The 135,729-nt window shown below is 48.5% G+C and overlaps 3 protein-coding genes and 1 long non-coding RNA gene across 4 annotated transcripts; all 4 read right to left on the bottom strand.

Moving 5' to 3' along the window:
- Positions 1-31,827: 31,827 nt before the first annotated feature.
- On the bottom strand, positions 31,828-34,482 carry LOC149470515 (uncharacterized). Its single transcript, XM_089663045.1, has one exon. It carries the CDS (start codon positions 34,480-34,482, stop codon positions 32,119-32,121), a length of 2,364 nt encoding a protein of 787 aa, XP_089519171.1. The 3' UTR covers positions 31,828-32,118.
- A 16,457-nt stretch (positions 34,483-50,939) lies between these two features.
- Positions 50,940-52,840, bottom strand: LOC149470516 (uncharacterized). Its single transcript, XM_089663053.1, has 3 exons — positions 52,601-52,840; positions 51,378-51,584; positions 50,940-51,271 (listed from the first exon to the last, which is right to left on the bottom strand). Exons 1-3 carry the CDS (start codon positions 52,838-52,840, stop codon positions 51,119-51,121), a joined length of 600 nt encoding a protein of 199 aa, XP_089519179.1. The 3' UTR covers positions 50,940-51,118.
- A 66-nt stretch (positions 52,841-52,906) lies between these two features.
- Positions 52,907-53,409, bottom strand: LOC149470517 (uncharacterized). Its single transcript, XR_016308554.1, has 3 exons — positions 53,346-53,409; positions 53,120-53,254; positions 52,907-53,003 (listed from the first exon to the last, which is right to left on the bottom strand). It is a non-coding gene; the product is annotated as an uncharacterized LOC149470517 (long non-coding RNA).
- A 15,914-nt stretch (positions 53,410-69,323) lies between these two features.
- Positions 69,324-98,132, bottom strand: LOC149470518 (uncharacterized). The gene is given in 6 exon segments (XM_089663063.1): positions 69,324-72,029; positions 95,823-95,963; positions 96,070-96,276; positions 97,254-97,453; positions 97,570-97,896; positions 98,060-98,132. Coding segments are annotated over 5 exon segments (3,432 nt in total). The 5' UTR covers positions 97,748-97,896; positions 98,060-98,132.
- Between the last annotated feature and the right edge of the window lie 37,597 nt (positions 98,133-135,729).

Raw genomic sequence — 135,729 nt, forward strand, 5'->3', positions numbered from 1 at the left:
TATTGGTATGCAAAATTCTCTGCACAAGCACTCCCTAAAAATATCAGTCTGTACCTGGATGGGCCCGATACGATCTTTATTAAAACACATCCATCCAAGATACAGTTTCAAGTTGGTAATGGGTTGTAAGATATGCATAAGCCTACACGTGGAGTTCACACCGCTTGCGCATTGCGTTATGAAGCCCACGTGGTACCATGCTGCTGATATGTGGATACAGGCCCACGGTCTACTGACAGCAGCATTCGCATGGAATGCCGTGGTGGTATACACGCCGGTCTATAAGCGCAGATCTGCCATCTCATCCATTACCAAGCTGAGTACTGTAATACATACATTGTACATGCGCATGGCCCAATTGCAGCCTTCAGAGCTTTAATTAAGCCACACGAGAGACATATGAATAACACGAATACATGACACATTTAAAGTTCGACCAACAATACAAAATTTCCATGACATTCCCTCCTGTTTTATCATATTCTCCTCGTGTCCCTTCTTGATCTTCTTCAGCTTGATGGGTGTAGTCTCAAACTTCAAAGAGTTCCTGTAGTTGTCCCTGAGAATAAAGCTCCACGGGGTACCTGAAACAACAAGACCCGACGCAGACTCGACGCAAACAGGCTTGATTGAAGCGATGATCCTCAAGAGCGTTGGAACCTTCACTACAGGAAGGCTCTTGCAAAAACCACAAACAGACTTGTGGTATGAATAAAGCTTGTGATCCCACGGTGGTCTGGGGAGATCCAGCAACAGATTCTCAAATTGCCCCTGCAGACGGGGCCACACAAGGCTGGTCTCGACCCAGACAGTTTTCCAAATCGCAGACACAAACCATGATGAGGCTTGAAGCTTGCTTGAAGGTCTTGGAGAATGTGGTCTTCAGAGAGATAAATTAGAGGGAAGCCAGGACGTAATCTGTAGAGAAGGTGGATGGTTGGTGAGGTCTTCCTCCGATCAGTGGTTGGAGTGGGATCCCAGGAGCGGGCATGGAGATGTGGTCGTCTGCCCGAGCTTGGCTTACACGGTCGATGAGGCAACAGGAACATCTCACCGCGGCATATAAAAGGCAGATGAAAAAGAGAAGCATCAGGATATACACTCCCACTTCCTTCAACCAAGATCCGATGGAGAACAGGAAATCTCCCAATCCTCCCAAACCCTTGAACGGATTCCAACCCTCACTAGCTATAGCTCTAGCTTTTCCCTGTAGTTCACTAACTTTGTCCATATGGGCCTGGACCTTGTCATCGGTGTCTTCTATCCAAGTACAACAATCCTCTCCGATGAACTCACAGAACCCCCCTTTGGCGGCTAAAAGATAATCGAGGGCCATCTTCTCCTGAAGCACTAAAATTCCCATCTGCCGTTGTTCTTGGGCAATTTCTCTGACAGCCTCTACGGTCTCGTTAAACATACTATCCACGATGACAGAAAAATTGTTCAGGCGCTTCATAAGTTCTATTCCCCATCCTGTCCATGAGGGGAACCAAGCCCATGCCTGGTCGCCCTCAGAGAACAGTTCCCTGCGAACTCTCCCTGCCATCCTTACCTTCTTGTGGACCATCAACTCTTCATGGTCCATCACTACATAGGATGCGGGGACTAGCTTTATGAGGGCACACGAACCTTTCGCGTTCTGGGGAAATGTTCTATAGGCTGCCGAACCACACAGAAAATAGTATGGACCTGTCAGAGCAGAACAGGAGGAGTTCCTCGTTCGGCCTCTGGTACTGAGCAACAGTTGCACAGACTGGGGGATTGCTCCCTCAGTCTGCACATCACATCCGTCCTTCCAACACACGTGGTCTGGTCGGTCAGTGTGGTTACTCAGAAAGGAAGTCTGGTTAGTCAGATTGACAGTTATACCTCCCTCGCAGGTGGTAATCCCAACAAACTTGTTACCTGTGCCAAAGCTGATGTTAAAGCACACCTGAGGGCTGCCTAGCTGCCCAGTTACCCATAATGGACTGGTGAGGGCCCTACAGGAGCTAGAGCTAATATTGGTGCTGAAACTGATGTTACCTGCTAAAAATGTGTCATTAAGTTCTACCGACAAATGTCTACGTGGGGGCTGACCAGGGGTCCCTTGCTTTTTCATGCCGACGCGGATGTCATATAGGGCATGAACAGCGGCCATTGCGGACATGTGATGACTGGGTGGGGGCTTTGAGCATACCCAACAGTTGGTTTTGTTGGCGGTTCTGGCTAAACGCAGGTGCATTTTAAATAAAAGGTTGGGGTATCTGCCGTCTTTTCCTCCGTTCACACACATGTATGACATACAAACAAAAAGAAAAAGGAAAATGACACCCCTCATTCTCTGGTGTAGCTGAAAAGCTTCTTGCAGTGGCTTGCGTGCACCCAGTTGTCTCGTCCCTCGAGTTTGAGTGAGGTAGGTGTCGTCAGCTGGACTTGGTATGGTCCGGTGAACCGTGGCTCGAGTCCGGTTCTTTGATGTTTCTTTAGGACGACCCAATCACCTGGCTCAATAGAAAGAACACCTGTTATTGTATTTGGATCGGGGAGCGATTCGCGAACCCGATGGTGTATCTTCTGCAGCTCCCGTTGCAGAGATTGCACATAACCTGTAAGCTGTGAATGCAAAGACGACAACTGTTGAGGAAAGTACAACCCTGTTTTGGGAGGTCCCCCAAACAACACCTCGTAGGGTGACAGCCCATGTGGTTGCCGAGGGGCATTCCGGATGGAATAGGGGGCAATGGGGAGACACTCAGGCCAAGGTTTTTGGGTATTGGAAGACGTTCAACCTTACCGCTACTCTCGGGGTGATATGGGGTGTGCCGCCGCTGACTCCAGTTCCACCAAAGAAATGCAGTCGTGTCCTTTGGAAGAGAGATTAGTAGTGGACAAAGAAGACATGTTAGCAGAAGAGGTGTTAGTATTGTTAGTCGTGTTGCAAAATTCAGCACTGTCATTGCTGTCCTCCCCCCCCTTCTCATCTTCCGACACAGGAAGAAGAGAAGCTGGGTTAAGAATAGTGCATCGTTTGATAGTGAGGTTAGTAGGGGTTAGGAGGGCTTTCCCCTGAGAGGGGTACCTTGCCTTGGATGTCCTGTTTTCGCAGGACCGTTCTTGCTGCACCGGTGTCAGTGAGGCAAGGGAGGGGATATTTTAATTCCTCTAGAAAAAGATGGATCTGGGCCGACACCGATTTGTCAACTTCCTATGAGAATTCATAGAAGTTACTTACCATGGTGGTCATAGGGGCGGAGGACTCATCAGGAATGAACTGCCACCGACCTTTAGGTAATTGGGGACAGCTCCTCCTCATGTGCCCCGTTTGGTGGCACTGGAAGCACCTGGGTGGGGGCCTATCCTTCCTGTGACCCAGATCCCTTGGTTTTTCGTGTGGGGTCTGGGACATAAGAACTTTGGCCTTGTCTTGTTTTCTTCTATCCATTTCCCTCTCTATTGCCGCAAGAGTGGAAAGGATAGCAGGGATAGACATCTCATTATATTCGGGTCGGGCCAGAACCAGCCTTTCCCGAATTTTAGTATCGATGCCTTCCAAAAATTTGGCCCGCAACAGAATGTGCGTCGCGGTCACCTTTACCCCTTCAGTTGGAGCATCAGGTCCAACTTCCAGATCCGCATCCAGTGCCGTCTGCTTGAGACGGCGCCAGAAGCAGGCGCTTTCCTCATTAGGACCCTGGGTGAGCTTCATCATGTCCGTAGTAGAGGTAGCACCATACATTTCTGGAAGCTTTGCCTTTAGCTGTGTACAGAACTCTTTGCCCCCTGAAGTCATCTCCTCATGCGTGGTTATAGAGCACCCTGCAATCACTGTACTGGCCACTTCCATGCCCACCTTTGCCCGTAGGATCTGTGCACAATCTGACCCGCTCATACCATAGCTGAACTGGTTTTGTCCAAACATTCGAGCAAATCCTCTCGGATTGACTCGATAGTCCGGGAGCTCAGCCAGAATAGTGCGGATCTCTGCCGGGGTGAAGGGGACATGCCAAACTACCCGTTCCCCTAAAGTCCGTTCCCCCCGTGCATTGGGAGGACCTTCAAATTGCTGCACCCTGACTGGATAGGCCTCGGTCCGGGAAGAGTGCAAGGGCTGACCCAGCATCATCGGTGGGCTTAGATTAACCACCTCGCTTACTGCACCTTCAGGTTTGAGGTCCCTCAGATCAGGGTATAGCTGGGGGGCAGGGGTCTGATCAGTGGTTCGTAGCGCTTTGATGCAATCCGCCCTGTTTTTTAACCGGGTGTCTATTCCCCTTGATTCACAGATAGTCTGCAAATCGGTTGTTGAGTAGGCTTCATAGTTGGAAACAGAAGGAGCTGGGGTGAAGCAGGGAGAAGGGAGAGGTAGAGGCAGAGGCTGAGGCATAGAGACAGAAGACACAGAAGGTATGTCAAGAGTGACGTCACTAACAGAAGAGACAGGTGCAGTTATACTTATCTCAGCCACTGTTGGTTGTTGGGGGACCCCAGTAGACCCTGATCCTGCCTGCCTTAGTAGAGTCAGCCCTGAAAGAGCTTCCTCCACCTCTGACACTGGATCCTCCTGTTTTATTCCCTCTGGAGGCCAGGTATACATCACCTGGTTCTTCCGGACAGACACCAGTTTATGTATGCCCTGCTTCCCTAATCGGATTGACCTGTGAAGCCATAGCTGTGCGATCTCTAGTTCTGACGCCTGCATCCGTGGTTCAAATTCAGAGATGAATTTTTCCCACCTCCATGCGTCAAATGTACCTTCCCGGGGAATTTCCCATCTGGTACCCTTCGACCATTTATTCCACCTTTTGAGGGGTTCTGTAGACTTCCCCCCCAAACTCACCTTCATCAGTTGTGCAGCTGTCCTTACCCTGAAGAGGGCTGGTTCCCCCTCTCTCTTCATGGACTGACTACTGCCCATCGTGACTAGTCACTGGTATATATCCCGCGTCCGGGTACCTGTTTACCCCCTGGAGCACTCGGTGGGATCCTACCGAGAGGCCTGATTCCACCACTTTCCCAGCACAGCGTAATTTATGTGATACTTATCGATCACCCGAAGCGCATCAAGTGGCGGTCAGACTGAGAGCACACCTCCCACTCCCACAGCGCAATTTGTGTGATCCTGACCACCCGAAGTGTTTGTGGTAACCAGGACTTCCCTGGACCGCCCACTCACACAGCGTAATTTATGTGGTTCTCATCACCCACTGTGTTTGGCAGGCCACACCGCACAATGATGAAAGTGGCTTTTCTCTCCCTGCACACAGTAGCTAACACAAGTCAAAACAAAAAGAGGGGTTCTTGGATGTTACTTAGGGGTCACTGGTTGGGCAGAAACCTGCTAACTGACCTTTAGGAAATTTGTGTAAAAAGAAAAAAACTTTCCTAATACACACAGAAAAACCCTTTTTCAACCTGAAAAACTGTTAAAAAGGACAAAGTGGATCCTTATGAAAAACACGGGACGTTTCACAGTAAAACAATTACACCGAGGTAAACCGAAAAACTGCGCCAAAAGTAACCTTGTTGCTGACTCAAAAATCACTCCTATCAGCACCGCTAAACGATCCACATTATACACGCAATCTTTACTGCAACCACCTAGAACCGTTTACACAAAAAGTCTGCTGGACGTGAAACACGCGACACAGCAGCTTAAAACAAACCCGCTTTACAATAAGGAACTACTTTTAACAGGAAAAACACAAGAAAAACATAATCACTATACAAGAAATCTATGTGCAAAAACCCAGACTACACCGCGCTCATTAAATGTGGAACACGTGAAGGGAAAACTCGCTTAATACACTTTAAATTGGCTGGCAATACGCAAATTTAAAGCTAAAAGCAAACAAATGAAACTGTAAAAAATTTGGATTAAAAACACAATATGGGTCAAATGCATATAGGAAACTTCATGCACATTGCATAGAGATTACTGCACATTTGGTAGCCAACAAAATGGCCACCAAACAAAAGGAGTCCATGTGGTTTGTCAAGAAGATGACCCCCCACAGAGGAGCACATGGCAGATACTAGAATGACCCCCCACAGAGGAGCACACGGCAGACTCTAGCCTCAAAATTGCCTCTTACATAAAACAGACTTTTAGACAGAACATACACTGGACAATTACACAACAATATGAAGCACACATACAACACAATTTGGGCACAATCACAGAACGGACATAAAACACCAACATATCACACTAACATGCACATGTAACAAAAAGGACCCCCTGCTGCATGCTTGCTGGGAGCAGTGGTACCACAAAACATTGTACAGACCACATAACACAGATCTTACAACAGTTAACAATTAACCTAAGCCTTTCAGCACTGTAATAATTACCTCACGTGGAGGGGGGTAAAGCAATCACCACAGTACCTACAACCCGCAAATACTTACCTAACACTATGCAACAACTTTTACCCACTAAAACATATACCCGTTTAATTTTTGGTTGGAAGATTTTTTAAACTTGACCAAATCCAGCCAACCAAAACCCCCCCCTCTGCTGCGTTCCGCAGAGACAAACCCTTGTCTTTCACCCACAAATCAAGAGTTTAGGACAAAAAACGAGGTCCTTGTTAAGCGGTATTTCTTGTTAGCTAACAGAGAGCGAAATCAGCCACACGAACACGCAAAAAGCGATCCTCTTAATGGCAGAGAGACCTGAAATGTGCCGGCATACTTTTTGCTAGTTCATGATGGCCATTCCCCCCTCGTTTTAGGTTAGCTACGCAAGAATACGCGTTAGTATCCACCAGGCTCGCCAAACTGTCTTGGAAATTCGCTTTAACGAATTTCTCCTTACCGTGAGTACTCGCAGTTGGATGCGCAGAAATCCCCCATAAAGCTGTGCGAATCTCGCTTACCACGACTGCAGCCAAACTACACGATTCCTGCCCATCCAAATACTTTGGTTCTGTTGAATTTGTGGGTGATGGAGCTCCGTTACCCTGGAATGATCACACGACACTCTAAGGCTGGTTGCAACTCACATAAGGGCCGGCTTTAGGCTCAGCTCTCTGTTTTTATTAAGAATACACACATGCCCCCCACATGAATAAAGTCAAACCCTCCCACCGAACAATACAATGGGGATTGCCTATACAGAGGATATACATTCCAATTGGAGCATAGCCTTTGCTATTATCTATCACTGGTCCTCCCCCATGAGTCTTCTGAGGTCAGCAGACTTCCTCCCCTTCCCCCCTATGAGCCATCTGAGGTCATATTTCCTGTCCTACTAGCTTCTATTGGTATGCAAAATTCTCTGCACAAGCACTCCCTAAAAATATCAGTCTGTACCTGGATGGGCCCGATACGATCTTTATTAAAACACATCCATCCAAGATACAGTTTCAAGTTGGTAATGGGTTGTAAGATATGCATAAGCCTACACGTGGAGTTCACACCGCTTGCGCATTGCGTTATGAAGCCCACGTGGTACCATGCTGCTGATATGTGGATACAGGCCCACGGTCTACTGACAGCAGCATTCGCATGGAATGCCGTGGTGGTATACACGCCGGTCTATAAGCGCAGATCTGCCATCTCATCCATTACCAAGCTGAGTACTGTAATACATACATTGTACATGCGCATGGCCCAATTGCAGCCTTCAGAGCTTTAATTAAGCCACACGAGAGACATATGAATAACACGAATACATGACACATTTAAAGTTCGACCAACAATACAAAATTTCCATGACACTCCCTTGGCCAACTCATACACTCTCACGGCTTCAACTACCACCTCTATGCCGACGACACACAAATCTATCTCTCAACCCCCCACCTCACCCCCTCGGTCTCCGCCCGAATCACACACCTACTGAGCGACATATCAGACTGGATGTCGCTCCACTTCCTTAAACTGAACCTCTCCAAAAGCGAGTTTCTTGTCTTCCCTCCAGCCCGGACACCACCCCCCATTGACTTCTCCATCACATCCAACAACGCCACCATCAAACCCGCCCTGCAGGCCAGAGTACTTGGTGTCATTCTGGACTCCAACTTATCCTTCCAGCCCCAAGTCCAATCTTTAACAAACTCGTGCAGACTCCACCTCCGCAACATTGCCAAAATCCGCACGTTCCTAACCCCAGAAAACAATAAACAGCTCATCCACTCCCTCATCATATCACGACTCGACTACTGCAACTCCCTCCTCACTGGCCTGCCTCGCCGCTGGCTATCCCCGCTTCAGTCCATCCAGAATACGGCTGCCAGACTCATTCACCTTTCCAACCGCTCTGTCTCCGCCACCCCCCTCTGCCAATCCCTCCACTGGCTTCCGATTGTGCAACGGATCAAATTAAAAATCCTAACACTAACGTACAAAGCCGTCCACTAGAGATGAGCGAATCGAAGTAGCCGAAGTGGAATTCGAGTCGAATATCGGAAAAATTTCGATTTGCGCCGAATCCGAAAAATAGCCTACTTCGGACGCGCGAATCGAAATTTTTCCGAAAATGGCGGCTGACATGTGCGGCGACGGAGCGGGGATGTCTGGGAAGGCGCGCAGACAAGGCGCGCTGACCCATAATGCATTCCTCAACGACATGTGATCGCATCAGCCAATCAGCAGCCAGCCAGCCAGCACTGTGTAATGGTCGAGCTATAAATAGCGGCCATTTTGGAATTCTTCATTTGCCTGCAGTCATTGAAAAGAGGCAGACCGCTCTGTATTAGGGACAGAGTTAGGGCCACAGAAACGATACTTGGGGACAGAGAAACGTTACTTAGGGACAGAGAACCATTACTCAGGGACACAGAATTGTTAATGAGGGCCACAGAATCGTTACTTAGGGACAAAGAAACGCTAGTTAGGGCCACAGAATTCTTACTCAGGGACAGACAGAATTGTTACTGAGTGCCAGAGAATTGTTACTTAGGGCCACAGAAACGTTATTAGGGCCACAGAATTGTTACTCAGGGACACAGAATTGTTACTGAGGGCCACAGAACTGTTACTTAGGGCCACAGAATTGTTACTCGCACAGACACAGAATTGTTACTCAGGGACACAGAACTGTTACTGAGGGCCACAGAACTGTTACTTAGGGCCACAGAATTGTTACTCGCACAGACACAGAATTGTTACTCAGGGACACAGAATTGTTACTGAGGGCCACAGAACCGTTACTTAGGGCCACAGAATTGTTACTCGCACAGACACAGAATTGTTACACAGGGACACAGAATTGTTACTGAGGGCCAGAGAACCGTTACTTAGGGCCACAGAATTGTTACTCAGGGACACAGAATTGTTACTGAGGGCCACAGAACTGTTACTTAGGGCCACAGAATTGTTACTCGCACAGGCACAGAATTGTTACTCAGGGACACAGAACTGTTACTGAGGGCCACAGAACTGTTACTTAGGGCCACAGAATTGTTACTCGCACAGACACAGAATTGTTACTCAGGGACACAGAATTGTTACTGAGGGCCACAGAACCGTTACTTAGGGCCACATAAACGTTAATCAGGGACACAGAATTGTTACTGAGGGCCACAGAACCGTTACTTGGTGCCACAGAAACGTTAATCAGGGACACAGAATTGTTACTGAGGGCCACAGAACCGTTACTTAGGGCAACAGAATTGTTACTCAGGGACAGACACAGAATTGTTTCTTGAGGGACACAGAACTGTTACTGAGGGCCACAGAACCGTTACTTAGGGCCACATAAACGTTAATCAGGGACACAGAATTGTTACTGAGGGCCACAGAACCGTTACTTGGGGCCACAGAAACGTTAATCAGGGACACAGAATTGTTACTGAGGGCCACAGAACCGTTACTTAGGGCCACAAAACGTTAATCAGGGACACATAATTGTTACTGAGGGCCACAGAACCGTTACTTGGGGCCACAGAAACGTTAATCAGGGACACAGAATTGTTACTGAGGGCCACAGAACCGTTACTTAGGGCAACAGAATTGTTACTCAGGGACAGACACAGAATTGTTTCTTGAGGGACACAGAATTGTTACTGAGGGCCACAGAACCGTTACTTAGGGCCACATAAATGTTAATCAGGGACACAGAATTGTTACTGAGGGCCACAGAACCGTTACTTAGGGCCACATAAACGTTAATCAGGGACACAGAATTGTTACTGCGGGCCACAGAACCGTTACTTAGGGCCACAGAATTGTTACTCAGGGACACAGAATTGTTACTGAGGGCCACAGAACTGTTACTTAGGGCCACAGAATTGTTACTCGGACAGACACAGAATTGTTACTCAGGGACACAGAATTGTTACTCAGGGACACAGAATCGTTGAATTAAAGAGTATGTCAGACAACATGCAGAGGAGTGGCAGAGGAGGCAATGTTTTAGGAGCGAGCAGACGTGGCAGCAGAGGAAGGGGTCGAGGCAGCACTATTCGCAGCCGGAGGCCAGTGCTCCCGGTGTCATCCAGCGGTCGTGTCTCCACCGACAACCCTGCCGTCATCGATTGGTTGGCTCGGTCGTCTTCCTCTTCCCAGGTCACCTCTGACACCTACAGCCAACGGTCGGTGGGTACGTCAGACACAACCGTTAGTTGGCATGGCCCGGGACCAAGCCCACTGAAATCACATGTCCTCTACCTGCCCCTGTCCTTTGCTGTTCCCTCACCAAGCGAAGTATCGCATGCTGTGGGCTCAGCCCCACTGTACAGTGAGGAAGAGCTAACAGAGGGCGGTCAGGAACGGGGGGAGACATCGGCCTTTTCAGCAGCCAGGCGAACAAGTACTGGCGAGGAGAGTGGCTCGGTAGCCGGTCTAGAGACAGGTCTGTCTCCTGACCCAGACGCAGCCGAGGGGGCTAGTAGTGAGGCGGAGACCGTACTTGATGATGAGGAGGTTGATCGCACTTGGCAGCCTCGTCGTCATCAGGCAATTTCTTCCGCATCATCAGGAGAAGAGGGTGGCAGCTTGGCAGTGAGCGAAACAGTCGGTGGGTTGCCCAGGAGGCAGCAGGGTCGCATCAGTGTCAGTGGAGCCAAACGTCCACGGAGTAGAGCACCAGCTCCACTGCAGCCTACCACCACGGCCAGTAGTGGTGCCGGTGTGCATGGAGGAAGTAGCAGTCAGCCAGTGAGGAGTAGCGGGGGCAAAGTTTCCTACTCGGTGGTGTGGCAATTTTTCGTCAAGCCGCCCCGAGGAAGTAAACGTAGCCGTATGTCGACTATGTGGCCAGAAATGCAAGCGTGGCCAGGGGGCCCATGTTGGGACTACAGCGTTGCGTCAGCATATGCAGCGTCACCATTCGGTGGCCTGGGAAAACCGTGATAAAGATACGGCGGTTCTGCCTGCCCCAGCCCCCGCTCCATCACCCGCTCCGTTACTTGCTCCGTCACCCGACGTCAATCGCCCTCTATCAGCCAGTCAAGGCTCCAACACCTCTGCTGAGGGGAGTTGTCGCTCGTTGGCATCTTCCGCTCGTTCAGATGCTCCTTCTCCTGCTACTCCTCTTCTCGGATTCCGTCAGCAGTCTTTCTTGGAATCCGTTTCCAAGAGACAACAGTTTGCGAGCACGCACCCGACGGTGCAAAAGCTGAACGTCCTCCTGTCCAAGTTGCTGGTGCTGCAGTCCCTCCCTTTCCAACTGGTGGACTCAGCACCTTTCCGAGAAATGATGGCTTGTGCCGCGCCGCGGTGGAGAGTGCCAAGCCGTCATTTCTTCGCCCAAAAGGCAGTGCCAGCCCTGCATTCACATGTAGAAGAGATGGTGGGCCAGTCTTTGAGCATGTCGGTCTCTGCCAAAGTGCACGGCAGCGCCGACGTGTGGAGCTGTAACTACGGTCAGGGACAGTACATGTCATTTACGGCCCACTGGGTGAACGTGGTGCCGTCACAGCCGCACCAGCAACTTGGACAGGTCACGCCGCTTTTGCCTCCACGTTTGCACGTCCTTGGTCCAGCAAACATGTCCGCCTCTACCACCTCTTTTTCCGCCGTGTCCTCAGCCGCCACCCCCGTGCCAAGTCCCATTACCCGACCGGCATATCACATGTGCAGGGCGCAACGGTGTCACGCTGTGCTGCACCTGGTATGCCTTGGCGAACGTAGTCACACAGGGGAGGAACTTCTGAGTGTAATGAACAGACAACGGAAAGAACATGGTGTCTGCTCTGCGTCAAGGAAGGTTGTGCCATGCGCCATGCATGGCTCACGTGTTCAATCTGGTTGTCAAGCGGTTCCTAAAATCCACCATCCCACTGCAAGACATCCTTAAAATGTCACGTAAACTGTGCATGCATTTCAGCCATTCCTACACTGCTAAGAACACCCTCCTTGAGCTGCAGCGGCAGAACGGAATTCCACAGCATCGCCTGATCTGCGACGTTGCAACAAGGTGGAATTCAACCCTACACATGTTAGACTGCCTTTACGAGCAGCGAAAGGCCATCACCGATTTCCTGATGTTACAAGCGGATAAAGGTACTCCCCTGTGTAACTTAGATGTCAGCCATTGGCAGCTCATGCGTGACACCTGCCGCTTGCTCAGGCCCTTTGAGGAGGCCACGCTATTCGTGAGTCGGCAGGACTATGGGATGAACGACGTCATTCCTCTGTTGCACGTCCTGGAACAAATGCTGTTAACAATGGCTGGTCAGGGTGCGGTAGACGTGGCGCACAGATCTCAACGCCACATGACCCCTGTGGGGCCAGGACAGGAAGAAGAGGTAGAGGATGACATTTGTGCTCCGGAATTATTGAGTGAAATGGGTGGTTTTTCCACTCAGCGGACAGGAGTGGAGCAGCAGGAGCATCTGGTAGAGGAGGAGGAGGAGGAGACAGAGGACCCAGACGCACCGTGGCAGTATGCTGTGGAGATGGAGGCAGGGAGTCCCTCGCATTCCTTGGCACAAATGGCCCATAGCATGCTCGGTTGCTTGCGTAGCGACAGCCGAATAATAACCATCAGACAGAGGGATGACTTTTGGCTGTCCACCTTGTTGGACCCTCGCTATCGTTCCAAAATGGTGGCCTTTTTCACACCTGCTGAGAGGGAGGCCAAAATTACGTACTATAAAAACCACCTATGTAGTCAGTTGGTCTCTGCCTTTGTGCGCCAACGTCCATCCTCAGACACTGTGGGCCCTGTGCGCTCGCGTTCCGCTGCCATGGCAGCAGGGGAGGGGTGGGGTGGTAGGAGCAGTGGCAGCTCCACCAGCAGCGGCTGCCTCAGTCTGCAGTCGATGATGAGTAGCTTTCTTCACCAGCGCAGTGAGGAAACTACTAACCAGCCGCAGCAGCAGCAGCAGCATCAGGTGGACCTGGAGCAGGACCTCAAACAACAGGCTTGGGCCTACTTGGACAGCACCCTGCCAACCGAGGTAGACAATCCCCTTGACTACTGGGCAACGAAACTTGACCTTTGGCCCCAACTAGCTGAATTTGCCCTTGAAAGGCTGTCATGCCCGTCCAGTAGCGTGGCATCGGAGCGCGTGTTTAGTGCGGCAGGAGGTATTGTAACTCCGCGGAGGACACGACTGTCCACCCAAAGTGTGGAGAGACTCACGTTTGTGAAAATGAATCAGGCGTGGATTAGTCTGGATTTCAAACCACCAGTTCCTGACACAACTGACTAAATCCGCCATGAATCATGCCCCAAACATGTGCCACTGTCAGGTCTCCTCACACACTGCTGGTGTGTTCCATTTTTTGTCATAGGGTGCTGGCAGATTACGGGCCTCCCATTGCTGCTGTCTCCATCGCCACACTCTGCCATGTGCCACTTTCAGGTCTCCTCACACACTGCTGTTGTGTTCAATTTTTTGACATAGGGTGCTGGCAGATTACGGGCCTCCCATAGCTGCTGCCAGGCCCCTAATCTGCCATGGGCCCCTATATACCGCCTCCTCATGCTGCTGTCAAGTCCAGAGTCTCTCATGGGTCCCTGTACGGCCTCCCATTGCTGCTGTCTCCATCGCCACACTCTGCCATGTGCCACTTTCAGGTCTCTTCACACTGCTGGTGTGTTGAATTTTTTGACATAGGGTGCTGGCAGATTACGGGCCTCCCATTGCTGCTGCCAGGCCCGTAATCTGCCATGGGCCCCTGTACCGCCTCTTCATGCTGCTGCCAGGTCCAGAGTGTCTCATGGGTCCCTGTACGGCCTCCCATTGCTGCTGCCAGGAGACAGCAAGGTCGCAGCAGTGTCAGTGGAGGCAAACGGCCACGGAGTAGAGCACCAGCTCCACTGCAGCCTACCGCCACGGCCAGTAGTGGTGCCAGTGTGCACGGAGGAAGTAGCAGTCAGCCAATGAGGAGTAGCGGAGGCAAAGTTTCCTACTCTGCGGTGTGGCAATTTTTCGTCAAGCTGCCCGAGGAAGTAAACGTAGCCGTATGTCGACTATGTGGCCAGAAAGTCAAGCGTGGCCAGGGGGCCCATGTTGGGACTACAGCGTTGCGTCAGCATATGCAGCGTCGCCATTCAGTGGCCTGGGAAAAACGTGATAAAGATACGGCGGTTCTGCCTGCCCCAGCCCAGGGTTCCATTTTGTCATAGGGTGCTGGCAGATTACGGGCCTCCCATAGGTGCCGCCAGGCCCCAAATCGGCCATGGGCCCCCGTACCGCCTGGTCACGCTGCTGCTGGGCCCACAGTGTGACCTGGGTCCCTGTACGGCCTCCCATTGCTTCCACTCTGCCATGTGCCACTTTGAAATCTCCTCACACTCCTGCGGTTGTCCATTTTGACATAGGGTGCTGGCAGATTACGGGCCTCCCATAGCTGCTGCCAGGCCCCTAATCTGCCATGGGCCCCTATATACCGCCTCCTCATGCTGCTGTCAAGTCCAGAGTCTCTCATGGGTCCCTGTACGGCCTCCCATTGCTGCTGTTTCCATCGCCACACTCTGCCATGTGCCACATTCAGGTCTCTTCACACTGCTTGTGTTTTAAATTTTTTGACATAGGGTGCTGGCAGATTACGGGCCTCCCATAGCTGCTGCCAGGCCCCTAATCTGCCATGGGCCCCTGTACCGCCTCTTCATGCTGCTGCCAGGTCCAGAGTGTCTCATGGGTCCCTGTACGGCCTCCCATTGCTGCTGCCAGGAGACAGCAGGGTCGCAGCAGTGTCAGTGGAGGCAAACGGCCACGGAGTAGAGCACCAGCTCCACTGCAGCCTACCACCACGGCCAGTAGTGGTGCCAGTGTGCACGGAGGAAGTAGCAGTCAGCCAGTGAGGAGTAGCGGAGGCAAAGTTTCCTACTCTGCGGTGTGGCAATTTTTCGTCAAGCTGCCCTCCATAGGTGCCGCCAGGCCCCAAATCGGCCATGGGCCCCCGTACCGCCTGGTCACGCTGCTGCTGGTCCCACAGTGTGACCTGGGTCCCTGTACGGCCTCCCATTGCTTCCACTCTGCCATGTGCCACTTTGAAATCTCCTCACACTCCTGCTGGTTTCCATTTTGTCATAGGTTGCTGGCAGATTACAGGCCTTCCATAGGTGCCGCCAGGCCCCAAATCGGCCATGGGCCCCCGTACCGCCTGGTCACGCTGCTGCTGGTCCCACAGTGTGACCTGGGTCCCTGTATGGCCTCCCATTGCTTCCACTCTGCCATGTGTCACTGTGAGGTCTCCTCACACTCCTGTGGTTTTCCATTTTGACATAGGTTGCTGGCAGATTACAGGCCTCCCATAGGTGCCGCTAGGCCCCAAATCGGCCATGGGCCCCCGTACCGCCTGGTCACGCTGCTGCTGGGCCCACAGTGTGACCTGGGTCCCTGTACGGCCTCCCATTGCTGCTGCCAGGAGGCAGCAGGGTCGCAGCTGTGTCAGTGGAGGCAAACGGCCACGGAGTAGAGCAGCAGCTCCACTGCAGCCTACCACCACAGCCAGTAGTGGTGCCGGTGTGCACGGAGGAAGTAGCAGTCAGCCAGTGAGGAGTAGCGGGTGCAAAGTTTCCTACTCGGCGGTGTGGCAAGTTTTCGTCAAGCCGCCCGAGGAAGTAAACGTAGCCGTATGTCGACTATGTGGCCAGAAAGTCAAGCGTGGCCAGGGGGCCCATGTTGGGACTACAGCGTTGCGTCAGCATATGCAGCGTCGCCATTCGGTGGCCTGGGAAAAACGTGATAAAGATACGGCGGTTCTGCCTGCCCCAGCCCAGGGTTCCATTTTGTCATAGGGTGCTGGCAGATTACGGGCCTCCCATAGGTGCCGCCAGGCCCCAAATCGGCCATGGGCCCCCGTACCGCCTGGTCACGCTGCTGCTGGTCCCACAGTGTGACCTGGGTCCCTGTACGGCCTCCCATTGCTTCCACTCTGCCATGTGCCACTTTGAGGTCTCCACACACTCCTGCGGTTTTCCATTTTGTCATAGGTTGCTGGCAGATTACAGGCCTTCCATAGGTTGCGCCAGGCCCCAAATCGGCCATGGGCCCCCGTACCGCCTGGTCACGCTGCTGCTGGTCCCACAGTGTGACCTGGGTCCCTGTACGGCCTCCCATTGCTTCCACTCTGCCATGTGCCACTTTGAAATCTCCTCACACTCCTGCTGGTTTCCATTTTGTCATAGGTTGCTGGCAGATTACAGGCCTTCCATAGGTGCCGCCAGGCCCCAAATCGGCCATGGGCCCCCGTACCGCCTGGTCACGCTGCTGCTGGTCCCACAGTGTGACCTGGGTCCCTGTATGGCCTCCCATTGCTTCCACTCTGCCATGTGTCACTGTGAGGTCTCCTCACACTCCTGTGGTTTTCCATTTTGACATAGGTTGCTGGCAGATTACAGGCCTCCCATAGGTGCCGCTAGGCCCCAAATCGGCCATGGGCCCCCGTACCGCCTGGTCACGCTGCTGCTGGGCCCACAGTGTGACCTGGGTCCCTGTACGGCCTCCCATTGCTGCTGCCAGGAGGCAGCAGGGTCGCAGCTGTGTCAGTGGAGGCAAACGGCCACGGAGTAGAGCAGCAGCTCCACTGCAGCCTACCACCACAGCCAGTAGTGGTGCCGGTGTGCACGGAGGAAGTAGCAGTCAGCCAGTGAGGAGTAGCGGGTGCAAAGTTTCCTACTCGGCGGTGTGGCAAGTTTTCGTCAAGCCGCCCGAGGAAGTAAACGTAGCCGTATGTCGACTATGTGGCCAGAAAGTCAAGCGTGGCCAGGGGGCCCATGTTGGGACTACAGCGTTGCGTCAGCATATGCAGCGTCGCCATTCGGTGGCCTGGGAAAAACGTGATAAAGATACGGCGGTTCTGCCTGCCCCAGCCCAGGGTTCCATTTTGTCATAGGGTGCTGGCAGATTACGGGCCTCCCATAGGTGCCGCCAGGCCCCAAATCGGCCATGGGCCCCCGTACCGCCTGGTCACGCTGCTGCTGGTCCCACAGTGTGACCTGGGTCCCTGTACGGCCTCCCATTGCTTCCACTCTGCCATGTGCCACTTTGAGGTCTCCACACACTCCTGCGGTTTTCCATTTTGTCATAGGTTGCTGGCAGATTACAGGCCTTCCATAGGTTGCGCCAGGCCCCATATCGGCCATGGGCCCCCGTACCGCCTGGTCACGCTGCTGCTGAGCCCACAGTGTGACCTGGGTCCCTGTACAGCCTCCCATTGCTCCCACTCTGCCATGTGCCACTTTGAGGTCTCCTCACACTGCTGGTGTGTTCAATTTTTTGACATAGGGTGCTGGCAGATTACGGGCCTCCCATTGCTGCTGCCAGGCACGTAATCTGCCATGGGCCCCCGTACCGACTCCTCATGCTGTGACGTTGCAACAAGGTGCAATTCAACCCTACATATGTTAGACCGCCTTTACGAACAGCGAAAGGCCATCACAGATTTCCTGATGTTAAAAGCGGATAAAGGTACTCCCTGTGTAACTTAGATGTCAGCCATTGTCAGCTCATGCGTGACACCTGCGCTTGCTCAGGCCCTTTGAGGAGGCCACGCTATTCGTGAGTCGGCAGGACTATGGGATGAACGAGGTCAAATCGGCCATGGGCCCCCGTACCGCCTGTTCACGCTGATGCTGGTCCCACAGTGTGACCTGGGTCCCTGTACCGCCTCCCATTGCTCCCACTCTGCCATGTGCCACTTTGAGGTCTCCTCACACTCCTGCTGGTTTCCATTTTGTCATAGGTTGCTGTATGGCCTCCCATTGCTGCTGCCTCCACCGCCACACTGTGGCTCCAAACACTGGTTTTGGCCCCGTGACTGGCCAAATGAGTGAAGTGTGCGGTGATTCTAAGATCGACGGCACTCATCTGCATGTCATACTGACTGACAGTATTATTTCTCTTCCCCAGCAGACTCCAAGGGCATTTAAATTAAAGGTACAGTGTTCTGCACTAATATTAAGTCTCTCTGAAGCCTAGAAACACCCTTTTTTAAGTTAAATTCACAGCGAATTTATTCGACTCGAATCGAATATTGTCCACGAATTCGCCGAATCAGTCGAATCAAATTTTTCATTTCTTCGCTCATCTCTACCGTCCACCATACTGCCCCGTACTACATCACTGACCTAATATCCAAGTACCGCCCAGCACGCACACTCCGCTCCTCACAAGACCTCCTTCTCTCTAGTTCCCTGGTCTCCTCCTCCCATGCCCGCCTCCAGGACTTCTCCAGGGTGTCACCCATCCTCTGGAACTCCCTGCCCCAACCCATCAGATTATCACCTACTCTCCTCTCCTTTAGGCGCACCCTGAAACCCATCTCTTCAGGGAAGCCTACCCCAACCCTCTGCTAACTTGCCGACCTCCTCCACTCTTCCTACCACTCCATCCCCCACAGCTATCTCCTCCTGTGCGACCATCCCCTCCCTCCTAGATTGTAAGCTCGAAAGAGTAGGGCCCTCGATCCCCTCATGTATTGCATTGTATTGGTATTGTTCTGTCACATGTTCTGTCCCCCTTTGTAATGTACAGCGCTGTGCAAACTATTGGCGCTTTATAAATACTGTATAATAATAATAATAGGAGGGAGGGAATAGTGGTACAGGAGGAAGTGGCTGTGGGTGATGCAGTGGTAGGAGGAGTGGAGGGGATTGGCTGTTAGGTGAGGGTGGGGTAGGCTTCCCTGAAGAGATGGGATTTCAGGGTGTGCCTTAAGGTGAGGAGGGTAGGTGACAGTCTGATGGATTGGGATAGTGAGTTCCAGAGGATGGTGGAAGTCCTGGAGAAGTCCTGAAGTCATGCGTGGGAGATTGAGAGCAGGGAGCTAGAAAGTAGGAGGTCTTGTGAGGAGTGAAGATTACGGGTAGGGTGGTATTTGGGTATCAGGTCGGTGAGTTAGTTTGGGGCAGCGTTATGAATGGCTTTGTATGTCTGTGTTAGTAGTTTGAATTTAATGCGTTGGGCAATCAGGAGCCAGTAGAGGGAATGACAGAGGGGGGGTGGTGGCAGAGGCGGAGTGGTTGGTAAGGTGGATGAGTCTGGCCGCTGAGTTCAGGATAGACTGAAGCGGGGATAGTCTGTGATGAGGGAGGCCGGTGAAAAGGGAGTTGCAGTAGTCCAGACGTGAGATAATAAGGGAGTGAACGAGTTGTTTAGTAGTGTCTGGGGTTAGGAAAGTACGTATTTTGGAGATGTTGCGGAGGTGCATCCTGCATGAGTTTGCCAACGATTGGACATGGGGTTTGAAGAACAGGTTTGAGTCTAGAGTGACACCTAGGACTTTGGCTTGCGGGGTGGGACTGATGGTGGCGTTGTTGGTCGTGAAGGAGAGGGTGGGGGGGCGCGGGCTGGGGAGAAAATCACGAGCTCGGTTTTGGAAAGGTTCAATTTGAGGAAATGGAGCGACATCCAGTCTGATATGTCGTTCAGTAGGTGGGTGATACGGGCAGAGACTGAAGGGGTGAGGCGAGGGGTGGAGAGGTAAATTTGCGTGTCATCGGCATAGAGGTGATAGTTGAAGCCGTGGGAGTGTATCAGTTTGCCGAAGGAGGAGGTGTAAATGGAGAAGAGAAGGGGCCCAAGGACAGAGCCTTGGGGGACCCCAACAGAGAGGGGGAGAGAGGGGGAGGTGGTAGCGTTATAGAAAACGCTGAAGGAACGTTGGGATAGATAGGATGAGAGCCAGGAGAGAGCGGAGTCTCTGATGCCGAGGGAGTGTAGTTTATTAAGGAGGAGGGGGTGGTCAACTGTGTCGAAGGCCGCAGAAAGGTCAAGGAGTAAGAGGACTGAGTAATGGCCATTAGTTTCGGCGGTTAGCAGGTCGTTAGTGATTTTGAGTAGGGCGGTTTCGGTGGAGTGTAGGGGACAGAAGCCAGACTGTAGTGGATCGAGGAGGTTGTTGTCAGTGAGGTGGGCGCTTAGGCAATTGTAGGCTAAGTGTTCGAGGAGTTTGGAAGTAAATGGCAGCAGGGAGATGGGTCTAAGGTTGTTCAGGTCGGTGGAGTCCAGGGAGGGTTTTTTGAGTATGGGAGTGATATGCGTGTGCTTTAGGGGGAGAGGAATGCACCAGTAGAGAGGGAGAGATTGAAGATGTGGGTGAGGGAGCATAGGATGGAGGAGGAGGGTGACCAGAGGAGTTGTGTGGGGACAGGGTCAAAGGGGCAAGTGGTGAGGCGTGCTTCTGAGAAGACCTTAGTGACCTCCTCAGTGGTAGCAAGTGTCTTGAAAATTTGCTTTTAACAAATGTTTCCTTACCGTGAGTACCCGCAGTTGGATGCGCAGCAATCCCCCATAAAGCTATGTGAATTTTGCTTACCATGACTGCAGCTTAACTCCACGATTCCTGCGCCTCCAACTGGTTTAGGTCTGTTGATATGTGGAGAAAATGGAGCTCCCGTTACCCAGGAATGATCACACGACACTCTCAGGTTGCAGTTTTAATTCACTCTGAGACTGGCTCTAACCCCAGACTCCTGTTTTATTAAAAGCACACACACGCTCCCCCACATGAGGGTCAGGTCAATCCCCTCCCACAGAACAATGTATAGAGACTGTCCATACACAGAATATACATCCTGATTGGAGTGTAGCCTTTCCTCTTATCTATACTGGAAACCAGTTACACCAGTCCTCCCCTCCCCCATAAGCTCTCTGTGGAGAGCGAACTTCCCATCCTTTACATACTATCATCTCCTAGTAGTATGTACATTGTCTGTACAAGCATCCCTTAGATTAAACAGTGTCAGTCTGTATCTGAATGGGCCCGATACGATCTTTATTAAAACACATCCATCCAGATACAGTTCAGGTCGGTAGTGGCTTGCAGAGATATCCATGAGCCTACACGCGGAGTTCGCACTGCCCAGCGCCTGGCTATACAAAGTCCATGTGGTACTATGCTGCTGATATGTGGATACAGGCCCGCAGGGGATGAGAGCGTTGCGAAGCGTGTTGTGTGAAGTCATGGAGTCATGTTGGAAGGAAGAAGGAGGGGTACGGTATGAGAAAGGTAACAGGTAAGAAGGGGTGTAGAAGGCCATTCGTGGCCTAAAAGGTGGGTTCCCTAAGGACACCCTGAATCAGGGATGGCCAGGGAACAATAGCCCAAGTGTTATTAAATAACCAATAACACAGGGGCTAGGGTGGAGTGTGCAGGTACGCGGACCGTGAGGGTGACAGCTGCGTATTTAATAAATGGTGGCTAGGTCCCGATAGAGAAAAAAAAAAAGCTGGTGTATAAAAAGAACATTCAAGAAAATCAGGGGTCCTAGACTCAGGCGGCACTAGTAGTGCTAGTTGGATAACGTTGGTGTAAGGGTATGGTATCTCAAACCGCCAGAACCCAGGATCCCAAATATAAACTACAGTGGAGCTCAGGAGGGGGGGTGTAGAACAATCCCCAGATATTGGGGCAACCAAAATTTAACAGGGAAAAGTAGAGTGGATAACTACGGTGGTAACCGCCATGGTGATAACTAAACAAGTACACCTTACGATGCATGTGGCGAAAAAAAAGGATAAAGAAAAATAAGCATGGCATATTGTTCAGTCCATGGTATCTTGCGAAGGTAGGCCCGGAGACGAAAAATGTCCCCGCTTGTGGAAATTGAGTTGACCTTCAACTGCACTTGTGGAGAGGGACTTCCGCGGCGAGCAAGATGTGGACCTCCGCTTGGCGCTTTCTGAAGACGTCGCTGGGGAATGTAGTTGCAGGATCCGTAGGGTGTCTAAAAGGTCTTCTGGAGTCTTGCAGGTGTAATCTCGGGATTGGTATCGGAAACGCACTGCGAAGGGGAAGCTCCACCTATATTGTATAGCGTGGTGTTGGAGTACTTGTAGGTGGGGTTTCATTGCCCTGCGCTTGGAGATGGTTGCGGGGCATAGATCTTGGAACAATTGGTAGGTATGACCTTGGAACTGTAGAGATTCTGTAGAGAGCCTGCAGGAGTTGCTCCCTGGTACGGAAAAAGTGGAGCTTGGCTATAATATCGCATGGTGGACCATCCGCGCGTCGTGGTGCTAACGCCCTGTGAAATCTATCCAATTCTAATCTGTCAATTGGGATAGCTGGAGCGAGCTCTTGGAACAAAACTGTTATCGTTGATTGGACATCAACAATCGTTTCCGGAAGGCCACGGATACGCAGGTTTGAGCGCCGTGCTCAGTTTTCAAAGTCCTCCAGTCGTGTTAATAATGTAGCGTTTTCGTCACGCAGAAGATCGAGGTCATCCGTAAGCGTCTGAAGCGAAGCATCAAGACTATCTACCCTCTGTTCTAGGTCCGCAGTGCGCTGTCCTAGCTCACGGATTTCCCTAGATAGCGTGGCAGTGATGCGGTCCGAGGTTTGCTTCAAAGCTTTGTGTAGCATTTTTTCAAATCATGATAAAAGGTCAGGGGGTGTAAGGTCAGGTGTCAGGGCTTGTGCAGGGGCATCTGTCTCATTGTCGGACTCACCCTCAGACGTGCAGGGATGGCTGGGCTGCGGATCCTGTAGGGCTGCATATGCCCCTGCTGCTTTCTTGCTTCCACGTGTTGGAGCGGCGGTCATCTTTGTGGAGGCCTTTGCCAAGGCCTCTTTAATAGTTTTGGTCGATGGGGGGACCTGATGCCGGGGTGCCCCTTTAACCATTTTGCTGCTTGCTAAGGAGGGGGGATGTTATACTGTGCTCAGCCCCCCCTGCTCTCTCTCTCTTCACCGCAACCGCGGTATGCTGTGTGCAGCGGTGGGCGGGCTTATGGCCGGCTCACAGTGGGGACACAGTCCCCTGTCAGATTCCCACGGCCTGACGCTGAGGATCCGCCTCAGACCCGGTCGGATCGGACCCCGGGGTGGTTGCCATGGGGTTTGGATCCCCTTTGAGTGGTTGCGGGCCGGGACCCGCTGCTGTAATGCGCTGTCACCCGACGGGGAGACGGAGCCTCATGGGGACATGTCCGTCCCGCCGCGCATGCACACTCCGTCCACCGAGGCGTTATTTTCAATGGATTTTCATTCGTAAACCGAAAATTACATTCCCTGAGGCGTTGGGACCCCGAGGTATGCCTGTATTAGTATTGTAATCCTTTGTATTGGGATACATACAACCAACATACATGTGAATTGGTAACATAGCACAACATTTGTGTCACATGGGAGATATCTGGTAGTTACACTGACCTTGCCCAGGGACCTAGGATTGATTCACACCACAGAAATACAGGCAGGATTAGTGTCACAGCTCCGTGGATTAGTGGTTAGCACTGCTGCCTCACAACGCTAGGGTTGTTGGTTTGAAAATCATATGCCAAGTCGCACCCTATTGTCTGCTATTAGAGGGTCACATGGGTGCGTTTCTGACACTGATTTCTGTAGTAGTACATGTACTACATTTGTGGCGATTTGCATAGATATCGGTGTCAGATGTCTTGCAAATCATGAGGAAATCGACATCTTCACTGTACATCGCACAATTTCTAAATCGGCTTTGATGTGACCGCGGTGTGAGGCCTTTTTATGTTTGATTTCCTGAGTGTTTTTCCGATTTATGGGAAATGCCGCATACTAGCAAAAGTGAATTGACATTTTCAGTATTGCATGCGAGATGTGGTCATGTGACTGCCTTAACTCATGCGATAATCTGGAGGGAATTGTGCCCATAGGGCCAAGAAATATTGCCAATAGGGTTCCCTTCACATCCCTGTTCAATGTTCTGTTGTATGCTGCACAGGTACACGTCACTGTGGCTTTCTTTCTGACTCTGATTTGTGGGGCCTGTATACCAAGGGTTACCGCAGGTGGGAAGAGGATTCATCAGGTGCAAACACTTTGTCTGACCCAATGAATGACAGTGGTGGGTGTGGCCTATGTTATATAAACAGATGCAGTGGTGGGTGTGGCCTACCTTATATAAAGAGTTGCAGTGGTGGGTGTGGCCTACCTTATATAAAGAGTTGCAGTGGTGGGTGTGGCCTACCTTATATAAAGAGTTGCAGTAGTGGCTGATTATTTCCTTATACAGGCCACATTATTTTCTGCAAGTCCTTGTCTGTGGTGGTTTGGAGAGGAAGAGATATTGTGGTGAATTGCCCCAAACTAGCCATGTTCGTTTTCTTCCCAGGTATCTTCACTGCCCCAGTAGAAGGCAGGTACTTCTTTAGTACCATCTTGACTAGCTACAAAGATGCAAAGATTGAAGCTGTGCTCTCCAATTCCAACTTGGGCATTGCCAGGGTGGACTCTGAGGGCTACCAACCAGAAGGCCTGGAGAAGAAGCCCCTCGTAGAAAACAAGCTGAGTGCGGGTGACACCGTCTGCATTGACCTGGTGACCGGAAAGTTGGCCCATTCTGATGAGCCTCTGACAGTGTTCAGTGGATACCTCCTGTACGAGGGGAAAGTGGACTTCTAGGGGGACTCAAACTACTCAACCTGTTGATTTTTTTGTACAATAAGAAGGGCGAAACCTCTCTGTGGTGAATTTTGAGTCATTTTTCTGTTGTTAATATTATCTGGGGCCAGAAGAGTAATGAGTGAGTGTCTGAGGACAATCCTGGAAGATAAGAAGATATTTCCCCACCAAGGGACATCTTCCTGGATGAGGGGCCCGGCAGCCATCTTGTATAAACATCCGCTCAGCAAGCCTATGAATGCACCTCACAGATCCAGCTATCCCCATTATATAACCGCTTAGCTTTTCAACAGTACCAATGTTATCCCAGCACAAAGTCACCGACACAAATGATACAATCTTTATTGTATACGACACGATATATCGATGATGTGACTGGACAGACGAGTTACATGGAGTCAGTTGTGTTGTGTTTATTAAATAGGGTCAGATCAGACCTCCGTCCACAATCAGACGTGTCTGTTCCTTCTAACACACAATACATGACAATGATTTGTATCCTGGTGAATGTGTGTGTGGGGGGGGTGGGGGGGTGTCCGGGGTTTTGGCCGGCTTACTACTCAGGGTGTAACCATAGAGGTAGGCTGGGCCAAGCAGATTTAAATTACAAATGGAGACCAAACCATTAATTGTGGATGGAGTGGGGAAGGATTAGAACTCCTGTCAGGTTTTTACTATCTGGGGCTCCTTTGAGAGATTTTCCTACACTTCCTGTCCTCCTGACAACAATTTACCAATCAGGAAGTCAGGGGAACTCTACAAGGAACAGACAGAAATAAAAATCTGACAGGGGCTCTAGCTTTCTTCTAAGCTACTAAGGTATTTTCCTTTCTTGTCCATTGAGGGACACAGGAGGCAGGTTATACTGCCGCCTATGGGCAGGGTCATCTTTGCCCTGCTCGCTTTCGAGTGGAGCATGCTCATTGATGTCCGGAGACCAGGTGGAGATCGCAGTCATGTGAAAAGTCAAACACTAAGGCAGTTCCCCGACTTGGAGATGAACCTTCACTGAGTGCGGTAATTAAAGCACAGAGCTCCTCTGAAAAGCGACTTGTCTCATGACACTACATGCTGTATCTTGTATGTTGTATTAGGAGGGACGTGCTGAGCCTGTGCCCACTCCACCAGTCCAGTGTACCTCTGTTACCTCACTCCCAGTAACAGAATGGAGTCCCACCATGCACCTAGCATGGACCTCATGCATGCTCCTTCCTTCCTGTACCTCATGACCAGGACATAGATTTCTGTAATGGGGAGTTTGGATCTTGTTTCTGTTGGATGCCGACCGCTAGAGAGGGAGCCAGACAATGAGCCCCTCGCTACCAGAGGACATGTCACCTTACCAGGTACCACACCTAACAATTGGTTGCTTGTAGCTTGTTCCTTCACTTGGTTACCCATAGCAACTACACTCCTCTCCTGGTCTTGCCGAGTTAACCCTTTTATAACAATGTCACTTTATACCCCTCAGTGCGATACACACCCGTGTTCTTTAGATGCACCAGAACCAACATTAGTCACCCCTTTGAATACCTTCAGACCAGGATCCTTCACTGAATGGGTTGCAGTGTACAGTTCAATATGAACAACATCTTTCCCCCTAGCTAACTATAGTAGTGTGGCTGCCCAGGCATACCTCTGTGAGGCAAGAGTCCATGGCGTTGTTCATGGCTTGATGTCTCCAAAAGTCCCAGCGTCTTCAATGGGCTGCAGGGCTTGCACCAAAATGCCCGGGAACTGAGTTTCAGTAGTATTGGACACGAGCAAACAGAACACCTATAAGCCAGTCCCTGTGTAACCCCTTCTGCTCCCAGCAAGCTTCTGTTTTTTGCTATTATCTTAAGTGGTTGGATGCTTCAGCTCTGAAGAAAAAAGTCTACTTATTTTTTTGCTAGCTTTCTAACTTTGTGGAATTTTCTTCTTGGTGACATCAGTGATGCTACACTAATGGAGTTTTCTTTCTTGGTGACATCAATCAATCAAGTTTTCTTGGTGAGCTCAATCAAGGTTTCTTGATGTCATCAATCAATCAAGTTTTCTTGGTAACAACAATCAAGGTTTCTTGGTGACATCAATTAAGGTTCCTTGGTGACATCAATTAAGGTTCCTCGGTGACATCAATCAAGGTTCCTCGGTGACATCAATCTAGGTTTCTTGGTGACATCAATTAAGGTTCCTTGGTGACATCAATCAAGGTTTCCTGGTGACATCAATCAAGGTTTCCTGGTGACATCAATCAAGGTTTCTTGGTGACATCAATCAAGGTTTCTTGGTGACATCAATCAAGGTTTCCTGGTGACATCAATCAAGGTTTCTTGGTGACCTCAATCAAGGTTTCCTGGTGACATCAATCAAGGTTCCTTGGTGACCTCAATCAAGTTTCCTTGGTGACATCAATCAAGTTTCCTTGGTGACATTAATCAAGGTTTCTTGGTTACATTAATCAAGGTTCTTTGGTGCCATCGATCAATCAGGTTCCTTGGTGACCTCAGTTAAGATTTCTTGATGACCTTAATCAAGGCTCCTTGATGACATCAATCAGTCAAGTTTGTTAAACTTGAACTTTAAACTTGTTAAAGGGGGCTTCCAGATTCTGATAAGCCCCCCACCCGCAGACCCCCACAATCACCGGACAGGGTTGTGGGGAAGAGGCCCTTGTCGCCATCAACATAGGGACAAGGTGCTTTGGGGGGGAGCCCCCCTGCCCCAAAGCACCCCCCCATGTTGAGGGCATGTGGCCTTATATGGTTCAGGAGGGCTGGGGTGCTCGCTCGCCCCCCCATTTCCTGACCTGCCGGGCTGCATGCTCGGATAAGGGTCTGGTATGAATTTTTGGGGGAACCCCACACTGTTTTTTGTTATTTCGGTGTGGAGTTACCCATTAATATACATACCAGACCCGAAGGGCTTGGTGTGGATGGGAGGGGGGACCCCTGAAGGGCTTGGTGTGGATGGGAGGGGGGACCCCCGAAGGGCTTGGTGTGGATGGGAGGGGGGACCCCTGAAGGGCTTGGTGTGGATGGGAGGGCGGACCCCCGAAGGGCTTTGTATGGATGGGAGGGGGGACCCCTGAAGGGCTTGGTGTGGATGGGAGAGGGGACCCCCGATGGGCTTGGTATGGATGGGAGGGGGGACCCCTGAAGGGCTTGGTGTGGATGGGAGGGGGGACCCCCGAAGGGCTTGGTGTGGATGGGAGATGGGACCCCACGCAGTATTTTTTTTATTGCGGACCTTTATTTTTACATTCAGCTGTCAAAATAAATATTATCCAGACCTTCTAAATAAGTAAAATCATCACAGAAATAATTATAAAGGATAAGAAACAAAAATAGAATCACTAGAACTAAGGAAATCCAATGAGAGTCCATAAAGATCTGCCGAGTGCTGGTTGTCACACACAGGAGACGCCACCGAGTGCCGGCTGTCAGAGGACTCCACACACAGGAGACGCCACCGAGTGCCGGCTGTCAGAGGACTCCACACACAGGAGACACCACCGAGTGCCGGCTGTCAGAGGACTACACACACAGGAGACGCCACCAAGTGCCGACTGTCAGAGGACTCCACACACAGAAGACGCCACCGAGTGCTGGCTGTCAGAGGACTCCACACACAGGAGACGTGACCGAGTGCCGACTGTCAGAGGACACCACACACAGGAGATGCCACCGAGTGCCGGCTGTCAGAGGACTCCGCACACAGGAGACGCCACCGAGTGCCGGCTGTCAGAGGACTCCGCACACAGGAGACGTCACCGAGTGCCGGCTGTCAGAGGACTCCACACACAGGAGACGCCACCGAGTGCCGGCTGTCAGAGGACTCCACACACAGGAGAAACGCCACCGAGTGCCGGCTGTCAGAGGACTCTGCACACAGGAGACGCGACCGAGTGCCGGCTGTCAGAGGACTCTGCACACAGGAGACGCGACCGAGTGCCGGCTGTCAGAGGACTCCGCACACAGGAGACGCCACCGAGTGCCGGCTGTCAGAGGACTCCACACACAGGAGACGCCACCGAGTGCCGGCTGTCAGAGGACTCCACACACAGGAGACGCGACCGAGTGCCGGCTGTCAGAGGACTCCACACACAGGAGACGCGACCGAGTGCCGGCTGTCAGAGGACTCCACACACAGGAGACGCCACCGAGTGCCGACTGTCAGAGGACTCCACACACAGGAGACGCCACCGAGTGCCGGCTGTCAGAGGACTCAACACACAGGAGACGCTACCGAGTTCTGGCTGTCAGAGGACTCCGCACACAGGAGACGCCACCGAGTGCCGGCTGTCAGAGGATTCCACACACAGGAGACGTGACCGAGTGCCGGCTGTCAGAGGAATCCACACACAGGAGACGCTACCAAGTTCCGGCTGTCAGAGGACTCCACACACAGGAGACGCCACCCAGTGGCGGCTGTCAGAGGACTCCACACACAGGAGACGCCACCGAGTGCCGACTGTCAGAGGAATCCACACACAGGAGACGCCACCGAGTTCCGTCTGTCAGAGGACTCCACACACAGGAGACGCCACCGAGTGCCGGCTGTCAGAGGACTCCACACACAGGAGACGCCACAGAGTGCCGGCTGTTAAAGGAATCCACACACAGGAGACATGATCGAGTGCCGGCTGTCAGAGGATTCCACACACAGGAGACGCCACCGAGTGCCGGCTGTCAGAGGACTCCACACACAGGAGACGCCACCGAGTGCCGGCTGTCAGAGGACTCCACACACAGGAGGCGCCACCGAGTGCCGGCTGTCAGAGGACTCCACACACAGGAGACGCCACCGAGTTCCGGCTGTCAGAGGACTCCACACACAGGAGACGCCACCGAGTGTCGGCTGTCAGAGGAATCCACACACAGGAGATGCCACCGAGTGCCGGCTGTCAGAGGACTCCACGCACAGGAGACGCCACCGAGTGTCGGCTGTCAGAGGAATCCACACACAGGAGACGCCACCGAGTGCCGGCTGTCAGAGGAATCCACACACAGGAGACGCCACCGAGTGCCGGCTGTCAGAGGACTCCACACAAAGGAAATGCCACCGAGTGCCGGCTGTCAGAGGAATCCACACACAGGAGACGCCCACGGACATGCGCCCAGGCACAATAGTAAATCCGGGTCATACAGTCTTTGTGAAGAACTCCCATTTCTGTGTTGTGTTCATCAATGCCAATATTCCTCCCAGTCTAAGTCTTGGAGAGCAGCTCTCAGCCTTGGAGAATTAGCTCTCTTAAAGTTCAGCGTTTTTATTCTCCCCGTATGTGCTCGCTGTTTACAGCTAATAAATGAAATCATGTTATGGTCACGGCTACCCAGATGTTCTATATATGGACATTCGTAATAATCTCTGCATGGTTGGAGATGACCAGGTCCAGCAGAGCATCATTCCTAGTTGAGGCCTCTATGACACAGGTCCAGCAGAGCATCATTCCTAGTTGAGGCCTCTATGACACAGGTCCAGCAGAGCATCATTCCTAGTTGGGGCCTCTATGACCAAGTCCAGCAGAGCATCATTCCTACTTGGGGCCTCTATGACCAAGTCCAGCAGAGCATCATTCCTAGTTGGGGTCTCTATGACCAGGTCCAGCAGAGCATCATTCCTAGCTGGGGCCTCTATGACCAGGTCCAGCAGAGCATCATTCCTAATTGGGGCCTCTATGACACAGGTCCAGCAGAGCATTATTCCTAGTTGGGGTCTCTATGACACAGGTCCAGCAGAACATCATTCCTAGTTGGAGCCTCTATGACACAGGTCCAGCAGAGCATCATTCCTAGTTGGGGCGTCTATGACACAGGTCCAGCAGAGCATCATTCCTAGTTGGGGTCTCTATGACCAGGTCCAGCAGAGCATCATTCCTAGTTGAGGCCTCTATGACACAGGTCCAGCAGAGCATCATTCCTAGTTGGGGTCTCTATGACCAGGTCCAGCAGAGCATCATTCCTAGCTGGGGCATCTATGACCAGGTCCAGCAGAGCATCATTCCTAATTGGGGCCTCTATGACACAGGTCCAGCAGAACATCATTCCTAGTTGGAGCCTCTATGACACAGGTCCAGCAGAGCATCATTCCTAGTTGGGGTCTCTATGACACAGGTGCAGCAGAGCATCATTCCTAGTTGGGGCCTCTATGACACAGGTCCAGCAGAGCATCATTCCTAGTTGGGGCCTCTATGATACAGGTTCAGCAGAGCATCATTCCTTGTTGGGGCCTCTATGACACAGGTCCAGCAGAGCATCATTCCTAGTTGGGGCCTCTATGAACTGAACCATACAATTGTCCTGTAGTAGGTTTATACATTTTTGTCCTTTAACTGTTCCTGCAGTCCCATTACTCCAGTCAGTTTCCAGGTAGTTACCATCCCCCATTATTATCATTGTCCCTGCCCTTTCCATCTGTGGGAGGAGCTGAGTCTCCACCTCCTCATTAACAATAGGAGGCTTATAACAAACTCCAATGATGACCTTTGTAGTACCGCCCCCCATGTGCAGCTCCACCCATAATACTTTAGCCTCATCACACTCTCCATCACCTAGGTCCTCTCACACTCGCTGAGATCACTTCTCACAGAGACAGACTCCACCCCTTTTCTAATCCAGACTCCACCCCCTTTCCTTTTCCAGACAGACTCCACCCCCTTTCCTCTTCCAGACAGACTCCATCCCTTTCCTATTCCAGACAGACTCCACCCCCTTTCCTCTTCCAGACAGACCCCACCCCCTTTCCTATTTCCCCCGTCTCTCCAAAAGAGAACCTAGCCAGGAATATGAATGGCCCAGTCATGTGAGGAATGAAGCCAAGATTCAGCAATACCAATCCAATCCTAGTTCTCTTCATTCACCAAACCTTCCAACTCACCTATTGTGCTGGGCACACTTCTGGCATTGGGGAACAAACACTTCCATTCAACGACACCTCCTTCATTCACTGACACCTCCTTCATTCACTGACTCCTCCTTCATTCACTGACATCTCCATTCACTGACACCTTGTCCATTCACTGACACCTCCTTCGTTCACTAACACCTCCTTCATTCACTGACACCATTCCCTGACACCTTGTTCCTTCACTGACATCTCCTTCATTCACTGACAGCTTGTTCACACGGATTTTGTGTATTTTTTATTTTCATACAAATGGTACAAATTCCACTGGTTGTTTGTAACATGGAAACCTTCTTACCATCTGCCATAGCCCTCCCCTAATCTTTCCCCATTCCGCCCCCCAATAAGGACTGACCCCGGTCTGATCTGTCTACCACAATATAATCCCTGATGTACAGGAAGACAGGACTTCAGTGAGGAACATTTCCCGCACTCAGGACAGGAAAGTGGCTTCTCCCCCGTGTGAGATCTCTGATGTTTGTAAAGACTGTGAGTATATGAAAACCATTTCCCGCACTAAGGACAAGAATACGGCTTCTCCCTCGTGTGAGATCTCTGATGTGTGTGAAGATGGGACTTCCGTGAAAAACATTTCCCGCACTCAGGACAGGAATAGGGCTTCTCTCCCGTGTGAGATCTCTGATGTCTGGAAAGATAGGACTTATAGGAAAAACATTTCCCACACTCAGGACAGGAATATGGCTTCTCCCCTGTGTGAGACCTCTGATGTACGATAAGTGTTGATTTTGCTATAAAACATTTCCCACAGTCAGGACAGGAATATGGCTTCTCCCCCGTGTGAGACCTCTGATGTATGATAAGTGTTGATTTTTCTACAAAACATTTCCCGCACTCAGAACAAGAATACGGCTTCTCCCCCGTGTGAGATCTTATATGCACGTTTAGTTTAGATTTAAGTTTGAAACATTTTCCGCACTCAGGACAGGAATACGGCTTCTCCCCCGTGTGAGATCTTTCATGACTATTAAGATTGTATTTATATTGGAAACATTTCCCGCACTCAGGACAGGAATATGGCTTCTCCCCCGTGTGAGATCTTTCATGCAAATTAAGATGGGATTTATAATGGAAACATTTCCCGCACTCAGGACAGGAATACGGCTTCTTCCCCGTGTGAGATCTTATATGCTCCTCAAGAACGGATTTATATTGGAAACATTTGCCGCACTCAGGACAGGAACACGGCTTCTCTTCCATGTGACATCTTATATGCACATTAAGACCGGATTTATAACGGAAACATTTCCCGCACTCAGGACAGGAATGTGGCTTCTCCCCCGTGTGAGACATCTGATGTACGATAAGTGTTTGTTTTGTAGAAAAACATTTCCCGCACTCAGGACAGGAATACGGCTTCTCTCCCGCATGAAATCTCTGATGTCTGGAAAGATAGGACTTATAGGGAAAACATTTCCCACACTCAGGACAGGAATAGGGCTTCTCTCCCATGTGAGATCTCTGATGTCTGGAAAGATAGGACTTATAGGAAAAACATTTCCCACACTCAGGACAGGAATATGGCTTCTCCCCTGTGTGAGACCTCTGATGTACGATAAGTGTTGATTTTGCTATAAAACATTTCCCACAGTCAGGACAGGAATATGGCTTCTCCCCCGTGTGAGACCTCTGATGTATGATAAGTGTTGATTTTTCTACAAAACATTTCCCGCACTCAGAACAAGAATACGGCTTCTCCCCCGTGTGAGATCTTATATGCACGTTTAGTTTAGATTTAAGTTTGAAACATTTTCCGCACTCAGGACAGGAATACGGCATCTCCCCCGTGTGAGATCTTTTATGACTATTAAGATTGTATTTATATTGGAAACATTTCCCGCACTCAGGACAGGAATATGGCTTCTCCCCCGTGTGAGATCTTTCATGCAAATTAAGATGGGATTTATAATGGAAACATTTCCCGCACTCAGGACAGGAATACGGCTTCTTCCCCGTGTGAGATCTTATATGCTCCTCAAGAACGGATTTATATTGGAAACATTTGCCGCACTCAGGACAGGAACACGGCTTCTCTTCCATGTGACATCTTATATGCACATTAAGACCGGATTTATAACGGAAACATTTCCCGCACTCAGGACAGGAGAACCTCTTCCCTGTTGGATGGCCGGCCCGGTCCTGCACAGTCCGAGGTTCCTCAGGATACGAGGAATCCGATGGTCCATCTACACTGGGTGGTGCCGGACAGGAATACGGCTTCTCCCCCGTGTGAGATCTTATATGCACATTTAGTTTAGATTTATATTGGAAACATTTCCCGCACTCAGGACAGGAATACGGCTTCTCTCCCGTGTGAGATCTTATATGCACATTAAGACGGGATTTATAATGGAAACATTTCCCGCACTCAGGACAGGAGAACCTCTTCCCTGTTGGATGGCCTGCCCGGTCCCGCACAGTCTGAGGTTCCTCAGGATACGAGGAATCCGATGGTCCATCTACACTGGGTGGTGCCGGACAGGAATACGGCTTCTCCCCCGTGTGAGATCTTATATGCACATTTAGTTTAGATTTATATTGGAAACATTTCCCGCACTCAGGACAGGAATACGGCTTCTCTCCCGTGTGAGATCTTATATGCACATTAAGACGGGATTTATAATGGAAACATTTCCCGCACTCAGGACAGGAGAACCTCTTCCCTGTTGGATGGCCTGCCCGGTCCCGCACAGTCTGAGGTTCCTCAGGATACGAGGAATCCGATGGTCCATCTACACTGGGTGGTGCCGGATGGACATTGGAGGGAGCCGGGTTTTCTCCTGGACTATACTGTGTGATGTCCTCATCTTCTACTTTCCAGTCTGGAGACAAAGTGAGACAATCCTCAGAGGTTTTCCTCATCTCCCGGCCATGGACTAAAATACAAAGACAAAGAGGATTACTAGACAGGAGCTGATTGGTTCCCCCAAACCAGGACTCCACCCACATCAGGCAGCTTGGGCTCTGAGGAGCTTACAATTCCACCCTCAAGGGAACTAGGAAATGGCTCCTCTGATCTCCTACCAGGTCATTTCTTTATTCATGGACCTTAGTCAGAGAGGGAGGAAACAACCAGAACTGTCTTTTATAGGAGGGACAGTGATGAGGGGATTATAGGACGAGGGTCCCCACCCCCTCTATCACTCATCGCCATCTTCCCCACACAAGAAGTACTGCACTTCCTGATTTACTCCATGATTATTCATGAAGAAAAGCGGGGCTGAGCCCCACCAGAGGTCAGAGAGTGAGGATGGGGGGAGAACAACCAAGATGACGACTGGACTGATCCTGAAGACCACCATCATTGGGGTATTGACTCCTCCCTCATCCTGACCCTGAAGACCACCATCATTGGGGTATTGAGTCCTCCCTCATCCTGAAGACCACCATCATTGGGGTATTGAGTCCTCCCTCATCCTGAAGACCACCATCATTGGGGTATTGAATCCTCCCTCATCCTGAAGACCATCGTCATTGGGGTATTGACTCCTCCCCCATCCTGACCTTGAAGACCACCATTATTGGGGTATTGACTCCTCCCCCATCCTGACCCTGAAGACCACTATCATTGGGGTATTAACTCTTCCCTCACCTTGAAGACCACCATCATTGGGGTATTGACTCCTCCCTCATCCTGAAGACCACCATCATTGGGGTACTGACTCCTCTCCCATCCTGAAGACCACCAGATTTAGGGTATTGACTCCTCCCCCATCCTGAAGACCACCAGGATTGGGGTATTGACTCCTCCCTCATCCTGAAGACCACCATCATTGGGGTATTGACTCCTCCCTCATCCTGAAGACCACCATCATTGGGGTATTGACTCCTCCCTCATCCTGAAGACCACCATCATTGGGGTATTGACTCCTCGCTCATCCTGACCCTAAAGACCACCATCATTGGAGTATTGACTCCTCCCCCATCCTGAAGACCACCATCATTGGGGTATTGACTCCTCCCTCATCCTGAAGACCACTATCATTGGGGTATTGACTCCTCCCTCATCCTGACCCTGAAGACCACCATCATTGAGGAATTGACTCCTCCCCCATTCTAACCCTGAAGACCACCATCATTGGGGTATTGACTCCTCCCTCATCCTGACCCTGAAGACCACCATCATTGGGGAATTGACTCCTCCCCCATTCTGACCCTGAAGACCACCATCATTGGGGTATTGATTCCTCCCTCATCCTGAAGACCACCGTCATTGGGGTATTGACTCCTCCACCATCCTGACCCTCAAGACCACCATCACTGGGGTATTGACTCCTTCCTGATCCTGAAGACCACAATCATTGGGGTATTGAGTCCTCCCTCATCCTGACCCTGAAGACCACCATCATTGGGGTATTGGCTCCTCCCTCATCCTGAAGACCACCATCATTGGGGTATTGGCTCCTCCCTCATCCTGACCCTGAAGACAACCATCATTGGGGTATTGGATCGTCCCTCATCCTGAAGACCACCATCATTGGGGTATTAGCTCCTCCCTCATTATCACTTTCTGGTTGGAGGATGTTATCACATTATTATCACCATGTAAAAGTCTGTGCTCCAATCACATCATCCCATATAAAATGCCCAGCGGGGAGGAAATGGGGGGAACAAAAGAGAATCCATATTATGTGTATATATAGCAGTGGGGGGAGGGGCAGAGCAGAAGTCAGGACTATATATAGTGCAGGGGTCAGGAGTATGTAATGTACAACACGGAGTATATAGTGCAGGAGTCAGGAGTATGTAATGTACAACACGGAGTATATAGTGCAGGGGTCAGGAGTATGGAATGTACAACACGGAGTATATAGTGCAGGGGTCAGGAGTATGTAATGTACAACACAGAGTATATAGTGCAGGGGTCAGGAGTATGTAATGTACAACACAGAGTATATAGTGCAGGGGTCAGGAGGATGGAATGTACAACACGGAGTATATAGTGCAGGGGTCAGGAGTATGTAATGTACAACATGGAGTATATAGTGCAGGGGTCAGGAGTATGTAATGTACAACATGGAGTATATAGTGCAGGGGTCAGGAGGATGTAATGTACAACATGGAGTATATAGTGCAGGGGTCAGGAGTATGTAATGTACAACATGGAGTATATAGTGCAGGGGTCAGGAGGATGTAATGTACAACATGGAGTATATAGTGCAGGGGTAAGGAGTATGTAATGTACAACACAGAGTATATAGTGCAGGGGTCAGGAGTATGTAATGTACAACACGGAGTATATAGCGCAGGGGTCAGGAGTATGTAATGTACAAGTTATATAGTATAAGGGTCAGGACTCTCAGTATTAGTATTCTGTAATCAGTGGAAGCTTAAATGTTTACTGTAGACAACATGTAGAGGTGAGCTGGGATTAAACCATCATGAAACCGGTTAGATTGGAGGTGAGGAAATCCGTGGACAGAGGGGTGGCGGTGGACGTGGCACACTCTGACAGAGGGGTGGCGGTGGCACACTCGGACAGAGGGGTGGCGGTGGACGTGGCACACTCGGACAGAGGGGTGGCGGTGGACGTGGCACACTCGGACAGAGGGGTGGCGGTGGACGTGGCACACTCGGACAGAGGGGTGGCGGTGGACGTGGCACACTCGGACAGAGGGGTGGCGGTGGACGTGGCACACTCGGACAGAGGGGTGGCGGTGGACGTGGCACACTCGGGCAGAGGGGTGGCGGTGGACGTGGCACACTCGGGCAGAGGGGTGGCGGTGGACGTGGCACACTCGGGCAGAGGGGTGGCGGTGGACGTGGCACACTCGGGCAGAGGGGTGGCGGTGGACGTGGCACACTCGGGCAGAGGGGTGGCGGTGGACGTGGCACACTCGGACACAGTTCCCCACACACGGCTAAGGTGTAAGGTAAAGTCTATGGGCTGGAAAAATCTGAATATAAATGGATAGAAAACTGGCTGAAAGATCGTATTCAGAGAGTAGTGGTTAATGATTCATACTCTGCATGGTCTGGGGGTGTCAGTGGGGTACCCCAAGGTTCAGTGTTGGGACCCCAACTTATTAATATATTTATAAACAATATAGGGTCTGATATTAAAAATCCCAATATATAAGGGAGGATATGATCTCCATGTATAATACATAAGGGGGGGATATGATCTCCATGTATAATACATAAGGGGGATATGATCTCCATGTATAATACATAAGGGGGATATGATCTCTATGTATAATACATAAGGGGGGATATGATCTCCATGTATAATACATAAGGGGGGGATATGATCTCCATGTATAATACATAAGGGGGGGATATGATCTCCATGTATAATACATAAGAGGGAATATCATCTCCATGTATAATACATAAGGGGGGGATATGATCTCCATGTATAATACATAAGGGGGGATATGATCTCCATGTATAATACATAAGGGGGGATATGATCTCCATGTATAATACATAAGGGGGGATATGATCTCCATGTATAATACATAAGGGGGGGATATGATCTCCATGTATAATACATAAGGGGGGGATATGATCACCATGTATAATACATAAGGGGGGGATATGATCACCATGTATAATACATAAGGGGGGGATATGATCACCATGTATAATACATAAGGGGGGGATATGATCTCCATGTATAATACATAAGGGGGGGATATGATCTCCATGTATAATACATAAGGGGGGGATATGATCTCCATGTATAATACATAAGGGGGGGGATATGATCTCCATGTATAATACATAAGAGGGAATATGATCTCCATGTATAATACATAAGGGGGGATATGATCTCCATGTATAATACATAAGGGGGGGATATGATCTCCATGTATAATACATAAGGGGGGATATGATCTCCATGTATAATACATAAGGGGGGATATGATCTCCATGTATAATACATAAGGGAGGATATGATCTCCATGTATAATACATAAGGGGGGATATGATCTCCATGTATAATACATAAGGGGGGATATGATCTCCATGTATAATACATAAGGGGGGATATGATCTCCATGTATAATACATAAGGGGGGGGATATGATCTCCATGTATAATACATAAGGGGGGATATGATCTCCATGTATAATACATAAGGGGGGGATATGATCTCCATGTATAATACATAAGGGGGGATATGATCACCATGTATAATACATAAGGGAGGATATGATCTCCATGTATAATACATAAGGGGGGATATGATCTCCATGTATAATACATAAGGGGGATATGATCTCCATGTATAATACATAAGGGGGGGATATGATCTCCATGTATAATACATAAGGGGGGATATGATCTCCATGTATAATACATAAGGGGGGATATGATCTCCATGTATAATACATAAGGGGGGATATGATCTCCATGTATAATACATAAGGGGAATATGATCTCCATGTATAATACATAAGGGGGGGATATGATCTCCATGTATAATACATAAGAGGGAATATGATCTCCATGTATAATACATAAGGGGGATATGATCTCCATGTATAATACATAAGGGGGGATATGATCTCCATGTATAATACATAAGGGGGGGATATGATCTCCATGTATAATACATAAGGGGGGGATATGATCTCCATGTATAATACATAAGGGGGGGATATGATCTCCATGTATAATACATAAGAGGGAATACGATCACCATGTATAATACATAAGGGGGGATATGATCTCCATGTATAATACATAAGGGGGGGATATGATCTCCATGTATAATACATAAGGGGGGGATATGATCTCAATGTATAATACATAAGAGGGAATATGATCTCCATGTATAATACATAAGGGGGGTATGATCTCCATGTATAATACATAAGGGGGGGATATGATCTCCATGTATAATACATAAGGGGGGATATGATCTCCATGTATAATACATAAGGGGGGATATGATCTCCATGTATAATACATAAGGGGGGATATGATCTCCATGTATAATACATAAGGGGGGGATATGATCTCCATGTATAATACATAAGGGGGGGATATGATCACCATGTATAATACATAAGGGGGGGATATGATCACCATGTATAATACATAAGGGGGGGATATGATCTCCATGTATAATACATAAGGGGGGGATATGATCTCCATGTATAATACATAAGGGGGGGATATGATCACCATGTATAATACATAAGGGGGGGATATGATCTCCATGTATAATACATAAGGGGGGGATATGATCTCCATGTATAATACATAAGGGGGGGATATGATCTCCATGTATAATACATAAGGGGGGGATATGATCTCCATGTATAATACATAAGAGGGAATATGATCTCCATGTATAATACATAAGGGGGATATGATCTCCATGTATAATACATAAGGGGGGATATGATCACCATGTATAATACATAAGGGAGGATATGATCTCCATGTATAATACATAAGGGGGGATATGATCTCCATGTATAATACATAAGGGGGGATATGATCTCCATGTATAATACATAAGGGGGGGGGATATGATCTCCATGTATAATACATAAGGGGGGATATGATCACCATGTATAATACATAAGGGGAGATATGATCACCATGTATAATACATAAGGGGAGATATGATCTCCATGTATAATACATAAGGGGGGATATGATCTCCATGTATAATACATAAGGGGGGATATGATCTCCATGTATAATACATAAGGGGGATATGATCTCCATGTATAATACATAAGGGGGGGATATGATCTCCATGTATAATACATAAGAGGGAATATGATCTCCATGTATAATACATAAGGGGGATATGATCTCCATGTATAATACATAAGGGGGGATATGATCTCCATGTATAATACATAAGGGGGGGATATGATCTCCATGTATAATACATAAGGGGGGGGGATATGATCTCCATGTATAATACATAAGAGGGGATATGATCTCCATGTATAATACATAAGGGGGGGATGTGATCTCCATGTATAATACAAAAGGGGGGATATGATCTCCATGTATAATACATAAGGGGGATATGATCTCCATGTATAATACATAAGGGGGGATATGATCTCCATGTATAATACATAAGGGAGGGATATGATCTCCGTGTATAATACATAAGGGGGGATATGATCACCGTGTATAATACATAAGGGGGGATATGATCTCCGTGTATAATACATAAGGGGGGATATGATCTCCGTGTATAATACATAAGGGGGATATGATCTCCGTGTATAATACATAAGGGGGGATATGATCTCCGTGTATAATACATAAGGGGGGATATGATCTCCGTGTATAATACATAAGGGGGGATATGATCTCCGTGTATAATACATAAGGGGGGATATGATCTCCGTGTATAATACATAAGGGGGGATATGATCTCCGTGTATAATACATAAGGGGGGATATGATCTCCGTGTATAATACATAAGGGGGGATATGATCTCAGTGTATAATACATAAGGGGGATATGATCTCAGTGTATAATACATAAGGGGGGATATGATCTCCGTGTATAATACATAAGGGGGGATATGATCTCCGTGTATAATACATAAGGGGGGGATATGATCTCCGTGTATAATACATAAGGGGGGATATGATCTCCGTGTATAATACCATAAGGGGGGGATATGATCTCCGTGTATAATACATAAGGGGGGGATATGATCTCCGTGTATAATACATAAGGGGGGATGTGATCTCCATGTATAATACATAAGGGGGGGATGTGATCTCCATGTATAATACAAAAGGGGGGATATGATCTCCATGTATAATACATAAGGGGGATATGATCTCCATGTATAATACATAAGGGGGGATATGATCTCCATGTATAATACATAAGGGGGGATATGATCTCCATGTATAATACATAAGGGAGGGATATGATCTCCATGTATAATACATAAGGGGGGATATTATCTCCATGTATAATACATAAGGGGGGGATATGATCTCCATGTATAATACATAAGGGGGGATATGATCTCCGTGTATAATAAATAAGGGGGGATATGATCTCCGTGTATAATACATAAGGGAGGATATGATCTCCGTGTATAATACATAAGGGGGGATATGATCTCCGTGTATAATACATAAGGGGGGGATATGATCTCCGTGTATAATACATAAGGGGGGATATGATCTCCGTGTATAATACATAAGGGGGATATGATCTCCGTGTATAATACATAAGGGGGATATGATCTCCGTGTATAATACATAAGGGGGGATATGATCTCCGTGTATAATACATAAGGGGGGATATGATCTCCGTGTATAATACATAAGGGGGGGATATGATCTCCGTGTATAATACATAAGGGGGGATATGATCTCCATGTATAATACATAAGGGGGGATATGATCTCCATGTATAATACATAAGGGGGGATATGATCTCCGTGTATAATACATAAGGGGGGATATGATCTCCGTGTATAATACATAAGGGGGGTATGATCTCCGTGTATAATACATAAGGGGGGTATGATCTCCGTGTATAATACATAAGGGGGATATGATCTCCGTGTATAATACATAAGGGGGGGATATGATCTCCGTGTATAATACATAAGGGGGGGATATGATCTCCGTGTATAATACATAAGGGGGGATATGATCTCCGTGTATAATACATAAGGGGGATATGATCTCCGTGTATAATACATAAGGGGGGTATGATCTCCATGTATAATACATAAGGGGGGATATGATCTCCATGTATAATACATAAGGGGGAGATATGATCTCCATGTATAATATATAAGGGGGGATATGATCACCATGTATAATACATAAGGGGGGGATATGATCTCCATGTATAATACATAAGGGGGGGGGGATATGATCTCCATGTATAATACATAAGGGGGAGATATGATCACCATGTAATATACATAAGGGGGGATATGATCTCCATGTATAATACATAAGGGGGGATATGATCTCCATGTATAATACATAAGGGGGGGATATGATCTCCATGTATAATACATAAGGGGGGGATATGATCTCCATGTATAATACATAAGGGGGGATATGATCTCCATGTATAATACATAAGGGGGGGATATGATCTCCATGTATAATACATAAGGGGGATATGATCTCCATGTATAATACATAAGGGGGGATATGATCTCCATGTATAATACATAAGGGGGGATATGATCTCCATGTATAATACATAAGGGGGGGATATGATCTCCATGTATAATACATAAGGGGGGGATATGATCTCCATGTATAATACATAAGGGGGGGATATGATCTCCATGTATAATACATAAGGGGGGGATATGATCTCCATGTATAATACATAAGGGGGATATGATCTCCATGTATAATACATAAGGGGGGGATATGATCTCCATGTATAATACATAAGGGGGGGATATGATCTCCATGTATAATACATAAGGGGGAGATATGATCTCCATGTATAATACATAAGGGGGGGATATGATCTCCATGTATAATACATAAGGGGGGATATGATCTCCATGTATGATACATAAGGGGGGATATGATCTCCATGTATAATACATAAGGGGGGGATATGATCTCCATGTATAATACATAAGGGGGGTATGATCTCCGTGTATAATACATAAGGGGGATATGATCTCCATGTATAATACATAAGGGGGGATATGATCTCCATGTATAATACGTAAGGGGGGATATGATCACCATGTATAATACATAAGGGGGGGGGGATATGATCTCCATGTATAATACATAAGGGGGGATATGATCTCCATGTATAATACATAAGGGGGGATATGATCTCCATGTATAATACATAAGGGGGGATATGACCTCCATGTATAATACATAAGGGGAGGATATGATCTCCATGTATAATACATAAGGGGGGGATATGATCTCCATGTATAATACATAAGGGGGATATGATCTCCATGTATAATACATAAGGGGGATATGATCTCTATGTATAATACATAAGGGGGGATATGATCTCCATGTATAATACATAAGGGGGGGATATGATCTCCATGTATAATACATAAGGGGGGGATATGATCTCCATGTATAATACATAAGAGGGAATATCATCTCCATGTATAATACATAAGGGGGGGATATGATCTCCATGTATAATACATAAGGGGGGATATGATCTCCATGTATAATACATAAGGGGGGATATGATCTCCATGTATAATACATAAGGGGGGATATGATCTCCATGTATAATACATAAGGGGGGGATATGATCTCCATGTATAATACATAAGGGGGGGATATGATCTCCATGTATAATACATAAGGGGGGGATATGATCACCATGTATAATACATAAGGGGGGGATATGATCACCATGTATAATACATAAGGGGGGGATATGATCTCCATGTATAATACATAAGGGGGGGATATGATCTCCATGTATAATACATAAGGGGGGGATATGATCTCCATGTATAATACATAAGGGGGGGGATATGATCTCCATGTATAATACATAAGGGGGGGGATATGATCTCCATGTATAATACATAAGAGGGAATATGATCTCCATGTATAATACATAAGGGGGGATATGATCTCCATGTATAATACATAAGGGGGGGATATGATCTCCATGTATAATACATAAGGGGGGATATGATCTCCATGTATAATACATAAGGGGGGATATGATCTCCATGTATAATACATAAGGGAGGATATGATCTCCATGTATAATACATAAGGGGGGATATGATCTCCATGTATAATACATAAGGGGGGATATGATCTCCATGTATAATACATAAGGGGGGATATGATCTCCATGTATAATACATAAGGGGGGGGGATATGATCTCCATGTATAATACATAAGGGGGGATATGATCTCCATGTATAATACATAAGGGGGGGATATGATCTCCATGTATAATACATAAGGGGGGATATGATCACCATGTATAATACATAAGGGAGGATATGATCTCCATGTATAATACATAAGGGGGGATATGATCTCCATGTATAATACATAAGGGGGATATGATCTCCATGTATAATACATAAGGGGGGGATATGATCTCCATGTATAATACATAAGGGGGGATATGATCTCCATGTATAATACATAAGGGGGGATATGATCTCCATGTATAATACATAAGGGGGGATATGATCTCCATGTATAATACATAAGGGGAATATGATCTCCATGTATAATACATAAGGGGGGGATATGATCTCCATGTATAATACATAAGAGGGAATATGATCTCCATGTATAATACATAAGGGGGATATGATCTCCATGTATAATACATAAGGGGGGATATGATCTCCATGTATAATACATAAGGGGGGGATATGATCTCCATGTATAATACATAAGGGGGGGATATGATCTCCATGTATAATACATAAGGGGGGGATATGATCTCCATGTATAATACATAAGAGGGAATACGATCACCATGTATAATACATAAGGGGGGATATGATCTCCATGTATAATACATAAGGGGGGGATATGATCTCCATGTATAATACATAAGGGGGGGATATGATCTCAATGTATAATACATAAGAGGGAATATGATCTCCATGTATAATACATAAGGGGGGTATGATCTCCATGTATAATACATAAGGGGGGGATATGATCTCCATGTATAATACATAAGGGGGGATATGATCTCCATGTATAATACATAAGGGGGGATATGATCTCCATGTATAATACATAAGGGGGGATATGATCTCCATGTATAATACATAAGGGGGGGATATGATCTCAATGTATAATACATAAGGGGGGGATATGATCACCATGTATAATACATAAGGGGGGGATATGATCACCATGTATAATACATAAGGGGGGGATATGATCTCCATGTATAATACATAAGGGGGGGATATGATCTCCATGTATAATACATAAGGGGGGGATATGATCACCATGTATAATACATAAGGGGGGGATATGATCTCCATGTATAATACATAAGGGGGGGATATGATCTCCATGTATAATACATAAGGGGGGGATATGATCTCCATGTATAATACATAAGGGGGGGGATATGATCTCCATGTATAATACATAAGAGGGAATATGATCTCCATGTATAATACATAAGGGGGATATGATCTCCATGTATAATACATAAGGGGGGATATGATCACCATGTATAATACATAAGGGAGGATATGATCTCCATGTATAATACATAAGGGGGGATATGATCTCCATGTATAATACATAAGGGGGGATATGATCTCCATGTATAATACATAAGGGGGGGGGATATGATCTCCATGTATAATACATAAGGGGGGATATGATCACCATGTATAATACATAAGGGGAGATATGATCACCATGTATAATACATAAGGGGAGATATGATCTCCATGTATAATACATAAGGGGGGATATGATCTCCATGTATAATACATAAGGGGGGATATGATCTCCATGTATAATACATAAGGGGGATATGATCTCCATGTATAATACATAAGGGGGATATGATCTCCATGTATAATACATAAGGGGGGGATATGATCTCCATGTATAATACATAAGAGGGAATATGATCTCCATGTATAATACATAAGGGGGATATGATCTCCATGTATAATACATAAGGGGGGATATGATCTCCATGTATAATACATAAGGGGGGGATATGATCTCCATGTATAATACATAAGGGGGGGGGATATGATCTCCATGTATAATACATAAGAGGGGATATGATCTCCATGTATAATACATAAGGGGGGGATGTGATCTCCATGTATAATACAAAAGGGGGGATATGATCTCCATGTATAATACATAAGGGGGATATGATCTCCATGTATAATACATAAGGGGGGATATGATCTCCATGTATAATACATAAGGGAGGGATATGATCTCCGTGTATAATACATAAGGGGGGATATGATCACCGTGTATAATACATAAGGGGGGATATGATCTCCGTGTATAATACATAAGGGGGGATATGATCTCCGTGTATAATACATAAGGGGGATATGATCTCCGTGTATAATACATAAGGGGGGATATGATCTCCGTGTATAATACATAAGGGGGGATATGATCTCCGTGTATAATACATAAGGGGGGATATGATCTCCGTGTATAATACATAAGGGGGGATATGATCTCCGTGTATAATACATAAGGGGGGATATGATCTCCGTGTATAATACATAAGGGGGGATATGATCTCAGTGTATAATACATAAGGGGGATATGATCTCAGTGTATAATACATAAGGGGGGATATGATCTCCGTGTATAATACATAAGGGGGGATATGATCTCCGTGTATAATACATAAGGGGGGGATATGATCTCCGTGTATAATACATAAGGGGGGATATGATCTCCGTGTATAATACATAAGGGGGGGATATGATCTCCGTGTATAATACATAAGGGGGGGATATGATCTCCGTGTATAATACATAAGGGGGGATGTGATCTCCGTGTATAATACATAAGGGGGGGATGTGATCTCCATGTATAATACAAAAGGGGGGATATGATCTCCATGTATAATACATAAGGGGGATATGATCTCCATGTATAATACATAAGGGGGGATATGATCTCCATGTATAATACATAAGGGGGGATATGATCTCCATGTATAATACATAAGGGAGGGATATGATCTCCATGTATAATACATAAGGGGGGATATTATCTCCATGTATAATACATAAGGGGGGGATATGATCTCCATGTATAATACATAAGGGGGGATATGATCTCCGTGTATAATAAATAAGGGGGGATATGATCTCCGTGTATAATACATAAGGGAGGATATGATCTCCGTGTATAATACATAAGGGGGGATATGATCTCCGTGTATAATACATAAGGGGGGGATATGATCTCCGTGTATAATACATAAGGGGGGATATGATCTCCGTGTATAATACATAAGGGGGATATGATCTCCGTGTATAATACATAAGGGGGATATGATCTCCGTGTATAATACATAAGGGGGGATATGATCTCCGTGTATAATACATAAGGGGGGATATGATCTCCGTGTATAATACATAAGGGGGGGATATGATCTCCGTGTATAATACATAAGGGGGGATATGATCTCCATGTATAATACATAAGGGGGGATATGATCTCCATGTATAATACATAAGGGGGGATATGATCTCCGTGTATAATACATAAGGGGGGATATGATCTCCGTGTATAATACATAAGGGGGGATATGATCTCCGTGTATAATACATAAGGGGGGTATGATCTCCGTGTATAATACATAAGGGGGGTATGATCTCCGTGTATAATACATAAGGGGGATATGATCTCCGTGTATAATACATAAGGGGGGGATATGATCTCCGTGTATAATACATAAGGGGGGGATATGATCTCCGTGTATAATACATAAGGGGGGATATGATCTCCGTGTATAATACATAAGGGGGATATGATCTCCGTGTATAATACATAAGGGGGGTATGATCTCCATGTATAATACATAAGGGGGGATATGATCTCCATGTATAATACATAAGGGGGAGATATGATCTCCATGTATAATATATAAGGGGGGATATGATCACCATGTATAATACATAAGGGGGGGATATGATCTCCATGTATAATACATAAGGGGGGGGGGGATATGATCTCCATGTATAATACATAAGGGGGAGATATGATCACCATGTAATATACATAAGGGGGGATATGATCTCCATGTATAATACATAAGGGGGGATATGATCTCCATGTATAATACATAAGGGGGGGATATGATCTCCATGTATAATACATAAGGGGGGGATATGATCTCCATGTATAATACATAAGGGGGGATATGATCTCCATGTATAATACATAAGGGGGGGATATGATCTCCATGTATAATACATAAGGGGGATATGATCTCCATGTATAATACATAAGGGGGGATATGATCTCCATGTATAATACATAAGGGGGGATATGATCTCCATGTATAATACATAAGGGGGGGATATGATCTCCATGTATAATACATAAGGGGGGGATATGATCTCCATGTATAATACATAAGGGGGGGATATGATCTCCATGTATAATACATAAGGGGGGGATATGATCTCCATGTATAATACATAAGGGGGATATGATCTCCATGTATAATACATAAGGGGGGGATATGATCTCCATGTATAATACATAAGGGGGGGATATGATCTCCATGTATAATACATAAGGGGGAGATATGATCTCCATGTATAATACATAAGGGGGGGATATGATCTCCATGTATAATACATAAGGGGGGATATGATCTCCATGTATGATACATAAGGGGGGATATGATCTCCATGTATAATACATAAGGGGGGGATATGATCTCCATGTATAATACATAAGGGGGGATATGATCTCCATGTATAATACATAAGGGGGATATGATCTCCATGTATAATACATAAGGGGGATATGATCTCCATGTATAATACATAAGGGGGATATGATCTCCATGTATAATACATAAGGGGGGATATGATCACCATGTATAATACATAAGGGGGATATGATCTCCATGTATAATACATAAGGGGGGGATATGATCTCCATGTATAATACATAAGGGGGATATGATCTCCATGTATAATACATAAGGGGGGATGTGATATCCATGTATAATACATAAGGGGGGGTAGGAAAGTCCTGGATTCTTTCTTGGATACACAGAATATAACTGGATATAACATTTATAGGGAAAGGTGATCCCGGGAATATCCGATTGCCTCTCGGGGGGTCAGGGAGGAATGTTTCCCCTGCAGGAGGAGATCGGATCGTGCTTTGCTGGGTTTTGCCTTCTGGTGGATCAGCTGTGGGTGTCGGATTATAACTTTTATTATTAATGGTACAACTAGATGGATGTCTTTTTTCAGCCAGACTAACTATGTAACTATGTAGGTCCCACACCGCTGCCTCCCATCTCCTGAGACTGCACTCAGTGACTTGGGGCTGAGACACTCCAGACATATCCCTCCACCCGGCACAGCCAGCAGATAACAGAGAAGGAAGATTATGGGAGAGAAATCCAGGAATACAGGACGGGGAACACAGCTCAGGGAAGTGACCCGGGATTACAGGCTGAACACAGAACAAATGGCGGCTGACTGGCGCATTACCGCCTACAAAGTGCTTCATTCCATCCCATGCGGAGTCATGTGACCTACAAACCTTCAATGCCATGTTGTATTTATTACCTCCGAGGGATTAAATCATGGAAAAATGATGAATGCAGGGAAACGGGATATGACGTCATCACGCTCGGCGTCTTCATAGGGTGCGGTATCCACGAGGAGGGAAGGGACATGAGATGCAGCTCCATCTTGGATGAGCACGAGGCAATCTAGAATATGACGAGGCAACCGTTCTAAGGAGTCTTTTGGGTGATTTCAGAGACACGGCTCACTTCCTCCGGTGGCCAGTAACAGTCTGATTGGCTGAGTGACTTTAGATGGGAATCGGGAACGTTGGTTGTTCTGCCTGCAGCCCGAGTGTGAGGGAAATGTTTGGGCTCTAGGTGGTATATAGTATATACTATGTTATATACGGTCAGTGATACGGGACGCAGGTCTCATACACCCCTAGAGGAAGCGCACTGAGCCTCTAATAAGCCCCTCATGCCGGGGTGCTGGGCGTCACCCTAGACTCTGACCCCTCCTTCCGGCCCCCACATCCAATCACCGGCTAAATCCTGCCGCCTCAACCCCCGGAACATCGCCAAACTCCGCCCCTTCCTGACCAATGACACCACAAACTCATCCACGCCTTGTTATATCCCGCCTCCATTACTGCAACTCCCTCCTAACTGGTCTACCGTCACACAGGCCACACCCCCTTCAGTCTATTATGAATGCTGCTGCTAGACTCATACACCTTACCAACCAATCAGTGACTGCCGCCCCTCTCTGCCAATCCCTCCACTGACCTCCACCCCTCTCTGCCAATCCCTCCACTGTCCTCCACCCCCCTCTGTCATTCCCTCCACCCCTCTCTACCAATCCCTCCACTGACCTCCACCCCTCTCTGCCAATCCCTCCACTGACCTCCATTCAGTGTCCTCAACCCCCCTCTGTCATTCCCTCCACTGGCCTCCACTCCCCTCTATGATTACAGCACGTCCACCATGTGAATGACAACCTTTCTATGACCCGTGTGATCTAATACATACAACATGGCATTGAACGTTTGTAGGTCACATGACTCCGCATGGGATGGAAGGAACCACTTTGTAGGCGGTAATGCGCCAGTAGGCCGCCATTTTTTCTGAGTTCCAGTATTTCAGGTTTACAATCCAAGCTTTTATTGAAGTGAGTCGCAGATATAATCCAGATACGTTTACCGGATCAAGCGGGACGGCATTGTTTCTTCTGATGTATTACAGGCTGATATCACCCCGCCCCCGCCCTACTCTGGACCAATCAGTGAGCAGTATGGGTGGAGGAATGGATTTGGTGTTCATGACCCACCTGTGCTGATCTCTGTAGGAGTGTCCTCCTCTATAAATGTCCCCGTTATTCCATCCTCCTCCATAGACTGCTGATCATCCCTCACATACGCCTCTTCTTCTTCTGCTTTCACCTCAAATTCTATATCGATTGGATCTCCACTCTACATCAAGAGAAGGAGAGGAAATATCATCTGGAAGATAGAAGGTCACAGAAACTCCACACATTGTCTGTATGAATCCATGTTCTAGATGTTCCATCCCACCAACCTTGCAATGGTGAGGGATGGTGTGACCTTCCTGTGTGGAATCCCGGGAATACAGAGGACGGGGACATCTCTCTGGTGGGTTCCTGGTATTAGGTGGCTCCATCATCTCCTTGTGTCCTTCTGAAAACTTCTCCATCTCTCCATACTCCTCATCCTCCTCTTTATACTCTTCTTTACCATCAATATTCTCATCCCCGAGGATTCCACTCTGAGAGATATAATAAAACATTCATTGTAACAAACATGCCGAGTATAAATCCCACCTACCAATAATTGTCATCATCTACCCCATTATCATCTCACGTGTGGACTACTGCAACTGCCTCCTCACCGGCCGACCGCACCACCGGCCTCCCGCACCACCGGCCTCCCGCACCACCGGCCTCCCGCACCACCGGCCATCCCGCACCACCGGCCATCCCGCACCACCGGCCATCCCGCACCACCGGCCTCCCCTCCTCACCAGCCTACCTCATCACAGGCTATCCTGAACTCAGCGGCCAGACTCATCCACCTTACCAACCGCTCCGCTTCTGCCACCCCCCTCTGCCAATCCCTCCACTGGCCTCCACCCCCTCTGTCATTCCCTCCACTGGCCTCCATTCAGTGTCCTCCACCCCCCTCTGTCATTCCCTCCACTGGCCTCCACTCAGTGTCATCCACCCCCCTCTGTCATTCCCTCCACTGGCTCCCAATTGCCCAACTCATTAAATTCAAACTACTAACACTGACATACAAAGCCAATCATAACTCCGCCCCAAACTACCTCCCCGACCTGATGCCCAAATATCACCCAACCCGTAATCTTCGCTCCTCACAAGACCTCCTACTTTCTAGCTCCCTGGTCTCCTCCTCCCACGCCCGACTGCAGGACTTCTCCAGGCCTTCCCCCATCCTCTGGAACTCACTACCCCAATCCATCAGACTGTCACCTACCCTCCTCACCTTTAGGCACACCCTGAAAACCCATCTCTTCAGGGAAGCCTACCCCACCCTCACCTAACAGCCGATCTCCTCCACTCCTCCTACCACTCCATCCCCCACAACCACTTCCTCCTGTACCACTCTCCCCCCCCTCCTAGATTGTAAGCTCCCAGGATCAGGGCCCTCGCACCCCTCGTGTATTGTATTGTTACTGTATTGTCTCATGTTCTGTCCCCACTATAATGTACAGCGCTGAGCAAACCTTCTGCCGCCATATAAATACTGTATATTAATATCTACCTGATGATGGTGAGGGATGGTGTGACCTTCCTGTGTGGAATCCCGGGAATACAGAGGACGGGGACATCTCTCTGGGGGGTTCCTGTAGCTAGATGACTCCACCATGGTGTCCTGGTAAAGATCTTTGTGTTCTTTTAGAAGCTCTGACTCTTCCATACCCCCATCCTCATCCTCCTCTTCTTTAACTTCAACTGTAGAATCTCTCAGGTTTCCACTCTGAATATATAATAAAAATGACATCAATGGTAACAATGCAGATAATGTACAGATCCTAATGATACTATCAGTGATTGTTCCTCATCTACCTGATGATGGTGAGGGATGGTGTGACCTTCCTGTGTGGAATCCCGGGAATACAGAGGACGGGGACATCTCTCTGGTGGGTTCCCATGACTGGATCCATCTGTAGGAAACACACACACTGACTGAATCCATTGTTTCTATGTGTTTATCAGATGATGGGGGATCTAGGTGGATCCTCCGTACTGCTCTCTCCTTTACAATAAAGTCTCCTCTTACCCGGTGATGTGAGGGGCGGCTGATTGTCCATCATGACGTCCTTGTAGAGATCCTTGTGTCCTCTCTGGTGGTCCTCCATCATGACGTCCTTGTAGAGGTCCTTGTGTCCTTCTAAATATTGATGTGTATCATCTGCTGGAGATAAAAGACATCACATGACTATGGAGGAAGAGGACGGACATGACGGGGGGTTACTGGGTGTAAATAGAACATAACATCTTATTACCTCCTCTGCTGCTACTCCCTGCAATGTCTCCGATCTCATTCACACCGAATGGCACAGCCTGTATTTATTCCATGTCACTTCCTGTCTGTTCCTAACATCACTTCCTGTCTGTATTCTAGAGAAGTCCTGTCTGGTTAGTAGAAATGAGATCACCATCTTGTGGAGTTCAGAGGAACTGCATCCTCGAGAAATGTCCCCTAATACCCATTCCTGCATTGTATTACCTTACAGAGATATCAGGGAGGAGTCAAATTAACTAATAAAAAGTAAGAAACAATAAACCTAACTCTTATGCAACCAACTGTTTAAAAAATATATTTTACTACAGATAGTAAAGTCTTAAAGACACAGAACACCCAATATAACAGAGACCCCCAAAATCAGACAGACTACCCAGAATATTCCACCCTTCATATCAGAGACTAAGACAGACTACCCAGAATGTCCCATCCTTCATATCAGAAAGAGACAGACTACCCAGAATGTCCCATCCTTCATATCAGAGAGAGACAGACTACCCAGAATGTCCCGTCCTTCATATCAGAGAGAGAGACAGACTACCCAGAATGTCCCGTCCTTCATATCAGAGAGAGACAGACTACCCAGAATGTCCCATCCTTCATATCAGAGAGAGACAGACTACCCAGAACGTCCCGTCCTTCATTTCAGAGAGAGAGAAAGACTACCCAGAATGTCCCATCCTTCATATCAGAGAGAGACAGACTACCCAGAATGTCCCGTCCTTCATATCAGAGAGAGACAGACTACCCAGAACGTCCCGTCCTTCATTTCAGAGAGAGAGAAAGACTACCCAGAATGTCCCATCCTTCATATCAGAGAGAGACAGACTACCCAGAATGTCCCGTCTTTCATATCAGAGAGATAGACAGATGACCCAGAATGTCCCATCCTTCATATCAGAGAGAGAGACAGACTACCCAGAATGTCCCGTCCTTCATATCAGAGCGAGACAGACTACCCAGAATGTCCCGTCCTTCATATCAGAGAGAGACAGACTACCCAGAATGTCCCGTCCTTCATATCAGAGAGAGACAGACTACCCAGAATGTCCCGTCCTTCATATCAGAGAGAGTCAGACTACCCAGAATGTCCCGTCCTTCATATCAGAGAGAGACAGACTACCCAGAATGTCCCGTCCTTCATATCAGAGAGAGAAAGACTACCCAGAATGTCCCATCCTTCATATCAGAGAGAGAGACAGACGACCCAGAATGTCCCGTCCTTCATATCAGAGAGAGTCAGACTACCCAGAATGTCCCGTCCTTTATATCAGAGAGAGAGACAGACTACCCAGAATGTCCCGTCCTTCATATCAGAGAGACAGACTACCCAGAATGTCCCGTCCTTCATATCAGAGAGAGACAGATGACCCAGAATGTCCCGTCCTTCATATCAGAGAGAGAGACAGACTACCCAGAATGTCCCGTCCTTCATATCAGAGAGAGAGACAGAATACCCAGAATGTCCCGTCCTTCATATCAGAGAGAGAGACAGACTACCCAGAATGTCCTGTCCTTCATATCAGAGAGAGACAGACTACCCAGAATGTCCCGTCCTTCATATCAGAGACTGAGACAGACAACCCAGAATGTCCCGTCCTTCATATCAGAGACTGAGACAGACTACCCAGATTGTCCCGTCCTTCATATCAGAGAGAGACAAACTACCCAGATTGTCCCGTCCTTCATATTAGAGACACAGACGACCCAGAATGTCCCGTCCTTCATATTAGAGACACAGACGACCCAGAATGTCCCGTCCTTCATATTAGAGAGACAGACGACCCAGAATGTCCCGTCCTTCATATCAGAGAGAAACTGACGACCAAGAATGTCCTGTCCTACATATCAGAGAGAGAGAGACAGACGACCCAGAGGCCCTGATTTACTATTGGGTTTGGGCGCATATTGGTGGGCGAACGTCCAATTTTTATGAGCGACCGTCTATTTTACCCCGCAACGAGATTTACTATTGAGCAGCGCCCATAAATAGACACCAATCAAATTTACTAACGAGATACACGCCCGGAATCAGACTCACAAAGCAGACTTGGTAAGAGGCACGTCTGACACCATGAAAGATCACTGCAGAGACGTTCACTTAGAAATTTGCTTTACCAGATATCAGGACTTCACTTTAAACAATATCTGCTATTTCCAAAAAAATTAAGAATGTGTTAAAAATCTTTTTTTAAAGGAAATCGACACAGTGAAAATCTAGACGCCCGTGCAGTGTCTATGGCCGATATAAATGCGCATGTGCAGAACACATGTTAGACATCCTCTGTAGGCGCTTGCTTTTTAGCCACTGCTCAATAGTAAATCTCTGTGTGGAGTCCTCTGACAGCCGGCACTCGGTGTCTCCTGTGTGTGGAGTCCTCTGACAGCCGGCACTCGGTGGCGTCTCCTGTGTGTGGAGTCCTCTGACAGCCGGCACTCGGTGTCGTCTCCTGTGTGTGGAGTCCTCTGATAGCCGGCACTCGGCGTCTCCTGTGTGTGGAGTCCTCTGACAGCCGGCACTCGGTGGCGTCTCCTGTGTGTGGAGTCCTCTGACAGCCGGCACTCGGTGGCGTCTCCTGTGTGTGGAGTCCTCTGACAGCCGGCACTCGGTCGCGACTACTGTGTTTAATAAACAGCATTAAGCATATCTTCATGTAATCTAATTAGATTTCCTTCGTTTTAGTGATTATATTTTTGTTTCTTATCCTTTATAATTATTTCTGTGATGATTTTACTTATTTCGAAGGTCTAGATAATATTTATTTTGACAGCTGAATGTAAAAATAAAGGTCCGCAATAAAAAAAAAAACCAGCGTGGGGTCCCCCCTCCCATCCATACCAGACCCTTATCCGAGCATGCAGCCCGGCAGGTCAGGAAAGGGGGGGGACGAGCGAGCGCCCCCCCCTCCTGAACCATACCAGGCCACATGCCCTCAACATGGGGGGGTGCTTTGGGGCAGGGGGGGCTCCCCCCCCAAAGCACCTTGTCCCCATGTTGATGAGGACAAGGGCCTCTTCCCCACAACCCTGGCCGGTGGTTGTGGGGGTCTGCGGGCGGGGGGCTTATCAGAATCTGGAAGCCCCCTTTAACAAGGGGGCCCCCAGATCCCGGCCCCCCCCCCCTATGTGAAGGAGTCTGCGGTACATGGTCCCGCAGACTCATTCACAAAAAAACTAAGTGTGGTGTAAAAAAAACACAGTACAGGGTCTTTGACAAGTCCTTTATTAAAACAATGTCCCCCGAAGTAGATCCAACGTCAATCACGGCGGCGGCAGAGACCCGAAAAAAAAAAAAAAAAAAAAGTTCCGCTCCCGTCGGAGGCTTCCAGCCTTGTGAAGAAAAGGCTAGATGACATTTCTTATATAGGTATGGGGCGGGGCCAGCCGGGGACATCTTCAGAGTGACCCCGCCCCATGTCACATGCTTGCTGTTCCCGGCTGGCCCCGCCCCATACCTATATAAGAAATGTCAGACTGTCTCCTGCATTCAGCTAGATAGCCTCAGTGGAGAGACAGGCTGACAATTCCTACATAGGTAAGGGGCGGGGATGATGTCCCTGGCTGGCCCCGCCCCATACCTATATAAGAACTGTCAGCTAGCCTCTTCTTCACAAGGCTGGAAGCCTACGACGGGAGCGGAACTTTTTTCTTTTTTCGGGTCCCTGCCGCCGCCGCAATTGACGTTGGATCTACTTCGGGGGACATTGTTTTAATAAAGGACTTGTCAAAGACCCTGTACTGTATTTTTTTTACACCACACTTTGTTTTTTTGTGAATGAGTCGCGGGACCATGTACCCCATCCTCATTCACGTAGGGGGGGCCGGGATCTGGGGGCCCCCTTGTTAAAGGGGGCTTCCAGATTCTGATAATCTGGCTCACTCATCCCCCCCCTTTCCTGACCTGCCGGGCTGCATGCTCGGATAAGGGTCTGGTATGGATATTGAGGGGGACCCACGCTGTTTTTTTTTTTAATTTCGGTGTGGAGTTCCCCCTTAATATCCATACCAGACCTGAAGTACTTGGTATGGATGAGGGGGAGGACCCTTGAAGGGCTTGGTGTGGATGGGAGGGGGGACCCCCGAAGGGCTTGGTGTGGATGGGAGGGGGGACCCCCGAAGGGCTTGGTATGGATGAGGGGGGGACCCCAAGCTGTTTTTTTATTATTTAATTCACAGAAATAATTTAAAATTCAGCTGTCAGTGGGAAACCCCGATGAGAGCTGAAACATTCCTTCTGTCCCTGCAGAGAGCTGCGCTATTATATTTGACATTAAAAAGTATAAAGGTTGCAACATTGTATCTATTTGTATCCATTCCGGATATAGATGTTTTTATTCGGATACATATAGATACAATGTTGCAACCTTTATACTTTTTAATGTCTAATATAATAGCGCAGCTCTCTGCAGGGACAGAAGGAATTACTTTGCTATTATATTTGCCGGCCGTAGACGGGGCGAAAATCGGCCGATTTGTTTTACCATTGGTGGTAAGGTCGGCCCATTGAACAACCGATTTTTCGTTTTTTTTTTTTTTTTTAAAAACGGTCCGTTTTCGCCCCATCTATGGCCTGCATTTTTCCTTTTTCTTCTTTTTCTTCTTCTTTTTTTTCTTCTTCTTTTTCATTTTCTTCTTCTTTTTCTTCTTTTTCTTGCAGGTGCAGATTTTTTATCTGTTAAAAGATCAGCCAATTTGCCGATCATTGCAGCTAAAATCGGCCAATCTGCAAAATCGGCAGATTTTTATCCAAATTTACCAATTACAAAATCCCCAAAAATGGCTGACCAATTAACCCACTAATGGCCCGAAAATCAGCCAATTTTTTTTTCGGACGATTTTAGACCCATCTAAAGCAAGCCATAGATGGGTCTAAAATCGGCCGATTTTTCTGCCGAAAAAAAAATCGAACGATTTTCGGGCCGTTAGTGGGTTAATTGGTCGGCCATTTTTTGGGATTTTGGCACATTGTTTTTATCAGTAAAGTTGGAAAAAAAATTTCTAACTTTACTGATAAACAAAATATGCTAAAATTCCAAAAAATGGCCGACCAATTATCCCACTAACGGAAGAGGCCCTTGTCCCCATTAACATGGGGACAAGGTGCTTTTGGGGGGGAGCCCCCCTGCCCCAAAGCACCCCCCCATGTTGAGAGCATGTGGCCTGGTATGGTTCAGGAGGGGGGGGGGCTCGCTCATCCCCCCCCTTTCCTGACCTGCCGGGCTGAATGCTCGGATAAGGGTCTGGTATGGATTTTGGGGGGATCCCGAAGCTGTTTTTTATTTAATTTCGGCGTGGAGTTCCCCTTAATATCCATACCAGACCCGAAGGACTTGGTGTGGATGGGAAGGGGGACCCCCGAAGGGCTTGGTGTGGATGGGAGGGAGGACCCCCGAAGGACTTGGTGTGGATGGGAGGGGGGACCCCCGAAGGGCTTGGTGTGGATGGGAGGGCGGACCCCCGAAGGGCTTGGTGTGGATGGGAGGGGGGACCCCCGAAGGACTTGGTGTGGATGGGAGGGGGGACCCCCGAAGGGCTTGGTGTGGATGGGAGGGAGGACCCCATGCCATTTTTTATTTATTATGGTGCTGGTTTTTAAATGTAATTCTCCCTTTTTTCCTTCACTATAGCTCAGAAATTCACCTGTCACTTCCCCCGGCTAAAAGAGAAAGTTTTCTTGGAATTTATATCCCTAAAGGAAACAATGTTTACTTTGAGTTCATTAAAAGATACAAAGTTTTCTGTAACTTCGGGGAAAGTGACTTCTAAGCTTGTGAACTATAGTGAAGAAAGAAAAAAGGCGACATTTGCATTTGAAAATCAGCGCCGACATAGACTTTGTATTGCAAAAAAAATTATTAACAATTGTGTAAACCGAGGCGTTATTTTCAATGGATTTTCATTCGTAAACCAAAAATTATGTTAACCGAGATGTTGGGACACCGAGGTATGCCTGTACTAGTATTGTAATCCTGTAATGTCTTTTGCCGGACCGGGGCTGCTTGGAGATGGTCATCTGCTAGGCCGGCTAGTTGTCCCATCTTTTCACGCAGTTCAAAGACATAGGGCACCACAGGGACCCCGGTATCTGGTAGTTGACCCTCCCAGTATTCCTTCAGTAGGGTCAGGGGGCCGCGGATTTTCCGCCCATACAGCAGTTCAAAGGGGGAAAATCCGGTAGATTCCTGCGGCACCTCCCGATAGGCAAAGAGGAGGTGGGGCAGGTATCTTTCCCAGTCTGGCTCTAGGTCTACAAAGGCCCGTAGCAAGGCCTTCAGGGTCCCGTTGAAGCGTTCACACAGTCCATTGGTCTGGGGGTGATTGGGGGTTGTCCGGATGGCCCGCACTCCACAGGTCTGCCAGAGGGACTGAACAAGGCCTGACATGAACTGAGTCCCCTGATCTGACAGGATTTCAGCAGGGAAGTCCACTCGAACTTTGGGAGCTGTGATGCTGGACAGGGCGACTGCTTTGGGGATAACGAGTAGCATAGTCCACGATGGTCAGGATGTACCGCTTTCCAGATTTGCTGGGGCGAGCTAAGGGGCCCAGAATGTCAATAGCTACTCGTTGGAATGGCTCCTCAATAATGGGTAGGGGCTGTAGGGGGGCCCGCAGGCCACCTGTTCTTCCATGTTGCTGACAGGTATCGCAGGTACGGCAGTAGCGAGCTACCGATTGGGACATCCCAGGCCAATAGAATGCCTGGGCCAACCTCCTTTCGGTCTGTAGCTTTCCCTGATGCCTAGCCATGGGAATATCGTGAGCAAGGTGTAGCAGTTGGGTCTGGAATTGTTGGGGAACTATCAGCTGTTTAGCCACGGTCTGGGGCCCTCCTTCGGCGTCGGTCTCCACCACCCGGTACAGCAACCCATTTTCCTGCACTCTCCTTTCGCCGGTCCCCGGACCAGTCAGCCCTGCTTGGGTCCAGAAGCTTGTCAGAGTAGGGTCGGTGGCTAAGTCCCCTTGAAACTTTTCCCGGTCCCATGTCACCCCAGTATTTTCAGCAGTCAGAGTTGAGTCACTCACCACGGGCAGCGGAGGTCCACCCACATTCTGGGGTGCCTCCTTCCTCTCAACGGTTTCCCGGCAGGCCTGACTTCGTGTGACGGCTCCCACAAAGTGGCATTGAAGATCGCCCACATCATTCCCAAGAAGCACATCTGCAGGCAGTCCTCCCATTACCCCCATGTTGCAGCGTTTAGGCCCCAAGCCATAGTCCAGATTGACGGTAGCAAGAGAGATGAAGCGTTTGGTGCCCACTGCTAGTTGAATCACTATCCCAGGGCCAGGCTGTACAGCATCAGGGTGCACCACTCGGGGGTCCACAATGGTGAGGAAGGCCCGAGTCTCGGAAGCCCACCGCCTTTTGTCCATCCACAGTGACCTCTTGCAAGTGCTTTCCTTGGAGGCTCTGGGTAGGGGCCCCAACCGGCTGTAGGCCAAAGATTCCCGGGGGGGTGTCCTTGTCCACGGGAGCGAGATCCCAGTCTGAAGGGGGTGGTGGCAAGTCCTCGGGAGCTTGGTACAGATCCACAGAATTCACTGGCCGGGGCAAGCTAGGCCTGAGAGTCTTCTTTCTGGCGGGGCAGCTGGCCTGGTAGTGACCAATCTGTCCACAGCCAAAGCACCGCCTATCTAAGGACGGTCTGGGGCCCCGTTGTGAGGTGGCTGAACGAGGTGGTAGTAAGGGCCGTAGCGCTGGCACTGTTTGTGGGGCCATCCGGCGATGGGGAGGCGTGTAGGGCACCGGTGTAGGATGGGGCATCCTGGCCACTTGGGGTGCCTTGGCCGCAGGCTTTTTCCATTGCGGGTTAATGAGGAGAGCCTCATCCGCTAAGGCTGCAGCTTCTTCCAGGGTGGCAGGTTTCCGCTCACGCACCCACTGTCGGAGCTCGGGGGGGCACTTGAAAAGGAATTGTTCCTTTAGGATGGCCTGGATGATCTGCTCAGGGAAGGTTGCCTTCTGCCTTTCCAGCCACCGGCGGCAGGCTACCGACAACTTGTGTGCAAACATTTTGAAGGAGGCCTCTGGGAGGCGGGGGCTAGTCCGGAACTGGGCCCGATATGACTCCGATGAGACCGCGTAGTAGTCCAGTACGGCCCTTTTTATCTCCTCATAGTTCCGTCTCTTGAGGGGGTCCATCATTCGGTAGGCTTCAGCAGCCCCTCCTTCAAGCAGCCCTACCACATGGCGAGTCCAGTCTGTGGGTGGGACCTCCAGTAGTTCACACTGGTATTCAAAGTCCTCTTGGTAGTGCTTAAAGTCCTTCCTGGATATTCTCTAGGCCTCCCGTGCCACAGGGACCACCACAGGAGCAGCTGCTTGATTCTTTGCAGCTTCCCACTCTGTTTGTCTCTTTTGAGCCTTTTCAATGGCTGCCATCTTTCTATCTAGGGTGGCATCCTCCCCCAGAATGGCCATCTCTTCCTCGTACCACATGACCCAAGGGCTCTTGCCACTTGTGCTTTGAAGCTCTGGTCCATCTCTTCTCAGGACCGCTCGGCTCCTGTCTGTGCCCGTATCTTCCCGTTGCTGTTGGCTGGCTTCCTCCAGCATCCGGACCAGCTGATCTTTGGTAAGTCCCTTGTAGTTGAGGCCCAAAGTTCTGGCCTTTTCTTGTAAGCTGGTTACCATCCAGTGTTGATATTCCGGGGCCACCGCTTCCATGGTATGCAGACTCTCATCTGCCATCTCAAGTGCTCTCGTCCCGCCGCTGCCACCAGTTGTCAAGAGAACCAGAGAGCACACAGAGACAGACTGCACGGAACCCAACGTGCTTTTATTGGGGAGGTTTTTGGGGCACAGACAACAGTTCCTTTAGTCCACAGATCCACACCAGACACAGCAACACAGTACAGTTCTCTGGAAGGCAATATGGAACAACAGGGGAATGGTAATCCACAGGGTTAGTCCACACAGGAGGCTCCAGGCAGGAAAGGGTTAAGTCCAGGCAGGTTCACGGAGAGCAAGGGGTTAAGTCCAGGCAGGATCACGGAGAACAAGGGGTTAAGTCCAGGCAGGGGATAGATCCAGCCAGGCAGATGCACGGGGACAGCAGAAGATTCCTCCACAGTGCAGGGATTCCAGGCAGCACAGACAGTCCAGGAGATGAGGAGGACGGGGGATGGTCGGATGAGAGAAGCTGGCCCTCAGCATAGCCTTCCCTCACACACGCAGCCAGGAGAACACACGGGGGGGTTTCTTGCTCTCTCTTAAGTATAGAGCTCTGTGCCTTGTTGGTAACCGGATACTTCCTGTCGGGTTACCATGGCAATGGGCCCTGTCTCTCAGATCTGCCGAGGGAGCCCAGGAATTTGTGCATGAGGGGGAAGGGAGGAGGGGGCCTGTTTGTGGATTCCTTCAGCAGGAGGCCAGACTGCAAGCCAGGGGGTGAGGGGCTGCTGAGGGCTGCCTGTGTCAGGGTCACGGAGGACTAGAAGTCCCAGAATGGATGGGACAGAAGAGTGAGGGGCTGCTGAGTGGCAGCCAGCAAACCTGGAGGATGGGGAAAGAAGGACCAGCTCCGAGACACCAAGTATACCATGTGCACAGCCACCCCTCTGTCCAAGTATACCACGTCCACCACCACTCCTCTGTCCAAGTATATCACGTCCACCGCCACCCCTCTGTCCGAGTATACCACGTCCACCCCTCTGTCCGAGTATACCACGTCCACCCCTCTGTCCAAGTATGCCACATCCACTGCCACCCCTCTGTCCAAGTATTCGTCCACAGCCAGCCCTCTGTCCAAGTATACCACGTCCACCACCACTCCTCTGTCCAAGTATACCATGTCCACCGCCTTCCCTCTGTCCAAGTATACCACGTCCACCATCACCCCTCTGTCCAAGTATAACATGTCCACCACCACCCCTCTGTCCAAGTATACCACGTCCACCCCTCTGTCCACATATGCCACGTCCACTGCCACCCTTCTGTCCAAGTATACCACGTCCACAGCCACCCCTCTGTCCAAGTATAGCACGTCCACAGCCACCCCTCTGTCCGAGTAAACCACGTCCATCGCCACCCCTCTGTCAAAGTATACCACGTCCACCACCACCCCTCTGTCAAAGTATACCACTTCCACCCCTCTGTCCAAGCATATCACAACCACTGCCACACCTCTGTCCAGTTATACTACATCCACCGCCACCCCTCTGTCCAAGTATACCACGTCCACCACCACCCCTCTGTCCAAGTATACCACGTCCACCCCTCTGTCCAAGTATACCACATCCACATCAACCCCTCTGTCCAAGTATGCCACGTCCACAGCTCCCCCTGTCCAAGCATACCACCCCCACCCCCACGTCCAAGTATACCACGCCCACCCCCACCCTTCTGTCCAAGTATACCATGCCCACCGCCACCCCTCTGTCCAAGTATACCACGTCCACCGCCACCCTCTGTCCAAGTATACCACGTCCATCACCACCCCTCTGTCCAAGGTTTTGCTCACCTCCTCATAAAAATAAATCAGATTTGTGTGACAACTTCTGTCTTTCATGAATCCACGCTGTCCGTGGCTTACAATATTTGTTTCCAGCAAGAACTCCTCTCTGTGGTCTTTTATTAAACTCTCCAGTATCTTCCCAACTATAGAAGTGACACTAACAGCTCTATAATTACTTGGGAAAGATTTTGTCCCCTTTATAAATATTGGCCCCACATTGGCCTTACACCAATCCCGTGGTACTATGCCAGTCATTAAAGAGTCCCTAAAAATGAGAAACAATGGCTGTGAGATGACAGAGCTGGATTCTGTAAGGCCCCGTGGGTGTATGCCATCCGGTCCACGGGCTTTATTCACCTTTATTCTATTCTATAATATTTCTGGATCGTATCAATTGTGAGCCAATGTGGATGATGTGGGGGGTGTCAGTACCACGCCCAATATGGACAAGAGCCCCCCCATGCTCCTTTGTATACACAGAGCTGAAGAAGGGATGTCATACATTGTCCTTCTCTTTGTCCCCCCCCCCCCCTAGATGGTTCTGTAAAGGGCCTACATGCTGGGACCGGACCTTTCTACTATTCATAGATTGGAGGAATGTTTTGGGGTCGTCCTGATATCTTTCTGTGGTTTGTTTTCAGTTTTTGTGCCTTTATTTCCTTTCTGCATCTTCTGTTCTATTCTCTGTAATGTGTAAACGATGATGGCGTTCCTTCATTGTGATCTGTAATAAAAGCTCTTTTCTTCTTATCTATGGCTTTTGTCACTTTGGCCGGAAGACACAGAGGTTGGATTTGTAGCCTTTTATACTTGGTGCCCACGGGGATATATTCTGCAGTGTGGTCACATACAGTCTTTGTGAAGAACTCCCATTTCTGTGTTGTGTTCATCCATGCCAATATTCCTCCCAGTCTAAGTCTAGGAGAGCAGATCTCAGCCTTGGAGAATTAGCTCTCTTAAAGTTCAGCGTTTTTATTCTCCCCGTATGTGCTCGCTGTTTACAGCTAACAATGAAATCATGTTATGGTCACGGCTACCCAGATGTTCTATATATGGACATTCGTAATAATCTCTGCATGGTTGGAGATGACCAGGTCCAGCAGAGCATCATTCCTAGTTGGGGCCTCTATGACCAGCAGAGCATCATTCCTAGTTGGGGCCTCTATGACCAGGTCCAGCAGAGCATCATTCCTAGTTGGGGCCTCTATGACCAGGTCCAGCAGAGCATCATTCCTAGTTGGGGCCTCTATGACACAGGTCCAGCAGAGCATCATTCCTAGTTGGGGCCTCTATGACACAGGTCCAGCAGAGCATCATTCCTAGTTGGGGCCTCTATGACACAGGTCCAGCAGAGCATCATTCCTAGTTGGGGCCTCTATGACCAGGTCCAGCAGAGCATCATTCCTAGTTGGAGCCTCTATGACCAGGTCCAGCAGACCATCATTCCTAGTTGGGGCCTCTATGGCTAGGTCCAGCAGAGCATCATTCCTAGTTTGGGCCTCTATGGCTAGGTCCAGCAGAGCATCATTCCTAGTTGGGGCCTCTATGACCAGGTCCGGCAGAGCATCATTCCTAGTTGGGGCCTCTATGACCAGGTCCAGCAGAGCATCATTCCTAGTTGGAGCATCTATGACACAGCAGAGCATCATTCCTAGCTGGGGCCTCTACGACCAGGTCCAGCAGAGCATCATTCCTAGCTGGTGCCTCTATGACACAGGTCCAGCAGAGCATGATTCCTAGTTGGGGCCTCTATGACACAGGTCCAGCAGAGCATCATTCCTAGTTGGGGCCTCTATGACACAGGTCCAGCAGAGCATCATTCCTAGTTGGGGTCTCTATGACCAGGTCCAGCAGAGCATCATTCCTAGCTGGGGCCTCTATGACCAGCTCCAGCAGAGCATCATTCCTAGTTGGGGCCTCTATAACGCAAGTCCAGAAGAGCATTATTCCTAGTTGGGGCCTCTATGACACAGGTCCAGCAGAGCATCATTCCTAGTTGGGGCCTCTATGACACAGGTCCAGCAGAGCATCATTCCTAGTTGGGGCCTCTATGACCAGGTCCAGCAGAGCATCATTCCTAGTTGGGGCCTCTATGACCAGGTCCAGCAGACCATCATTCCTAGTTGGGGCCTCTATGGCTAGGTCCAGCAGAGCATCATTCCTAGTTTGGGCCTCTATGGCTAGGTCCAGCAGAGCATCATTCCTAGTTGGGGCCTCTATGACACAGGTCCAGCAGAGCATCATTCCTAGTTGGAGCATCTATGACACAGCAGAGCATCATTCCTAGCTGGGGCCTCTACGACCAGGTCCAGCAGAGCATCATTCCGAGCTGGGGCCTCTATGACACAGGTCCAGCAGAGCATGATTCCTAGTTGGGGCCTCTATGACACAGGTCCAGCAGAGCATGATTCCTAGTTGGGGCCTCTATGACACAGGTCCAGCAGACCATCATTCCTAGTTGGGGCCTCTATGGCTAGGTCCAGCAGAGCATCATTCCTAGTTTGGGCCTCTATGGCTAGGTCCAGAAGAGCATCATTCCTAGTTGGGGCCTCTATGACCAGGTCCAGCAGAGCATCATTCCTAGTTGGGGCCTCTATGACCAGGTCCAGCAGAGCATCATTCCTAGTTGGAGCCTCTATGACACAGCAGAGCATCATTCCTAGCTGGGGCCTCTATGACCAGGTCCAGCAGAGCATCATTCCGAGCTGGGGCCTCTATGACACAGGTCCAGCAGAGCATGATTCCTAGTTGGGGCCTCTATGACACAGGTCCAGCAGTGCATCATTCCTAGTTGGGGCCTCTATGACACAGGTCCAGCAGAGCATCATTCCTAGTTGGGGCCTCTATGACACAGGTCCAGCAGAGCATCATTCCTAGTTGGGGCCTCTATGACACAGGTCCAGCAGAGCATCATTCTTAGTTGGGGCCTCTATGACACAGGTCCAGCAGAGCATCATTCCTAGTTGGGGCCTCTATGACACAGGTCCAGCAGAGCATCATTCCTAGTTGGGGCCTCTATGACACAGGTGCAGCAGAGCATCATTCCTAGTTGGGGCCTCTATGACACAGGTCCAGCAGAGCATCATTCCTAGTTGGGGCCTCTATGACACAGGTCCAGCAGAGCATCATTACTAATTGGGGCCTCTATGACACAGGTCCAGCAGAGCATGATTCCTAGTTGGGGCCTCTATGACACAGGTCCAGCAGAGCATCATTCCTTGCTGGGTCCTCTATGACACAGGTCCAGCAGAGCATGATTCCTAGCTGGGGCCTCTATGACACAGGTCCAGCAGAGCATCATTCCTAGCTGGGGCCTCTATGACACAGGTCCAGCAGAGCATCATTCCTAGCTGGGGCCTCTATGACCAGGTCCAGAAGAGCATCATTACTAGTTGGGGCCTCTATGACACAGGTCCAGCAGAGCATTATTCCTAGCTGGGGCCTCTATGGCTAGGTCCAGCAGAGCATCATTCCTAGTTGGGGCCTCTATGGCTAGGTCCAGCAGAGCATCATTCCTAGTTGGGGCCTCTATGATCAGGTCCAGTCGAGCATCATTCCTAGTTGGGGCCTCTATGACCAGGTCCAGCAGAGCATCATTCCTAGTTGGAGCCTCTATGACACAGCAGAGCTTCATTCCTAGTTGGGGCCTCTATGACACAGGTCCAGCAGGGCAGCATTCCTAGTTGGGGCCTCTATGACAGAGGTTCAGCAGTGCATGATTCCTAGTTGGGGCCTCTATGATACAGGTCCAGCAGAGCATCATTCCTAGTTGGGGCCTCTATGAAAAAGGTCAAGCAGAGTATCATTCCTAGTTGGGGCCTCTATGACACAGGTCCAGAAGAGCATCATTCCTAGTTGGGGCCTCTATGACCAGGTCCAGCAGAGCATCATTCTTAGCTGGGGCCTCCATGACACAGGTCCAGCAGAGCATCATTCCTAGCTGGGGCCTCTATGACCAGGTCCAGCAGAGCATCATTCCTAGCTGGGGCCTTCATGACCAGGTCCAGCAGAGCATCATTCCTAGCTGGGGCCTCTATGACACAGGTCCAGCAGAGCATGAATCCTAGCTGGGGCCTCTATGGCACAGGTCCAGCAGAGCATCATTCCTAGCTGGGGCCTCTATGACACAGGTCAAGCAGAGCATCATTCCTAGTTGGGGCCCCTATGACACAGGTCCAGCAGAGCATGATTCCTAGTTGGGGCCTCTATGACCAGGTCCAGCAGAGCATCATTCCTAGTTGGGGCCTCTATGACCAGGTCCAGCAGAGCATGATTCCTAGTTGGGGCCTCTATGACACAGGTCCAGCAGAGCATCATTCCTAGTTGGGGTCTCTATGACCAGGTCCAGCAGAGCATCATTCCTAGTTGGGGCCTCTATAACGCAGGTCAGGTCCAGCAGAGCATCATTCCTAGTTGGGGCCTCTATGACCAGGTCCAGCAGAGCATCATTCTTAGCTGGGGCCTCTATGACACAGGCCCAGCAGAGCATCATTCTTAGCTGGGGCCTCTATGACACAGGTCCAGCAGAGCATCATTCCTAGTTGGGGCCTCTATGACACAGGTCCAGCAGAGCATCATTCCTAGCTGGGGCCTCTATGACCAGGTCCAGCAGAGCATCATTCCTAGCTGGGGCCTCTATGACACAGGTCCAGCAGAGCATGATTCCTAGTTGGGGCCTCTATGACACAGGTCCAGCAGAGCATGATTCCTAGTTGGGGCCTCTATGACACAGGTCCAGCAGAGCATCATTCCTAGTTGGGGCCTCTATGAACTGAACTATACAATTGTCCTGTAGTAGGTTTATACATTTTTGCCCTTTAACTGTTTCTGCAGTCCTATTACTCCAGTCAGTTTCCGGGTAGTTAACATCCCCCATTATTATCACTGTCCCCGTCCTTTCCATCTGTGGGAGGAGCTGAGTCTCCCCCTCCTCATTAACACTGGAAGGCCTATAACAAACTCCAATGATGACCTTTGTAGTACCGCCCCCCAAGTGCAGCTCCACCCATAATACTTCAGCCTCATCACACTCTCCATCACCTAGGTCCTCTCACACTCGCTGAGATCACTTCTCACATAGAGACAGACTCCACCCCCTTTCCTATTACAGGCAGACTCCACCCCCTTTCCTAATACAGACTGACTCCACCCTCTTTCCTATTTCCCCCGTCTCTCCGAAAGAGAACCTAGCCAGGAATATGAATGGCCCAGTCATGTGAGGAATGAAGCCAAGATTCAGCAATACCAATCCAATCCTAGTTCTCTTCATTCACCAAACCTTCCAACTCACCTATTGTGCTGGGCAGACTTCTGGCATTGGGGAACAAACACTTCCATTCACTGACACCTCCTTCATTCACTGACACCTCCTCCATTCACTGACACCTTGTTCATTCACTGACACCTCCTTCATTCACTGACACCTTGTCCAATCACTGATACTTCCTTCATTCACTGATACCTCCTTCATTCATTGACACCTTCATTCACTGACACCTTGTTCACATGGATTTTGTGTATTTTTTTATTCTCATACAAATGGTACCAATTCCACTGGTTGTTTGTAACATGGGAACCTTCTTATCATCTGCCATAGCCCTCCCCCATCTTTCCCCATTCCGCCCCCCAATAAGGACTAACCCCGGTCTGATCTGTCTACCACAATATAATTCCTGATGTACAGGAAGACAGGACTTCAGTGAGGAACATTTCCCTCACTCTGGACAGGAAAGTGGCTTCTCCCCCGTGTGAGATCTCTGATGTGTGGAAAGATAGAACTTATAGGAAAAACATTTCCCGCACTCAGGACAGGAATACGGCTTCTCCCCCGTGTGAGATCTTTTATGCACATTAAGTTGAGATTTATATTGGAAACATTTCCCGCACTCAGGACAAAAATGTGGCTTCTCCTCCGTGTGATACCTCTGATGCATGTGAAGATAGGAATTCTGTGAAAAACATTTCCCGCACTCAGGACAGGAATACGGCTTCTCTCCAGTGTGAGATCTCTGATGTCTGGAAAGATAGAACTTATAGGAAAAACATTTCCCACAGTCAGGACAGGAATATGGCTTCTCCCCCGTGTGAGACCTGTGATGTATGAGAAGTGTTGATTTTGCTACAAAACATTTCCCGCACTCAGAACAGGAATACGGCTTCTCCCCCGTGTGAGATCTTTTATGCACATTAAGTTGAGATTTAGATTGGAAACATTTCCCGCACTCAGGACAGGAATGTGGCTTCTCCCCTGTGTGAGACATCTGATGTATGATAAGTGCTGATTTTCCTGCAAAACATTTCCCGCACTCAGGACAGGAATATGGCTTCTCCCCTGTGTGAGACCTCTGATGTTTGATAAGTATTGATTTTTCTACAAAACATTTCCCGCACTCAGAACAGGAATACGGCTTCTCCCCCGTGTGAGATCTTATATGCACATTTAGTTTAGATTTAGATTGGAAACATTTCCCGCACTCAGAACAGGAATGCGGCTTCTCCCCCGTGTGAGATCTTTTATGCACATTAAGTTTAGATTTTGATTGGAAACATTTCCCGCACTCAGAACAGGAATACGGCTTCTCCCCCGTGTGAGATCTTATATGCACATTAAGTTTAGATTTATATTGGAAACATTTCCCGCACTCAGAACAGGAATACGGCTTCTCCCCCGTGTGAGATCTTTCATGCATATTAAGATCGGATTTATATTGGAAACATTTCCCGCACTCAGGACAGGAATACGGCTTCTTCCCCGTGTGAGATCTTTGATGTTTGTAAAGAGAGGACTTCGCTGAAAAACATTTCCCGCACTCAGGACAGGAACATGGCTTCTCCCCCGTGTGAGATCTCTGATGTTTGTGAAGATTGGACTTCGTTGAAAAACATTTCTCGCACTCAGGACAGAAATACGGCTTCTCCCCCGTGTGAGATCTTTGATGTGTGTGAAGATAGGACTTCTTTGAAAAACATTTTCCACACTCAGGACAGGAATGTGGCTTCTCCCCTCTGTGAGACCTCTGATGTATGATAAGTGTTGATTTTTCTACAAAACATTTCCCGCACTCAGAACAGGAATACGGCTTCTCCCCCGTGTGAGATCTTATATGCTCAATAAGTTTGGATTTATATTGGAAACATTTTCCGCACTCAAGACAGGAATACGGCTTCTCCCCCGTGTGAGATCTTTGATGTGAGTGAAGATGGGACTTCTGTGAAAAACATTTCCCGCACTCAAGACAGAAATACGGCTTCGCCCCCGTGTGAGATCTTTGATGCGAGTGAAGATAGGACTTCTTTGAAAAACATTTCCCGCACTCAGGACAGGAATACGGCTTCTCCCCCGTGTGAGATCTTTGATGTGAGTGATGATAGGACTTCTTTGAAAAACATTTCCCGCACTCAGAACAGGAATACGGCTTCTCTCCCGTGTGAGATCTTATATGCTCAATAAGATTGGATTTATATTGGAAACATTTCTCGCACTCAGAACAGGAATACGGCTTCTCTCCCGTGTGAGATCTGATATGCACATTAAGACGGGATTTATATTGGAAACATTTCCCGCACTCAGGACAGGAATACGGCTTCTCTCCCGTGTGAGCTCTTTCATGCCTATTAAGACGGGATTTATATTGGAAACATTTCCCGCACTCAGGACAGGAATATGGCTTCTCTCCCATGTGAGCTCTTTCATGCCTATTAAGATGGAATTTATATTGAAAACATTTCCCGCACTCAGGACAGGAATACGGCTTCTCTCCCGTGTGAGATCTGATATGCACATTAAGACGGGATTTATATTGAAAACATTTCCCGCACTCAGGACAGGAAAACGGCTTCTCTCCCGTGTGACATCTTATATGCACATTAAGACGGGATTTATATTGGAAACATTTCCCGCACTCAGGGCAGGAATACGACTTCTCCCCCGTGTGAGATTTTATATGCTGATTAAGATTGGATTTAAATTGGAAACATTTCCCGCACTCAGGACAGGAGAACCTCTTCCCTGTTGGAAGGCCGGCCCGGTCCCGCACAGTCTGAGGTTCCTCAGGATACGAGGAATCCGATGGTCTATCTACACTGGGTGGTGCCGGATGGACATTGGAGGGAGCCGGGTTTTCTCCTGGACTATACTGTGTGATGTCCTCATCTTCTACTTTCCAGTCTGGAGACAAAGTGAGACAATCCTCGGAGGTTTTCCTCATCTCCCGGCCATGGACTAAAATACAAAGACAAAGAGGATTACTAGACAGGAGCTGATTGGTTCCCCCAAACCAGGACTCCGCCCACATCAGGCAGCTTGGTCTCTGAGGAGCTTACAATTCCACCCTCAAGGGAACTAGGAAATGGCTCCTCTGACCTCCTACTGTAGTGACTTTTGGGAGAATGGTTATGAAGAAAATGATATTATCCCAAAATTGTGAATCCCGGCTGACTGTCAGGGGTAACATTCTCGGGGGAATTTCATGGGATATTTCCAGAGATTACCACACACACACAATGAGTGGAAGAATGTGTTCCCGACCCAAGATCACTATGTGACCTTCTACAGGTGATGAAACAAAGTCCCAGAAAAGACAACGGTGGGATGCGATTGTGGTCATTCTAAGACCTTGCAGGTGTATGTCATGTAAACAAGTCCCATTGTCTATGAGAAGCCAGGAGACTTCATTATAGGGGGTCACACCACTACTGGGAGGTCTGCAGGAGAACATATACGAGGTCTGGAAGTGGGGAACCAAACCTGATTGTCTGAAAGCTCACACAATACCTTGGAAAGTGTGATGAACAGACTCCTGGAAATGTCACAATAACTATTGAATCCTGAGGATTAATTCCCGTCTGGTCTATTCCCCCCAATTCCTACACCATAGGGCAGGTCAATAAAGGGTTTCCCAGTCATGTGACCCTTGCGCTGAGAGCCGGGACATTGGAAATATAAAGTTTGATACCAACAGAGACATGATCAAAAGGCAGATTACTAACACTTTATCAAGGGAAAATATCTTTCAGAAGGTTAGGTATTGCATCCCACTCAATGAAGTGTGAAATGATGAAGAAGAAGATTTGTGAATTGGGGTCAATTGTACATTTCCAAAGGAAATCAGCTATTCCAAAACAGATTAAATATCAGGGAAATGAGAAAGCGAATGTATTTCCATCTTTGTATGGTCCTTGTCCAAGAATTAGTAGTGAGATCACCTAGACTGGAATAGGACGTATATATTTGTTACCTAAAGACATTTTGGTTTCCATCAAATTATAACTCATCATTAAGACACCAATATTTGTGATACCTGACTGTCCCCAGTGGACAGGTGAGAAATGTCTCTAGGTACGCACACTTCTCCACCGGCCAATCAACAAGCCTGGTGGGAGGGTCCCTTGAAACAAAGGATTGTATGGTATAAAAGTGCCAAACACCTCAGACTTCAACACTTCAAGGACTTCAAGACTTAGACACTTCAAATCTTCAAATCTTATATGACTAGACCAGTGGTGGGCAACCTTTTTTTTCAACTGAGCCAAATCTCGCCAAAACCATGATTGAAATTTATTTTGAGAGCCACATTTTTAAAACTGAAAATACATCTCACATATAGTAATTCATCCCCCATAGTAATTCATCCCCCATAGTGTAATTCATCCCCCATAGTAATTCATCCCCCATATAGTAATTCATCCCCCATAGTAATTCATCCCCCGTATAGTAATTCATCCCCCGTATAGTATTTCATCCCCCGTATAGTAATTCATCCCCCGTATAGTATTTCATCCCTCGTATAGTATTTCATCCCCCGTATAGTATTTCATCCCCCATATAGTAATTCATCCCCCATAGTAATTCATCCCCCGTATAGTAATTCATCCCCCGTATAGTATTTCATCCCCCGTATAGTATTTCATCCCCCGTATAGTAATTCATCCCCCGTATAGTATTTCATCCCTCGTATAGTAATTCATCCCTCATATAGTAATTCATCCCTCATATAGTAATTCATCCCTCATATAGTATTTCATCCCTCATATAGTATTTCATCCCCCATATAGTATTTCATCCCCCACAGTACTATTCCCCCCCCCCTTCTAGTAAGCCAAGTCCCCCGTGTCAATTCACTTACCTTTGTTCCGCGCGTTCCTCTCGCTGTCTTCCTGCGCCGTTCGGGTCTTCAGGGCAGACTGTGAGAGGAGCCTAGCTCCCCTCCCCTCACGTTCGGCACGCTGCCCCGCCTACACACATCCTGACAGCCACATCCGCGGGCCGGATTAAAAGGTCCGCGCGGACTTTTGGGGCGGCCAACCGAGAGGAGGCAGGGGAGCGGCCGACCGAGAGGAGGGAGGGGAGCAGGCGCCCGGCACACAGAAGAGCCGCATTAGAGTGGGTAAAGAGCCGCATGTGGCTCGCGAGCCGCGGCTTGCCGACCACAGGACTAGACTGAACTCCTCCTTCTGATCTACTTTACTCATTATAGCTACACTCTACCCTAAACACTACAATCAAGACTCCTCCAACGTCCAATATATATCTCATCTATCCTATTACTAACACCTACTGCACCATCCCTCACTTGTTACCTGCGGCCATCTTGCTGAAGGACTTCCAGCTGCCATTGTATCTTCAGGACCATTTGAAGGCCCAACTGCACCCCACTGGGGAAACATCAAACTCAAGATTCTGGGAGTGCTGAGACTGCTAGAGTATCATTTTCTTTGGTTATTTCCAATTTTCTAAGATTATAACATTTATTGTGTGTTTAGGAATATTAAGGTCATACATACGTAATGATCACTAATAATTGTTTGATTTGGTATTGAGAGTATATATGGCAGATTTACTGATTTGTAGTTTTGTTGTAGTGCGAGTTATCACAGAATACTTTCTATTCCTATGGCCACGGAATATGAGAAATCATTTCTGAGGCACTATAAAGGTGACAACTTATACCTAAATTTGGTTTTTCCTAAATATCCCGTCATCTGTAATCATCTATTGTGTGATAACATAGAAATTACCGATCATATGTCTGATTGTATGTACAAGTATACATTACGCACCAGGATTCTGCGTTTCTATTAACTAGTTGCCGACCGCAGATAGCCAAATGACGGCTGCACTGCGGCCGGCCAGTTCTGGGTGGACGTCATATGACGTCCTCCCAGAACGCACTCTCCTGCGCGCCCCAGGGGGCGCGCACCCGGTGATCTCCGTGATCGCTGTGTCCTACGGACACAGCTGATCACGTGATGTGGTAAAAGGCCAATCACAGCGGCCTTTTACCACGTGATCAGCGGTGTCCAATGACACGCTGATCACAGGGAAATGCAAGTGCCGGTTCTCAGCTGCACTTTCCTAACGCTGTCAGATCGTGAGGAAAGTACTGCCGAGAACCGGCAGTTGTCAGAGCGGGGATCGGCACCGATCATCAGAGCACTGATGATCAGTGCCCTGATGATCGGTGCCCAGCAGTGCCACCCACAAGTTCCGCCCACCTGTGCCCAGCAGTGCGCCCACTAGCTCCGCCCACCTGTGCCCAGCAGATCACCCACCTGTGCCCAGCAGTGCACCCACCTGTGCCACTCTGCAGCGTCACACACCTGTGCCCAGCAGTGCCACCCACCTGTGCCCACACACCAGTGCTGCCCACCAGTGCCACCCACCAGTGCAGCCCAGCAGTGCTGCTAGTCAGTGCCACCAGTCAGTGCCCAGCGGTTGTGCCAGTCAGTGTCCAGCAGTGATGCCAGTCAGTGCCGTCTATCAGTACCCATCATCAGTGTCACCTATCAGTGCTGCATATTAGTGCCGCCTATCCGTGACACCTCATTAGTGCTGCCTATCAGTGCCGCCTATCCATGCCACCTCATTAATACTGCCTATCAGTGCCCTTTAGTGCTGCCTATCAGTGCCCATCAGTGCCGCCTATCAGTGCCCATCAGTGCTGCCTCATCAACGCACATCAGTGAAGGAGAAAAAATACCTGTTTGAAAAATTTTATAATAGAAACAAAGAAACTTTTTTTTTTTTTCAAATTTTTTGCAATTTTTTTATTTATAGCGCAAAAAGTAAAGCGCCCAGTGGCGATTAAATACCACCAAAAGAAAGCTCAATTTTTGAGAAAAAAATGATCAAAATTTCATATGGGTACAATGTTGCATGACCGCGCAATTGTCAATCAAAGTGCGGCAGCACTTAAAGCTGAAAATTGGCCTGGTAAATAAGGGGGTATAAGTGCCCAGTAGGCATAGGGTTAATATACATATACATTTTGTACATAAATTTATTTATCAAAAAGGCAATTTTGTTTCTATGGTACGAAATCATATTGGTGAAAAGGACTCAGGTATATTATTAAGGTGTCCAAATTATTGGTTCATTAAATATTTGCCGTATTTTAATGGCTGGAGGCACTACGATATTTAAGGGAGAGGACACGTCCTACGTACTTAGAATAAATTCTTACATAAACCACCACAGGATCAATTTGGAGGCACTGCTGAGATACAAAGAAATCGCACCATAATACAAAACGCACCGGTGATTGTATACTTGTACACATTGTCAAAAATATATTCTGTATAAAAATGGCATCCAGTAACCGCGGATCCGCCTCTTCCAAGCATAGCGAGGAAAAGGGAGACGTTCAGAATGGTGAGGAGGAAACTCCTAAGAGAGCTAGAAAATCCCACGATACTTGGCGAAGGTATACAGAATGTGCGCTAATAGATTATCTACGCCAAAGATTGGATTTAGGGGACAGCATTGAGGAATTAGTAGCAGAAGAGAAGGGACGGCATTGAGGAATTAGTAGTAGAAGAGAAGGGACGGCATTGAGGAATTAGTAGCAGAAGAGAAGGGACGGCATTGAGGAATTAGTAGTAGAAGAGAAGGGACGGCATTGAGGAATTAGTAGTAGAAGAGAAGGGACGGCATTGAGGAATTAGTAGTAGAAGAGAAGGGACGTCATTGAGGAATTAGTAGTAGAAGAGAAGGGACGGCATTGAGGAATTAGTAGTAGAAGAGAAGGGACGGCATTGAGGAATTAGTAGTAGAAGAGAAGGGACGGCATTGAGGAATTAGTAGTAGAAGAGAAGGGACGGCATTGAGGAATTAGTAGCGGAAGAGAAGGGACGGCATTGAGGAATTAGTAGCGGAAGAGAAGGGACGGCATTGAGGAATTAGTAGTAGAAGAGAAGGGACGGCATTGAGGAATTAGTAGTGGAAGAGAAGGGACGGCATTGAGGAATTAGTAGTAGAAGAGAAGGGACGGCATTGAGGAATTAGTAGCAGAAGAGAAGGGACGGCATTGAGGAATTAGTAGTAGAAGAGAAGGGACGGCATTGAGGAATTAGTAGCAGAAGAGAAGGGACGGCATTGAGGAATTAGTAGTAGAAGAGAAGGGACGGCATTGAGGATATAGTAGTAGAAGAGAAGGGACGGCATTGAGGAATTAGTAGTAGAAGAGAAGGGACGGCATTGAGGAATTAGTAGTAGAAGAGAAGGGACGGCATTGAGGAATTAGTAGTAGAAGAGAAGGGACGGCATTGAGGAATTAGTAGTAGAAGAGAAGGGACGGCATTGAGGAATTAGTAGTAGAAGAGAAGGGACGGCATTGAGGAATTAGTAGTAGAAGAGAAGGGACGGCATTGAGGAATTAGTAGCAGAAGAGAAGGGACGGCATTGAGGAATTAGTAGTAGAAGAGAAGGGACGGCATTGAGGAATTAGTAGCAGAAGAGAAGGGACGGCATTGAGGAATTAGTAGTAGAAGAGAAGGGACGGCATTGAGGAATTAGTAGTAGAAGAGAAGGGACGGCATTGAGGAATTAGTAGTAGAAGAGAAGGGACGGCATTGAGGAATTAGTAGCAGAAGAGAAGGGACGGCATTGAGGAATTAGTAGCAGAAGAGAAGGGACGGCATTGAGGAATTAGTAGTAGAAGAGAAGGGACGACATTGAGGAATTAGTAGGAGAAGAGAAGGGACGGCATTGAGGAATTAGTAGTGGAAGAGAAGGGACGGCATTGAGGAATTAGTAGAAGAGAAGGGACGGCATTGAGGAATTAGTAGCAGAAGAGAAGGGACGGCATTGAGGAATTAGTAGTAGAAGAGAAGGGACGGCATTGAGGAATTAGTAGTAGAAGAGAAGGGACGGCATTGAGGAATTAGTAGTAGAAGAGAAGGGACGGCATTGAGGAATTAGTAGCAGAAGAGAAGGGACGGCATTGAGGAATTAGTAGCAGAAGAGAAGGGACGGCATTGAGGAATTAGTAGTAGAAGAGAAGGGACGACATTGAGGAATTAGTAGGAGAAGAGAAGGGACGGCATTGAGGAATTAGTAGGAGAAGAGAAGGGACGACATTGAGGAATTAGTAGGAGAAGAGAAGGGACGGCATTGAGGAATTAGTAGTAGAAGAGAAGGGACGGCATTGAGGAATTAGTAGTGGAAGAGAAGGGACGGCATTGAGGAATTAGTAGAAGAGAAGGGACGGCATTGAGGAATTAGTAGCAGAAGAGAAGGGACGGCATTGAGGAATTAGTAGTAGAAGAGAAGGGACGACATTGAGGAATTAGTAGTGGAAGAGAAGGGACGGCATTGAGGAATTAGTAGCGGAAGAGAAGGGACGGCATTGAGGAATTAGTAGTAGAAGAGAAGGGACGGCATTGAGGAATTAGTAGTAGAAGAGAAGGGACGGCATTGAGGAATTAGTAGCAGAAGAGAAGGGACGTCATTGAGGAATTAGTAGCAGAAGAGAAGGGACGGCATTGAGGAATTAGTAGTAGAAGAGAAGGGACGGCATTGAGGAATTAGTAGCAGAAGAGAAGGGACGGCATTGAGGAATTAGTAGCAGAAGAGAAGGGACGGCATTGAGGAATTAGTAGTAGAAGAGAAGGGACGGCATTGAGGAATTAGTAGTAGAAGAGAAGGGACGGCATTGAGGAATGAGTAGCAGAAGAGAAGGGACGGCATTGAGGAATTAGTAGTAGAAGAGAAGGGACGGCATTGAGGAATTAGTAGTAGAAGAGAAGGGACGGCATTGAGGAATTGGTAGTAGAAGAGAAGGGACGGCATTGAGGAATTAGTAGCAGAAGAGAAGGGACGGCATTGAGGAATTAGTAGTAGAAGAGAAGGGACGGCATTGAGGAATTAGTAGTAGAAGAGAAGGGACGGCATTGAGGAATTAGTAGTAGAAGAGAAGGGACGGCATTGAGGAATTAGTAGTAGAAGAGAAGGGACGGCATTGAGGAATTAGTAGTAGAAGAGAAGGGACGGCATTGAGGAATTGGTAGTAGAAGAGAAGGGACGGCATTGAGGAATTAGTAGTAGAAGAGAAGGGACGGCATTGAGGAATTAGTAGTAGAAGAGAAGGGACGGCATTGAGGAATTAGTAGTAGAAGAGAAGGGACGGCATTGAGGAATTAGTAGTAGAAGAGAAGGGACGGCATTGAGGAATTAGTAGTAGAAGAGAAGGGACGGCATTGAGGAATTAGTGGTAGAAGAGAAGGGACGGCATTGAGGAATTAGTAGCAGAAGAGAAGGGACGGCATTGAGGAATTAGTAGCAGAAGAGAAGGGACGGCATTGAGGAATTAGTAGTAGAAGAGAAGGGACGGCATTGAGGAATTAGTAGGAGAAGAGAAGGGACGGCATTGAGGAATTAGCAGAAGAGAAGGGACGGCATTGAGGAATTAGTAGGAGAAGAGAAGGGACGGCATTGAGGAATTAGTAGGAGAAGGGACGGCATTGAGGAATTAGCAGAAGAGAAGGTCCCAGCTCAGAGCACATATGAGGACCTGTTTAATCAGAAGGTCGTGTTGTCAGGTTGTTATTCGCATTTTCTGAAGCAGAAAATAATAAAAGCCGTGACAGACGTCTCCTAGAAGCATGGCCCATGTTATGGTTTCTGAGCAGTGAAGCCGCCCAGCAAACGCCAGCTTTAAGGGAGGACTTGCCAGGACCCCGTCACCTTCTGAAAGACAGAGATCAGGAAATTGAGTCTTTGAGGGAGAAGCTTGACCATACATGTGGTCGTCTAGACGAATCCAAGGAACATCAAGCTGGCTTGGTCAGAGACATTCAATGTGCTCAGGGTTTATATGAGGAAAGTTTTCAGGAACTAAAACAGTTTAAAAAGAAATACCAAGATTTAAAACAAGAAGTGGAATTCTTTATATCAGGAAGGATATCTCCTGTTGAAATTAAAGTTCATCCCGGGGATAAGCATGACCAATCAGAACTTGCTTTTGTAAGATCTGAGCAGAAAGCACTGGAGGAGCAGATTGTCAGGTTAACTGCCCAAATAAATGCTGGGGTCCGGAACCGGACCAACCCAGCTAAGCAGGAGGCTGATGAACGGAATACCTGTATCACAGTGAAGTACCTGATAGTGAGGCAGAGACGGAATATAGGTCCCCCCCTAGGCTCCCAAGATATACCCCAGAGCGTGCAGAGGAAGAATACGAGGCTTCATATAGGCAGGAAGGGAAATCCCGGGGGTCATTCAAAAGATATGACACCCCGAAGGTCATTAGGTTTTTGAAAGACACCGTTCCTATTTTCACCAAGAAAGGGTCCCTAGAGATTACTGAACATATGGAAACATATGAACAAACCTTAGAAATTCTGGGCATTAGGGATGACCGCATCAAAATTGAATTATTGCCATGGGTGTTTGAAGAGAAATACCGACAATTCTTTGATACTTTGAAGGCCTTCTCCAATCAGTCCTGGAGAGAAGTAAAACATAGGTGCCACATGGAATTTGGGCCTTATAGAACTGTTACCTCTGCCTAGGCTGCGGCCTACAATTTAAAGTGTGGTCCTAACCAAAGCCCTGCAGAATTTCTGGCCGTCCTCAGAAATGCATATTTCCTCGCTGAGAAGGATCCCAATCCTGACCAACCAGAATTCAAGACTCTATTTTATGAAGCATTACCTGGGACTTGCTCAGGATTACAGAAAGGGACACTCTCTTAATTGGTTGGTGAGAGAAAGTGACTATTTGTTCTCGATCCAACAGTCCAGTGAGGGCGGGATAAAAAGAAAGCCCAAGAATAGTCCCAAGATAGTGGCAGCCACTACAGTTTCCCCTCCAAATCTAAATTTGCAGGTGGAGAAGAAATCTTATGCTGAAGTTGTCCGTGGGGGGTAAATCCAATGGTTCCCCTAGATTTGCACCTCAAACCCAGCAAGTGAAGGAGGCCCATAGCTTTGCACCTCAAACCCAGTGGGTGAGGAAGGATAGACAAGAGCCAAGGAATTACGGTAGTGGAAGTGAAAAGAATAAAAGGTATGAAAATGCCCAGTATAGTGATGAGAACCAAAGGGGTCAATGGTATCCTCGGAGGTTCTACGATCCTCGCCAAGACCAACAGAGAAATATTTATAGAAACAACAATTTTAATAGGAACCTCAATTTTAATAGGAACCCTGACTTCCAAAGATTCCCTCAACACCAGGAACACCCTCAAGCTCAAAGGGTGGATACAGTACCCCAGGTTCCCCTCAATTACAGGGAGAACCAGAAACCTCAGGGAGCAAGGCCATGGTGTCGGGACCGGAGCAGCAGTTCTGACTCTCAGTCTCCTAACCAATCCCGTCCGCAGTACAACCGCAAGTACAGGAAAAGGGAGAATCCCCAGAATGCCTCCTCTAAGCACATTGAGCAAATAGAGGCGCAGATCAGGAAAATGGCTGAACAAATGGACAGGCTTGTCACTAATCATTCTTCCAATCCTTTTTTAGGAGCAGCTTCTGTGACCAACCAAGGGTCCCAGAATTGATAAGTAACCAAGCCTTAACCCAACAGGGAAGAACACTGAATGAGACGACAGGATATGTGTGTCCCGTCCTTGACATGCCCACTAATGGAGAATCTAGTTCTCAGGTAAAGGGGGACCAGTTGTTGGTTATGAATTCCTCTTCTGTTTTTCAGTCTCCATCTATTTCCCCTAATATAGACACGGCGTTGGAAGTCATCGGGATTGACAAGCCAGACGGAGCACCAACTTCTAGTTGTGCTTCTGTGTTGAAACCGTCCGAGAATCCCACCAGGGAGGATAAGGGTGATGTGTCTGCAACATGCGGTGAGATAAGAGCCAATCATATGTCATTGAAGGGCCCACAGATCTTCAACCACACCAATTTCATGTGTGAGCTGACTGAATCTGATGGGAGATATTATGCCACAGTGCAGGATGCCAGTGATCTTTCCATTGTCGGCCTAATAGACACTGGATCCCAGGCTACCATCATGTCACAGGAACATTAATAGAGTGGCGAATGTCATGCCCAATAAGCCAAAACGTAACAGCTTTGACAGCTCACTGATTGGTGTAGGTGGAGACCCTTTACAGGTCATGGGTACCGCCTGGCTTAGACTTAAACTGGGTAATAGGGAACTTAGACACCCCATTATCATTGCCAATATCTCCCAGCACCACATGATAATCGGGATGGACGTTGTCAGAGCCTGGGATTGAACCTGGTCCTTCTGCAGTGGGAGGCAATGTCTCTTCTCACTGAGCTATCTGGAATGCTGGACAGCTCCCTTGACAATTCTTGGATAATCCTGCCTTGTGCCTTGATTTCTCTTGAACCTTGAACTCCTTGCTCCTCCCATGAACTTCCTTATAAAAGCCATGTGCATACACTTCCTCCTTGCCAGATTATTGTGCCCTTCCAGCCAATATCCCACTTGCTGTTCCTGCTGCTGTCTTCATCTACGTTACCGACCTTTGGCTTGTGACTGACTACGATTTTGCCTCATCCTATCTACTACCATTGGTGACCGACCCTTGGCTTGTGACTGACTCCGCTTCTGTTTGATCCCTGAACTGTTTGATCCGCTTTTGGTTTCCAGCCTACTCATTCCCTGGTGGGGTGATCCTGAGATCTGCGACCTGGCATTCACACGCAGCCAAATCCATCTCCACCATTAGGAGCTCTGGGGAAGACCGGTGGATGCTTAGACCCCGCACCTCAGGTGAGCCTGCGTCATTCCCAGGGTGGGCCGCTGGTGTACCAATCCTGCTGGTTTCAGGTAAGCCTTACAACTGCTGTAGCAACTGGTCTCTGAACCTGACCTTATATCGTGACAGACGTCCTAAAAAGGCTGAACACAATAGTTGACTGTGTGAACCACGTACTGTGGTCACAGGTAAATACCCCGATTAAATATGGGAAACTTACAACTCCCCAGTCCCGGCAACACTGCCACCTGGTGGAAGAAAGGCCTGGTTCCTTGGTAATCCATTTCAGGAATAGCCAACTTCCTGATGTCACAGTTATCCAACCTGATGACTGAAGGGAAATGTATGTCTTTTTGGTCTGTCATTTTGTTTTTCCCCACTCCATTTTATATTCCATGTTGATTACCATATTTTCCGGCGTATAAGACGACTTTTCAACCCATAAAAATCTGATGAAAAGTCGGGGGTCGTCTTATACGGCGAGCCGGTGTCAGGGCGGCACTTTGAGGGGCGGGGCTGTGCGGTGCCACCCCCCCTCCTCCTCCAACGGACACTAAGTTCAGGGCAGAGGGGCTGCTGTACCTTACCTGGCTCTGGTCCCGGTCCCACGACGATCCGGTCCAGGAAGCGCGGCTGCTCCTTCTTTCAGTTTGGCGGCTCGATGGTCACGCCAGCACTGGAAAGGCACACAGGCGACCAATCACCGGCGAGGAGGCGGAGCTGAGTGGCCCCGCGAAAATTGAGCAGCCGAACGGAAAGAAGGAGCAGCCACTCCTCTCCCCCACTGACACTAACGATGGGGCACTATTCCTCCTCCCCCACTGACACCAACGATGAGGCACTGTTCCTCCCCCACTGACACCAACGATGGGGCACTATTCCTCCTCCCCACTGACACCAACGATGGGGTGCTATTCCCCCCAATGACACCAACGATGGGGTGCTATTCCCCCCAATGACACCAACGATGGGGCACTATTCCTCCCACTGACACCAATGATGGGGCACTATTCCTCCCACTGACACAAACGATGGATCGCTATTCCCCCCACTGACACCAACGATGGGGCACTATTCCCCCCCACTGACACCAACGATGGGGCACTATTCCCCCCACTGACACCAACGATGGGGCACTATTCCCCCCACTGACACCAACGATGGGGCACTATTCCCCCCACTGACACCAACGATGGGGCACTATTCCTCCCACTGACACCAACGATGGGGCACTATTCCCCCCACTGACACCAATGATGGGGTGCTGTTCCTCCCACTGACACCAATGATGGAGCACTATTCCTCCCACTGACTAATGATGGGGCACTATTCCTCCCACTAACACTAATGATGGGACACTATTCCTCACACACTGAGACTAATGATGGGGCACCATCATTGGTGTCAGTGGGAGGAATAGTGCCCCATCATTGGGAGGAATAGTGCCCCATCATTGGTGTCAGTGGGAGGAATAGTGCCCCATCATTGGTGTCAGTGGGAGGAATAGTGTCCCATCATTGGTGTCAGTGGGAGGAATAGTGCCCCATCATTGGTGTCAGTGGGAGGAATAGTGCCCCATCATTGGTATCAGTGGGAGGAATAGTGCCCTATCATTGGTGTCAGCGGGAGGAATCGTGCCCCATCATTGGTGTCAGTGGGAGGAATAGCACCCCATCATTGGTGTCAGTGGGAGGAATAGCACCCCATCATTGGAATACCATACTGAAATAGCATACCATATTGAAATCAAATCTGATGTTTTTCATTTTTATTTGGTGTGCGTTGGAAGAGGGGTAGTCTTATACGGCGAGTATAGCTCAAACCCTATATTTTAACAGGAAAAGTAGGGGGTCGTCTTATACGCCGGAAAATACGGTAATTGTTTTGTATTATACCCAGAGTGAGGTAATGAAAATATGCTGTCAGTTATGTATTACAGAACTGCACTCACAATATTCTTCTATCTTTTATCTTAGCTTCTCCTTGGTAGAGGCGGTGATAATATCCAATTATTTCTTTGTATTAACAGCACCTGTTTCTGTTATGATACAATTAAATGTCAAATATTTCTGTCCCATGAGAAAATAATTGTTTGTTACTTATAACTGATTACAATGCCTGAGAAAGATCATGTTCACAGCCTTGAAAAGTATCTAGCCAGATTCTATTGTATGTAGCAGATAAGTGTTTTGTAATATTATAGACATTCCTTATTCCTGGGAAAGTTACATTTTGCTTCTCATCATTATTCAGGATTGACGTAAATGTTTGTATTTGTATTCAGCCAATCAATTACTGAGAATTACGTTTTTCCCAGATACTTTGTGCCCCCCACCTATTTTTTTTGTTATATTAATCCTCTTCCCGCTAATAAAAAATGTAGATTGATTTCACCTATCACTCTGTGCACTTGTCTGTTACTTAGGTGAAGTCAGTCTTCTGGACGTCCATACCTTCAGCAGACTGATCAAGACAGATAGCCAGGGGCTAGCGACAACCTTTCAATGACCATAACCCTATCAGAAGAGATGAGGATCACATTTTTAAAATTCCCCAAAATAAAATAAAAGATATTTCCCTCCAAGATGATATCCTTACTAGATCTTTTCATCAGGAGGAAAACCAAGGAAAGGGGGAATTACGCCCAATTCTTGACCGGTATTGAAAGGGTTAACAGCGACTTGTTCATCCCTATCCAGATAAACGGCCTTAATAGGTCAAAATATGTCAAACTAGATCTGAGACAGGAACACAGCTTTGTAAGCCATGGGCTGATCAAACACCTGACCGAGACAGAAATGATCCGTTTCTCCACACCTCAGCGTCATTGGATTTCAGACTCCATTGATGATTGTGATGATTATAATTCAATAGCTAGGTGTCTCTTACACGTCACTATAGGGAATAAGACAGCCACCCATGTGTTCCTAGTCTTGGATAATCCCCAGACTAAAATTTATTTTGGCAATGATGTGTTACATCGCTTTGCAACGCAAGTCGACCTAATTAATGACTGCCTATGGAGTCGACTAAAGGGGGACCCCGAAAGACACCAAAATCTGGATTTAGCATTAAAATCCCAGCAACAGATGCCTTATGCTGTTGAAGTCCAGGTAGGCCAGAGGATTACAATTCCTAAGGGCATAAATAATTTCATACTCCCTGTGGTGGAACCGTTCCGCCTGGGCTTCCTCGTGCGGAGCAGTGCGTCTCACCCAATGGTCCTCATTTCCAGCAAGTCTTCCAGCACTCTCCCAAGGCAGGTATTATAGCTAAAAACACAAGTCTGAACTTCGTGTAGGGTGAAAACTGAATGAATCTTTATTAAACACAGCTCAGTATATACAACTTCACCCCCACCAGACAGCCTGGCACCAGGTTTTCCCCACCCACAACAAACCCTACAATACAACAATACCTAGGAACTCTATAGAAGTGAAAGGTCACATTTCCCTAAACAGTGTAGAATGTCTGTGAAACATGTCCAGCTTTACAAAGGGGAGAAAACCAGAACAGAAAAGGGCAAAATGGTATCACACAGGGACAATTCGTCACACTCCCCATCCAAGTTAAAAATGGACATAAACTGAAGGGGTTAGATGCATTAGTATGCCTCTCCCATAAAATGCAGGGGGAGGGACTAAACATCACACACACGCCCCTAGTCAACACATATCAGTCCCCGATGTACATTTACATACATAATCTGTCCAATCAGGACATCGTCTTACCCAAAGAGACCCTTATTGGTCTAGCGCAGTGTTTCTCAACTCCAGTCCTCATGGACCCCCAACAGGTCATGTTTTCAGGATTTCCATTATTTTGCATAGGTGATTTGATCAGTTTCACTGCCTTAGTAATTACCACAGCTGTTTCATCTGAGGGAAATCCTGAAAACATGACCTGTTGGGGGTCCATGAGGACTGGAGTTGAGAAACACTGGTCTAGCGGTAGAGACCGAATATTACACTTTTGGAGTCACTAACCAGGTGATTGGACTCATCCCCGATGAATATTTATCGGAGGAACAATTAATTGAACAATCGTTCCATTCATTACCAGAGGGTATCCTCACAGTAGAGTCCATGTATCCCTTCGATTCTAAAGATGGTACCTGTAGAATTGAAGAGACATCAATTGTCTTTGATCAACCAAAGAACAAGGAGTACCCCAAGGAACCTGGATGGCAGGAGAACACACATCATATGCCCAATGACCTCACCACAAAACTTGAAGAGGCATATGAGATAGGACAGCCGGAAAGCTTTCCTGGATTCAAGGAGTTAGTCGAAGAGATGGTAGCCCTCCCCGATGCGTGGTCCAATGATCTCGACCGACAGTTGCTCCAAGAGCTTCTCCTTGAATTCCAAGAGATCTTTGCCAAGGATTCTTACGATTGTGGGACTACTGACCTACACATTGCTAGGATCCAAACAGATCCAGATGCCCCACCAGTATTCGTAAGACAGTATAGGTTACCATTAGCTTCCTATGAATCTCTAGCTGAGATTATCAGGAAGTTACATGAAAGGGGTATAATTAAGTCCATCCACAGCTCCTATAACCACCCGATCCTGGGGATTTTATAACCCAACGGACAATGGCGGTTGTGCGCTGACCTCCGTCAGCTAAACAAGCGTGTTTACATGTCAGGATGGCCTGTCCCATACATAGACCAGTGTCTAGCCCAGCTCCAAGGATCCCAAGTTTTTACAGCCTTGGACTGTGCACAGGGATATTGGACCATCAAGGTGAGTGAGGAAGTCCAATACAAACTGGCTTTCAGTTATGCCAACTGACAGTACTGTTGGGTGCGGATGCCTTTCGGATTTATAAATTCCGGACATGAATTTGCTGTGTTTATGCACAAGGTCATGCCAGATGCCCTCGAAAGGGGGACGTTGGCATATGTGGACGATATCCTGATCAAAAGTCCTGATATGGCCAAGCATATTACGGAACTTTGACACATTTTGGGCCAACTAAAAGCAGCAGGGGTTAAACTATCCTTACAAAAAGCCAATGGTGTCGCACAAAGGTAAATTTCCTAGGCCACGAAGTGACCGCTGAAGGGTTGAACCCACAAAAGAAGAAGGTTGAGGTGGTTCTAAACTGTAAAGTCCCTACTAACCTTAAAGAATTGAGATCATTCCTAGGTATGGTAAATTACTCGTGTAACTTCATCGATAATTACGCCGAGATAAGCAAGCCGCTGCTTCACCTACTGAAGAAAGATGTGGAATGGTCGCGGGGTAAGAAACAGGAAGACGCCATGAAGGAGTTGAAGGAACGTCTCACACAGACCCCATGTCTCGTGTATCCAGAGGGAGGTAAAAACTTCTATATAGAGACAGGGTTCACGCAGGTAAGTATGAGTTCCGTTCTTTACCAAAAACAAGATGATGTCAGTAAGGTGATTGCCTATGCCAGTAAAACACTGTCCCCGGTAGAAGTGAAATTCAGTGACTGCGAAAAGCTCTATTAGCCACCGTGTGGGCCTTACAGAATTTCCGCAGTTACATTCAAGGAGAGAGAATCATTATTGAGACGGCACACCAGCCTTTACAGTATTTAACCACTTCAATACCGGCCAATTTTACACCTTCATGCCCAGGCCACTTTTCACGTTTCAGCGCTCTCACACTTTGAATGACAATTGCGCGGTCATACAACATTGTACCCAAACTAACATTTTATCATTTTCTTCACACAACTAGAGCTTTCTTTTGGTGGTATTTAATCACCGCTGGGGTTTTTATTTTTTGCTAAATTAACAAAAAAAGACCAAAAATTTTGAAAAAAAAAAACGTTTTTCTTTGTTTCTGTTATAAAAGTTTAGAAATAAATAATTGTTCTTCATAAATTTAGGCCGAGATGTATTCTGCTACATGTCTTTGGTGAAAATAACCCAAATTAGGATGTATTATTTAGTTTGTAGGAAAGTTATAGAGTTCACAAACTATGGTATAGATCTGAATATTGATCAATCCTGAAGTACTGACAGCCAATCTAATTTCTTGAGGTCCAAGAATGTCAGAACAGTACAGATATCCCCCAAATGTCAGGACAGGACAGATATCCCCCAAATGTCAGGACGGTACAGATATCCCCCAAATGTCAGGACAGTACAGATATCCCCCAAATGTCAGGACAGTACAGATATCCCCCAAATGTCAGGACAGTACAGATATCCCCCAAATGTCGGGACGGGACAGAGATCCCCCAAATGTCAGGACGGTACAGAGATCCCCCAAATGTCGGGACGGGACAGAGATCCCCCAAATGTCAGGACGGTACAGATATCCCCCCAAGTGTCGGGACGGTACAGATATCCCCCAAATGTCAGGACGGTACAGATATCCCCCAAAATGTCAGGACGGTACGGATATCCCCCCAAATGTCAGAACGGTACGGATATCCCCCAAATGTCAGGACGGTACAGATATCCCCCAAATGTCAGGACGGTACAGATATCCCCCAAATGTCAGGACAGTACAGATATCCCCAAATGACCCCTTTTTGCAGAGTAGACAGTCTGACGTACTTCATAAGAGGAATGGCGAGTTTTTTGAAGTTGTATTTTTGTCATAATTTTTCGAAAAATGAAAAAATTTAAAAAATGTATTTTCATTTTTTTTTTTTTTTACATACTGTCACCAGTGCAGTACATCATCATATAACTGGCATGGCGGTGATCAGGGACACTGACTGGTGACAGTATGAAAAAAAAAATATATATATTTTTTTTATTATTTTAAATTTATTACATTTTTAATATATTTCTTCATATTTTACTATGACCAAAGAAGTACAGTGTTACCATAGTAACATTGTACTACTTTGGGGAAGTGATCAGTATTTTTTTTTTTTACACAATTTGCTTATAGCAAAGAATTACTTTGTTATAAGCAAGCATTTACCTGAATGACATCGATTCATTCAGGGTTTTTTTTTTTTCTGTGTGTAGCTGTGATTTGGCCACAGCTAATCACATGACATGTGCATGTGACCTGCTGTGACCATTCATAGCTAGGTACTAGAATACAATGGATGGCATGAATGAAGCCAACCATTGTATACAACTGTCATGTGACCTGCTGTGATTGGCACATGGTATCGGCAACGGGGGCCGGTACTCAGATCTGTCATCGGCCGTGTCCGAGGTACATGGCCGGTGACAGATCGTGCAGCCGCGCGAACTGCGCATGTGCGGGAGCACGCCAAATGGCGTGCACCCGGAAAGCTGCAGCATTTTTGCGGCCGCCAAACGGCTATAGGCCGGGCGACTAATGGTTAAAGAGTGAACGTATCAGGGGAGGAAATGTGTCTAATAGCCGCATCAGTGCTTGGACTTTGTCTTTGCAAGGGTGGCCTCTTGAAATTCGTTATAAACAGAACAAGAAAAGTCCAGTAGCCCAGGGCCTAGCCGAGCTCCATGATTGTTCCACAACTACGCCTGCTATGGAGGCCCCGGACACTGACTTTCTGGAAGAACATCTGTTATCTCCCTACAAGGTTTATGATGAAGGATACTGTAAACAGCTGCCGTGCGTTTATGTAGACGGTTGTGCTTTCCACCACAAGGATGGAAAACAGCTCCAACTAGTGGCAGGTATTGGAATCGTTTGGACCCAAGGTGTCACCCCAATTTCTGTGGGATACAAACTTGGACCAAAAAGCAGTCAGGTTGCTGAACTCCTAAGAGCAGTTGAGATGGCTATAGAGTTCAACATTAAAGAATGTGCCATCATAACTGATTCCAATTATGTCAGGAATAGTTTTGTGGAATATTTTCCCAGGTGGAAACGAAACATGACCAAGAGTAATCATAAACCCGTCAAACATGGTAAGCTCTTTTGTCACATCGGTGAGCTAGTGAGGTCTAATGATATAACCCTTTATTTCAAAAAGACCAAAGGCCACTCCGAGGTCCTAGGGGCCGAAAAAGAAAGGAACGATCTGGCCGATTCTCTAGCCAAGGAAGGGGCCATCACCGGTGAATTACTAGACATAGATCATCTCTTAGGTACCGTACAGATTGAAGCTATCACCAGGCAACAGGCCAGAACAGCTGGTGATCCTAACGTATTACAGTGGAGTCACGATTCTCCTAGAGAGGATTTAATTACTGCCCAGAAAGAAGACCCAATAATTGGCTTATTTTATAGACATATAGAAGATCCCAACCATGATCCCCTCAATCAGGAAATATGTAGCGGGAAGGAGGATTTACGTATTTTAATGAAATCCAAATCCCAATTCGCTTTGTACCAGGGATTGTTGACAGGAACCTCAAAGGGTGGTATCCAACAATGGGTCGTCCCACTTAAATTTAGAGGTCTAATGTTACAGCATGCCCATGATGCTCCTACTTCCGGGCATCGCGGAGAGAAAATCACATGAGATCCTGCCGGATTATGCCTACTGGCCTCATATGTTACGTGATGTGAAGGCGTACTGCCAAGGTTGCCTGATATGTCCCCAATTTCAACCCACCAAACCAACTCACAGAGCACCTCTCCAGAAAAGGGGGATATGTATGCCTTGGTCAGACCTTCAGATGGATTTTATTGGGCCTATAACAAAATCTTCACGAGGAAATCGGTATATGTTAACAGTTACATGTTTATTTACCAAGTATGTCGAATGTATACCAGCACCAAATAACAGCTCCGAGACATGTGCTGCATTGCTAATAAATCATGTCTTTTCACGTTTTGGTCTCCCACAGAACATAGAGTCTGACAGAGGATCGCACTTCACTAGTGAAGTGATGGCCAAATTGTGGAAAATTATGGGGGTTAAAAGGAAACTGCATATCGCCTATCGGCCAGCCTCTAGTGGTGGAGTAGAACGATACAATCAGACCATCGTTAATGTCCTTAAGAAATTTGTTACGGAAACAGGCAAAGATTGGGATGTCAAACTCCCGCTGGTCCTGATGGCTTTGAGGGCAACTCCGAATACAGTCACAAAAATGTCATCCTTTGAACTGATGACAGGTAGACGGATGGTACTGCCCCAGCACTTGTTGTATCGCACTACAGATCAACATTTCATCAATGCCACCACCACACACCAATACATAGAGGATCTACGTAAACATCTGCAATATGCTTTCACCTTTGCCCAGCGAAATTTATAAAGAGCTGCAACTAGAGCTAAGACATACTATGATCTCCAAACCTCCAAGAAGGAATATGAGATTGGTGACAAGGTCTATCTATACAACTTTGCAAGAGACCAGATCAAGGAGCGGAAATTCCTTCCATCTTGGAAAGGTCCGTTCTCCATTGTTGACAAGATTTCCCCGGTAGTTGTATAAATGACATATTCCCCGGAATGGTGAGATCAGTGAGAGATGGGTGCACATCAATCAATTATGTGCTTGCCATCCAAAGTCACAATTGCAGTTGTTGGAAGACTAACCCACCAGTTCCTACCTGGAGATATTGAAGTCATTATGGAATTTCCTGTAAACATTTTTCATTCACCTTTTGCTTTACGGGGTCAAGTCATATCAGATGTATATCCGGTACTTAAACTGTTCGTTTTCCATCATTTAGTAATGAAGGCCCAGACGGTGACCAAACCAGCGATCGGAGGTGTCAATGACCAGACCCTAGAGGGAAGCTCAGGTAGCCACCTGATGTCCTGTGGGAAGGACCAGACTGCCAGAGATCAACCCGGAGATGTCCGGAGAACCTGATGTCCCAGGCCACTAAGGGCCAGTCCAGATCTCCATGTATAATACATAAGGGGGGATATGATCTCCATGTATAATACATAAGGGGGGATATGATCTCCATGTATAATACATAAGGGGGGGATATGATCTCCATGTATAATACATAAGGGGGGATATGATCTCCATGTATAATACATAAGGGGGGGGGATATGATCTCCATGTATAATACATAAGGGGGGATATGATCTCCATGTATAATACATAAGGGGGATATGATCTCCATGTATAATACATAAGGGGGGATATGATCTCCATGTATAATACATAAGGGGGGATATGATCTCCATGTATAATACATAAGGGGGGGATATGATCTCCATGTATAATACATAGGGGGGGATATGATCTCCATGTATAATACATAAGGGGGTATATGATCTCCATGTATAATACATAAGGGGGGATATGATCTCCATGTATAATACATAAGGGGGATATGATCTCCATGTATAATACATAAGGGGGGATATGATCTCCATGTATAATACATAAGGGGGGGATATGATCACCATGTATAATACATAAGAGGGATATGATCACCATGTATAATACATAAGGGGGGATATGATCTCCATGTATAATACATAAGGGGGGGATATGATCTCCATGTATAATACATAAGGGGGGATATGATCACCATGTATAATACATAAGGGGGATATGATCTCCATGTATAATACATAAGGGGGGATATGATCTCCATGTATAATACATAAGGGGGGATATGATCTCCATGTATAATACATAAGGGGGGATATGATCTCCATGTATAATACATAAGGGGGATATGATCTCCATGTATAATACATAAGGGGGGGATATGATCTCCATGTATAATACATAAGGGGGGATATGATCTCCATGTATAATACATAAGGGGGGATATGATCTCCATGTATAATACATAAGGGGGTATATGATCTCCATGTATAATACATAAGGGGGGATATGATCTCCATGTATAATACATAAGGGGGATATGATCTCCATGTATAATACATAAGGGGGGATATGATCTCCATGTATAATACATAAGGGGGGGGATATGATCTCCATGTATAATACATAAGGGGGGGATATGATCTCCATGTATAATACATAAGGGGGGGGGATATGATCACCATGTATAATACATAAGGGGGGGGGATATGATCTCCATGTATAATACATAAGGGGGGATATGATCTCCATGTATAATACATAAGGGGGGATATGATCTCCATGTATAATACATAAGGGGGGGATATGATCTCCATGTAGAAAACATAAGGGGGGGATGTGATCTCCATGTAGAATATATAAGGGGGGGGATGTGATCTCCATGTAGAATATATAAGGGGGGGGGGATATGATCTCCATGTATAATATATAAGGGGGGATATGATCTCCATGTATAATACATAAGGGGGGGATATGATCTCCATGTATAATACATAAGGGGGATATGATCACCATGTATAATACATAAGGGGGGGGGGGGTTGCTGTAGGAAAGTCCTGGATCCTTTCTTGGATACACAGAATATAACTGGATATAACATTTATAGGGAAAGTTGATCCCGGGAATATCCGATTGCCTCTCGGAGGGGTCAGGGAGGAATGTTTCCCCTGCAGGAGGAGATCGGATCGTGCTTTGCTGGGTTTTGCCTTCTGGTGGATCAGCTGTGGGTGTCGGATTATAACTTTTATTATTAATGGTACAACTAGATGGATGTCTTTTTTCAGCCAGACTAACTATGTAACTATGTAGGTCCCACACCGCTGCCTCCCATCTCCTGAGACTGCACTCAGTGACTTGGGTCTGAGACACTACAGACATATCCCTCCACCCGGCACAGCCAGCAGATAACAGAGAAGGAAGATTATGGGAGAGAAATCCAGGAATACAGGACGGGGAACACAGCTCAGGGAAGTGACCCGGGATTACAGGCTGAACACAGAACAAATGGCGGCTGACTGGCGCATTACCGCCTACAAAGTGCTTCATTCCATCCCATGCGGAGTCATGTGACCTACAAACCTTCAATGCCATGTTGTATTTATTACCTCCGAGGGATGAAATCATGGAAAAATGATGAATACAGGGAAACGGGATATGACGTCATCACGCTCGGCGTATTCATAGGGTGCGGTATCCACGAGGAGGGAAGAGGCATGAGATGCAGCTCCATCTTGGATGAGCACGAGGCAATCTAGAATATGACGAGGCAACCGTTCTAAGGAGTCTTTTCGGTGATTTCAGAGACACGGCTCACTTCCTCCGGTGGCCAGTAACAGTCTGATTGGCTGAGTGACTTTAGATGGGAATCCGGAACGTTGGTTGTTCTGCCTGCAGCCCGAGTGTGAGGGAAATGTTTGGGCTCTAGGTGGTATATAGTATATACTATGTTATATACGGTCAGTGATACGGGACGCAGGTCTCATACACCCCTATAGGAAGCGCACTGAGCCTCTAATAAGCCTCTCATGCTGGGGTGCTGGGCGTCACCCTAGACTCTGACCCCTCCTTCCGGCCCCCACATCCAATCACCGGCTAAATCCTGCCGCCTCAACCCCCGGAACATTGCCAAACTCCACCCCTTCCTGACCAATGACACCACAAACAACTCATCCACGCCTTGTTATATCCCGCCTCCATTACTGCAACTCCCTCCTCACTGGTCTACCGTCACACAGGCCACACCTCCTTCACTCTATTATGAATGCTGCTGCTAGACTCATACACCTTACCAACCAATCAGTGACTGTTGCCCCTCTCTGCCAATCCCTCCACTGACCTCAACCCCCCTCTGTCATTCCCTCCACTGACCTCCACCCCTCTCTACCAATCCCTCCACTGACCTCCACCCCTTTTTGCCAATCCCTCCACTGACCTCCATTCAGTGTCCTCCACCCCCCTCTGTCATTCCCTCCACTCCCCTCTATGATTACAGCACGTCCACCATGTGAATGACAACCTTTCTATGACCCGTGTGATCTAATACATACAACATGGCATTGAACGTTTGTAGGTCACATGACTCCGCATGGGATGGAAGGAACCACTTTGTAGGTGGTAATGCGCCAGTCAGCCGCCATTTTTTCTGAGTTCCAGTATTTCAGGTTTACAATCCACGCTTTTATTGAAGTGAGTTGCAGATATAATCCAGATACGTTTACCGGATCAATCGGGACGGCATTGTTTCTTCTGATGTATTACAGGCTGATATCACCCCACCCCCGCCCTACTCTGGACCAATCAGTGAGCAGTATGGGTGGAGGAATGGATTTGGTGTTCATGACCCACCTGTGCTGATCTCTGTAGGAGTGTCCTCCTCTATAAATGTCCCCGTTATTCCATCCTCCTCCATAGACTGCTGATCATCCCTCACATACGCCTCTTCTTCTTCTGCTTTCACCTCAAATTCTATATCGATTGGATCTCCACTCTACATCAAGAGAAGGAGAGGAAATATCATCTGGAAGATAGAAGGTCACAGAAACTCCACACATTGTCTGTATGAATCCATGTTCTAGATGCTCCATCCCACCAACCTTGCAATGGTGAGGGATGGTGTGACCTTCCTGTGTGGAATCCCGGGAATACAGAGGACGGGGACATCTCTCTGGTGGGTTCCTGGTATTAGGTGGCTCCATCATCTCCTTGTGTCCTTCTGAAAACTCCTCCATCACTCCATCCTCCTCATCCTCCTCTTTATACTCTTCTTTACCATCAATATTATCATCCCCGAGGATTCCACTCTGAGAGATATAATAAAACATTCATTGTAACAAACATGCCGAGTATAAATCACAACTACCAATAATTGTCATCATCTACCCCATTATCATCTCACGTGTGGACTACTGCAACTGCCTCCTCACCGGCCTCCCCCCCTCACCGGCCTCCCCCCTCCCCGGCCTCCCCTCCTCCCCGGCCTCCCCTCCTCACCGGCCATCCCTCCTCACCGGCCATCCCCGCTTCAGTCTATCCTGAACTCAGCACCAGACTCATCCTCCTCACCAACCGCTCCTCTTCTGCCACCCCCCTCTGTCATTCCCTCCACTCCCCTGTCATTCCCTCCACTGGCCTCCACCCCCCTCTGTCATTCCCTCCACTGGCCTCCACTCAGTGTCCTCCACCCCCCTCTGTCATTCCCTCCACTGGCCTCCACTCAGTGTCCTTCACCCCCCTCTGTCATTCCCTCCACTGGCTCCCGATTGCCCAACTCATTAAATTCAAACTCCTAACTCTGACATACAAAGCCAATCATAACTCCGCCCCAAACTACCTCACCGATCTGATACCCAAATACCATCCAACCCGTAATCTTCACTCCTCACAAGACTTCCTACTTTCTAGCTCCCTGGTCTCCTCCTCCCATGCCCGACTGCAGGACTTCTCCCCTCCTCTGGAACTCACTACCCCAATCCATCAGACTGTCACCTACCCTCCTCACCTTTAGTCGCACCCTGAAAACCCATCTCTTCAGGGAAGCCTACCCCACCCTCACCTAACAGCCGATCTCCTCCACTCCTCCTACCACTCCATCCCCCACAGCCACTTCCTCCTGTACCTCTACCCCCTCCCTCCTAGATTGTAAGCTCCAAGGATCAGGGCCCTCGCACCCCTCGTGTATTGTATTGTTACTGTATTGTCTCATGTTCTGTCCCCACTATAATGTACAGCGCTGAGCACACCTTCTGCTGCTATATAAATACTGTATATTAATATCTACCTGATGATGGTGAGGGATGGTGTGACCTTCCTGTGTGGAATCCCGGGAATACAGAGGACGGGGAGATTTCTCTGGTGGGTTCCCATGACTGGATCCATCTACCTGATGATGGTGAGGGATGGTGTGACCTTCCTGTGTGGAATCCCGGGAATACAGAGGACGGGGACATCTCTCTGGAGGGTTCCCATGACTGGATCCATCTGTAGGAAACACACACACTGACTGAATCCATTGTTTCTATGTGTTTATCAGATGATGGGGGATCTAGGTGGATCCTCCGTACTGCTCTCTCCTTTACAATAAAGTCTCCTCTTACCCGGTGATGTGAGCGGCGGCTGATTGTCCATCATGACGTCCTTGTAGAGGTCCTTGTGTCCTCTCTGGTGGTCCTCCATCATGACGTCCTTGTAGAGGTCCTTGTGTCCTCTCTGGTGGTCCTCCATCATGACGTCCTTGTAGAGGTCCTTGTGTCCTCTCTGGTGGTCCTCCATCATGACGTCCTTGTAGAGGTCCTTGTGTCCTCTCTAGTGGTCCTCCATCATGACGTCCTTGTAGAGATCCTTGTGTCCTCTCTGGTGGTCCTCCATCATGACGTCTTTGTAGATATCCTTGTGTCCTTCTAAATATTGATGTGTATCATCATCTACAGGAGATAAAAGACATCACGTGACTACGGAGGAAGAGGACAGACATGACTGGTGGAAGAGGACAGACATGACTGGAGGAAGAGGACGGACATGACTGGAGGAAGAGGACGGACATGACGGGGGGTTACTGGGTGTAAATAGAACATAACATCTTATTACCTCCTCTGCTGCTATTTCCTGCAATGTCTCCGATCTCATTCACACCAAATGGCACAGCCTATCATTATTCCACATCACTTCCTGTCTGTTCCTGACATCACTTCCTGTCTGTATTCCATAGAGAAGTCCTGTCTGGGTAGCAGAAATGAGATCACCATCTTGTGGAGATCAGAGGAACTTCAGCCCCGAGAAATGTCCCCTAATACCCATTCCTGCATTGTATTACCTTACAGAGATATCAGGGAGGAGCCAAAATAACTACAAAAAAGTAAGAAACAATAAACCTAACTCTTATGCAACCAACTGTTTAAAAAATATATTTTACTACAGATAGAAAAGTCTTAAAGACACAGAACACAAGATAAAAAGAAAAGATACCTAATAAAGCAGAGAACCCAAAATCAGACAAACTACCCAGAATGTCCCGTCCTTCATATCAGAGAGAGACAGAAAACCCAGAATGTCCCATCCTTCATATCAGAGAGAGAGACAGACTATCCAGAATATCCAGTCCTTCATATCAGAGACCGAGACAGACTACCCAGAATGTCCCATCCTTCATATCAGAGACCGAGACAGACTACCCAGAATGTCCCGTCCTTCATATCAGAGAGAGACAGACTACCCAGAATGAGGCCCATCCTTCATATCAGAGAGAGAGACTACCCAGAATGTCCTGTCCTTCATATCAGAGAGAGACAGACTACCCAGAATGTCCCATCTTTCATATCAGAGAGAGACAGACTACCCAGAATGTCCCGTCCTTCATATCATAGAAAGAGACAGACTACCCAGAATGTCCCGTCCTTCATATCAGATAGAGAGACAGACTACCCAGAATGTCCCGTCCTTCATATCAGAGAGAGACAGACTACCCAGAATGTCCCATCCTTCCTATCAGAGAGAGACAGACTACCCAGAATGTCCCATCCTTCCTATCAGAGACCGACACAAACTACCCAGAATGTCCTGTCCTTCATATCAGAGACTGAGACAGAGTACCCAGAATGTCCCGTCCTTCATATCAGAGACTGAGACAGAATACCCAGAATGTCCCATCCTTCATATCAGATAGAGAGACAGACTACCCAGAATGTCCCATCCTTCATATCAGAGAGAGTGACTACCCAGAATGTCCCGTCCTTCATATCAGAGAGACAGACTACCCAGAATGTCCCGTCCTTCATATCAGAGAGAGAGACTGACTACCCAGAATGTCCCGTCCTTCCTATCAGAGAGAGAGAGAGAGAGACAAACTACCCAGAATGTCCCGTCCTTCATATCAGAGACTGAGACAGACTATCCAGAATGTCTTGTCCTTCATATCAGAGAGACAGACTACCCAGAATGTCCCATCCTTCATAACAGAGAGATAGACTACCCAGAATGTCCCGTCCTTCATATCAGAGAGAGACAGACTACCCAGAATGTCCCGTCCTTCATAACAGAGAGACAGACTACCCAGAATGTCCCATCCTTCATATCAGAGATAGAGAGAGACTACCCTGAATGTCCCGTCCTTCATATCAGAGAGTGACAGACTACCCAGAATGTCCCATCCTTCATAACAGAGACTGAGATAGACGATCCAGAATGTCCCGTCCTTCATATCAGAGAGAGAAAGACTACCCAGAATGTCCCGTCCTTCATATCAGAGAGAGACAGACTACCCAGAATGTCCCATCCTTCATATCAGAGACCAAGAAAGACTACCCAGAATGTCCCATCCTTCATATCAGAGAGAGAGACTGTCAGGGAATGGGAAGATCGCGGCAGCGATCGAATCTGGATATGCGTAGAATCCTGACAAAACGTACAGACAGGCGGGCACTAGGACCCAGGCGTGCCTGTCATCAATGACGGCGCCGGGCAAGCACTAGGACCCAGGAGCGCCTGTCAAGAGTCGGGCGGGCTATTTAAACTCAGCTCTTGCAATGCTCAAGTGCCATATGGTCTTATCTGTGTTCCTGTGAGTAGATTGTTTGTTGCCGACCCTGCCTGACCCTGCTTTGCTGTCCGTCTCCTGCTCTGATCCCTGGCTTTGTCTGACCATTCTCCTGCTTAACCCTGTACGTTCTGACCTGCTGTTAACGAACCCGGCTTGTGACCTGTTTATCGCTCTGCCTGCTGATTTTGTACTATGCCGCCACCACTGTTACCGACCCGGCCTGCCCGACGCTGCTCCTGTTACCTCCTCACATCAGACTCTCACCTGCTATACACCTCCAACGGTGCTTCTACCACAGCTGGGTGAACCCAGGGGCCGCGACCTGGTCTTGGCCTGCTCCAAGTCCATCCTCACCATCAGGGGCCCTGGTGAACAAGCAGGTCGGAGCTTAGATTCCGCGCCTTGGGGGAATCTGGTCTGTGGAGTGCTAGAGGCTACCGCAGTGGGATCCCTGACAGAACCATACGGCCATGTCAGAGTCTGGAGGAGGACCTTCACCCTGGGAAGAGATGTGCCAACATCTGGCGGCACTCACACGGGCAGTGAAGACCCTGGAAGAGGGATACAAGCACCTGGAGGGACAGGTCCAGAGCCTGGCCGCACCAACACCCACAACTCCAGGCCCAGTGGGTACGCCTCCGACCATGGGTGCAGCGGGGTCTGCAGTTGGAGCAGCATTTACCATCCCCCCGCCAGAGCCAAGAGTACCGACCCCTGAGCAGTTCAGTGGGGACCGAGGGAAGTTCAGGGCCTTCCAAAATTCCTGCCAGCTGTACTTTGACCTGCAACACCGGACCTTCTCTATCCTTGCTGCAGGGGGAGCCCCAGGGATGGGCTCATCGCCTGATGGAGGCCCACCACCCACATTTAAATACTGTCGCCACATTCTTTAAGGCGATGGCACAACTGTATGATGACCCACATCGAGCCGACTCGGCCGAAGCAGCTCTCTATTCATTACAACAGGGACGCCGGGCAGCGGAGGACTATGCCGCTGAGTTCAGGCAATGGAGTGGAGACACACAGTGGAATGATGCAGCTTTACGCCACCAGTTCCGGTTGGGACTGTCAGGAAAACTGAAGGACGAGTTAGCGAGAACAGAAATTCCAGACTCCTTGGAAGGTTTAATTGATCGGGCCATACAGATCAATCGCCGACTGCGGGAAAGGAGACAGGAGAGGTCCAGCCAGGGGCAGAGAACTTCATGGATGATGCCTAGAATACCAGTCATGCCAAGGGTCAGTGTCGGCAGTCGGAGCTCCGAACCGTCCGAGGGGTCCGAGCCTATGCAAGTCGGCCTGATGCAGCCTACTCTTTCTACTGAGGAACGACAGAGGCGTCGAGCCAATAACCTGTGTCTTTACTGCGGAGCAGCGGGTCATATGGTGCGTTCCTGTCCAAAGAAAGACTGTAAGTTCTCTCCTATTCCTTTTAATATATCTACTGTGTGCGCAGGCAACCCCACTCACTTGGCTGTACCTGTGTCTCTTCAGCTTCCCAGAGGAAGCACACAGGTGATGGCTATCATTGATTCCGGGGCCTGTAGTTGCTTTGTCGATCTCGGTTTCGCTACCCAGCACCAGATACCGTTGCTCGCCAAAGAACCCAGGGTAAATATTTTTCTGGCGGAAGGGTCTCGGATAAAATCGGGGATCGTAGACCGGGAAACCCCTCCTATACACACCACAGTGGCTCTGAGGAAGAGGCAAGTCCTCGAAACGCATCAGTCTTTTGGATGTCTACACTCCCTATTACGGACTGTTACTCAGCGCGGTGTTGACCCAGCTGTTCTTTATGATGTGCCTTGACTATATTGTCGTTTGTGAGTACAACACCTACTTTATTTATTATTAAACATTTTTTATGGTAATGCACTAGGCCTGTGCGCCCTCTGTTTTGTCTTTCCTCATTCAGTATATTTGGATTTCCCCGGTCCATTTGAGGGCAGCAAGGTGTGCATGTTCCAGGACATTCTTAATGTGGTTGTAGCCTGCATCGAGTCCATCCCCAAGCGCAGGAGCATTTGTGTTTGGTGGCGAGTTATCACCAGGAGTTTCTCCGCTTGGACGCCATCGTGTCCCCCCTATTTCCAGTTATTCTGGGGCTCCCTTGGCTACGAGCTCACGACCCCCAAATTGACTGGAAGTCCGGGTCGATCCAGTTCCACTCACGATACTGTCAGGAATATTGTCTACCTAGGGCATCACTAGATACCCCGGCCTTGTTAACTGTAAGCTCTGAGGCCGAGTTAACTCAAATGGTACCTGCAGCTTACCACAAATTCCTGGACGTGTTTAGTCCACGGGGGGCAGAGGTTCTTCCCCCACATCGGGCCTATGATTGCCCCATCGATCTGCTCCCAGGCTCCGAGATTCCTTTCGGCCGCATTTTTCCCTTATCTGAGCGGGAACTAGGGGCCTTAAGAGAATATATTGACGAGAGCCTCCGGAAGGGATTTATCCGCCCTTCCACATCCCCGGCCGGGGCAGGGATTTTCTTTGTTGAAAAGAAGGACGGATCCCTGAGACCGTGTGTGGATTACAGAGACCTCAATAAGATTACTGTCAAAAACCGCTACCCCCTTCCTTTGGTCCCAGAATTATTTCAGAGATTGAGGACGGCATCCATCTTCTCCAAGTTGGACCTCAGGGGTGCCTATAACTTGGTTCGGATACGTGAGGGGGACGAGTGGAAAACAGCGTTTCGCACTCGGTTCGGACACCTTAAATGTCTTGTCATGCTTTTTGGGCTATGTAATGCACCGGCCACCTTCCAGCACTTTGTCAATGACATTTTCAGGGACTTTCTGGATATCTTTGTCATTGTCTATTTGGACGATATCCTGATATTTTCCTCTTCCCTGGAAGCACATCGGGGACATGTTAAGAGTGTGCTGGAACGCCTCCGTCAGCATGGCCTTTATGCGAAAGCCGAGAAATGCTGCTTTGAACAGGAAAGCATTTCATTTCTTGGTTTAATAATCTCCACTACGGGGATCGCTATGGACCCACAAAAAATCTCGGCTATCCTGGCATGGCCTGCCCCCACGGATAAGAAGGGAGTTCAGAGATTTATTGGGTTCGCCAATTTTTATAGAAAGTTCATAAAGAACTTCTCAGGCTTGGTAGCGCCCATTACCCAGCTCACCAAGGTAGGAGTTTGTTTCCAATGGACTCCAGCTGCACAGGCAGCTTTTGACGCATTGAAAAAACTATTTACAACGGCTTCCATTCTGAGCCACCCTGATGCATCACTGCCCTACATACTAGAGGTAGACGCATCAGAAGTGGCTGTTGGAGCAGTATTGTCACAGAGGGTAGGGGCCAAGGAGCTAATGCATCCAGTGGCTTTTTTCTCCAGGAAGCTATCCCCTTCTGAAAGGAACTACGATATTGGGGATAGGGAGTTACTAGCCATTAAGACAGCTCTGGAGGAATGGCGTTATCTGCTAGAGGGGGCCCTACACCCCATTCTGGTCTATACTGACCACAAAAACCTGGAGTATTTAAAAACAGCCAAACGCCTCCGTCCACGCCAGGCCAGATGGGCACTGTTTTTCGCGAGATTTAGTCTTCACATAACGTATCGTCCTGGGTCAAAGAACACTAAGCCTGATGCCCTTTCTCGGATGTTCGAGGATCCTAGGGAGATGCCCCAGCCAGACACCATCCTGCCAGCAGGTAGCTTTCTATTGCTACAGTCGGAACTACTGTCTAAATTGCAGGCGGCATCCAACCTGGTTCCTGACCTGCCTGGGGTCTCCCTGCTGAACAAGGAGGGTCTCTTTTGGAGAGGGGAACAGGTCGTGGTACCCAAGGAGGTCCAATCCCTGGTGTTGGGGTTTTGTCATGACCATCCCCTAGCAGGACACTTCGGGATACATAAGACGTTAGAGCTGACACGACGCACATTTTGGTGGCCAAACCTGGCCAAGGACTGTGAAGCATATGTGAAATCTTGCCCCGTCTGTAACCAAAACAAACCCACCAGAGACAAAGCCTGGGGCCTATTGAAACCTCTGCCAATACCTGACCGACCCTGGAGTATGATCTCGTTAGATTTTATTGTTGACTTGCCACCCTCACGAGACCACACCGTGATCTTTGTGGTTGTGGACAGCCTGTCTAAAATGGCCCATTTTCTGCCACTAGCCAAGACACCATCGGCTTCCGAAACAGCCCAAGTATTTATTAAAGAGATCGTGAGGCTGCACGGAGTGCCAAAAGATTGTCTCGGACCGGGGAGTACAGTTTACTTCCAGATTCTGGAAAGCATTATGTGAGGGGCTGGCGATTAAGTTATCTTTCTCGTCAGCATATCACCCCCAGACAAACGGGCAGACAGAGCGAACTAATCAAACGCTTGAGCAATACCTGAGATGCTACACATCTTTCCTGCAGGATGACTGGCTGACACTTCTACCAATGGCGGAATTCGCATATAACAATGCGAATCATTCCGCCACCAACCAATCCCCGTTTTTCGCCAATTATGGGTTTCACCCTACCTTCTTGCCAGACCTGGTTCCTGAGAACTCAGTCCCGGCGGCCCAGGACACCTTAGAATTCTTCACTACCAATAACAAGCTACTACAAGAGACAATGGCTAAGGCCCAAGAGGACAGTAAAAGGTTCTGTGACAGGAGGAGAAAGGGAGAATTGGCTATACATCCTGGGGATCGGGTTTGGTTATCACCTTTTAAAAATCATTTTATTCCTGAAGATCACTAAACCCCAAATCTGATGTATTCTTTGATAGCAGACACCCTATATAATACAATGTTGGGAGTTGTCATTTTCTATGTTACATGATATTAGCACAACAGTTTATGAAAGGCAACATTTCAGGAACAATATAGTAACGTTTATTTCTGAGCACATAAATGCAATTCATGACCTATTTTCTGGTGAAATATAAAAGATGAGGTTGTGCCGAGGAAATGGGATTCCCAACATGTCAAGACGTAACACTGTGTGCACTTGGAACGCTTTAATAGCCCCTCCAGGTCATCAGTATAGAGTTACACAGGAGCACTGGTGCTCCAATCATTGCTCTCCCTCCGGCGTGTGCGCTGATATGTAACGTGTGTGGATCACTGTGTTCCTATGTAGGCACCCCAATGTACATGTCACGTCCTGGTCTGTGTATAGGAGGTCCGCTGAGCTCCCTCTGTCTTTCCCAGTGACACCCACCATGGCAGCACCGGGCTCTGCTGTCCCACATGGTGTCAGGGGGAGGGGCACATCTCAGTGGTGGGAATGATAGGCGACTTCACAGCCACTTGTATCACTTCCACATGACAGCCGACATTCAGATTTACTAAAGTCCACACACTCCCGGCTGTATAGCGGTGGGCAGTGTGGGGGGAAATAACATGTCTGTAGCATTGTTAAAAATCTGAATCCCCAGCAAGTGACTGGAGATTCAGATTTTACCCCCCCCCCCATCCTGGCACCCTAAGATGGTTGCCTAAGCCTCCTTAAGGTGGTCATTGGATTTTTGGACCTGTATGTGGCAAGGCTGCCAGAAAGTCTGTCACTTGTGGTGTCCTCATACTGGGGAGAAGTAGCAGAATGTGTTTTGGGGTGTAATTCCACATCTCCCCATGACGTGTGCCAGAAATAGCTCATTAAATGACAACTTGGTGTAAATAGATTTTGTTTTTCATTTTCCAATAACTTATGGCAATAACTGTAAATGTTCCATGGACACAACATGCCTCTCAGCACATACCTTGGGATGTATCCTTCCCATAAAGGGGACATTTGGGGATGTTTGTAAGGTCCGGGCATTTTAGTGCCTCAAGAAATGTGATCGGCAGTCAGAAAGTAACAGCGACGTAAAATCTGCATAAATTCCATTCTATATCCCATAGTTTGTAGACGCCATAACTTCACACAAACCAATCAATATCCACGGATTCAGCTATGCTTCTACCAAAGACATGGAGCAGAATACACGTTGTACTACATGTATGAAGAAATCTGATTTTATGATGTCACGGATCCAACCCGGACGCACACACCCACAGCAACTAGCTAACCAAGGCGTGCACGTGCAGCCATGACTTGGGGTAAGAGGGAATAAGGGGGACTTAATCTGAATATATATACATATATAAGACCGGCCGTGATATACTATCACAGCCCGCAGTACCTCTGGCCACCACTGGAGGGAGACTCCACTCCAATCCAGGTGGCTGACCACACACACGGGCAGACATGAATTTTATATACAATCTGGTGCACACTGAGGGTTGGGGAGCAGCTTAGCAATTAACACCCTTCTAGGATTCCTCCAGCTATCCTACAGCTGAGTGTCGTTAGGAGGAAGTGGGCGTGGTGCTGCACAGACAGTGTGTGGTGTATGCTGTGTGAGGTCCTGCTAGGCCTCAGTCTGCGCCAGGGACTACATTTCTGGCACTACCCAGGAGAGGATGGCCGAGCCTGGCCATGATCCAGGAGGAGGGACCCCTGGGGCTCCTAGTACCGGTCCTGACATGCCAGCTATTGAGGACCTGGGAAAAGGCCCTAAAGGAGGGGAATCGTATGCGGATTATCGGGGCCGTGTGGCCGCCCATGTGGCAAGGATCGGCAAGGAGGAAGACAAGCTGCTCAGAATGAAAAATGACCTCAGGAAGTTCAAGTCATCTTATGATCGTGTGTGGAGCACGAAGCGGCAAGCTATGAAGCCTGAGCTGGAGCGTATGGAGCAGGCAGTGCGCCAGCAATGTGATCTAATGGAGACCCTTAAAGCATCCAGCGGTTTCATGCGGGAGAAATACATGAATGAGGAGCGTTTCAGGCAGGCCCGTGACAGATCCCTAGCGGTCGCGAGGGGCCAGATCGGAGAGGCGGTGTCATCCGGGGACCTGTCAGACCCCCCAGGTGAGGTTGGAGAAAGCAACAAAGTTACTTCTCAGCGTGCTGGAGAATGTTTGAAAGTGGAGGGTGAGTCGGAACCCATCCCCCCTCAGCAACAGCGGCTAGATTGGGGATCCCAGGTGGAGCAGGAGGAGGAGGTTGGTGCCATGGAATTTGTGACTGCATTAGAGTCCCCCCTGCACGGACGGCAGTTCGCATTTTCAACTGATGACACTGGTGATGAGGCAGACAAGTGCCCTAGGCCACTGAAGCCAAAAAAGACTGAGAAATCGGTTTTTGTAAAGCGGGAAAAACTTCCCAGCAAGCTGGAAAACAGTTGCAAATCGCAGGAGGGGAAGGTGGTGAAGCCGCAGTTGAAAGCCTCTCCAGCTGCGGGGACTGTAAGTGATGTGTCGGACACTTGTGTGGTTGTGTGTGACAAATCTGCAGCAAATGCAAATATTGATATTATGGGTGCTTCATGTGAGGCCAATTTGGTTGGTGCAGTGTCTGCTGCGGCCAGTATAGCCCCATCCCCAGCTGCAGGCCCAGTCTCCGCCCCAGCTCCAGGCCCAGTCTCCGCTCCAGGCTCAGTCTCAGCCCCAGCTGCAGGCCCGGTCTCAGCCCCAGCTGCAGGCCCGGTCTCAGCCCCAGCTGCAGGCCCGGTCTCAGCCCCAGCTGCAGGCCCAGTCTCCGCTCCAGGCCCAGTCTCAGCTCCAGGCTCAGTCTCAGCCCCAGTCTCAGCCCCAGCTGCAGGCCCGGTCTCAGCCCCAGCTGCAGGCCCGGTCTCAGCCCCAGCTGCAGGCCCGGTCTCAGCCCCAGCTGCAGGCCCGGTCTCAGCCCCAGCTGCAGGCCCAGTCTCAGCCCCGGTTGCCAAGGGAGCCCTGAGCTATTCAGCGGCTTTAAAAAATAGACAGGGGGTGGCAAGACCACCAGAGGGTCAGGCAGGGGGATCACCCCTAACTATAAAAAGAAGAAACGTTGTCCAGCTAAAATGGGAAGGAGGAAGCACCCCCCCAAATAGAAGAGATGTTGTTGACAGAATTCTGGATATGGGCTTCAAGGCAGTAGACATATTTGCTTTTATAGCCCCGGTGGGGACCGGCGAGTATGACGTGTCATTTGTGAAGCCGGAGTGCCTAGACTTGTTCTGGCAAAAATATGAAAATGAGTGGAAGGGGACCCCCAGGTGGGAGGGCCTGGCACCAAAAGTTATTTCTAGGCAGCCCCTTGTCAAAAATGTTACAGTCCTGGTCAGGAATGAGTCGATCCCCTCGGCGGATATTATTGTATGGCTAAATCGGTTTGGGGAAGTGTTAGCACCCCTTAGGAAAATCTTGGACGATCGTGGGATCTGGACTGGGGGATGGTCGGCGACCGTAAGGCTGCAGGTGGAGAATAACATGGTGAAGCATCTCCCATCTTCGACCTTCCTTGGGAAGGATAGACTAATAGTCTTTTACGCTGGTCAGCCGAAAGTCTGCCACCGGTGTGGCAACAAGGGGCACTTCGCCTCAAGTTGTGAGGTCCTGAAGTGCTCATTATGCCAGGGTATTGGTCACGTAGCTCGTGACTGTAATCAAATTCGGTGTAACCTCTGTCAGGTATTGGGGCATTCCTACAACCAATGCCCTGAAGCATTACATAATTTATCTGATATTGCTGAGGAGTTGGCCAGGATGGATGCAGAGGAGGCGGGTGCAGGCCCAGCTCCTGATGGGGCAACTGCTCCAGATGCCCTGGTGCCAGGTGCACCCTGTGTAACCCCTAGTGTGCCTGTAACCCCCCCTGTTGTGGTGTCTTCCCCCGTCTCTGTATCCTCCCAGGTGTTGTCTGCCCCTCCTCGTGTGCCCCCCCCTGTTAGTTCCAAGTTGGGTGAGGCGGCTAAGGGGGCAGGGGTGTGTAAGCTATTTGTGGTCCCCCCGCCAGTTTTGCTCCTGCAGCGTCGCAGAGGTCGGACAGGGGGCTCGGTGGCATCTAAGGGTCAGGTAAAGGCTGGGCAGGAGAGCTTAGTCCCTGGGAAGGATGGAACATCTAAGGAGAATAAGGAGGGTGTGTGGTCTTTGGTGGGGAAGGGAGGTAGAAATAGGGCAGTGCTGTCCCCTTCTTCTTCAGTTTCCTCACTAGAGGTTGAGGTTATATCTCTTGAAAATAAGTTTGGGGTTCTTTCAGGGGAAGAGGGAGACACTGGAGAGTCTCTGTCCCCCATGGAGGAGGAAGAGGCTGGAGGGTCCCTTAAAAGGACTAGACCCCCAGCTAAAGCTGAGAAAACCAAAGTTAAGAAACGCTCATCTCAACTACCTTAATGGCAGTTCCCGCTCCGATAAAGGTGGCAACCATTAATGTTGCCAGCATAAAGTCTGTAAGTGCAAGAAGTACGGCCTTATTTTTGCTCAGCAGTATTGGAGCTGACATTTTATTTTTGCAGGAGACCAGGCTTACCAGCCTAGCTGACGTCCATCTAGCAAAAAGGGAGTGGAGGTGTGGTCCTTCCTTTTGGTCTCTTGCGGCTGAGCCTTACAGCGGAGTTGCGGTACTTTTTTCCGGCATGGTAACGTGTCGGCGGGTCATTGAGGTGGAGATTGGAAGGTGTATGGTCTTGGACGTCCTTGTGAAGGGGCAGGAGCTAAGGCTCATTAACATCTATGGTCCCCAGTCTACGTGGGGTAGGAAATGCCTCTTTACAAAGATTAAGCCTTTCCTTTTTACGTCCCGGCAAGTTGTCTTTGGAGGAGACTTTAATACTGTCACTAGGCTTAAGGACAGGAAGGGCTCCATTGACAGGCTGGAGTATGACAGCGTTTTTTTAAATGCGATAGTTAGGGAAGCAGGTCTGGAGGATGCCTTAATTAAGCGCAGCCCAGACAGCACGGGATTCACGTTTAGGCGAGGTAGAAGTGAGAGTAGAATAGATAGGTTTTTTTTAAAGGGGGACTCCCCTTTCTCGGCACCTGAGTGTCAGGCGGTGGAGTTTTCCGACCACCTTTTGTTAACTGTGATTTTGAATGCCTCAGATACACCGCTGAAGGGAAGGGGTGTCTGGAGGATGAATTCGGCTCTGCTGGAGGACGAAGAGGTGAGACGATCCTTTGAGGAGTTTCTTCGGGCTCAGGAGACCATCCTGGATTTCTGCGGCAGTAAGTCGGAATGGTGGGAGCTTACCAAAGTGCGGATTGGCAGGTTTTTCAAGGCCCTAGGTAAGAGGAAACAACTTGAGAAATACATTGCCTATCAGCAGTTACGGAGAAAGCTTGACCGCCTTGTCTCAGAGGGTGGAGATTCTGGGGCAATCTCAGAGGTTAAGCTTCTCTTGAAGAAGTATCAGTATGATCGGCATGCCTCTTTGGTTCTGGAGAGGGACTACGGGAAGTACCATTCACCCGACCCTTACCAGAATTGTAAACGGAGCATAGCAATTAAGACGATCAGCGGCCTGAGGGATAGTACAGGATCCCTGACGAAATCCAGGTCAGGGATCTTGGAGGTTTCAAGGGCTTTTTTTGAGGATCTTTTGAAAGAGAAGCACCTTGACCGGGCAGGGATGTCAAGCTTCCTGGACTCTACACCAGGTTTGGAGAATAACACCCCGCCCACAAGTTTGACAAGTGAGATCACAGCTGAAGAGGTTGCCAAAGCGATAGACAGTCTGGCCATTAAAAAGACACCAGGGCCAGATGGGTTGACAGCGGAGTTTTTTAAGACTTTTAAATCTAGCTTGGCACCTCACCTAGCGGAGGTGTTTAACTGCTGTCTGGATGAAGGTTCGCTCCCTCCCTCCATGAGGAAGTCAGCTGTGATCTTGCTGTCAAAAGGTAAGGACCCTACGATGATTGAGAATTGGCGCCCCATTAGCCTGCTCAATGTCGATAGAAAGATCCTGGCCAAGATCCTTTTCTGGCGCTTGTCGTCAGTGGCAGACGGTCTACTTTCGCAGCAGCAGCACTGTTCGGTCCAGGGCAGGAGTACTTTTTCAGCGGTGTTAGCTGTCCGGGAGGCTCTGGAGCGGTGCAGGGCTGATGGCTGTGGGAGGTACTTGCTGGCATTGGATCAAGCTAAGGCTTTTGATCGGGTCGACCACAAGTACCTCTGGCATCTCCTTGACAGGTATGGCCTGGAGGGGAGGTTCATTGGATGGCTTCAGGCTTTGTACGGAGGGGCTGAGAGCTTCATGTTGATCAATGGTTGGATTGGGCGGCCCTTTGAGGTCGGCTCGGGGGTGCGCCAGGGGTGTCCGCTGAGCCCTCTGCTCTATGCCTTTGCCATCGACCCCTTCATTAGAAGGCTAGATGGTGGAGTGTTGGGCGGGGTGCCGGTGGGCACTACTGGTGAGCCACCTTTGAGGGTCGTGGCTTATGCCGATGATGTATCTGTATTCATCTCTGGGACCGGTGAGGCGCAGGAGGTGGTCTCGGTGATGGAGCAGTATGCAGAGGCATCAGGCTCCAAGATTAATCATGACAACTGTGAAGTTTTCTGGATGGGCAGGGAAGGTGAAGGCTTCGAGCTTCCGGATGCCTTCCCTGAGCCCCGACAGAAGGTAAAAGTGCTAGGCATCGAATTTGGCCCTGACGACTACAGCAAAACAAATTGGGAGTCCAGGTTGGCAGATGCTGATGTTAAAGTGAGATGCTGGAAGGGGTGGCGGCTGTCCCTAAGGGAAAGGGTTGACCTAATCAAGACTTACTTGGTCCCTGTTTTCTTATACGTCAGTTTCGTTTGTCTCTTGCCGGAGTCTCTCTACACGAGGGTTTACAGCTGCTTCTTCCAGCTATTATGGGGGAACAGACTGAACCTTGTGAGGCGGGATGTGACTTATCGATCCAGGCGGGAGGGTGGCCTAGGTATGGTCAACCCAGTTGTTTTCTTCTCTCTGATGTTTATTAAACATAATCTTGGTAGCATGTTAAAAGAGAGACCGCCTGCATGGGTAGGCCTTTTCCAAGTCTGGTTTAAGCCTTTTCTGAACTGCTGGGATAGAGGCGGGCCAGTGAGAAGCTTGAGAGTCAGGCATGGTAAGCTCCCGGCTCATGTCGCTCCGTGCTTGAAGATACTGAGGCGGTGGTGTGTGACTGCGGAAGAGGTGAGATCACTCCCTGGGAGACTCCTGAGGGAGAGGGTCGTGGCCTCTGCGTTTCATGCACCATTGGCCTTGAAGGATTGCCCGGGCCATATTTTGCGGGAGGGGCTACGTTTGATAAATATGGAAAGGATTCCCTTGAAGTTTAGGGACCAGGCCTGGCTTGCGTTCCACGGCAGGCTCTATGTGAGGGGAAACCTGAAGTACCGTTCTCTGGATAACCGTGGTTGTCCGAGGACGGAGTGTGGGGGTGAGGTGGAATCTATGGACCACTTCTTGCTTCAGTGTCCCTTCAACATAGAGGTGTATAAAGAGGTGGGGAGGGCTCTAGACATCCCCTTCCTACACTGCATGTCTTATGCAGAGTGGGTATATGGGGCATTGGAAAGTCATACTGGTTTTGATTTGAACACTCTTTTTCTAGTTTGTCTAGTGACCCGTTACTACACATGGAATGCACGGTGTCAGGTTTCCATTCGGCAGAAAGTCCTTCCTGTTCAGGTGGTGGTGTGTGACATCCTTGGTGAGGTTGGGAAAATTCGGGGTCTAGAGAAAGACAGGTTGCGGCAGAGGACCTGGATAGAGGCGTGGAGGAACATCAGGCCTGTAGCTGCAATCTGTTGATCTCTTGGTGAGGTTGCTTTCCTGTTTTTCCTCTTCATTCACTCCCCTAGATTTTGCTAAGAAGTCTTTTTGAAGAAAGGCTATGTGTACCTGAAGGTCTAGGTTCCTTAGCTTTGGTTGAGTAGACAAGTAGTGTTTTTTTTAAAGCCATAAAGGCTGTTGTTGTTTAGAGGAAGTTGCTTCCCCTACAAGTGGAGGATGAATTTAATGCTTGATAAGTGGGCCATAAAGGTCTTGGTGATGTTTTTTTACTTTTTTTTTCTGCTTCTTACCTGCCCAGTTAGTAAAGCCATACAGGCTGTTATTATTCAGTAGAAAGCATATATCTGATTTAGGGAGATGTGTCCTGTTCTTGTTTTTGTTTATGTTTCCAGTTTATTGAATACTGTATGTATTTATTTATTTTTTGTATTTTTGTATAAAATGAAAGCTGGTTGCAAGATTTTATTTCAATAAAATATTTCCAGCTATCCTACAGCTGAGTGTCGTTAGAAGGAAGTGGGCGTGGTGCTGCACAGACAGTGTGTGGTGTATGCTGTGTGAGGTCCTGCTAGGCCTCAGTCTGAGCCAGGGACTAAATTTCTGGCACTACCCAGGAGAGGATGGCCGAGCCTGGCCATGATCCAGGAGGAGGGACCCCTGGGGCTCCTAGTACCGGTCCTGACATGCCAGCTATTGAGGACCTGGGAAAAGGCCCTAAAGGAGGGGAATCGTATGCGGATTATCGGGGCCGTGTGGTCGCCCATGTGGCAAGGATCGGGAAGGAGGAAGACAAGCTGCTCAGAATGAAAAATGACCTCCGGAAGTTCAAGTCATCTTATGATCGTGTGTGGAGCACAAAGCGGCAAGCTATGAAGCCTGAGCTGAGTGTATGGAGCAGGCAGTGCGCCAGCAATGTGATCTAGTGGAGACCCTGAAAGCATCCAGCGGGTTCATGCGGGAGAAATACATGAATGAGGAGTGTTTCAGGCAGCCCCGTGACAGATCCCTAGCGGTCGCGAGGGGCCAGATCGGAGAGGCGGTGTCATCCGGGGACCTTTCAGACCCCCCCAGGTGAGGTTGGAGAAAGCAACAAAGTTACTTCTCAGCGTGCTGGAGAATGTTTGAAAGTGGAGGGTGAGTCAGAACCCATCCCCCCTCAGCAGCAGCAGCTAGATTGGGGATCCCGGGTGGAGCAGGTGGAGGAGGTTGGTGCCATGGAATTTGTGACTGCATTAGAGCCCCCCCTGCATGGACGGCAATTCACATTTTCATCTGATGACACTGGTGATGAGGCAGACAAGTGTCCTAGGCCACTTAAGCCAAAAAAGACTGAGAAATCAGTTTTTGTAAAGCGGGAAAAACTTCCCAGCAAGCTGGAAAACAGTTGCAAATCGCAGGAGGGGAAGGTGGTGCAGCCGCAGTTGAAAGCCTCTCTAGCTGCGGGGACTGTAAGTGATGTGTGGGACACTTGTGTGGTTGTGTGTGACAAATCTGCAGCAAATGCAAATATTGATATTATGGGTGCTTCATGTGAGGCCAATTTGGTTGGTGCAGTGTCTGCTGCGGGCAGTATAGCCCCATCCCCAGCTGCAGGCCCCATCTCAGCCCCAACTGCAGGCCCAGCCCCAGTCTCAGCCCCAGCTGCAGGCCCCATCCCAGCCCCAACTGCAGGCCCAGCCCCAGTCTCGGCCCCAGCTGCAGGCCCCGTCTCTGCCCCAGCTGCAGGCCCCGTCTCGGCCCCAGCTGCAGGCCCCGTCTCAGCCCCGGTTGCCAAGGGAGCCCTGAGCTATTCAACGGCTTTAAAAAATAGACAGGGGGTAGCAAGACCACCGGAGGGTCAGGCAGGGGGATCACCACCAACTATAAAAAGAAGAAACGTTGTCCAGCTAAAATGGGACGGAGGAAGCACCACCCCAAATAAAAGAGATGTTGTTGACAGAATTCTGGATATGGGCTTCAAAGCAGTAGACGTATTTGCTTTTATAGCCCCGGTGGGGACCGGCGAGTATGACGTATCATTTGTGAAGCCGGAGTGCCTAGACTTGTGCTGGCAAAAATATGAAAATGAGTGGAAGGGGACCCCCAGGTGGGAGGGCCTGACACCAAAAGTTATTTCTAGACAGCCCCTTGTCAAATCCATTACAATCCTGGTCAGGAATGAGTCGATCCCCTCGGCAGATATTGTAGTATGGCTAAATCGGTTTGGGGAAGTGTTAGCCCCCCTTAGGAAAATCTTGGACGATCGTGGGATCTGGACTTGGGGATGGTCGGCGACCGTAAGGCTGCAGGTGGAGAATAACATGGTGAAGCATCTCCCATCTTCGACCTTCCTTGGGAAGGATAGACTAATAGTCTTTTATGCCGGGCAGCCGAAAGTCTGCCACCGGTGTGGCAACAAGGGGCACTTCGCCTCAAGTTGTGAGGTCCTGAAATGCTCGTTATGCCAGGGTATTGGTCACGTAGCCCGTGACTGTAATCAAATTCGGTGTAACCTCTGTCAGGTATTGGGGCATTCCTACAACCAGTGCCCTGAAGCATTACATAATTTATCTGATATTGCTGAGGAGTTGGCCAGGATGGATGCAGAGGAGGCGGGTGCAGGCCCAGCTCCTGATGGGGCAACTGCTCCAGATGCCCTGGTGCCAGGTGCACCGTATGTAACCCCTAGTGTGCCTGTAACCTCCCCTGTTGTGGTGTCTTCCCCCGTCTCTGTAGCCTCCCAGGTGTTGTCTGCCCCTCCTCGTGTGCCCCCCCTGTTAGTTCCAAGTTGGATGAGGCGGCTAAGGGGGCAGGGGTGTGTAAGCTATTTGTGGTTCCCCCCGCCAGTTTTGCTCCCGCAGCGTCGCAGAGGTTGGACAGGGGGCTCGGCGGCATCTAAGGGTCAGGTGAAGGCTGGGCAGGAGAGCTTAGTCCCTGGGAAGGATGGAACATCTAAGGAGAATAAGGAGGGTGTGTGGTCTTTGGTGGGGAAGGGAGGTAGAAATAGGGCAGTGCTGTCCCCTTCTTCTTCAGTTTCCTCACTAGAGGCTGAGGTTATATCTCTTGAAAATAAGTTTGGGGTTCTTTCAGGGGAAGAGGGAGACACTGGAGAGTCTCTTTCCCCCATGGAGGAGGAAGAGGCTGGAGGGTCCCTTAAAAGGACTAGACCCCCAGCTAAAGCTGAGAAAACCAAAGTTAAGAAACGCTCATCTCAACTACCTTAATGGCAGTTCCCGCTCCGATAAAGGTGGCAACCATTAATGTTGCAGCATAAAGTCTGTAAGTGCAAGAAGTGTGGCCTTATTTTTGCTCAGCAGTATTGGAGCTGACATTTTATTTTTGCAAGAGACCAGGCTTACCAGCCTAGCTGACGTCCATCTAGCAAAAAGGGAGTGGAGGTGTGGTCCTTCCTTTTGGTCTCTTGCTGCTGAGCCTTACAGCGGAGTTGCGGTACTTTTTTCCGGCATGGTAACGTGTCGGCGGGTCATTGAGGTGGAGATTGGAAGGTGTATGGTCTTGGACGTCCTTGTGAAGGGGCAAGAGCTAAGGCTCATTAACATCTACGGTCCCCAGTCTACGTTGGCTAGGAAATGCCTCTTTACAAGGATTAAGCCTTTCCTTTTTACGTCCCGGCAGGTTGTCTTTGGAGGAGACTTTAATACTGTCACTAGGCTTAAGGACAGGAAGGGCTCCATTGACAGGCTGGAGTATGACAGCGTTTTTTTAAATGCGATAGTTAGGGAAGCAGGTCTGGAGGATGCCTTAATTAAGCGCAGCCCGGACAGCACGGGATTCACTTTTAGGCGAGGTAGAAGTGAGAGTAGAATAGATAGGTTTTTTTTAAAGGGGGACTCAAATTTCTCAGCACCTGAGTGTCAGGTGGTGGAGTTTTCCGACCACCTTTTATAAACTGTGATTTTGAATGCCTCAGATACACCGCTGAAGGGAAGGGGTGTCTGGAGGATGAATTTGGCTCTGCTGGAGGACGAAGAGGTCAGACGATCCTTTGAGGAGTTTCTTCAGGCTCAGGAGACCATCCTGGATTTCTGCGGCAGTAAGTCGGAATAGTGGGAGCTTACCAAAGTGCGGATTGGCAGGTTTTTCAAGGCCCTAGGTAAGAGGAAACAGCTTGAGAAATACTATTATTAAAAGTATCCTCCTGCGCTCAATACAGGCAAGGTCCCTATCTCAACAGCTGCTGTCACTTTACCTTAAACCATTAAGTAGCCAAATATATACCTTAAATTAGTGAAGCGCTAAATAAATATCAGGGAACCCTGATGAAGTCACGACGCACGTGACGCAACGCGTTGGCACGCCATATCCGGTTTGGAACTACGTCACTTCCGGTCACGTGGGACGCATGTCCGAACGGAGCGGCCATATTAGTTTCCCCCTGTGTTCATGAGATACACCTATGGGATGAGGTGGAAGGCTTTTGTAACCAGGAAATAAAATGTGAGTACAACCAATATGTAATAGAAGTGGCTTATATTAAACAATATTACACTATGGGAAGCTCTGTTTTGTGTCCTATATGACGTATGAGTGGAGGAGAAGTGGAGACCCTGTGATCCCCTGCTGAGCTACCGAGGGAAAAAAAGATTGGCCATAGAGGAGATCAGTAGCCTTTTGGCCCCTTGAGGGTCAGTGCGGGGAGGTGAGCAGGCACTGCTGCCATTTGAGGATTTGTGTTTGAGCACTAGAAGTGAAGACCACCGTTTTATCACAAGTTACACCTGCATGGACTTTATTTATTTATATATATATATGATATAATATTTATATATATATATATTTTCTGTATATGCACTTAAAAGTTTTTTTTTGTATACACTTGTTCACCTTTAATTATTGATGAGCACTCTTCACTTTTAATAGTGAATGAGAAGAAGGAATTTTTTGGAGATATAAGATTATTTATCACTGGTTTGTTTATTTATTTATTATTTATCACTGATATATTATGGATTCAGTTTGATTTTTTCTATTTAGTATACACTATTGGTTGTAATGTTCCAGTGATTATGGCACTATAGCACTTATACTCACTGATGGCACCTTAATATATATATATATATATTGATTTATTTATTTAGCGCTTCACTAATTTAAGGTATAAGCTTGAGAAATACATTGCCTATCAGCAGTTACGGAGAAAGCTTGACCACCTTGTCTCAGAGGGTGGAGATTCTGGGGCAATCTCAGAGGTTAAGCTTCTCTTGAAGAAGTATCAGTATGATCGGCATGCCTCTTTGGTTCTGGAGAGGGACTACGGGAAGTACCATTCACCCGACCCTTACCAGAATTGTAAACGGAGCATAGCAATTAAGACGATCAGTGGCTTGATAGTACAGGATCCCTGACGAAATCCAGGTCAGGGATCTTGGAGGTCTCAAGGGCTTTTTTTGAGGATCTTTTGAAAGAGAAGCACCTTGACCAGGCAGGGATGTCAAGCTTCCTGGACTCTACACCAGGTTTGGAGAATAACACCCCGCCCACAAGTTTGACAAGTGAGATCACAGCTGAAGAGGTTGCCAAAGCGATAGACAGTCTGGCCATTAAAAAGACACCAGGGCCAGATGGGTTGACAGCGGAGTTCTTTAAGACTTTCAAATCTAGTTTGGCACCTCACCTAGCGGAGGTGTTTAACTGCTGTCTGGATGAGGGTTCGCTCCCTCCCTCCATGAGGAAGTCAGCTGTGATCTTGCTGTCAAAAGGTAAGGACCCTACGATGATTGAGAATTGGCGCCCCATTAGCCTGCTCAATGTCGATAGAAAGATCCTGGCCAAGATCCTTTTATGGCGCTTGTCGTCAGTGGCAGACGGTCTACTTTCGCAGCAGCAGCACTGCTCGGTCCAGGGCAGGAGTACTTTTTCAGCAGTGTTAGCTTTCCGGGAGGCTCTGGAGCGGTGCAGGGCTGATGGCTGTGGGAAGTACTTGCTGGCGTTGGATCAAGCTAAGGCTTTTGATCGGGTAGACCACAAGTACCTCTGGCATCTCCTTGACAGGTATGGCCTGGAGGAGAGGTTCATTGGATGGCTTCAGGCTTTGTACAGAGGGGCTGAGAGCTTCATGTTGATCAATGGTTGGATTGGGCGGCCCTTTGAGGTCGGCTCGGGAGTGCGCCAGGGGTGTCCGCTGAGCCCTCTGCTCTATGCCTTTGCCATCGACCCCTTCATTAGAAGGCTAGATGGTGGGGTGTCGGGCGGGGTGCCGGTGGGCACTACTGGTGAGCCACCTTTGAGGGTCGTGGCTTATGCCGATGACGTATCTGTATTCATCTCTGGGACCGGTGAGGCACAGGAGGTGGTCTCGGTGATGGAGCAGTATGCGGAGGCATCAGGCTCCAAGATTAATCATGACAAGTGTGAAGTTTTCTGGATGGGCAGGGAAGGTGAAGGCTTCGAGCTTCCGGATGCCTTCCCTGAGCGCCGACAGAAGGTAAAAGTGCTAGGCATCGAATTTGGCCCTGACGACTACAGCAAAACAAATTGGGAGTCCAGGTTGGCAGATGCTGATGTTAAAGTGAGATGCTGGAAGGGGTGGCGGCTGTCCCTAAGGGAAAGGGTTGACCTAATCAAGACTTACTTGGTCCCTGTTTTCTTATACGTCAGTTTCGTTTGTCTCTTGCCGGAGTCTCTCTACACGAGGGTTTACAGCTGCTTCTTCCAGCTATTATGGGGGAACAGACTGAACCTTGTGAGGCGGGATGTGACGTACCGATCCAGGCGGGAGGGTGGCCTAGGTATGGTCAACCCAGTTGTTTTCTTCTCTCTGATGTTTATTAAACAATCTTGGTAGCATGTTAAAAGAGAGACCACCTGCATGGGTAGGCCTTTTCCAAGTCTGGTTTAAGCCTTTTCTGAACTGCTGGGAGAGAGGCGGGCCAGTTTGAAGCTTGAGAGTCAGGCATGGTAAGCTCCCGGCTTATGTCGCTCCGTGATTGAAGATACTGAGGTGGTGGTGTGTGACTGCGGAAGAGGTCAGATCACTCCCTGGGAGGCTCCTGAGGGAGAGGGTCGTGGCCTCTGCGTTTCATGCACCATTGGCCTTGAAGGATTGCCCAGGCCATATTTTGCGGGAGGGGCTACGTTTGATAAATATGGAAAGTATTCCCTTGAAGTTTAGGGACCAGGCCTAGCTTGCGTTCCACGGCAGGCTCTATGTGAGGGGAAACTTGAAGTACCGTTCTCTGGATAACCGTGGTTGTCCGAGGACGGAGTGTGGGGGCGAGGTGGAATCTATGGACCACTTCTTGCTTCAGTGTCCCTTCAACATAGAGGTGTATAAAGAGGTGGGGAGGGCTCTAGACATCCCCTTCCTGCACTGCATGTCTTATGCAGAGTGGGTATATGGGGCATTGGAAAGTCATGCTGGTTTTGATTTGAACACTCTTTTTCTAGTTTGTCTAGTGACTAGAGATGAGCGAATCGAAGTATCCGAAGTGGAATTCGAGTCGAATATCGGAAAAATTTCGATTCGTGCCGAATCCGAAAAACAGCCTAATTCGGACGCGCGAATCGAAATTTTTCCGAAAATGGCGGCTGACATGTGCGGCGACGGAGCGGGGATGTCGGGGAAGGCGCGCAGACAAGGCGCGCTGCCCCATAATGCATTCCTCAACGACATGTGATCGCATCAGCCAATCAGCAGCCAGCCAGCCAGCACTGTGTAATGGTCGAGGTATATATAGCGGCCATTTTGGAAATCTTCATTTGCCTGCAGTCATTGAACAGAGGCAGACCGCTCTGTACTAGGGACAGGGACAGAGTTAGGGCCACAGAAACGAGAATTGGGGACAGAGAGAAGTTACTTAGGGACAGAGAACCATTACTCAGGGACACAGACTTGTTAATGAGGGCCACAGAATCGTTATTTAGGGACAAAGAAACGCTAGTTAGGGCCACAGAATTCATACTCAGGGACAGACAGAATTGTTACTCAGTGCCAGAGAATTGTTACTTAGGGCCACAGAAACGTTATTAGGGCCACAGAATTTTTACTCAGGGACAGACAGAATTGTTACTGAGTGCCAGAGAATTGTTACTCAGGGACAGACAGAATTGTTACTGAGTGCCAGAGAATTCTTAGGGCCACAGAATTCATTCTCAGGGACAGACAGAATTGTTACTCAGGGACAGACAGAATTGTTACTGAGTGCCAGAGAATTGTTACTCAGGGACAGACAGAATTGTTACTGAGTGCCAGAGAATTGTTACTCAGGGACAGACAGAATTGTTACTGAGTGCCAGAGAATTGTTACTCAGGGACAGACAGAATTGTTACTGAGTGCCAGAGAATTGTTACTCAGGGACAGACAGAATTGTTACTGAGTGCCAGAGAATTGTTACTCAGGGACAGACAGAATTGTTACTGAGTGCCAGAGAATTGTTACTCAGGGACAGACAGAATTGTTACTGAGTGCCAGAGAATTGTTACTCAGGGACAGACAGAATTGTTACTGAGTGCCAGAGAATTGTTACTCGCACAGACACAAAATTGTTACTTGCACAGACACAGAATTGTTACTCGCACAGACACAGAATTGTTACTCAGGGCCACAGAATTCATACTCAGGGATAGACAGAATTGTTACTGAGTGCCAGAGAATTGTTACTCAGGGACAGACAGAATTGTTACTGAGTGCCAGAGAATTGTTACTCAGGGACAGACAGAATTGTTACTGAGTGCCAGAGAATTGTTACTCAGGGACAGACAGAATTGTTACTGAGTGCCAGAGAATTGTTACTCGCACAGACACAAAATTGTTACTTGCACAGACACAGAATTGTTACTCGCACAGACACAGAATTGTTACTCAGGGCCACAGAATTCATACTCAGGGATAGACAGAATTGTTACTGAGTGCCAGAGAATTGTTACTCAGGGACAGACAGAATTGTTACTGAGTGCCAGAGAATTGTTACTCAGGGACAGACAGAATTGTTACTGAGTGCCAGAGAATTGTTACTCGCACAGACACAAAATTGTTACTTGCACAGACACAGAATTGTTACTCGCACAGACACAGAATTGTTACTCAGGGCCACAGAATTCATACTCAGGGATAGACAGAATTGTTACTGAGTGCCAGAGAATTGTTACTCAGGGACAGACAGAATTGTTACTGAGTGCCAGAGAATTGTTACTCAGGGACAGACAGAATTGTTACTGAGTGCCAGAGAATTGTTACTCGCACAGACACAAAATTGTTACTTGCACAGACACAGAATTGTTACTCGCACAGACACAGAATTGTTACTCAGGGCCACAGAATTCATACTCAGGGACAGACAGAATTGTTACTGAGTGCCAGAGAATTGTTACTCAGGGACAGACAGAATTGTTACTGAGTGCCAGAGAATTGTTACTCAGGGACAGACAGAATTGTTACTGAGTGCCAGAGAATTGTTACTCGCACAGACACAAAATTGTTACTTGCACAGACACAGAATTGTTACTCGCACAGACACAGAATTGTTACTCAGGGCCACAGAATTCATACTCAGGGATAGACAGAATTGTTACTGAGTGCCAGAGAATTGTTACTCAGGGACAGACAGAATTGTTACTGAGTGCCAGAGAATTGTTACTCAGGGACAGACAGAATTGTTACTGAGTGCCAGAGAATTGTTACTCGCACAGACACAAAATTGTTACTTGCACAGACACAGAATTGTTACTCGCACAGACACAGAATTGTTACTCAGGGCCACAGAATTCATACTCAGGGACAGACAGAATTGTTACTGAGTGCCAGAGAATTGTTACTCAGGGACAGACAGAATTGTTACTGAGTGCCAGAGAATTGTTACTCGCACAGACACAAAATTGTTACTTGCACAGACACAGAATTGTTACTCGCACAGACACAGAATTGTTACTCGCACAGACACATAATTGTTACTCAGGGCCACAGAATTCATACTCAGGGACAGACAGAATTGTTACTGAGTGCCAGAGAATTGTTACTCAGGGACACCTAATCGTTGAATTAAATAGTATGTCAGACAACATGCAGAGGAGTGGCAGAGGAGGCAATGTTTTAGGAGCGAGCAGACGTGGCAGCAGAGGAAGGGGTCGAGGCAGCAGTATTCGCAGCCAGAGGCCAGTGCTCCCGGTGTCATCCAGCGGTCGTGTCTCCACCGACAACCCTGCCGTCATTGATTGGTTGGCTCGGTCGTCTTCCTCTTCCCAGGTCACCTCTGACACCTACAGCCAACGGTCGGTGGGTACGTCAGACACAACCGTTAGTTGGCATGGCCCGGGACCAAGCCCACTGAAATCACGTGTCCTCTACCTGCCCCTGTCCTTTGCTGTTCCCTCACCAAGCGAAGTATCGCATGCTGTGGGCTCAGCCCCACTGTACAGTGAGGAAGAGCTAACAGAGGGCGGTCAGGAACGGGGGGAGACATCGGCCTTTTCAGCAGCCAAGCGAACAAGTACTGGCGAGGAGAGTGGCTCGGTAGCCGGTCTAGAGACAGGTCTGTCTCCTGACCCAGACGCAGCCGAGGGGGCTAGTAGTGAGGCGGAGACCCTACTTGATGATGAGGAGGTTGATCGCACTTGGCAGCCTCGTCGTCATCAGGCAATTTCTTCCGCATCATCAGGAGAAGAGGGTGGCAGCTTGGCAGCGAGCAAAACAGTCGGTGGGTTGCCCAGGAGACAGCAGCAGGGTCGCATCAGTGTCAGTGGAGCCAAACGTCCACGGAGTAGAGCACCAGCTCCACTGCAGCCTACCACCACGGCCAGTAGTGGTGCCGTTGCGCACGGAGGAAGTAGCAGTCAGCCAGTGAAGAGTAGCGGGGGCAAAGTTTCCTACTCGGTGGTGTGGCAATTTTTCCTCAAGCCGCCCGAGGAAGTAAACGTAGCCGTATGTCGACTATGTGGCCAGAAATGCAAGCGTGGCCAGGGGGCCCATGTTGGGACTACAGCGTTGCGTCAGCATATGCAGCGTCACCATTCGGTGGCCTGGGAAAACCGTGATAAACATACGGCGGTTCTGCCTGCCCCAGCCCCCGCTCCATCACCCGCTCCGTTACTTGCTCCGTCACCCGACGTCGTCAATCGCCCTCTATCAGCCAGTCAAGGCTCCAACACCTCTGCTGAGGGGAGTTGTCGCTCATTGGCATCTTCCGCTCGTTCAGATGCTCCTTCTCCTGCTACTCCTCTTCTCGGATTCCGTCAACAGTCTTTCTTGGAATCCGTATCCAAGAGACAACAGTTTGCGAGCACGCACCCGACGGTGCAAAAGCTGAACGTCCTCCTGTCCAAGTTGCTGGTGCTGCAGTCCCTCCCTTTCCAACTGGTGGACTCAGCACCTTTCCGAGAAATGATGGCTTGTGCCGCGCCGCGGTGGAGAGTGCCAAGCCGTCATTTCTTTGCCCAAAAGGCAGTGCCAGCCCTGCATTCACATGTAGAAGAGATGGTGGGCCAGTCTTTGAGCATGTCGGTCTCTGCCAAAGTGCACGGCAGCGCCGACGTGTGGAGCTGTAACTACGGTCAGGGACAGTACATGTCATTTACGGCCCACTGGGTGAACGTGGTGCCGGCACAGCCGCACCAGCAACTTGGACAGGTCACGACGCTTTTGCCTCCACGTTTGCACGTCCTTGGTCCAGCAAGCATGTCCGCCTCTACCACCTCTTTTTCCGCCGTGTCCTCAGCCGCCACCCCCGTGCCAAGTCCCATTACCCGACCGGCATATCACATGTGCAGGGCGCAACGGTGTCACGCTGTGCTGCACCTGGTATGCCTTGGCGAACGTAGTCACACAGGGGAGGAACTGCTGAGTGTAATGAACAGAGAAATCGACAGATGGCTGTCTCCGCGCAAACTAAAAATCGGAACCATGTTGACTGACAACGGAAAGAACATGGTGTCTGCTCTGCGTCAAGGAAGGTTGTGCCATGCGCCATGCATGGCTCACGTGTTCAATCTGGTTGTCAAGCGGTTCCTAAAATCCACCATCCCACTGCAAGACATCCTTAAAATGTCACGTAAACTGTGCATGCATTTCAGCCATTCCTACACCGCAAAGAACACCCTCATTGAGCTGCAGCGGCAGAACGGAATTCCACAGCATTGCCTGATCTGCGACGTTGCAACAAGGTGGAATTCAACCCTACACATGTTAGACCGCCTTTACGAGCAGCGAAAGGCCATCACCGATTTCCTGATGTTACAAGCGGATAAAGGTACTCCCCTGTGTAACTTAGATGTCAGCCATTGGCAGCTCATGCGTGACACCTGCCGCTTGCTCAGGCCCTTTGAGGAGGCCACGCTATTCGTGAGTTGGCAGGACTATGGGATGAACGACGTCATTCCTCTGTTGCACGTCCTGGAACAAATGCTGTTAACAATGGCTGGTCAGGGTGCGGTAGACGTGGCGCACAGATCTCAACGCCACATGACCCCTGTGGGGGCAGGACAGGAAGAAGAGGAGGACATTTGTGCTCAGGAATTATTGAGTGAAATGGGTGGTTTTTCCACTCAGCGGACAGGAGTGGAGGAGCAGGAGCATCTGGTAGAGGAGGAGGAGGAGGAGGAGACAGAGGACCCAGATGCACCGTGGCAGTATGCTGTGGAGATGGAGGCAGGGAGTCCCTCGCATTCCTTGGCACAAATGGCCCATAGCATGCTCGGTTGCTTGCGTAGCGACAGCCGAATAATAACCATCAGACAGAGGGATGACTTTTGGCTGTCCACCTTGTTGGACCCTCGCTACCGGTCCAAAATGGTGGCCTTTTTCACACCTGCTGAGAGGGAGGCCAAAATTACGTACTATAAAAACCACCTATGTAGTCAGTTGGTCTCTGCCTTTGTGCGCCAACGTCCATCCTCAGACACTGTGGGCCCTGTGCGCTCGCGTTCCGCTGGCATGGCAGCAGGGGAGGGGTGGGGTGGTAGGAGCAGTGGCAGCTCCACCAGCAGCGGCTGCCTCAGTCTGCAGTCGATGATGATTAGCTTTCTTCACCAGCGCAGTGAGGAAACTACTAACCAGCCGCAGCAGCAGCAGCAGCAGCAGGTGGACCTGGAGCAGGAGCTCAAACAACAGGCTTGGGCCTACTTGGACAGCACCCTGCCAACCGAGGTAGACAATCCCCTTGACTACTGGGCAACGAAACTTGACCTTTGGCCCCAACTAGCTGAATTTGCCCTTGAAAGGCTGTCATGCCCGGCCAGTAGCGTGGCATCGGAGCGCGTGTTTAGTGCGGCAGGAGGTATTGTAACTCCGCGGAGGACACGACTGTCCACCCAAAGTGTGGAGAGACTCACGTTTGTGAAAATGAATCAGGCGTGGATTAGTCTGGATTTCAAACCACCAGTTCCTGACACAACTGACTAAATCCGCCATGAATCATGCCACAAACATGTGCCACTTTCAGGTCTCCTCACACTGCTGGTGTGTTGAATTTTTTGACATAGGGTGCTGGCAGATTACGGGCCTCCTATAGCTGCTGCCAGGCCCCTAATCTGCCATAGGCCCCTATATACCGCCTCCTCATGCTGCTGCTAGGTCCAGAGTCTCTCATGGGTCCCTGTACGGCCTCCCATTGCTGCTGTCTCCATCGCCACACTCTGCCATGTGCCACTTTCAGGTCTCCTCACACTGCTGTTGTGTTGAATTTTTTGACATAGGGTGCTGCAAGATAACGGGCCTCCTATAGCTGCTGCCAGGCCCCTAATCTGCCATGGGCCCCTATATACCGCCTCCTCATGCTGCTGCTAGGTCCAGAGTCTCTCATGGGTCCCTGTACGGCCTCCCATTGCTGCTGTCTCCATCGCCACACTCTGCCATGTGCCACTTTCAGGTCTCCTCACACTGCTGTTGTGTTGAATTTTTTGACATAGGGTGCTGCAAGATAACGGGCCTCCTATAGCTGCTGCCAGGCCCCTAATCTGCCATAGGCCCCTATATACCGCCTCCTCATGCTGCTGCTAGGTCCAGAGTCTCTCATGGGTCCCTGTACGGCCTCCCATTGCTGCTGTCTCCATCGCCACACTCTGCCATGTGCCACATTCAGGTCTCTTCACACTGCTGGTGTGTTGAATTTTTTGACATAGGGTGCTGGCAGATTACGGGCCTCCTATAGCTGCTGCCAGGCCCCTAATCTGCCATGGGCCCCTATATATCGCCTCCTCATGCTGCTGCTAGGTCCAGAGTCTCTCATGGGTCCCTGTACGGCCTCCCATTGCTGCTGTCTCCATCGCCACACTCTGCCATGTGCCACTTTCAGGTCTCCTCACACTGCTGTTGTGTTGAATTTTTTGAAATAGGGTGCTGCAAGATAACGGGCCTCCTATAGCTGCTGCCAGGCCCCTAATCTGCCATAGGCCCCTATATACCGCCTCCTTATGCTGCTGCTAGGTCCAGAGTCTCTCATGGGTCCCTGTACGGCCTCCCATTGCTGCTGTCTCCATCGCCACACTCTGCCATGTGCCACTTTCAGGTCTCCTCACACTGCTGTTGTGTTGAATTTTCTGACATAGGGTGCTGCAAGATAACGGGCCTCCTATAGCTGCTGCCAGGCCCCTAATCTGCCATAGGCCCCTATATACCGCCTCCTCATGCTGCTGCTAGGTCCAGAGTCTCTCATGGGTCCCTGTACGGCCTCCCATTGCTGCTGTCTCCATCGCCACACTCTGCCATGTGCCACTTTCAGGTCTCCTCACACTGCTGTTGTGTTGAATTTTTTGACATAGGGTGCTGCAAGATAACGGGCCTCCTATAGCTGCTGCCAGGCCCCTAATCTGCCATAGGCCCCTATATACCGCCTCCTCATGCTGCTGCTAGGTCCAGAGTCTCTCATGGGTCCCTGTACGGCCTCTCATTGCTGCTGTCTCCATCGCCACACTCTGCCATGTGCCACATTCAGATCTCTTCACACTGCTGGTGTGTTGAATTTTTTGACATAGGGTGCTGGCAGATTACGGGCCTCCTATAGCTGCTGCCAGGCCCCTAATCTGCCATGGGCCCCTATATACCGCCTCCTCATGCTGCTGCTAGGTCCAGAGTCTCTCATGGGTCCCTGTACGGCCTCCCATTGCTGCTGTCTCCATCGCCACACTCTGCCATGTGCCACTTTCAGGTCTCCTCACACTGCTGTTGTGTTGAATTTTTTGACATAGGGTGCTGCAAGATAACGGGCCTCCTATAGCTGCTGCCAGGCCCCTAATCTGCCATAGGCCCCTATATACCGCCTCCTCATGCTGCTGCTAGGTCCAGAGTCTCTCATGGGTCCCTGTACGGCCTCCCATTGCTGCTGTCTCCATCGCCACACTCTGCCATGTGCCACATTCAGGTCTCTTCACACTGCTGGTGTGTTGAATTTTTTGACATAGGGTGCTGGCAGATTACGGGCCTCCTATAGCTGCTGCCAGGCCCCTAATCTGCCATGGGCCCCTATATACCGCCTCCTCATGCTGCTGCTAGGTTCAGAGTCTCTCATGGGTCCCTGTACGGCCTCCCATTGCTGCTGTCTCCATCGCCACACTCTGCCATGTGCCACTTTCAGGTCTCCTCACACTGCTGTTGTGTTGAATTTTTTGACATAGGGTGCTGCAAGATAACGGGCCTCCTATAGCTGCTGCCAGGCCCCTAATCTGCCATAGGCCCCTATATACCGCCTCCTCATGCTGCTGCTAGGTCCAGAGTCTCTCATGGGTCCCTGTACGGCCTCCCATTGCTGCTGTCTCCATCGCCACACTCTGCCATGTGCCACATTCAGGTCTCTTCACACTGCTGGTGTTGAATTTTTTGACATAGGGTGCTGGCAGATTACGGGCCTCCTATAGCTGCTGCCAGGCCCCTAATCTGCCATGGGCCCCTATATACCGCCTCCTCATGCTGCTGCTAGGTCCAGAGTCTCTCATGGGTCCCTGTACGGCCTCCCATTGCTGCTGTCTCCATCGCCACACTCTGCCATGTGCCACTTTCAGGTCTCCTCACACTGCTGTTGTGTTGAATTTTTTGACATAGGGTGCTGCAAGATAACGGGCCTCCTATAGCTGCTGCCAGGCCCCTAATCTGCCATAGGCCCCTATATACCGCCTCCTCATGCTGCTGCTAGGTCCAGAGTCTCTCATGGGTCCCTGTACGGCCTCCCATTGCTGCTGTCTCCATCGCCACACTCTGCCATGTGCCACATTCAGGTCTCTTCACACTGCTGGTGTGTTGAATTTTTTGACATAGGGTGCTGGCAGATTACGGGCCTCCTATAGCTGCTGCCAGGCCCCTAATCTGCCATGGGCCCCTATATACCCCCTCCTCATGCTGCTGCTAGGTCCAGAGTCTCTCATGGGTCCCTGTACGGCCTCCCATTGCTGCTGTCTCCATCGCCACACTCTGCCATGTGCCACTTTCAGGTCTCCTCACACTGCTGTTGTGTTGAATTTTTTGACATAGGGTGCTGCAAGATAACGGGCCTCCTATAGCTGCTGCCAGGCCCCTAATCTGCCATAGGCCCCTATATACCGCCTCCTCATGCTGCTGCTAGGTCCAGAGTCTCTCATGGGTCCCTGTACGGCCTCCCATTGCTGCTGTCTCCATCGCCACACTCTGCCATGTGCCACATTCAGGTCTCTTCACACTGCTGGTGTGTTGAATTTTTTGACATAGGGTGCTGGCAGATTACGGGCCTCCTATAGCTGCTGCCAGGCCCCTAATCTGCCATGGGCCCCTATATACCGCCTCCTCATGCTGCTGCTAGGTCCAGAGTCTCTCATGGGTCCCTGTACGGCCTCCCATTGCTGCTGTCTCCATCGCCACACTCTGCCATGTGCCACTTTCAGGTCTCCTCACACTGCTGGTGTGTTGAATTTTTTGACATAGGGTGCTGGCAGATTACGGGCCTCCCATTGCTGCTGCCAGGCCCGTAATCTGCCATGGGCCCCTGTACCGCCTCTTCATGCTGCTGCCAGGTCCAGAGTGTCTCATGGGTCCCTGTACGGCCTCCCATTGCTTCCACTCTGCCATGTGCCACTTTGAAATCTCCTCACACTCCTGCGGTTGTCCATTTTGTCATAGGTTGCTGGCAGATTACAGGCCTTCCATTGGTGCCGCCAGGCCCCATATCGGCCATGGGCCCCCGTACCGTTTGGTCACGCTGCTGCTGGTCCCACAGTGTGACCTGGGTCCCTGTACGGCCTCCCATTGCTGCTGCCAGGAGGCAGCAGGGTCGCAGCTGTGTCAGTGGAGGCAAACGGCCACGGAGTAGAGCAGCAGCTCCACTGCAGCCTACCACCACAGCCAGTAGTGGTGCCGATGTGCACGGAGGAAGTAGCAGTCAGCCAGTGAGGAGTAGCGGGTGCAAAGTTTCCTACTCGGCGGTGTGGCAAGTTTTCGTCAAGCCGCCCGAGGAAGTAAACGTAGCCTAATGTCGACTATGTGGCCAGAAAGTCAAGCGTGGCCAGGGGGCCCATGTTGGGACTACAGCGTTGCGTCAGCATATGCAGCGTCGCCATTCGGTGGCCTGGGAAAAACGTGATAAAGATACGGCGGTTCTGCCTGCCCCAGCCCAGGGTTCCATTTTGTCATAGGGTGCTGGCAGATTAGCGGCCTTCCATAGGTGTCGCCAGTCCCCATATCGGCCATGGGCCCCCGTACCTCCTGGTCACGCTGCTGCTGGTCCCACAGTGTGACCTGGGTCCCTGTACGGCCTCCCATTGCTTCCACTCTGCCATGTGCCACTTTGAGGTCTCCTTACACTCCTGCGGTTTTCCATTTTGTCATAGGTTGCTGGCAGATTAGCGGCCTTCCATAGGTGCCGCCAGGCCCCATATCGGCCATGGGCCCCCGTACCTCCTGGTCACGCTGCTGCTGAGCCCACAGTGTGACCTGGGTCCCTGTACGGCCTCCCATTGCTTCCACTCTGCCATGTGCCACTTTGAGGTCTCCTTACACTCCTGCGGTTTTCCATTTTGTCATAGGTTGCTGGCAGATTAGCGGCCTTCCATAGGTGCCGCCAGGCCCCATATCGGCCATGGGCCCCCGTACCTCCTGGTCACGCTGCTGCTGAGCCCACAGTGTGACCTGGGTCCCTGTACGGCCTCCCATTGCTTCCACTCTGCCATGTGCCACTTTGAGGTCTCCTCACACTCCTGCGGTTTTCCATTTTGTCATAGGTTGCTGGCAGATTAGCGGCCTTCCATAGGTGCCGCCAGGCCCCATATCGGCCATGGGCCCCCGTACCGCCTGGTCACGCTGCTGCTGGTCCCACAGTGTGACCTGGGTCCCTGTACGGCCTCCCATTGCTCCCACTCTGCCATGTGCCACTTTGAGGTCTCCTCACACTCCTGCGGTTTTCCATTTTGTCATAGGTTGCTGGCAGATTACAGGCCTTCCATAGGATCCGCCAGGCCCCATATCGGCCATGGGCCCCCGTACCTCCTGGTCACGCTGCTGCTGGGCCCACAGTGTGACCTGGGTCCCTGTACGGCCTCCCATTGCTTCCACTCTGCCATGTGCCACTTTGAGGTCTCCTCACACTGCTGGTGTGTTCAATTTTTTGACATAGGGTGCTGGCAGATTACGGGCCTCCCATTGCTGCTGCCAGGCACGTAATCTGCCATGGGCCCCCGTACCGACTCCTCATGCTGTGACGTTGCAACAAGGTGTAATTCAACCCTACATATGTTAGACCGCCTTTACGAACAGCTAAAGGCCATCACAGATTTCCTGATGTTAAAAGCGGATAAAGGTACTCCCTGTGTAACTTAGATGTCAGCCATTGTCAGCTCATGCGTGACACCTGCGCTTGCTCAGGCCCTTTGAGGAGGCCACGCTATTCGTGAGTCGGCAGGACTATGGGATGAACGAGGTCAAATCGGCCATGGGCCCCCGTACCGCCTGTTCACGCTGATGCTGGTCCCACAGTGTGACCTGGGTCCCTGTACCGCCTCCCATTGCTCCCACTCTGCCATGTGCCACTTTGAGGTCTCCTCACACTCCTGCGGTGTTCCATTTTGTCATAGGTTGCTGGCAGATTAGCGGCCTTCCATAAGTGCCACCAGGCCCCAAATCGGCGATGGGCCCCCGTACCGCCTGGTCACGCTGCTGCTGGGCCCACAGTGTGACCTGGGTCCCTGTACCGCCTCCCATTGCTCCCACTCTGCCATGTGCCACTTTCAGGTCTCCTCACACTCCTGCTGGTTTCCATTTTGTCATAGGTTGCTGTATGGCCTCCCATTGCTGCTGGCTCCACCGCCACACTGTGGCTCCAAACACTGGTTTTGGCCCCGTGACTGCCCAAATGAGTGAAGTGTGCGGTGATTCTAAGATCGACGGCACTCATCTGCATGTCATACTGACTGACAGTATTATTTCTCTTCCCCAGCAGACTCCAAGGGCATTTAAATTAAAGGTACAGTGTTCTGCACTAATATTAAGTCTCTCTGAAGCCTAGAAACACCCTTTTTTAAGTTAAATTCACAGCGAATTTATTCGACTCAAATCGAATATTGTCCACGAATTCGCCGAATCAGTCGAATCGAATTTTTCATTTCTTCGCTCATCTCTAATCACGATATATAGGAGACATACTGCACAAGCACAATGTAAAGATATCTGAGATTTAAAGGGACAGTTCACTATTGACTACATTTTATTTGGTATTTCTATTTATTTCAGCACTGTTATGTGCAAGTCTGTGATTATTTATGTGTCTGCATTGCGAAGATATTGGGTGTAGCACATATTTATTGTCACAAACACCATTTCTGTTCTCACTCTTCATATATGCACATTTGTATTATTAGCACCATTGGAGTTTATATTGCTGCGCTGCATTTTGTATTTTGATTTACGGTTTCCATGTGGGAACACATTATATGCTAGCTGCACAATTTGTTTTGTAGGAGTGTCCTGCCTTCTCTGCAGTTATGAAAGGGTTACAGAGGATTACAGGCAGTATAACCTTTGATGTCCACACAGTAAAGAGTCGATGATTGATAACCGATGATCTTTTACTGATAACATGTGACATAATGAGAATGTGCGGTAAAACTGGAATACAAACAGAATAAACAGACATGAGTACATATCTAACTACCTAGTTATGTACATAACATTCCTCAGTATATAGGAGGGGTACTTACAGACTTTGGGGGTCTAATCAAGCCCATATATGAAGAGAGAACAGCATCCCACATCTACTTGCATAGTAGAATTTCTTCAGTCTGAAGAGATGAGGTCACTTCCTCCCAAGTTAGCAAACAGGACGTCCCTAGCCTTAAAGGGGACAGACACTGCTGAATGTTAAAGAATGCCTTGTGTAATACAAGGCAGCACAAGGAGGTTTATTGCGCTGAGGGATTTCTATACACAAAGTATAGAACACAAGGGGAATAAAGCTCTCCTAAAGTACAATGTAGATAATTACATAAACAATCCACTAATGTGAAATCATTTTTAATCAGCAGACTTTGTTGATTATATTTTGAAATTAAAAATTTGGGGAAGCACAAATGACCTTAACACTGCAATGGGAAAAAATACAGGGAAAGGTTTTATTTTTTTCAAATTACAATTATTACTAATAAAAGCCAATGAAATAAAAATATAAAGTAAGCATTCAAATCTCCTACTGAATAAAAGCCCTATTTGTCCCCCAAAACACCGAAGTATAATACATTTGGGTAGACTACAAATGCTAAATATAAAATACGTAGAACTGGGACATTGCCAAAAATGGGGAAAAAAAACCTCTCTGGGGCTTGAGGAGTTTAGGGAGAAAAAAGTCCCGAGGACTAAAGTGGTAATGACAGATTTCAGCATTTATGTCATCATTGATTTTGCTGTAGTTACACTTTACGGCCAACGCTGTAACATTTCTAGGATCTAATATTGTTTGTCATAAACTTCCAAAAAAAAAAAAATAGATCAGTCCACTCAGAGTCAATAAAGAGAACCGAACTGTAGGAATATGACCGCACACTCAGCACTTTGTAAGATCAGATCTCTTGTAGTTGTCCTGTGTGATATGTCTATGGAGAGGAGCAATAGCTGGACAGAGAAATAAGATAACAAGGACATCCAATCTTCACCTGATAGGATCCCTTAGACTTGCCACAAAACTGGATGGAACACACATGGGACCAGCTGGGTTTAAGTGGTACTGTCAAACTCATCCCAAAAAACTGCAGCAACTCACTGCTGGAAGGCTTATACCAGCTTAGGAAGTTGCTTTCTCACTGAACAAAGACTTCTTGTCTGGTGCCCCAGCCGCAGACCTGACTATAAAGATGTCATCCAAGGAAGGATGTGGAATGTTAAAATAAGGCGTGAACCATGAAAGGGGAGGTGGGTTGTATAATGGGAGATGTGGACAAGGTAGGATGTGCTGGAACCCTCAAGCATCACTGATGATGTATCAATATTCAAAAGAATACGGAAAGGACTTTCCCCCCTAGGACTCCAAGACTTGGCAAGATGGTGTGAGAGAAGACTTTCCTTATGTGCAAAAGCTTTATCACATTCAGAACACTGATACGGCTTCTCTCCAGTATGAATCTGTTGGTGTGTGATAAATCTTTTGCACAGAAAGCTAATCTTATCACATTGAGAACACTGATGTGGCTTCTCTCCAGCATGAACCCTCTGGTGTTCATTTAGCTGTGCCTTCTGTAGAAAAGCTTTGTCACATTTGGAGCAATGAAATGGTTTCTCTTCAGTGTGAATCATCTTGTGTATTTTAAGACCTTCCTTATGTTTAAAAGTTTTGTCACATTCAGAACACTGATATGGCTTCTCTCCAGTGTGGCCCCTCTGGTGTCTGATAAGATCTGCCTTCACTATAAAAGCTTTGTCACATTCAGAACACTGATATGGCTTCTCTCCGGTGTGAATCTTCTTGTGTTTTATAAGATTACTCTTTGATGTAAAAGGTTTGTCACATTCAGAACACTGAAATGGTTTCTCACCAGTGTCCGTCTCCTGCTGTGTGATGCATTTTGCCTTCATTGTAAAACCTGTCACTTTCCAAAGAAGAAGCAACTTTTAAAATTACTCGTTTTATGTGTACAGGGGTTGGACTTTTTACTTCCAGAATACTGAAATGACTTCTCTCCTGTTGTCCTCTGAGGATGGATCAATGTTGAAGAGGATCCCAAACAATAAGAGCACTGATATGTCTTGTGTCCCGTGTGAATCCTCCAGTGAACTGCAATAAAGACTTTCAGTCACCTAAGACTCCCATATGGCTCATTTCCCACGTGGATCAGTTGTACTTATAAAGAGCAACTTGACCAAACACTTGGTTTCTCAATCCACCTGTATAGAAAAAGATAAATACAAGTCAGAATTCTGTATAAAAAGGCTAAATAAAGTTACTTCCTATTTAACTCTCATTTTAAAGAGTAACTGCATTTTTGTTGAGAAAATAATCTGAGTGATCAATGTACATTGCTGGGATTTTACCAAACTTTGTTGCAGATTCCAACCTGTTTCTGCTCTGAAGAATAAATCTGTTTGTCTATGTCAATGTGGAAAGTGGATGTGAATATATATATATATAGGAAGCTGGATATCCCTGTTTTTATATGTGAGTTGCTATTAAAATGTATCCTATTTTATGGATTCTGCCTAAAGAGCCTTTTTATGCTTTTATGAGGAGTTGGGAGAAAATCTAAGGAAATGAAGGATTGAGAAACACGGATCCCCTATGTCAGTTCATGCTTTAAAATACTGCAAGAGGGTAAAAGTACCTAGCATCACTTTTTGGCTGGAGTTTAGAGGGTACTAGTACCTAGTATCACTATTTCACTTGTGATTGGAGTGATCACGTTTTGGGTTTACTTACTTTATTTATTTATTTATTTAATTTTTTTTCACCTATTTAGATTGTGATATATATTGGATTGATTTTGCACAAAATGAGTTTGAGTGTGTTTTTGTGTTGTGCACAGAGTGAGGTATATATATACATTTTGTAAAAGGGTAATGCACTATGTATTTTCTTTTTTCTATTTTTCCTTGAGGTAATCATGGAGTCCTAGTAACAATTTCTGCATCACTGGATTGAAAGAAAATTTTTTTTTTGAATTATTTTTTTGAATTTTTTGGGAATTTTGGACACTTTGGGTTTATTCATACACAATTTTTTATATATAATTTTATATATAATTTTTTTATATATATTTAATATTATTTATTATATTGAGTGCAAATATAACTTTTGGGGATTTATGTGTAT

Source organism: Staurois parvus, unplaced genomic scaffold (assembly GCF_062004578.1).
Source record: "Staurois parvus isolate SC_StPar_1 unplaced genomic scaffold, SC_StPar_1.0 ptg000040l, whole genome shotgun sequence".
Taxonomy (NCBI): domain Eukaryota; kingdom Metazoa; phylum Chordata; class Amphibia; order Anura; family Ranidae; genus Staurois; species Staurois parvus.

What these genes read in the sequence shown, in the direction of transcription:
- LOC149470515 (XM_089663045.1), bottom strand. Translation starts at nt 34,482, where the DNA reads ATGAGGAAAACCTCTGAGGATTGTCTCACTTTGTCTCCAGACTGGAAA.
- LOC149470516 (XM_089663053.1), bottom strand. Translation starts at nt 52,840, where the DNA reads ATGTCATTTTTATTATATATTCAGAGTGGAAACCTGAGAGATTCTACA. An exon ending in CCATCCCTCACCATCATCAG is followed by an intron (nt 51,585 to 52,600) that starts GTAGATATTAAT and finishes TATATCTCTCAG; the next exon opens with AGTGGAATCCTCGGGGATGA. An exon ending in CCATCCCTCACCATTGCAAG is followed by an intron (nt 51,272 to 51,377) that starts GTTGGTGGGATG and finishes CTCTTGATGTAG; the next exon opens with AGTGGAGATCCAATCGATAT.